The following is a 144,179-nucleotide window of genomic DNA, read 5'->3' as shown; positions in this document are numbered from 1 at the left end:
AAGGCAGACTTGGAATACATGGATGCTAGTCTTCGTCCTAGAATCTTGTTTTTTTCCTCATCAGTAAAATAAGATGGACCAAATGATCTATAAAATTCCTTTTAGAGCCTGTGGCCCTTAATTCCAGCTAAAAAGTGAAGTAGGATTTTAGACAATTGGAGAGATAGGGTAGATTAAGTAGAGAAGCCCTTTTGTGAATGGGGTCATTTGAAGAGTCAGATGAGAAATAAGATATAACTATTGCTTCTTGGAGGCTTCTTGGTGATTTCAGAAAAAGCCATAATCAGCCCCTAGTTTTTCAGTTTCAACTGCCACAATCCAAAGCAGTTCTCACCTTGACTTCTGCATGAAAATTAATTGGTATGATCTTCTCAGCCATGCACACATTCAAAATCATCAACATATGAATATGTCATCTGGTCATCTCACAACACAAAGGGCTGCACAAAGGCAAATCACAGCGCTGTGGAATAAAGAGGAAAGAGTTGTCAGGGATTCATATGAAAAAAATTCACCTTTCGCTGCTGACTGACAACAGGGGAGCCAGCACAGAAGTGCCATGGGTGAGAATTATAGGCTTGCATGGTAATGACGGGTCTGGATTAAGACTCAGGTATGAGTTCAAAAATTCCTGATCTTGCTTCAAAATGGCATTAAAAACAGGTCCCAAGTGCATGAAAATATCCCCTGTCTTACAGGCAATAGTTCAAGTTAGGGTCATTAGCCATAATACAAATACTTACATGTTATTGTGATATTGTGAGTTTAGATAATAAATTACTGAAATTCACTTTGTGGGTACAAAGTGCTTCATAAATACTTAATCTCCAGAGAGACTTCAACTCAGAGTTACACACCCCATTTGTGGACTTCTCCTTATCCAAGTTACTCTGGGTACCTGTTCTCTTTGTAAAAATTTCGTGTGCCCCACTAGCCTCTAAACAGTTCCCACTGTGGCTGATGGATACTGGCTTGGATCTTGCCATCCCAGCAAACCAAGAGATCCAGGACAAGCCAGGAATGGTCTTTTGAGTAACTTCCAATTCACAAACAGCCCCACTGACTTATTATTTCTTGGTTTTTCCATGCTCTAAAGCAAAAATGTAACTATCTCTGTGACTTATCCCAGACCACCGGGATGAATGGTTTCATGCGGGGATGCTTTCTCCAGAGGAAAGCTCATACTACGAATCCAACGCTTTGGGCCTGCAAACTGTTCATCAGGCACCTTAAAGCCCCCACATCTCAGCCAGGAGCTAAACAGGAGGCTAACCAGAGGCTTGCATTCTCTGGGAATATATAAGACAGGGCAGTACAGACATCATCTCCTCTACCTCCGTCTCTAAAGCAACAGTTCTAAAGACACTTCCTCAACATGGTTTTGGCCTATACTCTAGAGACCCTTTAGGGCCAGGATGGAGTTGTATTGGCTAGAGAATTCCCCATTAGTGATAGAACACAGCTGCAATACTACTCCATCTTCCTGGTCCTCAAGCTTCTCATTTGTAAAATGAAGGTTTGCATCTGTCTCTTAAGGCTTTAACATCCAAGGTAGCCTGGTTAGTGGATAAGCCTGCTAGGTGTCCAAAACTCATTTCTGGAGCTTACTGTTGTACAGCCTGACCTCAATTCACTTGTTTATGTTATAAAATAATGCCTACCTCACAATGTTAACTGTAAGAAACACAATTAATTAAGCATGTGAGTGTTAAACCGTAGTGAGCTGTTTTACCTTATGTAGCAAGACCTCTTACCTAACCATCCAGCATAGTTCTCTCCCTATGGAGTTCCTCACTAAGCACTAGATTGATTACTTGTTGGACTTGAGCTGAGAACAAAATTGGACCCTCAGCATATCTCAAACCCTGTTTGAATGAAGAGTTTAACTGGACCATCCTTGTTGAAGGTGGAGGTCCCAGGCTAATACCTCCCAACTCATGAAATCTGGTTAGAGCAGCCAGGCATGCAATAAGAAGGAGCCATGTTAAGAGAAAAGGAAAACCAGGCACCCAGGACTGAGTATTAAGTGCATATGTACATGTTCCATTATTTTCATGTCTTAAGATAACACCATTTTATTATATCTCATGACTTTGTGGGTCTGGAATTCAGGCCAAATTTAGCTGGAAGACCTTTCAGTTCCACATGGCATTAACTGAAGTCAATCTGTGATATTTGGATGGTGAGGATACTGGACTGAGAGTCTAAGACAGTTTCACTCATATTTTGGGGGCCTTGGCAAGAATGGCTGGAAGGCTCAGCTCAGCTGGACTATCAACTGGAGCACTTGATACAACTATGACAGCATGGTGGTCTCAGGGTAACCACAATTCTTACACAGTAAGTTGGAGTCTTGAGGGAGTTTTCTAAGAGACCAATGCAGGAGCTGCAAGGCTTCTTCCGACATAGCTTTGAAAGGCAGGCACTGTTGTTTTGGCCACATTCTATTGGTCTGCTGGTTCTATTGGATGATTAAGGCTGGTCCAGATTTCAGGAGACAAGTATCTTGAATTTACCTCAATACTTGAGCCTCAGTTCTGCTGCATAGAACCAGGTATGGTATGACCTCTTTCATCTTCTCATCCTTTCCATTGTCACCACCAATGTCTTCATCATGTAATGAGAAAGCCAAGACTGACTGAGATGTCACCAGGGCAACAGAAAACCCCAGCAAGTAAGGACCAAAGGACCCTCTGAATGGCCACCATCTTGAAATACCTGACTACGTCCAGCAAGCTTTCATTAGCCCAGAACCTAGAATACCAAAGATCTTCCCACATTCGCTGCTCTACAGAGATGAAAACTGTCAACAGGAGGCTCTCTGGAGACTGGCACTCTCCAGGAGGCTCTCTATCACCTACTGTTGATGGCAGGCATCAGTGTGAAGGGAATGAGTCTTCCTCAGAGAGGACAAGAAAATTGGGCGGTTGAAAGGCTATGTCCCTTTGCTGCTGGTAGCCATCATGCAAGAGGGACCCAAGGCTCCTAAGGGCTGTCAGGGTGCCAAGCCCTCTCCATTAATATTGTCATCCAGGGTCTTACAACATAAGTTTAATTTTTCATATGCTTCATTCATTATGGGCTGGCTGTGGCTTTGTTCTGTGCCATCTTTATTCCAGCACAGCGAATGGGAAAGCAGCTTCTATCTGGAACATTGTCAGGTGTCATAGCAGAGGGAAAGGTTAACACCATGATTCTTAACCCTTCTGCTCAAAAGTGGCTCCTGTCACCTCTGACACTCACATGTCATTGGTCAAAGCAAGTCAAATGTAACACTGAACACAAAAGGACCAGGATGTAGAGCCCTCCCATCGCAGGGAGAGGCCCTGCAGAGAAAGGTGCCACAATATTTGGTAAATATTAACATAATCCACCATAGTCTGTACTCTGCACACCAAACACGCATTTCCCTCCCCTGCCCATCTAAGAGGACACTTATCCCTCCCCAAGGGAGACAACCCCCAATTACCCTGCAGGTGCTGCTCTGAGCTCAAAGTTCAGGACTGGTGCATAAGGCACAAGCACCGCTATAGAAGGTTTGGATGTGCCTACCTCCTTTAGATGGGGGACACCTGAAAAATTAAGTCACTTGCCCCCACACACAAACTCAATATGCAGTTAGGGACAGGGACACAATAAACACTCCCATTGGGAAGTGGATGCATGGGAAGTCATTTACCAGTCACTGACCTCCCCCCCCCCCCCCCCAGTAAGTCTAAAGTCCCACTGGGCAGGTATGGTGAGCAGCCCCTTGTCCTAAGGGTGGGGCACATTTACCACCCCGATTCTTTTCCTCAACAGAAATTCCCCAGTCCACTCTTCTCCGTGGTCCTTGGTTCTGTCCACTGAGAGGTCCACTTTTTCACAATCCTCCTTTGCCTAATCTAAAAAGGAATATGGTCTCCTTGGGTGCTAAGCAGAGCCCTCAGCCTCCCCCCTACCTATAAAATATTGGGGGAGCCAAAGTTTGCTTTAAATACCAAATGGGTTCAGTCTCTTTTACTCCAAGCTGGTGGCTTTTGTTTGCCCATAAAATTCTCTTAAAATGTTCATTTGTTTTTTATATATTTGATTGTAGTTGGCCTCCAGGACCAGGAAAGATAATAGTAAAATGACTATTTTTGCTTTAAGTTCCTCAATTTGGGGTTGGTTTGTTATGTAGCTATAGATAACAAAACTGGAAAACAGTACAGATACCCAGGCCCAGGCAAGGCCAGTTGAATCAGAGTCGCTGGTGGAGAAGCCTGGACCTCACCACTTTGTTTCTGCAGGTGATTCTGTTGTTGCCGAGGGTTGAAAAACTGCTGCTCTTTTGTAGGTGGTGCCAGTGAACAAAAATAAAGGGTTACACAAACAGTCATCTTTGACTTATCCCTAAAAGAAACCCCCTTTTCTATTTTTTTCCCATCACATTCACATAACAGTCAGATATAACCAAGTAGATAGTGACCAGATGGTAAAGGGTTGGAAGTTACATCATAGGAAGAAAGTAGGGGGGGTGGGGTGCATGGGAAGGTGTTTAATGCAGAGAAGAAAAGTTGACAGGGAGCATTTAGTTATCTCCCCATATTTAAATGGGTAAGAAAAGCTTTCTCTGCTTACTAGAAATCAATAGGAAGCCATTAGATAGAAATCACAAGGATAAATATTACAGTTGATATAATTTATCGTAATGAGATGGAGAATGTAGTATTTTCTTAGTAGCTCTTACCAGAATACGTAACTAGGGCAGGGATTTGAACTTTTCACAAATAGCCTGGAGTTCTCTCATTCTGTGCACATAACAGGATTGCCCTTCCTCACCCATTTGAGGTTGGGAAAGACAAAATGACTCACTTTGACCAATAATAGTAATAGTAATAATAATAATAATAATAATAATGTCATTGGAAATGTTTGTATATTCCAAAAGAAAACTTTGAGAGCCAGTGTGTAAATGGCCACGTCCCCTTTCTTTCTGTGATGTTTAAGATAGTAGATGGGGCGCCTGGGTGGCGCAGTCCGTTAAGCGTCCGACTTCAGCCAGGTCACGATCTCGAGGTCCGTGAGTTCAAGCCCCGCGTCAAGCTCTGGGCTGATGGCTCAGAGCCTGGAGCCTGTTTCCGATTCTCCCTCTCTCTCTGCCCCTCCCCTGTTCATGCTCTGTCTCTTTCTGTCCCAAAAATAAATAAACGTTAAAAAAAAAAAAAGTTAAAAAAAAAAAAAAGATAGTAGAGGCACCATTAATCTGGGTCCAGAATGAGGTCGTAAAGCAGATGCCAGATAAATTATAGGATTTCCAATTAAATTTGAAGTTCAGAAAATAATAAGAATCATAATTTTAGTATGCATTTTGGGGGGCATATGAATGCTAAAAATAAAATTATTGAGTATTTGAGGGTGTCTTGAAGTTTTCCTTCCTACTTCTGGCAACCCCACCCCCCAAAGCGATCCCCATGGGCCATGTAGCATTAGGAAGAATTAAACCTTTGTTATTCTAGGCCATGTGGACTTGCGACTTGTTTGTTGCAGCCAAATAACTTAGCCTAAACTGACTTAACTACTTCCCATTTTTGATAAGAAAATATTTTGGTGAGGCCTAAGCATAGCCCTAATATGTGAAAGGAGTAGGCAGCTTCTCTGCATAATAAGAGAGAAAACTGAGAGCTTCTGGAGGTAATATGAGAAGGGGAGATGGATAGAAAACTGTTAAAACAGAGCCTCAACCATCAGGGAATTTCTTACCTACTTGAAAAATAAAGTAAGAGAAAATGATGGTAGACAGTAGTCTTGAGGTCATAGAGGTCATTGTGGATTTAGGGTAGGCATGGAAGGACTTCATGCAAAAGCAGGCCTGCCTGACCGAGGGGTGGCCAAGTAAGTAGGAAGAGCTGAGAGCAGAAACACCCTGTGGGGAATCGGTAGGGCCAGGTCTGCTCTACGCCACCACCTACCAGCTTCATCAGTCCCCACAAGCCCCGGCTCAGGGCAAGGCTGGAGATAAAGCTCTAGGTGGCACCTGGACCCAAGTCACAGGCCTGCTCTAACGCTGAGAGACTACCTGCATTCCATAATGCTGATGTCAGCGGCCCGCCTGGGCCTCTGACAGGCAGGGGAATGGTGGTTGCGAGTTGATTTCAAAGCCAAAACCCAAACATGTTTGCTAACTTTTGTTTGACACATCAGTGTTATAGGAAAGCTCCTTGATAGCAAGGGATCCCTCATTTCTATGTGTCCTCACCCTTAGCACATGGTGGGTGTTAAATAAACATAGATGCTAGGAGGCCCAATATTTTGAGACCCTCTTTAGCCGCTAGAGCAACTCCTTTTGGCCACCAGGGGGCAGCACAGGGTCATGAACTAGAAACTGTGGTGGGAGTTCAGAATCCGGGTGGATGTGATTCCCATAAACCAGGTGGTAGGGGAGAGCGCAGGCTCTGCCAGCATTTTCTTGGGCCCACAGAAAAAGGAAATAGACATTTTTTCCTATAAATCTATATTCATCCATTTAAAGTGCTGTCCTTTATCTGAGATTTTCTTTCCCAATTTTTTACCATTAAAACATCCTTTCTTTTATGTGGTAGGATTTTTGTTCTATTTGCTTATGTTTTACATTCTTATTTAACCAAATAAATAACGGCAACCTTCTCCTGTTCCAGAATGCTTGCAGTAAATGACTGTTTAGGTTTGTGCAATCAACGATTAGGAGATGCCTTAGTGTTGAATGTTAGAATCAGATGGGGCCCATGACAAAAATAGGGGAGCAGCAGATGAACTGCACCTTTGGGTCCCCCAGGCCTTCTTTCCTGCCACCCATTGCTCTTTCCTTTGTGGTCAATGGGCCAGCTCAGCGCCCTCCTGCTCTCTCCCTGTCCAGCCTCCTCCTCTAAGTTGAAACCTGTTTCGGGGACAGAATCTATCAGCAGCTTAGACATCAGTGAGAATTTAAATCACTCCTTTTCCCTCCCAGAAAACTTGCCTCACATGTCTTATCTCTGATTCCAGAACGCAGGTGTTTTTGGCTGCAGGGGGAGATACGAAAAGAGGGAAAGGCAGTCAGCGTGGTGATAAAAATCAGGCCACCCAAGGGACTTGCAGATCCCACTCTGCTTTATTGGAGCGGCTACAAGAGCCACCCCAATGCAGGTAGACCAGTTCCTCGGACAGAGTGGCCCCAGTGCTTATTCTTCCTTCACCTTTTTGGAAAATCGTTTCAGTCACACCCATAAGTAAGCACTAACGGTCCTGATGACAGAGCCTTCTGTCCGTTGGACCAGTGCAGCCCAGGCAAGAGACAATGCCCCAGCTCATAAAGGGCGCTTCAGTCACAAACCAAGATGTACTGCCCATAGTGCATTGTGGGATACAGTAGCATTTTTAGCAATGATTGTACCAAACAAACCAGCGAGCCTGCGCTGAGACCTGCCACGGCAGGGGCTGATTATGCTCGTGTTATGGGGATACAAAGAAGTATGAGACACAATGAGTATGAGACACATCAGAAAGAACAAAACAGCGGCGCCTGGGTGGCTTAGTCGGTAAAGCATCCAACTCTTGATCTCCACTCAGGTCGTGATCTCACACTTTGTGGGTTCGAGCCTGGGGTTGGGCTCTGCGCTGACAGCATGGAGACTGCTTGGGGTTCTCTCTCAATCTCTCTCTCTCTCCTTCTCTGCACCTTCCCCACTCATGCTCTTTCTCTCTCTCAAAATAAGTAAATAAACTTTAAAAAGAATACTTCAAAACAAATGCCAGAGTTGAAAAGGAGATGACGACGTGTTTGGGAGACTTGGAAAGCCTTCCTGCGCTGGGCCTGAAATAACAGGTACGACTTAGACGGGAAACAGCAAAGGTACAGAGTGATCCAAGGGCCTGGGTAGGAAGTACAGGGCTGTGCTTGGAGCACGGGGCCCGGTCCAGTTTGGCCATAATGTCAGCCAGGGAAAACGAACACTAATGAATGACAGGAAGGCTTAGGCAGGCAGGGTAGCTTCAACCCCACGGCCATAACGGAACCCTCTGTGGCCTTGGGACTCAGTGACTTGAGCAGCCAATTTTAGCACACAAAGCCAAGCAGTAAGAAAAGTTTAATAGTAATGGTTACTTTTACCTTACCCAGTTTCTGTCGCAAGCCTCATTTTTCCTGATGTTGGAAATGTCATCTCCCGCAGTCCGGGCTCCCGCTCTACATGTCCCGGTCCCAGCGGGCCCACCAGCGCTCAGCGGCAGTTTCTGTGCCCAGCATCTACAGCACCTCTCCCCTTCCCTGCTTGGCAGGGGGGACCACGCTAACTGCCTCTCCTTCATCCTCGCTGCCTTTGGGAGAGCTGGCTGGGGCTGCCAAAGCAAAGCGCTACAAACTGGGGGGCTTAAAATGACAGATGTTTATCCTGCCACAGTTGTGGAGGCTGCAGGTCTGAAGCTGAGGTGTCAGCTGGGCCAGACTCCTTCCTGAGGCTCTAGGACAGAATCCTTCCATGCCTCTTTGTCACTGAGGCACCTCCGTGCACTCCCTGAGAGGTGACTGCAAGCCCACGGATTTCCCCTGCTGGCCCTGTGCCTCTCCTAGGCCCCCGGAACTCTCTGGCCCTCTGCTCTGGGGCCAGGATACAACCCTCTCTTCCCTGAGGTCTTTACACCCCCCCCTGTGCTCTACCCCAGCCAAAGGGGCCTCAGGGCCCTCACTGTGAGCGCACACAAGCCCTCCTTACCCTTGGGGAGTTTGGCAGAAGGGAGATGAGAGTAAATGTGTCTCCCTGCTCAGAGGCCCAATCTCTCGTCACCGCAGCCACTGTCTCCTCTCTCCGCAACCTGGGAAAACTGTACTTATTTACCACATCTTCTCCCAAATCTATTGGCTAAGGCCTAAACTTCCCAAGCTCCTCAGAAACCAAGAGAAGACCCCTTTCTAACAGAACTTTGTCTTTGCTGATGTAAGTCTCACTGGCTAAAGGGACCAGGGAATCTGGTAAGAAAACATCAGCAACAAAATTATTCATTATTTGAAAGTAGAACTGCACTTCCCCGAAGCACCCAGCTCACTGAGTGTATAAAGGTCTGGCCTCGCCCTCTGGTGTGTGCAGTCCAGTCAGCCAGGATCCCCAACCCCAGTGCGCCTTACTTTCAGTGTTAAGAGCCGGAAAGTACCAGAGAACCCAGGAGACAGTGGTGGCTCCGCAGTAAACATCAGGTGCCTTCTCCGTCCAAGGACGCTGAGCAACCTGGGGAGACCACAGCTCAGGCCTTGGAACCCAAACTGTTGAACAATAAGGAAGTCTCTCCAACAAAGGCTTTCTTTTCCGGGCAACTGGTTACCATTTCAAAGCACCAGCAGCGCTTTGACTCCAGAGTGACAGCACAAAGGCATCTTTGAGGACTTTTACGACCAGGCCCACTCAGGGGCTAAACTCACAGTCCTTTGCTCCCTCAGAGACTTCTCTATGACTTGATTCCACATACCTGCACGTGGCTCTCCCCACCACCAAAAAGGACGCCTCGAGTTCTGCCCCATATTCTTGAAAATAAGAACAAGGTAACCGCCCCCACCCCCACCCTTTACGGCTCCCACCCCGAGATTTGTTCCTATCAGCTTCTGTTCCTCTTGTGGCAGCCAGGGGCAGGCATCTGATTCTGCGGCTTGTCGGTGGCGGGGTGGAAAAACAACGCGGATTTCCACAACCTGCAACCTAATTTCTGGTAGGAAGGTACCATCTGGTGGATATTTGGGAAACTGCTCACGTCCTGCGTTTGAAAAGGAGCATCTGAGGGCAGCTTGTGTGGAGCATGCCAATGGCAATATTACTCCGAGACGGAATGAGACCTTCACATTCAAATATGGGCCGGTTCCCTAAACGTTTGACTCCACGTACACACAGTATTCTTAGAACCAATCAGAAGCATCTAGAAGAGTCTCCTCTGTTTTCCGGCCTTCTCCGTCCAGTTTACCATTATTCCAAACAGCTATTTATTTTCTGTTCTCTTCTTTTCAAAGTATAGTTCTTGCTTCCCTTTATCGTGGAAATTTATCTATGAGGGCTGTATCTTGAGAAATCTAGTCATACCTCATTCCATGAACACATTCACACAGTCAGTGACCCTTTATGGGGTCCTCTCCCCAGCTTCTTATGGCCCCTTCCTCTGAGATTCTGTCCTGGTCTTTATATCCTTGCATTGTTCAGTCACTGGACGTGGGTTGCCTAGCAAAGGCCAGGCCCTTGGACAAGGAGGCTCTCTGCAGCTGAATGTCTGCTGACCAGCCCCCTAGCAGTGGTGAGACAAGTCTTTCCCTAAGGGAGTCCCCAATCTGTAAAAATAGGCTGGGCTCCTAATACAATCTTTACCTACTTGTTAAAGTCTCATTCCCACTAAGAGATGGCATCATTCTTGTTGTCTTCGTTCTTAACATTTAGAAGCAATGGACTTTGGCAGTTACCTGAAGTAAGTTAAAACCATCCCCAAAGGCCAGGACCTCTGTGAGGAATACCGTGAAGTCATCAGTATCTGTTCTATTTCCACTTTTGTTCCTTTGTCCCTTCCCTTCACTGTAGCCTCTCTCTATTCCTTTCTTCTGCAGTCAGAGTTTTGTTTTCTAGGGTAAGAAACAGGACAGACTGATTTATACTATGGGGTAAATGACTGCTAGCCAATCATTCCTGTCTAATGTAAGCTTCTCTATTCCTGTCATGGTCCAAACATTCATCACAACTGTATTTAGACAATCTTCTACCTGCTCTCCCTTCTCTATTTCTTCTCTAGTCTACCCTGGCTATTGAAGCCACACTGGTCATCCTTAAACATCACTTTTGTCATGTCACTCCCTCATTCAGTGTCACCTCACCTCACTGACATGCCCAGTCCAAGGACAAGGAGCGCTGGACCAGGAGTCACAGACCTGAGGGGCCATGAGGATCTCAGCAATTAAGAGCACAAGAACTGGAGCCTGACTGCAGGGTGTGAGTCTCAGTTCCATCACTTACTGGCTGGACTTTGGGCAAGGTACCTGTACCCTTCTGCCTCAGTTTTTCTACATATGAAAATACTATTTAGGATGTGAAAATAGCATAACCTGCTGTGTTAGATTAGTTAATACACCTAAAGCACCTAGATTAGTGGCTGGCACATAATAACCATGTCAGTACTATTATTAGTACATAACAGTATTAGTACTATTGTTAGTTGTATTACTAGTACTACTAAGAGTAGTACTATTAATCACTGAGTTCCAAATAACTGAGTGACCCCGACCTTGAATAAACCACTTCATCTTGCAGAGGAGCTTCAGTTTTATCATCTTTAATTTTTTTTTCATGTTTATTTTGAGAGAGAGAGACAGAGCTTGAGTGGGGGATGGGCAGAGAGAGAGGGAGACACAGACTCGAAGCAGGCTCCAGGCTGTGAGCTGTCAGCACAGAGCCCAATGCGGGGATCAAACCCACGGACCATGCAATCATGACCTGAGCCAAAGTTGGACGCTTAACTGACTGAGCCACCCAGGCGCCCCAGTTTTGCCATCTTTAAATTGAGGGCCTGGTGTCCCTTCCAGCGCCAGAATTTTGTTTCTCCCACCCTCTTCACAGCATCCAGGCCTGACTTAACAACTTTCAATAGCATATGATTGTGTGGTGGCTATAATGTTCAGCTCACCCTTACACAAGCCCTTGTTCAGACTTCTGCCAGCCTAGAATTGTCCATGCACCTCTCTGTGTGCTGTCCATCTTCCAAATACGAAATGTTGGTCTCTCCGATCTTCGTGTGTGCCTATGGAATCCAGAATAGCTTCTTCTATCTAGGTGTTCCGGAATTGTTTACTGACCAAATTAATGTCGAGCACCAAATGGTTCTGGCCACTTTCCAGCAATTTGTCTTCTCTGCCTCTCCCCCTCTGGAATCACTCCTCTAACAGAGGTCCTGGAAACGCTCTGGCTTTTTCAATTGCCAGCTTAATTTGCCGCCATCTGTCATAGAGTATGTGTTTCCCGCGGCCTGGAGCACATCTTACAGGGGCTTAGCTCTGTGCCACATCCATCTCCAGGCAGACAGAGTTTACATGCAAAGAAGCCCAGGGGCGTGGTTGGGGGGCGGGGCCAGGGGAGGAGAGAAGGAAGGTGGGAGCTGGAAAGAGACGAACTGTATATGGCCTCCACTTTCCGAACTACCCTCACTCACTGTGCACTGATAGAATTTAGGAATTGATTTCCAAACATTTGGAAAAAGTAGTGTCCTTGAAGACAGAAATCTTCCAGAAAGATAGCCTCCTACATACGTTGTTTATTCTTTTGTCTGTTGACACCTATAACACCAACCACAAGTAGTTTGAGCTTAGGCCACAGTAAGAGAAGGAACTGAAAAAAGTCTTAGGATCCACAGGTTTGGGAAGGGAGGTGGGAGGTGCCTTTTTTTTTTTTTTTTTCTTCTCAAGGGATCAGTGATAAATCTGTGATCCCAGATAAAGAAGCCAGTGCAATATGAATGAGTGCAGCAACTTGGACCAGTGTCCTCCACCTAGAAGGTCAACAAACATATTTATGTATTTCAACCTGTGTATCTTTGGGCCTTTTACAGTACCCATACTGAGAACACTTGCTAGGGGTTTCAAAAAACATAGCATCCTTTTAGAGACATAGCCAGATTTCTAGCAACTTCAACCCTCCAGCACGCAACCAGGATCCTGGCACTCAAGTATAAAGGTCTCGCTGTACCCCCACCTGATGTGCACTCAAGGAGTTACAGAGTCATCCTAGCCTGAACAAACTGTATGCTCACAGTATCAACAAAATGTATACTCACAGTGAAGTTCATCCAATCTTCTGGGAGCCCCTGTTGTGCTGCAGATAGGATTCTAGGAAGGCAAGTAAGCAGTGCTTCTAAGTATGTCCCAGGTTTGCCTTGCCAGCCTCCCCAGCCAATGCTACTCTCAACTGTTTATGCTGGGTAGTTCTGTACCTGATTAATCTGATCAGAGGACGTTTGCCCAGTGTCTCTTGCTAATACATCACAGTTGGGTTCCTAACCTAGAGTTTGCTACCACCTGCCACAATACAATAGAGACTACAGATTGTCTCTTGGGAGAGTGATCTCTACCATCTAGCCTTGAACAGTTGGAAGGAAGAGGTCTCCTCTATATGCACTGCTTTGAAATCCAACCTCCTGAACCCCAAAGAAGATATTTTATAAACTTCACTTACAGAGAGTAAATAGAATAGAAAATCTCTTAAAGAGCATGCCATGCTGAGAAGCCACCACAGCTGGGATGCCCCATCCTCACCCAGGAAGGTCTCACCCATCCTCTCCTCTACTGCTTTTGGGAAAGAGGACTAACCCATCACTCTTCACAGCTCACCCGCTCCTTGGCACTTCCCACCCCATCGTCTCTTACCTCTTCCAGGAAGCTAAGTTAGACACACTCTCTCCTGCCTCCTTTGCCCAGGCCATGGGCATGCTCAATGCTTCCCAGAGAAATAAACCATGTGTCCTGTCTTCCAGCCTTACTCCCAGCCCCCTCCTACCTCGGAGCTCCTTGTTACTCTTCTGAGTACACATTTCTTGAAAAAAGCTATTTATAATTATTGTCTCTCTCAGTACCCACTCTTACTCCACAGATCCTTGCAACCTGCTTCAACCCCCATTTCTCTTTTCAGAAATGTTTACTTTTGAGATGGTGGGGGGGGGGTGGTGTAGGGGCAGAGGGAGCGGGAAACAGAGGATCTGAAGCAGGCCTTTACTTACAGCAGTGAGCCCAACATGGGGCTCGAACTCATGAACAGTGAGATCACGACCTGAGCCTAAGTCAGACACTTAACTGATTGAGCCACCCAGGCGCCCCACCCGTGGACATTTTTCTTCTTAAGGTGGTCCTTCAAAAGCCAGCAGTGAGCTTCCAGTTGGGAAATTTAATGACCAATAATGCCGTCTTCATATTGGTCAGCTATCTACAGCTTTGGCATTTCTGCCAGCTATTTCCCTCTCCTTTGTTCTCCTGGTTCCCAAGACCCTCCATTTCCCTACATTCTCGCCCTAATACCTTTGCCATGACTCCTTCTCCCTTTGACTCCTCTTCCTTGAGCCCTCTGCATGGCATCCTCTAAAGCTCTGTTCTTGCTATTTATCTCCTTAAACTTTCCTGGTTCAGATTTCAACACTCACCTCCTTGATCTTCATTCACCCTCAGTCCTGAAGGTGCTATTGAGCTAGATATCTCTACTTTCACCCACCTCCTGGGCAGTTCCATTGTTATCTTCCATATCCTCTTCAAAATCAACAGGTACCAAACTAACTCACCATTTTCCATCCTAGACCTGTTCTACTCCTATCTCTGCTATTGGCACCAACACCCACCCTTATCCTCAAACCGGTCATGTTGGTCACCCAGGCTAAACTGCTCAGCCCTGTCCTTCCAGGTCTCATGAGGTACCAATCTCCATGGATGATGCCTCCACACCAGCTTTCTCCATCCTGTTTCCATGTTCCGCTCAAACTCAGACCCTCATCGCCTCTTCTGGGGATGACTAGGTGGCAGGCTAATTTGTTGGAATATTAACCTATGTGTTTTTGTGTCGCCTTTCTGTCCTCTATCCCATGAAGATTCATCACTGAATACTTGGTGCATTCTTGCCTCTAGTGAGAGATTATCTGGCTTTTAATGGAGAAAACTCGTAATGCCCTTGAAAGCAACATGGGGAAGGAGGAGATGCTTTTAAAGAAAGAGGAGAGACAGGGAAAGACTTAAAAAATAAATAAATAAAAGAAGTAAAATATTTAGAAGTTAAGCTTTCACTTTTTGCAGATGACATATTATACATGGAAAATCCAATAGACTCCACCAAAAGTCTGCTAGAACTGATACATGAATTCAGCAAAGTCGCAGGATACAAAATCAATGTACAGAAATCAGTTGTATTCTTATACACTAATAATGAAGCAACGGAAAGACAAATAAAGAAACTAATCCCATTCACAATTGCACCAAGAAGCATAAAATACCTAGGAATAAACTTAACCAAAGATGTAAAAGATCTGTATGCTGAAAACTATAGAAAGCTTATGAAGGAAACCGAAGAAGATATAAAGAAATGGAAAAACATTCTGTGCTCATGGATTGGAAGAATAAATACTGTTAAAATGTCAATACTACCCAAAGCGATGTACACATTCAATGCAATCCCAATCAAAACTGCACCAGCATTCTTCTTGAAGCTAGAACAAGCAATCCTAAAATTCATATGGAACCACAAAACCCCCCGAATAGCCAAAGTAATTTTGAAGAAGACCAAAGCAGGAGGCATCAAATCCCAGACTTTAGCCTCTACTACAAAGCTGTAATCATCAAGACAGCATGGTATTGGCACAAAAACTGACACATAGACCAATGGAATAGAATAGAAACCCCAGAACTAGACCCACAAACGGATGACCAACTCATCTTTGACAAAGCAGGAAAGAATATCCAATGGAAAAAAGACAGTCTCTTTAACAAATGGTGCTGGGAGAACTGGACAGCAACATGCAGAAGGATAAAACTAGACCACTTTCTTACACCATTCACAAAAACAAACTCAAAATGGATAAAGGACCTGAATGTTGAGACAGGAAACCATCAAAACCCTAGAGGAGAAAGTAGGAAAAAACCTCTCTGACCTCAGCTGCAGCAATTTCTTACTTGACATATCCCCAAGGGCAAGGGAATTAAAAGCAAAAATGAACTACTGGGACCTCATGAAGATAAGAAAGCTTCTGCACAGCAAAGGAAACAACAAAACTAAAATGCAATTGACAAAATGGGAAAAGATATTTGCAAATGACATATTGGACAAAGGGCTAGTATCCAAAATCTATAAAGAGTTCACCAAACTCCACACCCGAAAAACAAATAATCCAGTGAAGAAATGGGCAGAAAAGATGAATAGACATTTCTCTAAAGAAGACATCCAGATGGCCAACAGGCACGTGAAAAGATGCTCAACGTTGCTCCTCATCAGGGAAATACAAATCAAAACCACACTCAGATATCACCTCATGCCAGTCAGAGTGGCCAAAATGAACAAAACAGGAGACTATAGATGCTGGAGAGGATGTGGAGAAACGGGAACCCTCTTGCACTGTTGGCGGGAATGCAAACTGGTGCAGCCACTCTGGAAAAGTGTGGAGGTTCCTCAAAAAATTAAAAATAGACCTACGCTATGACCCAGCAGTAGCACTGCTAGGAATTTACCCAAGGGATACAGGAGTGCTGATGCATAGGGGCACTTGTACCCCAATGTTCATAGCAGCACTCTCAACAATAGCCAAATTATGGAAAGAGCCTAAATGTCCATCAACTGATGAATGGATAAAGAAATTGTGGTTTATATACACAATGGAATACTACGTGGCAATGAGAAAGAACGAAATACGGCCCTTTGTAGCAACGTGGATGGAACTGGAGAGTGATGCTAAGTGAAATAAGCCATACAGAGAAAGACAGATACCCTATGGTTTCACTCTTATGTGGATTCTGAGAAACTTAGCAGAAACCCATGGGGGAGGGGAAGGTAAAAAAAAAAAAAAAGAGGTTAGAGTGCGAGAGAGCCAAAGCATAAGAGAGTGTTAAAAATTGAGAACAAACTGAGGGTTGATGGGGGGTGGGAGGGAGGGAAGGGTGGGTGATGGGTATTGAGGAGGGCACCTTTTGGGATGAGCACTGGGTGTTGTATGGAAATCAATTTGACAATAAATTTTATATTTAAAAAAAAGTGAAATACTCTTCCGCAACAAAAAAGGAATGAATATTGACATACACAACATGATGAGTCTCACAGATAAAATGTTGAGTGAAAAAAGCTGCAGTAGGTTTCTATTTACGTGAAGTTCTAGAACAGGCACACTAATCTATGGGGGTAGAACTCAGCAGAGTAGGTGCCTCGGGGTAAGGAGAGGGTTGCTTGGAAGGGGACATGAGGGAACTTTCTGGTGTGACAGAAAAGTCCTAGATCTTCAATGGGATGTGGTTATATGGGTATTCCAATTAACCAAACATATCAAGCTCTACACATAAGGTCTACAAATTTCACTGAATGCTAACTTTAAAAAGAGGTCAGACAGTGATGGGAGCAGTACTGATGGCAGCACCCTGAAGAGGAAACACCACTTACATGAGATCACTATCTGGTGTCTTTGGGGAACCTAGACCTTGGGCAACAAGGGTCCCAGATTTAACAAAGCTTTGCACGCTCTTAAGCCACAGAAGGCTACCAGTCTTCAAAGATGTCAGTGAGACCATAATGGAATGGAGATCCGGGGTCCTTCCCAAGCTTACCAGGTACATAGTAATCTTCCCAGATTCTGGCGCATCCTTGAGAAGGCAGGAAATAGCTCATACTTAACTTCCTATCAACCCAGCAGAACAAAACTGGAAATTCAACCTGAAGAAAATAAACAAATGGGCATTTCCAGCACACCAGACTTGTTGGATTGAGGGTCAGACCTCCTGCAAATGTAAAGACCTGTGCTATTTCTCTCAATTCTTCTTATTCACTCTGACAGATTAATCTTCCTAAATCACAGTCGGGGTCATGTCTTCTCCTGGCTAGAGTCTTCCATGATTCTATCTATAGTCCTTGGAGGGGGAAAAAAAAAAAAAAAAAGTGTATATCCCTTAGCCTGAAATTCAAGGGCCTCCTTAATCTTTCTTCCCAGACTCTGTAGCCCCCACTTCTTGGTAAGGAGAAAGTAAGAGGGACACTGTAAGACTAACACCAGTCAGAGGAATTGTTTTAAAGGCTGTTGTCCTGTTGCTAGGAGGAGGCCACACTCCAGACCACAGCAGTTCCACACACTATTTGGCTAATGTTCAGAGCAAGTGAACACATTTTAATATTTATGCAACCCAAATATAATTATAAGCACAAATCTCTCAAAAACTGAGATTTGTTCCAGTCATGTTTTTCCTAATAGCCACAAACAGGAAACCCTCGTGCACATGTGTTTGGGGACTAACACACAAACGCAGCCTTTGGGATGAGACAGACTGGGTTTGAATCCCTGCTCTGCTCTGACTGTAGCAGACATGGTTGGTTGTGTATCCAACAATCCAGCACAGACACACACAGCCTCCTTCCAAAGAGCTGGATTTGTTGTTTCAGTAAGTCACACTCCTCCACTCTGTCCCCCACTAAGCCAGTCATTGAAATCCATTCTACTTAGGATGGACACACGTTGGAATTCTGATGACAGAGGCCTAAGGAGAGCTCTTCTGAAAGGCTTGGAGGAAACTTTCCTTTCTCTTAAAAATGACCACCCAGGAAGACAGGTCTCTTCTGCTGCTGGATTTGACTGTCTGGATATGAAGCCTGAAAATGCAACATTATCTGTCACCCACAAGAGACCGCCTGAGGACAGGGTCTCCACACCCCAGGACACAGCAGAAAGATGGGCAAAAATGCTGCGAGTACAGGAATAGGTTGACCAAAAACACAGGCCCCTTTTCAGCCACTGGGAGACACCACTTTCTCCATCCATCCTCTACATGAAGGGCAAGGCCCACGGTGAAGGCACTTTGGTAAATTGAGATTGCTCTCTCGAGGCTGATATATTTAGATTAATGTCTTCACTGTTTTCCTGAGCTATTTTTAATTAATGGTTTATTTCATTCTGCCTCAACTGAAGTGGTGGATGAACACAGGTAAATACACAAAGGATTGAAAAAGAAATCAAGTTGAGGTGAGGAATTGTGCATTTCCTTCTGCAAATGATAGTCTGTACTTCCTCAGAGCAGTGTCTGATGACGTATCACCTCTTTGAGTTCCCGTGCATCTATTTCATCTCTAATGATGCTGCTAATGGGGGGCTTACTTGCACTTACCACGCACTCTGACAAACACATCTATCCATTGGCATTTGGGGACTGCAGACAAATGGAGCTATAAAAACCTTCAATTGCTCAGCGCCTCATTGCCTGAGGGTAATTTGTACTTTATAAGGCAGAGGTGGAATTGTGATGAGGAAGATACCACATTATGCTGGTTTCAAACTTAGGGAAAGTATCAAAGAAAGAGCGAAGACACAAAGCTATCTTGATTCACTGTGGAAAGTATTTATTGAACATCTACTGGACCCACAACAGCCAAGACATTAGGAAAACACGGAAGAAATTTTAGGCTGCCAGACTCCACCTGCCAACAAGAGATACTACTTTTGTGGAAGAATCTACATACAAAACCATAAATGTGAAAAGGTCACAGGAATGCATGTATATATTATGTAAATATATTACACACACACACATACATGTATCTAATGTTAGATTGAGTTGCCAAAACGTAAAAAAAAAAAATTAACGGAAACGTCAGAAAGAAGTTGACATGGCCCCCCCATCTGTAATATCAAATAAACTGTTAGTGACACCTAATAAATCATTAATGCAACTGCCTTCTAAGTGTTCCTGAACACTCAGTTAAAATCAGGTTCTGGGGGCACCTGAATGGCTCAGTTTAGCATCCTACTCTTGACTTTGGCTCAGGTCATGATCTCACAGTAGTGGGACTGAGTCCCATGTCAGGCTCCCAGGTGAGCATGGAGCCTGCTTGAGATTCTCTCTACCCCTCTCCCATGCTAAGATTTAAAAAAAAAAAAAGTATGTAAATTTCTGGGTTCTATTGTGCTTTACACTTTGAATGCGCTTCTGTCCTAGCTTAGCTCAATCAGCCTAAGACCTCAGGAGCAAATCAATAGTCTGGAGGAAAGGTGGAACTTACAAGATTTGGAGTATGGTGAAATTCAAATAAATTAGCATGGCAATAGGTTCAGAGCAAAGCAGAGCTGTGTGTAGAGGGCTGAATATCAGGTCTGGACTGCAAAATGGACCCAGGGTCCTATACCCTTGGAAACTAAAGTTTAGATGTGCAATACTGTCTCCCAAAACCCCTTGTCTGAAGCTCTGCACCTCATGGAAGTTGAGGCAACTTCTCTGGGTCAAAGTAAATTATGTCAAATAGCAAAATTTCTGATGGTCTGATTTTAGAGAACAAAGTTCCTCTGAGTTAAGAAAGCAGTAGTCACTGCAAAGGAGTTGTTCTGACACGTTACAGCTGCAGAATGTCCTTGGGTAAAACATTTTTTCCTGTTAACTGCAGCTGGCTTTAACTGTGTCTGATGAAGGAACGGCAGGGCAGATTTATATTTTCTTAGTCTGATCTAATTTCTACTTTCTCACCTCCACGACAACTCGAAACACACTGTCCTGCATTTTGGTTACTTACGTTCAGAGCTTTCTTCAAGCTAGACTATAAATACATCAAGGTCTAGCAGTGTCTCTTATGCGGTGAGTGATCAAAAATATTTTCTGGACTTAATTTGATTACCAATAGCAGCAAGAGCAGTATTTCAACTTCATCAATGAGGGCACATCAGGTCCAAGCAAACTAAGATCAGGCCAGGTCAAGTGGCAGATTAGGAAGCTCTTCTACAACAAAAAGATCTTCCCACTTGCAAAACTGAAGGCAGACCATCATTCCTCAGCTGGAAGAAACATTTATTTTAACAAGATTTCAATAGGAACACATTCAGCAAAGTTGCACCTACAAAGGGAACTTGCAAAAGAAATCAGCCAGGCACAGGGTTAGCCTTCTGCTACATGAACCGTATACTTTCAAATCTGCATCTTTCAGATTTTGCTCTTTTTATGAACAGCGGTGGTAATCAGCCTTTTCCATCTTATCCTGCCCTAGGCCTACAAAATTGCTTAAAAAGGCATAGCCTGTCAAGTTTTTATTTGCTCAAGTAATGTCTGTTCAATCATCTCAGTTCAAATATGTCATCATTAAACAATCACACCCATTATAGAGAACATAATGGAACCATCTGGAGTGGAAAACTGTTCTTAACCCCAAAGTTTCCCTCAAGTAAAGGGCTTTTGTGTCATAGGAACACTTTCCACTTCCTCTCATCATGAAATGCTAACACACTGCAAGTTGTTTGTAAACTGGCTGGTGCGTGAAAACCAGAGAGCAACCAGTACAAAAAGCTGTTGTTCATGAGACCTAAAGAAATGACACTGGAATCTCTCTGTGCACTTAGTATTTAGGGTAAACTTAACTAGGATTTGGTGAACACAAGAATTCATTCCCATCTGATAAAGTAGTTCTGCTTTGCACTAAATGGAAAGCAAGAGTTCATCAGTCATCATTGAGATTACCAAAAGGAAACCATTCTTAAAAAGTATTCCTTACTGAGTGTTCTTCCACGTCCTGGTGATCAGCCCTATCTGGGAGAAAAGACGTTCAGCTCAGAGTGGACACGTAAGACACACGTTCAGAGACAGCAGGGGTGACAAATGTCAGCAATGCCCCTCCCTATAAAAGACCGCTTTGTTTTCACTCCTTTTGAGACAAGGAGCAACATGACACATGTATTACCACAGCTCTGTCTTAGGGCCAGGGGTCCCCTGCCAGGTGTAATCTGAAAGCTCCTGCACTCCAAAGTAACTCAAGGTGACTTAAAATACTTATGCACTGTCAAACAATACATGGACATTTATTCCCTTTTTCAAAACATTTATATTTAACCTAAGGCAGCTTTGATCTCAATCTGAAGCACCATCCCCCAAACTTACAAAAGCCTTGGGGCAGGGGTGGGGGGAGATTCTTTCAGAGTTAGCTTTAGGCTTGTGCTGAGTCCATTTTGAGGTTTATGAGGAGGCTCTAGGAGAACATATTAGCACAGAGAGAAAAGAAAAATGCCTGCTTGTTTGGCAAAGTAGATCTTCAGTTTATTTCTTTACTACTTAGGCTAAAATGTCCTGCATCCACTTACTTAAACTTTAATCACTTCCTTCTGCTATTGTTATGTTGCTCATTTTTGACACCAAAATGGGCTTAAGCAGGAAAAGTGTCTTGGGAATGAGCCATGATCTAGCCAAGAACACAGGAAACCCTGAGTACACAATTACTGGGTCACAGAGTACCATAAATCCTCAGTTCTTGTTGTAAATGTTAAGATGTTCATTAGTTAGGGGGAAAAAAAAAAGTCACTGAGATTTTCTATAGGAAATAACCAATATGTTATTAGAATGTAGAACAGAGGAAGGAATATCCTTAGTTAATGTATTTTGGAATACAAAAGCAAAATCACAATCCTCTCCCATGCTCAAGTTCAAGTATTTCAGGATCAGGTTGCCTATGGTTAGTTCTATGCTAAAATAGTAAGAGCAAGCAGCTAAGCCAATCTATGCTACTATATTACCTAAGGTTCAGTTTGATACATGTAAAACACACCACTGGTGGAGTTCTAGATCACATGTTGCAAAAGGTTGTTTTTGAGCTTTTTTTTCCAGATAAGAATTTTCATTTACACTGTATATTAATAGGAAAGTGTAGGACATTTAGTTGATGGGCATCTAAAATCTGCATGATGAATTAAAGGCAATTATGTCCATGTACCTTAATAGTAAAGGAACATTTCTTTGCTGACTCTGCAATCAAACTTTACATCTTTTCAATAACCCGTATCACTAGAGAGAAACTGCACAAAGTCTAACCTTAAAGAAACATGAAGAACACTAACTAGCAAGTAGTATTAAACACTGAACTTTAAGCATGAAAAAAAGCTTAAAATGTTACCCAATCCTCTACTTTTTCTGGCTTTCCTTAACACAAGAACATAAATGATGGTTCTCATATTGAAATTTTAATATGTTGCTGTGGCTTGAACATTCTTTTAAAGTTCCAAGAGGCAAAAACCCTGTTTTGCTATTATATCCCCATATCTTCAACATTTTTTAGCATATAGGAAGTTCTGAATTGATACTCAATAAATAAATTCCACTGTGAATTACTGTCACAGCCTAAGTTGCCTCTTTGTTTTTATTGAAGGCATGGCATGTTGCTGAAAATAGCATACTTTAAATGGGAACATGAGATGTATTACTTCCATAACTCAGATCCAACTTGCTTTTGACAGCAGCAAATTTAACTGAAAATATTCTTTATGGATGATAGGAGAAAAGAGACATCTAGTGGATGGACTGAGACTCAAAATTCAAAAACCACATCTGCCTCTCTCTCCATCTTTTGTTAAAAGTCCCTGAAAAAAAATAAGTTGTCTTCTTTGTCAAAGAGGTCAAAGACAAGTAGTCACTTCAATTTCAAGAATACTGAAATGCTAATGCCTGAATAAAAAGTCTTCTACTTGGGAGTTTAAGAAGTCACTTCCTTATCCTTGTGGGGGGGGGGGGGTGTACTTAAAACCATTTTATTCATGCTTCAAGTGCCCTAAAGAATAATGTCCATAAAGTTGTAACTTTCCATTTATAAAGGTGAAGAAAGAGAAACAGGTAGAAAAATACCGTACTGTTCAGATCAAATAACTTTCGAGATATATTAGTGGCAGGTGAATCCACAAACATACAATTTAAATGTACCCAAATGTGAAATCATTAGCAGATCCTTGATCTTGAGTTTATGAAAACATAATATACATATAAGGGCAGAACCACTTTTCAATGGATCACCTTGAAAAGGATGAATTTTTAAAAGACTATATGTAGCTATAAATGGATAAGTAGAATTTTAATTTCTTCCAAAAGTGATCTATTTTAAAAACAGGTATTGGAGCACCTGCGAGGCTCAGTCATTTCCAAGTCCATCTCTTGATTTCAGCTCAGGTCATGATCTCTCAGTTTATGTGTTAGAGCCCTGTGTTGGCCTCTGCACTGACAGTGCATAGCCTGCTTGGAATTCTCTCTCTCCCTCTCTCCTTGCCCTTCCCTGGCTCATGCATGTGTGCACTCTCTCAAAATAAACAATAACAACAACAACAAAAAATAGGTTATCATCCCGCCTGTATCCTAAGTATTCTTAATTACTGGGCCAAAACCGTGGTAGGATCAGAAACACCATTTCCACAAATCTTTTTCAATCCAGATAACTTTATTCAACAAATATTTGAGCACTTGCCACATGCCAAGAATGTATTTCATAACACTATCACAAAGTTCACTTTTATTTGTAGACTAAAAATGCTTTACCAGTCTTTAAAACCAGTTCAGGTACTAATTCATAAAAATCCAATTATGTCACTGGCAAGTTTCACTTTCAGTATGAGATCTGCAAATAGGTACATAAATTTAGCCAATTTGGAGAGACAGTGCCAAAATGTGCAAGAGCTTAAACAAGCCTAGACTGGGACAGCTTAATGTCCCAATGGTTGTTCTACATACAGAGAGGTCTCTTTCTTTCCGTTCTCTTTTTAAAGAGTTCATTTCCTCATAACATCCAATTCAGTCTCCAACAGACTTGCTGAGTTTTAGGCTCTTGTTATTAACTGAGCACTTCAGACTGGTAACTAAGGGCATAATGAATGACTTGGTAGATGTATTTAAGGTCATTTGATACCTCCCTCTCATGAGCAGCATCTAGCACGAAAAGGTATCACCTCTCTCAATTAAATGGGTCACAGAGGCTAAGCAATATTGCCAAATAAATTTTGTGAATATTTAATAAACAATATGCTATTCGGTATAAATATAACAGAAAAAGAATCATTAAAAGTCCTATGCTGTCTCTAACTACTTATGTGGTCTTTGCCAAGTCACTTACAATGGTAAAATGTGATTTGGATTAGACCAAACTCTGAAAATTCCACACTACTGATGTTAGTTGTTTGCATATGTGATCTCAACCTTAACTGCATCCATTTTTAAGTTTTTCAGTCCATGTGTGAGGACAGCACACATCCTCCAATACTTTTATCCACTATTTCCAATTTGCTTACAGCCACAACACATTCACCCCTCCCCACAATCACTAATTGTTAATCAGGCCCTTTCTTCCATACCTAAAATATTTTCCCTACCTACTCTATCTACCCAAATCTTCCTCATCATTCACGGTCTTGGGAAAGAGAAATCAGTCTATTCTAATAGAACTGCTCTGTAGTCACCTTGTAAAGGTACGTGATATCCCAACTAAGCATTATTGCACCAAAACATACATCTCATATTTTCTTATTGCCCCACCCTCTGAACAGTGGATTCTTAAGAATTTGTTTGTGAAAGACACCATGTACTCTCAATAAAAGGATGTACTCCCAATTCCAGTATCAACTTTCTAATAAGCCTGCAAGAAAGATTAACGGTCCACTGTATCAATGATTCTTGTTCATTGAAAATGGAGGAAATTTTAAGTCATCTTCTCTAAACTGTCTCAGAATGGGATTTGGATCAGAGGGAATCAAAACTGATCAACAAAAGCCACAGCGAGAAATTAGTAGGGTTTCTAGTGCTGATGTTCAATGGCACAAAACATTTCAAGGCATTTCGATTAGCATTGTACAATGCTCAGATTTAGAGTGTACAATCATTTACACTACGGAGATCTAAAAATTACAAAAAACCTAGTTAAAGAACTACTGAAGATTCACTTCAGAAAATTTATGATCATTTAATTAATCCTCCACTGTTTTACATAGAATTATCACAGTTTAAGATAAAAACTAGTGGAAAAGAAAAGTATAATTATTGTTTTACTTTATTGATAAATCTGGATATTTTTAAAGGACCAAAAATTGTGTACACAAGTAATTCAAAGCTTTCATTTCAAAATGAAAAATGGATTTTATTCATGCATCTAGCCATCTATCAAACACATTTACTGAACTACTACTATGTGCCAGGTAATATGTAAGGCACTAGAAATACCAAATGAATATGACTAATCCTATTGTGTAATTACTTTCTTCAACTATTGTTGGATGTAACATTTTTCATTATTTTGAGTAAGAATTTTAGGCACACATAAAAGACTAATTTTAAACCATAGACACACGTTGTAACATAACTTAGTTACAGAGTTGTAACTCTGTACTTAGCAGAGTTTTTTCCCTCAAAACAACCACCACAACCACCATCATCTATGCGAAGAAGAATTCTGAGCTTCATAAGACATTTTTGAAACCTCACTCCTCTGTGAATGAGTTCACTACACTAGCTTTTGAGCTCAGAACAGAATGTTTTATTCATCATCAAGCACAGTGACTGAATCATGGTATATACTCAAGAAATACCTCTGGGATTGAAGGCCCAAAACTTGATGCCTTCATACAACATGGGCAGTATAAATGAGTTGTAGTGTTTGAATAATAGTGAAACCATTTCAATTCAGCACCTTAGTTTTAGTGTAATGTATAAAAATCACCAAAAGTGAGAGACCACTAGAAAACAATAAGGATAAATCATTTGCAAAATCAAAATAACAAAACAAAACTTTCCTAATTTTTAATTTTCTCAGTTTTTTCTTTCAGGTTTTTTTTTCCAGTTGCCATTTTTTTCTAAGTCACGCATTCATCTCTATTTTTGTACCTTTTTTTTTTTTTCTTTTTACTGCTGCTGCATACATGGGAGCAATGTTAATACAATTCTGAATTCGAATAGGTGTTACTGAATTTCAGCTTCCAACTTCTAAATACATCAGTTACACAGGGTTATGGCATAGAAAATACCAGGAACAACCACAGATTTTAATTTATTTTTGTTAAGAGTCTATCAAGACCAAGCACATTGTAATGAAGGTTCTGGTATGCTGAAAAACAAATACTGAAGAGGGATGAGCAGTATTGAAGAGTCATCAACAGTGACTAGAAATCCCTTTTCACTCAAGTCTCCAGACCCTCCAGCAGATCTAAAATTCTTAAGATAAGCTTAGATATGATACGGACCTAATTACAAAAACAAAGTATTTATTTTCAGGATTTGCTGTGGAAAGTTCACCAGAACTTCTCGTTGACAACTCTGCCTGTGACCATGTATACTGGCTACGTGCTACTACAGTGAATATGTTCTACAGCACAGAGTAGAAGGTTTTACCCCAAGAGTTTGTACATATTTGGTTTGCATGTATTTTAGGTAATACGTTTAGGGACATTAAGCTATATTGGGAATCTAGGTGCTAACAGCTAAAGAGACTGCAGAGGGCTCTCAGCGGCACTCAGGCATGGTGCTAATGAATAAGATCTGGCCAGTTAGAGGGGCAGAGGAGTCAAAGCAGTGCTGGTAGGAAAAGCGGAAATACATGGGACTTGATCACTGACAGATCAGTCCGATATTTAGTGGAACAACAACACTCTTCACAATACCACAAATACCTTTTGATACTACAAATAATTTCATCAATAATATTACAAAGTACTCTGGTACCATCTTTACGGTTATCTGAATGAAGGAGGTTTCTATTTATATAGATATATCTTCTAGGACTTCTCTGCAGAAATTAAGTAGAGAATAAAGAACATAATAGCTTGTTATCCCTATATATATTATTATTTCTGAAGATATTTCTACAAATAACTGCAAGGACAGTTATATACACTTGTTCAAGTAGCTTTGAAAGCAAACTATTGGTGGACTTGATAGACAACTGCTGTATCTGCTATCAAAAAGCAAGACAATCAGAAGAAGGCGGTTACTTGTAGTATATGCCATGTATTAATGTGTAAGGATCAGGCTGTAAAACCCAGCTTCCTGAAGAGTAGGCAAGTTAGATAACCGTCATCTATTTTTATTTCTGTCCATTAATATTTCCCAATCGATCAAAGCCCTGCCTACTAAAAAGGAGACATTAGAAGACACCCTTACTAACACAAATAAACCAATTCTCACAACTCATAAAAACTGCACTGTCAATCCAGATACCACACCACCCTCATATGTAAATTAAGGTCTAGAAAGTTCAAGGAATTTATCTAAGATTACACAAATATATCTTCTATGTTTTAACAATAACAACAAAAAATCAAAGTCGAAGGAGTTGTATCATCAATTTGTAGAACCAGAATAAAAATTTCAGTCACTGGCCTTAGTCTGGTGTTTTTCCAATGTACCACGCTCATGTAGCTGACATCAAATCAGTGTTACAGATGTGAATTCATCTTGGCCAGCCTCTACACATATACAACCAAACATGCTATAAACTGAAAAATGATATACAGTGATAGGACAGATGTAAAGAAATAAGACGTAAAGAAATAAGCTATGATAACATAGCTCAGTCCTATAAAAGCAATGCAAAGGGGATATCAGGAAACATAAGAAAGGTTTGAGTCTTCTTGTGTGCCTAAATACATGTAAGTTTAAAGAAAAATTCTTGACCTTCACATTTTTGTATCAAACCATTGACATCTTTATATAAGTATGAGTGAGACTGTAATCTGTGGCTTTGTAAATGTGATTTGAGCTTACTCATTCACTCTTCAACAATACTAGGTGGAAAAGACATATTTAAAGCAATGCTAATGGATCAGGAAGATGAAATCTTTTGATGTTTACCATTTTAGCTCTGTATCAAAAGATCTTTGAAAAAGCAAACGAAGAATAGTGTATGTAGCAAACTCCTATTTGTGTTAACATAAGGGAGCTATACTCCTTTCTATATGCAGAAAATTGCAAGGATATAAAGACATTTCTAACTGTAATGAGAAAGTCAGAAAAGCTGCAGTGGAAAATAAATGTACTTTCACTATCTACTCTTTGGTGCTGTTTGAATAGTTTTTTTTACATGTTCATGGACTACTTTCTCAAGTAAAAAAAAAGATCTTTGATACTCATACTACTACTACTGGAGGGCAAACATTTTGTTCTTTACTCCCATATTCAAAGATTCATATAAAATGATTAATTTAAGTATCCAGCTTCACTGTAAATAAAACCTAAAATTTACTCCCCAATTCTATCTTTATAGTAAATACAAACAACAAAGATACTTTAACTGCTCTTTAACTTTTAGACAGAAGTATACTAATCCTATGTGTTACTCTCATGGATAATGAAGTTTAAGTGTTCACTGACATTGATGTTGACGTTTTAAAAAGCCTATAAAACATTTTCCATTTTATTCTTCTATAAATAACTGGTAAAATTTCAAGTTCACAAGATATTTTCTGCCATACACATTAGAGAGATTTCAATGAATCCCACTATTTCAACAGAAACAGATATCATATAAAATACATAAACACAAAGTAGAATGACACTGCTCCTAAAAAAAAAAAAAAACATTAGAAAAGGTAATTCAGTTTTAATTTATTTTATCACTTTTTCTTCATGATCCAGATATTTTAAAATGCAAAGAAAATTAACTTTCCATGATATGTCAGGGACTGGCACTAAAAAAATTTTCAGACTGCAAATGAGTTATACAAATGAAAATATCAAATGGAGATCCAGTTATCAAAATGAAAGCACTCAACATATTAAAATTTCACAATTATTTGTTCAGAGCACATAAAAAAGTCAGCTTGCTAACCAACTGTTGTGATTTTAAAGAACTATTGCAGAGGTTTGAAGAAAATAGATTAGTTAACTTATAAAGAGATTAAAGAGCTTGAAACAAGTATTAAAAAGAAATCTGTGCCTTTATTAGAATGGTGTTAGGCTTTAAATATACCAATTTTGGTAATCAAATTATTCATTTTTAATAAGAAATGACACTACAGAACTGCATTACTGGTCCAACAATCTTGTCTTTACTTTTCCTTTAAAGCAAGAAACAGAATTCGAGTAATCAGAAAGCACTAGCAGGCATCAGTTAATCCAAGATACTAGCTTCTTAGTTCCAAAAGCACTTGCAAAGAAAACCACTGTGGGGATACAGGGGGGTGGAAGCCATTTGTAATAACTGGAATCCCATGAGTGTGTGTGTGCGCCAAGTCTCATGAGGCTTTTTTAATTTATCCTTTACTTGGTCACTTGTTTTTCCTCAAATACTAGTTTTTCTTTGACTTTTTTTTCCTCAAAGTATAAAAAGTATGAAATATAAACAAGCTCTTGCATTGCACACTTAGAAGTGCACAACTCAAGCATTATAGAGCTATCTACATACCGATAAATCCCATCGAATCTTGGATAATTCAATAATATACAAAATATCAGGGCACAGAAAGAACTAAAACCCACTTCTTTTTGTTACACGTAAGATTCAAATATTCAGTCTAAAGAAAAACACATAATCATTTTGGCTCTCCTCTACATTCGCATGTTGATATACTTATTAAAATATCCTGTATAATTATGTTTGGTCTTCTTACTCCAAGTCAGGTTTAAAACCTCAAAACCAGCCATCCAGACAACACAGGTAATCAGAAAGATTATTTCTCCCCACCTCCCTAACCCCAATAATTATGAAATCAATTTTACGACATGACTCCAAACACTGGATTGTGACGACAAATGCTAGGTCCAATTTCTTCGTAATCCTTTTTGGTGTGGCACACTTGGTAGAACTCAGGCTGAAAACAAAAACATGTATTTTACAAAGGTCAAAAACGTACCACCTTTCAATATGCTTAAAAGAGATCTGTGTGGTGCCTTGTGGTTAAGTGTCCGACTTTGGCTCAGGTCATGATCTCGCTGTCTGTGAGTTCAAGTCCCGTGTCAGGCTCTGTGCTGACAGCCTGGAGCCTGTTTCAGATTCCGGGTCTCCCTCTCTCTCTGCCCCTCCCTGCCCATGCTCATGCTCTCTCTCAAAAATAAACATTGAAAAAAAATTTTTTAATAAAATAGACTTGTTAAATCTAAAATTTTTATTAGCCCACCTCCATATGTGAACAAAGCTTAAAATTTCTAGCAACTGTGACAGCATCAGTTGTAATTCTTTATCAGAAATGAAAAGTAGCATTTAACAACACATGTCCTAACACACATCTCCCCCTACCTTAGCATGATTTTGAAATTCTGAAGACTGGAAGGTGGATTCTCAAAAGCCCAGACTATTCTGCTGAGGCTTCCCCCCATTGTAATCTAAAAGAGCAGCATTAAATCTAAAATATAGGTAAACTCCTAGTAGTCATATACAAAAACTTCTAGATCAACTTGCTTTCCTTACTCAAGGTATGGACAGAGTCTCTCTCTCTCTCTCTCTCTCTCTCTCTCTCTCTCTCTCTGTTAACTCCTTTCTCAGAGGGCACACTTACAAACTCAAATAGGTTATATGGCACAAATGAAGATGACTAAAATTAAGGAATAATATGTACCTCTTCATTTTAAATGGTTTTAAAAATCCAAGCATGTATGATATTCAGTAATTCAGATTAAAGTTTCTTCATTTTATTTAATACTCTGTGCTACAGGATAAAGCACCAATATTTAATAGACTAATGATGTTAAATTATCTTTTGAAGGGATTTTAAGATGTTTTGGTTTGGGGAGAGAGCTCTTAGAACAATTCCTTCCACTAAGTTTTGAACGTCATATTTCCTATGCAATGATCTTAATGCTTTTAAATATCTACACAGAAAAAACAATGACCTTCTGATATCTGCATTATCACAAGGTTAAAAGAATTTTCCCTACAGATAAATTTTAACACCATAAATGCTCATTCTAAAAAAATGTCTAGCGAGCAAAAAATAAAATCCAAAGGACTTCTACTTTTTAAAATACTATATATATATACACACACACATATATGTGATGTATGTATGTGTGTATATGTATATATATATATATATATATATATATATATATATATATATAGTATGTCTATATAGAGAGAGACATCCGATTTTAAAACCTGCTCATGCAATATACAAATACAATTTAAAGAAATTTCCTTCGTTCTTCTGAACCGTGTAAGTATTGGGGTGCTTGTGTGGCGCAGTCGGTTAAGCATCCGACTCTTGATACCGGCTCATGGTCTGTGAGATGGAGACTTGTGTCCAGCCCTGCGCTGACAGCAGGGAGGCTATGTGGGATTCTCTCTCTCTCCTTCTCTGCCTGTCTGCCCCTCCACTTGCACACACACTCTCAATCTCTCAAAATAAATAATAAACGTTAGAAAATATTTTTAATTATGTCAGTACTGGTGAATTCTCCCATCTGAAAAATCACATTTTAAATGCAAGCTTTATCTCACCGTGGAAGCCAGCATCGATCCTCCAAACCAAACTGCGTATCGCTGCATGTGGTGTGTAATGACTTGTACATCAATAGGTTTTGGCTAAAAATGAAACAGCAAGAGCAGTTCGAGAAATAAATTCAAGTAACGATTTCTGTATTATATAACTTTAAATGTATATAGACTAAAATATAATGTTTCAGATACTCAAAAATAATAAAACTCTAAGAGGACGCACATAAAGCAAAACAGAACACGACAGAAACAAATTAAGCTAATTTTTAAAAGACAAAAAAACAAGCACTCTGAAGTGGCGAAAGCGACTAACCCCTAACACAGTATTATGACTGTGCCTTCTGGCTTAAGATAAAAATTAACTGTTGAATTCCAGTTAATATATTTCTCACAATAGTATGGATTAACAATTCTGAAAGTACTATATACATATTCCAGATTCAAGCAAAAACATAAATATACTGTAGATAATGGAAGCCAAGATTCTCACTGTCAGAAAACACAACATTACAAATATGGAAGAGAAGAAGGCTAGATTGAACTTCTGGTATTCTGGAACTGGCAGTATCGGTATGCATTCGGAGTTTTAAATTTATATACATACAAAACTAGATATAGATTGTGTGTACGTGTGTGTGTGTGCATGCGCAAGCAAACGCACGCACATACACACAAACACATCCTAGTTCTGTACACCAAGGCCTGAAGAGGTGACCCTCAGTAACAATAAACATAACTAGTATCCACAACTTGGTTGCTTAATAGCATTTTGCACCAAAAGGAACAGAAAGGAAGAGAAGAACCTGAATTATTCTGCTGTGTCAAGGAGTAACAAAGCACCGAAAGAATACTAGATATGCATCAAAAGGACAAAAAGCCATCTTTAAGGGCTCCTACTGGCCAAATCTGAGAAATCTGAGCATCAAAATTAAAGATATTAATAGTAATAATGATATGTTGATATTATATCACAATGATATTAAATTATATGATAATATGAGAAATCAGGTTTTCACAGAGGTATTACTGAATGAATGAATGAATGAGAAGGAAAAACTCTTCCTTACAGTAAAATGAGACTTAAAAAACACAGATGGAATGACTGGAATGTACAGAATACCAGTTGGCAACTACCACAACGATAACTATTTCAGAAAAGAAAAATGGATGTTAAAACCAGGGCTGAAAGTTTGATAAAAACCAGGATAGCTGCATAGTCTGAAACTATCTTTCCATAATATTCTTATTAAATATAAAGAAAAATAACTTCACAGAGAAACCTAACAAACACAACTTTATTAACCAACTGATCAAATTAACATCTGGGACAAATTATACCATGTGTTCAGTGATACAATGCACTAAAAAGGATACAACATCATTTCTGTGGTATTACTGCCAAAAGTACCTGATCTGAACCTAACTTATCATGAGGAAATATCCCCAATTGACAATCCCAAATTGAGAAACATCCTGCAAAATAAATGGCCTGTATTCTTCAAAAACGTTAAGGTTAAAAAAGACAAATAAGACTGAGTACTTGTTCCAGATTGAAAGGACATAATAATTATTTCAAACATGTGATTCTGGATTGGGTTCTAGACCAGAAGTTTTTTCTTTTGCTATAAAGGACAATAATGGAAGAACTGTTGAAACCTGAATCGGGTCTATAACTAAATTATGTATTATATCAAGCTTACTTGTGTGATTTTTACAATTGTAATGTATTGTTTGGGGACATACACTAAAACATTTAGGGGTGATGGACCATTATATTTCCAACTCACTCTCAATTCAGAAAAATGTGTGTATATATGCATATGTACATATATTTATAGGTATAGAATAAAGCAAATATAAAATGCTAACATTTGGGGAATCTAGGTGAACGATTTATCGGAATTCTTTCCACTAAGTTTTGTTAACTTTTCTCTAAGTATGAAATTATTTCAAAATAAAAAAATTACAAACTTACAGGTCATAAAAAATGGCTTATTTTGTTGCTGTTAAAACTATTTTAGTTGCCATTAAAAATTACAGATTGAAAGGGAATAAAGCCAGATTTAGATATAGATATATAAAAATGTTATGAAAATCCATAAAAATATCATATAAAAGAAAAAGAGAGGCAGAGTCCTCCAGTAAACATTATTTTTCCTGTATCATTAATGTCAACACAGTTGACATCACTGAGGGGAAAAAATCTCTCATTTCTTATTTTGAAATGTATGAGCAACCTAAAAATGTTACATTTTTACTTTATTAAAATACTACACTCAAAAATAGCATTTCTACTTTCATGTCACGTCTCTATGAGTCATTACAAACTAAACAACTACTTAAACATATTTTATTCTGCAGTCCAAGGGACAGGTCTAAGATAACCAAAATTTAGGGGGTGAAAACAGCTGTCATGCAATTTCTAAACAAGCAGCAAACTCTAGAGGATTGTGTTTTACTTTTAAGTAATCTTAAATGATTAGTAGTCTCAGATGAAGCCCTCATTCTTAATAATTTTCCAAGTTGAATAAAATGTATTTTTATTTAGCAACATATCCTCTAAATCAATGTTTTGTATCAACAGTCTACAATGAATAAGGATGAAACATAACATTTACTGAAAATCTGTCTCATAAATATAGAAAGCCGACATCTGAAAATTTAAAATTAATTTTGATTTTGACAGTGAACCCAAAATCCAGGACATGCAAAAGAAAAGTTATTTCTGCTGAACCACCAGTGTGATTTTACACTATGAGCTGCTATGGGGGGATAGGGGTGGGTAGGGTCAGTCTGTATAAGCAGGCTTGACCCCACAACATCAGCTTCTCTCTCATCTCAGCTTTATTGTACTACTATTGGAGAATTTAAAATTGTGTAGATTCCCTAAGGAATATTATCCCTGGAGTATGCAAGATATCTGTTCTATATAATACGTTATCCGTGAGAGAGGTATGAAAAAATGTTGCTTACACGGACTAAGAATACTTTCCAGAAATGTAGGTGATATCCTAGAGGAATCAAATGACCAAGAATATCATGGACATGGATGTGTAATATTAACCACTTTCCATTAGAATGCCTGATAGAGGCCTCTTATTTTCCTAAATTAAAGCAAAAATTGGCAGACATTTCCCATCACCATTATAAGAATCAAGAAAGCCCCTACCCTCCCACCAATAACTGAGAAAACCAACCTTCAATCTGCCACCACTCAATTCCTCACTTAGTTTCAGCCTGGCATCTACAGTTCTTTTCAAATCTCTTTGCAAGCGACGTCCAAAGTCCCTGAACATGGTTGAACCTCCAGAGAGGACAATATTCTACATTGGTGGAGAAAAATATATAAGTATTGACTTTTATTTAAAAGGAAAAAGAAAACTTTTAAAGACATAAGAAACAATACTAAGATCCTATCAGAGCCTTTTGAAGAGAGGTTTTTTTAATTTAATATTCAAGAACAGACCAGAAATTTAAGAAGTTTTTAAAAGTATGGCCTTGAACAGTAATTTTGCTGTAAATACTGACCTTGTAGAGAGGACGTCTGACATCAATAGGGCAATTCTGAATTACTTCATCTACAACTTCTGAGATAGGTTGAGTAAAGTCTGGATTAGCAAACTGAAAAGTAAAGGTGGATATACGGTAGAGATTAGGTTAGTATTGACTTAAATATCACAATAAAAAAGCATGTTTTCAGTTCAAAAACAAAAGAATTTTTATAAATCATAAATTCTGGTCTCTAATTCAAAATTAAAGACACTGAAATCAGAGATTTCAGAAGTCAAATTGTAATAATGATGATATATACCATTTCACAACCATCAGCACAGTAAAAATGTAAAGCTGCACATACACTATGAACTGATAAAAATCTGTGGACACGCACATGAGCAGAGCTGCAAAAATCTGAATTGAATGACACATTTATAGTTGAAGGCAAACAAGGAAATGCTCAGTCTTCTCATTTCACCTTTTATACTATAAGTGGCCTTTTCACGATATATGTAGTGTCACAGTTTCCACATTTTTGTGGGTGATTTTGCTGTTTAAAAGGGTCTCCGACCACAGTAGTGCCAAAGTGCTATCTACTATTTCTAAGCTTGAGAAGGCTGTGATGTGTGTTATGGAGAAAATACAGTGTTGGTAAGCCTCATTCAAGCATGAGTTACAGGGCTGTTGGCCGTGGGCTCAATGCTAATGATGGAAAATATATACTCGTGTGCCTTTAAACAGAAACACAAATAAAACAAGGTTATATGTTCAGTTGACAAAAAATGTAACCTAAAGCTCACAGGACCTAACCCTGTATTTCCCCTACGAACAATGATTTTAGTTTTCACTAATTCGATGTTCACAGCAACTTTATAGAGCATCTACTGTGAATAATGAGAATAAACTGTATATTTATATGATGATATACCACAAACTATTTCCAAATAGCTGACACTCAAAAGCAAAACTCAATTTTTAAGAAGCTAACTTCAAAAAAATTTGAATGATTACATATATGTAAATCTTTTAAAAATGTTTATTTTTGGGGTGCCCGAGTGGCTCAGTCAATTGAGCAACCAACTTCAGCTCAGGTCATGATCTCACAGTTCCTGAGTTCGAGCCCCACATTGGGCTCTGGATTGAGAGCACAGAGCCTGCTTGGGATTCTCTCTCTCCCAATCTCTCTGCCCCTCCCCTGCTCATGCTCTCTCTCTCAAAAATAAACATAAAAAAATTTTTCTTTTAAATATATGTTTTTGTGAATACATGCACAGTTAAAAAACATGAACTGGATATACACTAAATTTATGACAACCACCCTCAGGAGAAAAAGCAAGGATGGAAACCAAACAGAGAAAGGAAAAGGTCTGAGGAAGGGAAGGTACTCTTTTTGTAATACTTTATTTCTTAAAATCTCAGTATGATAAGTATTAGTATTAGTATGTATTTATTTGGAATGGAAGGTACATGTATTAGGCAACACTTTTCAAAATTTTTTTAACAGATTGGTTAGATTGGTAGGTTTGAGATGGAAAGCAGCCTAACAATTTAAATCATCATGGAAATAAGAAGGAGATTAAAAATAGTAAATTTTTAAAAACTTAATTTTTATATACAGCAGGCCTTATACAAGGAGAAACAGTATTAGGGAAGGCTTTCTTCCCCATCATGTATTTTTATATGCATGCCTGTGGCCCTCCAAAACATGCTGTATGTATATTTCTAGATTTCCTCAGAGGAACTACAAAACATAACAGTTTTTTTTTGTTTTTTTTTTTTTTTTTAAGATTTTGAGAGAAAGAGAAAACAGGGGAGAAGGCTGGAGGAAGGGAGGGGGAGAAGGCAGAGGGACAGAGGGGAGAGGGGGGAGGGAGGGGGAGGGAGAATCTTAAGCAGTCTCTATGTTCAGCGCTGAGCTACATGCGGGCCTCAATCTCATGATCTTGGGATCATTACCTAAGCCAAAATCAAGAGACGGATGCTCAACTATCTGAACCACCCTAGCACCCATAAAATAGTTTTTGAATACTAGATCTCAGAATTCAACTTGTATTTTGAAACAAAGACCTCATTTTACTAAAACTTTTCAAAAATATATGTATGTGGCCATTCTTTAAAATTGGAGAGGAAATGCTAGATGGGGTTTTTCCTAGTTAAAAATAAAAGGTCAAAAGTTAGCCTAATTTGTCAAAATAAACAAGTATATTTCACTAAAATGAATAAAATTTAAAGTACTGTCCAGAAAATGAGTTGCCAACCACGTTTCTTGGCCTCTCATTTTTCACATTAGGTTGTCTAATGGGAGAGACAACATTCCTTTGTTCAATAAACTGATTCTAGAACTTGACTGATAACTCTAATGCATTTGTCAATTTTTTCCAGTTTTTAAATTTAGTTTTAAGTTATTGAGAGTTTGGGCATATAATGAAAAGAGATTTAACGTTACTTAAATGATGAAGCATAAGGATACAAAATATTTTAATTTAGATAAAGTAAAATATCACTAGCAAAGATTCTACTGACTTCCATTATCATAGTAAAAAAACAAATGGTAGTCAACATCTATCTATTTAAAGCATACCCTAACAGGGGTATAGAATTCCTAGGAATAATGAATAGCTACAAGTGGGTAGAGAAATGGGACTCGTACTGAGGCTTGAAAACCCAAACTACAGACTATTTGTTCCATCTGTTAGAGGTAATCCATATTGCATCCTGTGGGAAAATGGGAGAATATAACTCCACTCAGCTGGCTCTGTATGCCATTTACAGTCAATCTTAGTTTATGGGCAAGGAATGGCTCAGTTCACAATTAACTGGAATGAGTAACAGAATTGGAATCCTGAAAATTTCATTTTGTGATGTGTATAACCACTCTCTAAGCTTTAGACTATGAAATCTCTAAGGAAACTTCAATTCTCAAAACACGCTTTTATGATCCCATAATGATACCTTCAACCTGAGAACCTGTCATGAGATTTAATCCTCAAAATGTGGAGAACATTAACAATCCGATAGAAAATATGGTCTATAGGGGCGCCCGGGTGGCTCAGTCGGTTAAGCGGCCGACTTCGGCTCAGGTCATGATCTCGCAGTCCGTGAGTTTGAACCCCGCGTCAGGCTCTGTGCTGACAGCTCAGAGCCTGGAGCCTGTGTCAGATTCTGTGTCTCCCTCTCTCTGACCCTCCCCCGTTCATGCTCTGTCTCTCTCTGTCTCAAAAATAAATAAACGTTAAAAAAAAAAAATTAAAAAAAAAAAGAAAAAGAAAATATGGTCTATAATATCTCATCAATTTACTAATACAGAACTTAAAAATTCTGTACATTGTCTTTTGTTAGCCATACTCCTTAGGACTTACCTAAACAATACACACACACACACACACAAAGGAGCACGCACTCAAGAGATTAACCTTCCCGTAATTCTTTCCCAAACCTTTAAGACAGTTCACCTGCTATAACAAGATCAGAAAAAGGCAGGGATGGGGTCATTCATTCCTGTGCCATGCCCTTCTCATAGCAATTTTTAATCAGGAACATATAAAAGATAGAATTTATACAACCTTTCAATATTCACATACCCTGGACTCACCCACAGATATTCTGATTTAGAAAGAAATGAAGTCTGATTTGAATACATCTTTACAAAAAGCTTGGGGACTATTGTGCTTTATAGAATCCCAGGAGAGAATGTGTAGAATGTATCGAGTGAAGCAGCAAGCAATGAATACTTAGTAATAAATAAATGAAGGAAAAGAGTTAAGAATTAACAATAAATTGTTGCAGGTTATTTAATACTTTAATACTAACAGGCTCAACCTAGGGTCCCTACTAAGCATATTTTTAGGCCTTTGCTTTCCCTTTCAACAAAAGGATTAGTCCTGCCTCTGTTTTCTGATCGTGTCTTAATACTACTACAAATGGCTAACAAGAGAGGAGTATCTTTTCTCTCTTATGAGAAATTTACAGAAAATACACTCAAAGTAGACAAAGCAGTCAAAATAGCTTTGTCAAAAAAATTTTATTTCCTTTAAAAAAAAAAAAAATCAAAGTGCCAAACCCGTTCCTTCTAAAAACAGCTCAGGTATTTGTGAAGAATCCAGCAATTCGAAAAATAAATATCCTTACTCTTTCATACAGTTTATCATCAGTGTTCAAATTCAAGTACCTACACTTTTATCTAGCCAAAACAAAAACCAGAGTGAATTCTTCAGATGACAAGAGGAAATGTGACACAGAAAAATCTACAACTACAGAAGACAGAATCTTAAAATTCACTTGGGAAGTGACACAGTTCATATGATACCAAAAAAAAGGGGGGGAGGGTCTATTCTGGAAAAACATGATGAACTGTACACACATATCTTCTTCTCTCTACTAAAAGCACTAATAAAGAAAATTTATCAAAAAGGCATAATCCCAAATGTATGTAGAGAAGAGAACAGGAAGAAACAGCAACAAAATTTGGCAAACTAGAATCTGGAAGGCAGATGGACAAGACCATGTATTCCCTCCAAAACACTTAGTAAGTCATCAGTAGGGAAAGCCAAGAATAGGGCTGTTTCTATCACCAGCCCACCCCCCCTCCAAAGAACTGGCTGTATGTGTTAGCACTGAAATGGAAGGGCTGTCTAAAACCTTACAACACCCAAATACTAGTCTGACCACAATGCCTTATCCTTCAGGGGCTCACCCATTTGCTCCCAATTTACAGTTATCTGCAATTCATCATGACCTCCAATCCCTGGCCATACCCCTCATTATCCCTAAGTAAGTCAGGCCTTTCGGATTCAGGCTCTTACACTCCACAAAACTCTGACCTCTGCCTTGTCAAAACACTTTGTTCCTTTTCCACAACTGCCTGGGAGGGAAAACACTGCTCTATGACTCAAAGTTCTGAGTCTCTAACTTTTGTAGTGCCACCCCCCTACTATTAATATAGTCACCCTCTCAATTCTTCTCACTAACGATTATACAAGTTACTGTTCTCTCCCAGCCCTCAACTTTATGTCCATTCCCTTCTCCCAACACAATAGCTTGACTCCCCTTCATGAAAAATAAAACTATGCACTGTGACAATGAACTTCCTAAGCTACCTGCCTACTCCTCTATCCAGTCTTCCCAACTTCACATTTTCCTGTACCCATACATAACTCTTTACCTCTACCACTGGGGTAATCCCTCTTAAAGACAAAACAACCTCAGCCTTATTCCTGCAACTGGGTTCTTCTCAGTCCCTCCTTCATCTGGAAAACTGCAATAAACTAACCTGTTTCCAACACCTCTGTTCTAATTCATTCCACACAGTGCAGCCAGAGTGACCTTTCTAACACCGTTCATAAATCTGTGTCATTTGCACTGAAGATTTCTGCACAACTCCAGAATCCAGTAAACTCCATTCTGTAGCATATTAATCCCTCATGAACACCCATCTGGACCCATTTCCTAACTCCCTTCCTTTATACTTCTATTATCTAGCTCTCTCCTCTCCCAGACTTCTACCCAGTCTATCCCCTTTGCCAGAAACATACTCCCCTAACATACCTGCCTGACAAATACCTATTCATCCTTGAAGTCTCAGTTCAACTGTTACCTCATCTAAGAAGTTTCCATAGTTCTCCCAAGCAGACTTAGATGTTCTTTGTTCCTATCCCCTACCCAGATCCATGCATTTATTAAAGCAACTTTACCTGTTTAGCTATTCATCTCCCTTATTCTCTGAGCTCAGTAAAACCAATATAAAATCATTTTTCATCTTTGAATATTCCGTAAACTGAGACCATGAAAACTGTATTCACTTACTATTTGCTAAGAGAATAAACAATATTCAAAAACAACTGTTCTTAATGTCAAATACGCACAAAAAACATATAATGTAATTCTATTAACAAGTTTTTTATAGAGGCGCCTGGGTGGCTCAGTCGGTTAAGCATCCGACTTTGGCTCAAGTCACGATCTCACAGTTCATGAGTTCGAGCCCCATGTCAGGCTCTGTGCTGATGTGACAGCTCAGAGCCTGGAGCCTGCTTCAGATTTTGTGTGTGTGTGCGTCTCTCTCTCTACCCTTCCCCTGCTCATGCTCTGTCTCTCTCTCTCAAAAATAAATTAAAAAAAATTTTTTTAATAAGTTTCTCATACAAAGTTATTAGAAGAGTTTTTCATTATTAAAAACACACCATTTCATTAATTTAATAAAACCTGTACATTACTAACATTTCATAGAGATATAAAACTACTTTGTTAATAATATTTTGTTACGATACTTAAAGGTTCTTTGTCTAATGGCCACTTTATATGAGGGCAGTGGCAGTTCTAGAACTTATCCCCAAATATTTTATTTAAATGGTCATAAATTTTAAGGGCTCTCGTCTTTGCATGACCCCACATAAGCCAAATTTTAAAAAGACAAGTTTCAGTTTTCTAAATGCATGAAAACAGTAACTTGTTTAGCCTATTTCAACATAGGCAATTTTTCCTCTTGAAAATGATTAATTCCCTATAGCATTTTAGTATACAAAAGAAAGTTCCTGAGATTAACTCTTTCCTGAATATCTTATAGTTCATTGATAATTTCTGCCAAATTTTTCAAAACAATTCCATCTAAAAAAAAAAAAAAAAAAAAAAAAACTTACCTCTGGATGAAAAAAGATTTCAGGTCCCAAGAATCTCTCATAACCAACATCAATAGAAAATTCTTTTTTTGAGATAGCATTGATTCCAGTATATTGCTTAATCCACTTTGATCCATCTGTGTCATACTTGTTAAATTCTTTTACTAAATCTGGGCAGACATAACTATAGCGCTCCTAGAAAAACAAAGAATTGAGTAATTATTTCCTCATTTTAGTAACGGTAAAAAAAGATGGCATATTTTCAGTAAACAAGAATCAAATGAACAAATACCGTCAGAAAATAAAGAAATTAAGCTGAGGAAAATCTTATGTTACGGTATTATCTGATGTCTAGTACAAATAAAAAGCTCATCTCTCATCTCCTACACATAACTCCTGGCTTCATATATAAATTGAGTAAGATCTGACCAACTAAAAAGACAATCTCTATTATTTTAATGTTATTTCATGAAAATATTCATTTCTGTCATTCAACATTTTATACTACTTTGGTAATTAATGGAGTTTACATTCTAGAGAGAAGAAAACATAAAATACATAATAACCAGAGAATAAATAATAGTTGAAATAACCACACAAATTAATATAGATACTTAATCCTTAATACCTATCTGAAACAAAACTGAATATGGTCTAAGCAAATGAGCAAAAGAAAAATGACTGAAAATAAAAACTATTCTTTTTTACTATATCACCTACAATGCTAAATTGTTGCATATCTGATTATATGTCCTAAGTAAAAGTTTTTATCAAAACTGCAATTCAAAAATGTTATGGGTTATAACATTCTGTTTGCAACTTATGGGTTCCTGAATCCAAGTCTCAGGGTTTTTTTGTTTTTGCTTTTGTTTTGTTTTGTTTTTTAAGAAAAATACACAGGGGTGCCTTGGGTGGCTCAGTCAGTTAAGTATCCGACTCTTGATTTCAGCTCAGGTCATGATCTCACAGATCCTGAGTTTGAGCCCCACATCAGGCTCTGTGCTGACAGCACGGAACCTGGTTGGGAGACTCTGTCTCCCTCTGTCTCTGTTCGTCCCCACTCATGCGTGTTCTCTCTCTCTCTCTCAAAAAAAAAAAAAAAAAAAAAGGATTAAAAAAAAACCACACACTTCATATATTTTTGCACATCAAGAATCCTAATCTGCAACAGCTACAAATATTATTACTAATAACCAAAAGACATGAAAGGAAAAAGTACTGAAAAAACAAAGGACAATTTGATTATGTTACCGTAGGTCTTCTTTCTCCAAACCTTGGAAGTAGGAATTACATGGAAATAATAAGTTTTAAAAGACATTCACACTGAGCATTAGTATTCTCTAGATTTAAATCATTGGTGCTCTTATCATTTTTTTTAAATTCCAAAGACTTCCCGAAGATGCTATAGCAGTAATGTTCATATTAATTTTTTACACATTTAATTTCGATGCCACCATTGGCGTCTTTTGGCAGCCATTTAGTAATTTAGTAATTTTAGCCATTTAGTAATTAGGAACAGTAAATTCATTTTCATTCCTGACCTTTGACGAGTGACAGAAACCCTATAATCATGCAGATAGGCAATAAATAGTTATTTCTGCTGGGGCAGTTTTACTTTCACATACTGAAAACAAAGGAGAAATCCACAGAAATTTGTTTAGGTATGCTGGCAAGTGAGAAATTTAAAAAGCAATGCTAAATATTTTGATGGTTTACATAAAGCACTGATAGACTTATGTAAGACACATATTATAACACCTTACATAGCCTTTACACGTTTCTATTTGCCATATCACTGGAGCCAAACCTATATTCTATAGACAAATGAAACAATTACATTAAAAAAAAAAAATTTTGCAACAGAAAACTCTTAGGATTAAAATAAAGAATTCAGTGAAGAAACTAAGATACGAGGACTCTGAAGTGAACTAATGAGTTTTACTATGGGGAATAATCACAAAAATGTATGCTAAAGTCAAATGTTCTTGACTCAAATGTGAAATGTGGAGACAACAGGCACAAGGCTGATAATTCCCCAAAATTTTCTTACAAGAAATACACAGAAAACATATACATAATTAAGAGTAATGATTTGCAAAGGGTTTTTTAAGTACTATTCTTCATCTAATAGTTTCTCATGTTAACACTGTAAATTTGACTTTAATTTTTAAATGAATTACACACTCATCATTATTTTGTACCTTTACTGCCTTAGCAGTTTCCAAGGATTGTTCTGGAGGGATTCCTATTTCTCGGTCTCTCAGCAACTGCTGAATAAAATATGTTATATCTCGTCCTGCGATTGGAATGTGCTTAATACAGCTGCCAATCACATACCCTTCGGCCTAGATGAAAAAAAAAGTCTCAAGTTTACTTTCAGTGATTTCAAGATTAATATAACACAAATAACCATTATAATAAGACTAGGTTCTCAAGTTAGTGTATTTATATTCTCAAGTACTGCTTTATCCCAGGAGAATTCTTCTAGTCTTTATTCCTCAAGTGTATTCCTCACAATACTATATTACATAATTTATAGTACTATACAGATATTATGAACAAGAATGGTCAGCAACCTAGAACTATTCTTTTACTGGTAAGAGTTTATAACCAAGACTGAAATGACTGAACAGCACAAACAACGAATTTCAGAAGTATTAAATGTTTTGATATTAGACCAGATAGAAAATTATTTTTAAAACCTTTTATATTATCAGTGAACAGTTTAGACAACATTGTAGGAAATTTATAGTCTACAAACTATCTTTTTTCCTACTGAAGTAGGTACCAATTTCACAAGGCTGAGGCATTCTATGCACCATCATAATGCCAAATAATTAAGTTCTATACAATGAATCCAAATTTTCTGATAGGAGTCAGAGGTACAAAGAATAATGTAGCAAAATTAAATTTAATTAACAAAGAATATTAGGGATGTCCTCATCTGGGCATGGCAGAGTATTAGTGATTGGATTTATCCTCTCACCTTAAAGAAAAAACAGGACAAATTATATGCAATAAAGGTTTACAGACAGTGAATGAACAACAGGCAGAGTAGGGCAGTGTTCCCCATGAGAAGAGAAAACAAACAAGATGAATGCTATGAACATCCCATCTCATTGCCTAGAAAAGTGCCCACGCAGCAGTAACAGGAGGGAGAACCCAAGCAGAGCCAGAGTCTCATTAAGTTGAGGATACGGAATTTCGATTTCAGGAAGGTCAAGACGGCTACAGTTTGCAAGTCAAACTATTGAAGTGGAAAGAGCTGCACTGACACAGCTTTGGAGATGTGAAAAGTAACACGTAAGCTGACTAATAATCACCACATTCATGTTAGGAAACCATCAAGACCAAAGAAAGAACCTCTAGAAAGGAGGGGACAAAATAATCTCCAAAGCTCTTGCATAACTGGGAATAGTCTACATTCCCATTAATCAGAGTTTAAAGATCTCAAACACAGGGCATTGAGTAGAGTCCACAGAAGGGTATTTCTTCAAGAGTGAGGATGGAGTAGAACCAGACAAAAGACTGTTCTGGACTTGCTCAATAACACTTAAAAGGAGCTCCTAAAAGGATCAAAATGATTCCTAGTAACTTAATTGGGTTCCAGGAAAGAAATCTCAAAATATTTTAAAAAGCCCCCAAAACCCAGGACACAGAAATGTAAATATACGGTACCTAATGAAAAATTATAATCAAGCAAGGAAAGAGGAAAATACAACCCTGACTGGGAGAATCATCAAAAGAGAAAGCAACAGAAATACAAAAGATAATAGCATTGATAGACAAAAACACTGAAACAATTATATATTCCACATGAACAAGAAGATCAATGGAAACATGAGTGAGAGAGAAAGGGAAGATAAAAAAGACCCAAAGAGAACTTCTATGATGAAAAATAAAATATCTGAAATAAAAAATACTCTAGGGGCACCTGGGTGGCTCAAGTTGGTTAAGCATCCTACTTCAGCTCAGGTAATGATCTCATGGTTGGTGAGCATGAGCCCCACATCAGGCTCTTTCCTAACAGCTCAGAGCCTGGATCCTGCTTCAGATTCTGTGTGTGTGTGTGTGTGTGTGTGTGTGTGTGTGTGTGTCTCCCCTTCCCCTGCTCATGCGCTCTCTCTCTCTCTCTCTCAAAAATAAACATTTAAAAAAGAACAGCATTAAAAATATATATATGCTAAATGTGATTAGAGCTAATTAAATTATCTGCTCTAATAATTAAAAAAGTGAACATGAGGACAAGAATGAACCATTCAATTCATGAGTTCCAGCCCTACATCTGTTTCTGTGCCCACGGCACAGCCTGCCTGGAATTCTCTCTGTCTGCCCTTCATGCTCGCTTGGTCTCTCACTCTCTCTCTAAAAACCTCAAGGAGAAGAAATGGAAAAAATAAAATAAAAGAATACATTTAGGTACATCACAAACTACTAAAAACTAGTGAACCAGGAATATATTATGCGAAAATCTTGAACGCAGCTGGACAAATAAGAAACATTACAAAGAAACGAGCTTAGGAATAATAGCAGACTTATACTCACAAACAATGTAAGCCGAAAGACAGTAGAATTACATCTTTAAAATACTAAAAGTAAAAAGCTATCAACCTAAAATTCTATACCAAGTAGTATCTTTCAAAGATGAAGGCAAACTACTTTTTCAAAGGATGTATATAAGTTGAAAGAGTTCATAGTCAGTAGACCAGCACTTTTAAGTAATGCTAAAGGCCATCGCCATCATTCTGGCAGAAAAAAATTAGGCTAGACGGAAATATGGACCTTCACAAAGGAAACCAGCACTGGAAATGGTAAGTGCATAAATATAAAAGAAACTTACCTTCTTCAAGATCTCTTTTAAAGATGACAACTTGTTATGGGCTGACATGTCCCGCCTCTCCCAAAATTCTTATGCTGAAGTGCTAACCCCTAATACCTCACAGTGTGATTGTATTTGGAGACAGGGACTTTAAAGAGGTAATTAAGTTAAAGTAAGATGATTAGAGTTGGCCCTAATCTAATATGACTTATGTTCTTAAAAGAAGAGATTAGGACACAGACACACAGGGAAGACCATGTACAGATAAATGGAGAAAATTAGGCCATCTTGATAGAAGACACAGAAGCCTCGGAAGAAATCAACCCTGCCAACATCTTGATCTCAGACTTTATTACCTCCATCTGGGCAAATATTAATTTTCTACTGTTTAAGCCACTCATTCTGGTACTTTGTTACAGCAGCCTTAACAAAACTAATATACTATTTACAATGAAACAAATTAATAACATAGTGAAAATTTATAACAGGTAGAAGTAAAATAAGTGACAATTATAATTGCAAAGGGAAGTACACTGTTGTACACAGTACCTACTTATAAAACATCAGAACATTATTTGTACTTAGATTATAAGTTAAAGATATTTATTATAAACACAAGAGCAACCACCGCCAAAAACAAGCAAATGACAATGACAAAGAAGTAGAACATAGCTAATAAGTCAATAAAGAAAACAAAATAGATTTAAAAAAATACTCCATTAATTCAAGAGAAGGAAAAGAGTACAAAAACAGGAACATCCAATTCTTAATATCCTTATAAAAATTCACTTATTCATGTTCATAACTTCTATTTGAATATTAATTATCAAGATACTGACATTACTGATTAATTTCATAGATCTTCAGATCTTGGTGAATCAGAACCAGTTCACCTACTAGTTCCACAGCCTACTATTTGGTGATCTTAGGCAGTTCATTTATTTTCATTTTTTAATGGGTAAACTGAGGTCCTCAAAAGGTAATATAACCTACATAATAGATTTTGAGGTTCAAATGAGAATTTAAAATGAAAATCTTAAGAAGCTCTATGTACCACTAAGAAAGAAAACTGTGACACCAACTATAAAAAAAAAAAAAGAAATATTGGACACATTCCAATATCCAAGATATTAACATATCCCCCAATGGCAAAAAAAAAAAAAAAAAAAAAAAAAACAATGTGATATAGCCATACAATGAAATATTATATGGTGTAGCCATATAATGAAATCTTATTTGGCAATAATAATAAATGAAGTACTATCCATGCTACAACTTGGAGGAATCTTGAAAACCTAAGGCTTCATGAAAGAAGCCAGTCACAAAAGACCACAAAGTTTAGGACTCCATTTATGTGAAATGTCCAGAACAGGCAAATCAATTGAGACAGAAAGTATGTGAGTGATTGCCAGTGGCTAAGGTTATCAGGGAGAGAGTCTGCTAATGGACAGAGCATTTCTTTTCAGAGTCATAAAAGTGTTCTAAAATTGACTGCGGTGATGGATGCACTCTGAATATACAAAAAACCACTGAATTATACATTTGAAATGGGTGAACTGTATGGTGTATAAATTATATCTCAAGAAAGCCGATACTAAAAAAGGGACAATTATTACTAAAACTATTATGACACTGGGAGAATGGATTATAACATCTAATCTAAGTCAACCCAAGGATGTTATCCTCAACAGAGGATGCCTGATCCATTAAAAATAGGAATGAGAATAATGAAGACATAAAAGTCCCGAAATAATTTCATCCCAAACAGGATATTTAATATAATATAAACATTATTTGAAAAGCTGTTTTCTATGTATACCCATCTAATATTATCAAGTATGAATTCAAGTAGTCATTTTCAATATATTAGGCACAATAAAAACCCGAATTTGTCATTAAGAATTGGAAGCACAAAGGCCTTGGCAGAAAAAATGCTATCTCTGACAAACAATACAATCTGATGTATTTTTCTTAATATGCCTTACTAAATCCAAACCACAAAGTACAATCATAACTTGAGCTTTTTATTCAAAAAATAAAATAACTTTCCGGGACACTCAGCTGGCTCAGTCAGTAGAACATGTGACTCCTGATCTCGGGGTCATGTGTTCAAGACCCACCACTGGGTGTAGAATTTAATTTTAAAGAATAAATGAATAATTTCCCAAAATTATTAACAGCCATGAGCTTATAAACTATTTAGTTAACCTACACACCCAGCTCAAGTCTGTTAATCAAGGATAAGAGAGATTATCAAGTAGCTAACATACACACACAGACATATCCAAACCAGAAAACAGAATTCCGTGTCTAAGAAAAGAAAGGTATAATATATTTCCATTCCAGTTACTCCAACATTTGCTAATTATGAATTAGAAATAATTTCTAATATCTTTAAAATCATTTTCTAATTATAGTACAAACCTATAGCAAAAAAGACTTTACAATTTGTTTACAGAATTTAAATATTAATTTGAGCAAAATATAGCTATAGCTGAACAAATGACCAAATTTTTAAAGTGCAACATTTAGAATTTTTTAAAAGTGGTATTAATTCACATAATTTATTTCTGCCAGATGTGTTATCTGATGTCCTATTTGGTAACTGTAAAATATTCTTACCACAGGAATAACATGAGTGACACCGTCTCCACTGTCTATTACTGTACCGGTCAATGTCCGTTCTCCTACTTGTCTTGAGGTCCAAGATGCAGCTAAGGCAAGAACAGCCTTAGACACACACACACACACACAGATTATGACAAACAAAAAAATAGAAACAAGGGCAAAGAGTTAACAGAAAAAAAACTATTTCAATGGAGTACTACAATTTTAAATGTACAACTGACTCTTGAACAATACCAAGGTTAGGGACACTGACCATTCCAACACAAGCAGCTGAAAATACAAATATAACTTCTAACTCCCCCCAACCTGAACTACTAATAGCCTACTGTTGACCAGAAGCCTTACCAATAACCTAAAGAGTTGATTAACACAGATTTTGTGTGTTATATTGTATACTGTGTTCTTATACTAAAGGAAGCTAGAGAAAAGAAAATGTAAGAAAATTTTAAGGAAGCGAAAATACATTTACAGTACTCTACTAGATTTATCAAAAAAACTCCACAGATTAGTGGACCCATGCAGTTCAAACCCGTGCTATTGAATGGTCAACCACAGTATCTTTGGAAAGAAAATACACAAAATTAATTTACATTATGCAATAAAATTATTCACACCCTACTAATTTACAGGCTTATATTTACTTTCAGGGGCATGTTCATAAATATTCCATGTTTTAACAAGAGCCATTTTTCTCCTAAACCCCGCAAAATGGGAAGACTAACATGAGATATCACAGTACTAAGAATGCAAGGACTTAAACTATGTTTATATGAGCTAGCCTATACACAAACCACAAAGTGTAAGGAAGGTAAAGAAATACACAAACACCCAATCACTCGTTATTCCATACACAGATGGCTATAAACAAGTACCTCTATCGTAAGATTAGCTCCAAATTTTCTAAGTGCTGCGTGCATTTAGAAATATGTAACAAGTTATTTAACCATAGAAAAAGCCATTATACTCTTCTAAATATTATGATTTAATCAGGAAACAAAGTTGAGGGGACTGCGTTTTTCAATGCAAAATACTAGCATGGGCAATAAGATACAATTTTTTTTTTTTAAGTTTACAAATAAAGAAACTAACACAGCTAGTTCATTGTTTAAAAACTCAATTTCATACAATCCAAGCTTCAAACAAGACACACAGCCAATAATTAAAAAGAGAGCTAAACTGGCTTTATTTTACCTACTTGCAATATAATAGCTGAAAGGGACCTAGAAAGTTATCTAGGCCATCCTCCTATTTTAGCACAGGATCACACACCATAATCATCATGACCTAAGAGAACTACACAATAGTTTACATACTTATTAAACATTTATGATATGCTAGGCATCACATTCACTACAGGGTTAAAAAACAAGTAAGAGGTGAGCTGTGATCCTGAAGGGTAGGAGAGAAGCCATTCCATGAAGATACACTTACAAAGTAAGTTCAATAAAATACTACAGGGATTTCTGATACATGGGAAGCAGAAGGGCACAAAGAAGATGGTCCAATATACCTAGCAGTAAGTCAATCAAAACAAACTATGAAAAAAGGACACAACAAATGTTCTAAGGATAAATGAATATGTATATAAAGTTCCTGACCTGGAGCAAACAATAAATATTAGTTCCCTTATTTCTGTCTCATGAAAGCTTTGAATTATCTAAAGTTCATCAACTTACTTCCTTCAACATTTCTCTTTTGCTGATTAACTCTATTTCCTATGATTTCTAAATTACTGATTCAGGAAAGAATTATGGCATGCTTTGAGGTTATGAAAAATATGTATTTTTTAACAGTGAATTAAACCTTAGATTAAAATTTAAGAGACAAGCTTATCTTGACTTATGAACTTGCTTACCTGCACAGCAATGTACAAGCCTGGAACATTGAAGGACTCAAACATTATTTCAGCAGTATATTCCCTGTTTTCTGGAGTATTCAGTGGAGGTTCAGTCTATTAAATTGAATATTAAACATTTTAAATAGACAAGATCAGGTTATTTTCATAACTTTATAGACAATTTTTAAATAAGAAATAATTTATGTCATTTTATTTAAAAGTCTTTTAATTAAACTTGCAGGTACAAAGATAGACATACAGACCAAAGAAAAACTATATAAAGATTTCAAGCAGATCTAGGCATATATGAAAACAATATAGTTATTCACACAAGAAACTGACTCCTTATGTCACACCATTAAGCACTGATAAAAGGAATGAGAGAGAAAGGAGACCCAGTCAAATCATCTTGTGAAAGGGTAAAGACAGACCTCCAGGGAGACATACCAATCCTATCTGCTGGTGGAAGAACTCTCACCCATGTAATGTTTTCAGCAGGATGTACCTGGTCTATTTACAACTATAATAAATAAGCCAAGATTCTACAAATTTATGGCATGGCTTCTTGGAAAATGTTATAGAAGTCATAAAACTGTTAAGAGTATTAAAATGGAGATGTGTAGGGGTGCCTGGGTGGCTCAATGAGTTAAGCATCTGACTTCAGCTCAGGTCATGATCTCACGGTTCATGAGTTTAGCATTGGGCTCTGTGCTGTCAGCTCGGAGCCTGGAGCCTGCTTCGGATTCTGTGTCTCCCCTCTCTTTCTGCTTGTCTCCCGCTTGTGCTCTGTCTCTATCTCAAAAATAAACGAATGTTAAAAAAAAAAAAAATTTTATTTTTTTTTAATTTTTTTTTTCAACGTTTATTTATTTTTGGGACAGAGAGAGACAGAGCATGAACGGGGGAGGGGCAGAGAGAGAGGGAGACACAGAATCGGAAACAGGCTCCAGGCTCTGAGCCATCAGCCCAGAGCCCGACGCGGGGCTCGAACTCCCAGACCGCAAGATCGTGACCTAGCTGAAGTCGAACACTTAACTGACTGCGCCACCCAGGTACCCCCCAAAAAATTTTTTTTTAAATAAAATGGCGATGTTTACAGTATTCTCTTCCATTTTTGTGACCACATACATCATTTAGAAACCTGCAGATTAAGTCTTGGCCAGAACACATCCTAAGTCAAGAGTGGACTGAGGAAACAGTTACCTGCATTCCTGGACTTCATGTTTCACCTATGCCTCATGACTACTTAAATCATTTACATTATTAAAGCTTGAAACTGGGCAAGACCTCTAATTCTTTTGAATGTGATTTGACAATTCTTTTTGTTATCTCAAATATTGAAACTGAAAGGCAAAACTTTTAAACTTCAGAAGTACAAAAGAATTATCTTTTTGATCTTGAGGTAAGAATGATTCCTTAAATTTCAAGAACACATATTACAAAGAGAAAGATGGATAAAATTCAAATTCATTGCAAATTAAATCTTTTTGTTAATTTAAAAAAAACACTATAAAGTTTTTAAAGAAAAAGGTCGACTAAGAGTAGACTTTTTACACATGTAAACCCTTTAATAGCTAAACTACTTGATATGATTAAACTTATTTAGAGGAGTTTTGGAACATGTTCAAGGATTTGGAGATAATTTAGAGACAGGTACATAGGAAATTAAGCACACTAAAAAAAAAAAACCAAGGCAGTTAAATTATAAACTCCAAGAAAAACAGAAGTTCTATATAAAATAAAATATAATCAGAAGATCTCCCAAGGAAAATATACAAATAGCTAATAAGCACATGAAAAAGTACTCAACATCATTAGTCATCAGAAAATGCAAATTAAAACCAAAATGAGAACTCTTACACACCCACCAGAACGGCTAAAATTAAAAAGACTGACACCAAATGTTGGATAGAATGTAGAACAACCAGATTGCTAACACATTGCTGGTGGGTGTGCAAAAAGGTAGAACCCCTTGGAAAAAGTTCTGAAAGTTTCCTATAAAACCAATCATGCATGTACCCTATGACACAGCAATTCCATATCTAGGTATTTGCACAAGACAAATGAAAACATGTCCACAAAAAGACTTGTATAAGAATGTTCGCAGTGACAGTTGGGTGGTTCAGTAGGTTGAGCTTCTGACTTTTGATTTCAGCTCAGGTCATAAACTCATGTCCAGCTCTGCTGAGCACAGATCCTGCTTGGGATTCTCTCTCTCCCTCTCTCTCTGCCCCTCCCCTGCTCTTTCACACACGCTCACTCTCTTTCTCAAAATACACACTTAAAAAGAAAGTTCACAATAACCAAAATATGCATAATAATCAAAAACTGGAAACAGCCCAGGTAATCATCAATAAGAAAATGGATAGTAAGGCACATTCATACAATAGAATATGATCCAACAACAAACTACTGGTATTTACAACAATGTGGATGAATCTCAAAGATTATGCTGGGGGCGCCTGGGTGGCTCAGTCAGTTAAATGTCCAACTTCAGATCTGGTCATGATCTGGTGGTTTGTGAGTTAGAGCTCCACATCAGGCTCTGTGCAGATGGCTCGGAGCCTGGAGCCTGCTTCGTATCCTGTGTCTCCCTCTCTGCCTGCCCCTCCCCCACTTGTGCTCTGTCTCTATCAAAAATAAATAAAATGTAAAAAAAAAAATAATAATAATTAATTAATTAGCTTAAAAAAAAGATTATGCTGAATTAAGTCTTAACCAAAGAGCACATCTTGTAAAATTCCATTTATACAAAACTCAAATATAAGCGAAACCAATCTGTGCTGGAAAAAATCAGAACAGTGGTTGCCTCCAGGGAAGAGGGACAGGAAATAATCAGGAAAGGGCATCAGAAAACTTTCCAGGCTGATAGTAATGTTCCATATCTTGGTAAGGGTTTAGGTTACACAGATGTATGCATCTGTCAAAACCAGACAATGGGTAAACTACATCATGTATCCTGTAAGACAAATCCATCCCACCACTTGTTTCTGTAAATTCAATTTTATTGGAACACAGCCATACCCATTCATATAAGTATTTTCTGACACTGCTTTCCTGCTACAACAACAGAGCTGAGTAGCTGCAAGTTATTCAGAGAAAGTCTGCCAATGCCTGGTCAATATACACTGAATGGTAGAATTAAGATTTGTGCATTTGACAGCATGTGAATGTTATATAAAAGAACTGTAAACAAATAATGAACTGTATTTGATGATATGCATGCTAATGTACTTAGGGGTGAAATTACTCCATCTACAACTCATTGTGAAGTAATTACAAATATAAAATTGGGGCGCTTGAGTGGTTCAGTCAGTTAAGCATCCAACTCTTGATTTCGGCTCCGGTCATGATCTCACGGTTCATGGGTTGGATCCCCACACTGGGCTCTGTGCTGATGGTGTGGAGCCTTCTTGGGATTTCCTGTCTCTTCCTTTCTCTCTACATCCACACACATGCTCACTCTCTCTCAAAATAAATCAACTTAAATAAATAAATAAATAAGATGGAATGATGGATAACCTAATAGCTATCATAAAGCAATTATAAAAAAATTAATACTTGAGTCTAGGTTGTGTACATGTGGATATTTATTGTAAAGCTCTTTCAACTTTGTTTATGGTCTACCCATAAACAATATTCACAAACTACCATAGTAAAATACAGAATACTGATTTACCAAAAATTATGATATAACCACACTGCAGGGAGGGGGAGAAGATAGGGACTTTGTGTTAACAGAAGGGGGATAAGAGGAAAAGAATAAAAGCCTCATCTTTCCTACTAGGTAGTTAGTAGGTAGTGTCTAATATTCAAATAAACAAGAAATAGAAAACATGTTTAAATTTATGTGATAACTAGCACACACACACAAAAAAACTCTTAAAAATTTAAAGTGTTTGTCTCAAGAGAACATGAATCAAAGACTGGGAAAGGTGAGGAAGGAGAATACTATCTTTTTATTTTAAATCTTATACCACTTGATTTTTTAAGCTAAAAACATGTGTTGCACTGATAAAAATAAGAAAAAAGTTTAAAAGTAAATTATATTGTATTTCTGTTGTCAAGAATTATTAATAAATAATAATAAGACTAGTTATTTAAAAAAAACAAAGTGAGGTGCCTGGGTGGCTCAGTCAGTTAAGCATCTGACTCTTTACCTCGGTTCAGGTCGTGGAATGGAGCCCCCATGTCGAACCTGCTTAGGATTCTCAAGATTCTCTCCCCCGCCCCCACCCCTCTTCCCCTGCTTGCACACGCACACACACTCTAAAAAGAAAAGAACAAAAGCAAAGTGCCTTATTTCTAATTTGTTTTGAACCTTACTTACAGTTCCTACTGTAAGAATTAAATATTAATTATGAAAACTTTGTAAAGCACCTAACCCTTGGTGTCTCAACATATTACAACTCTAGTGGAACTCAGAATTAGATAATCTTAAAGACCATACAACTTTATAACAAAGTCTCTTAGGTATATGGCAACGTAATAAGAAACTATGCCCTACTGAGTACAGATGTGATGAAAACATTCTCAGCATTTTTCAAAAATATCCCTGATGAAATTACAATTTGTACTTACCAAAAGAAAATAATGGTCTTCTGGTTCTGCCCTTAAATATTTAAAGATCACCTGTTCCATAAACCTTTCCATCAAGTCCCAATCTTCAACTATACCATGGCGAATTGGCCACTATTAAAATGAAACACAAAACAAATGAAATCGTATTAATATCAAAAGTAAATATAACTACCCAAAAAAGGTAATATTAAATCAGGACAGAAATTTTTAGGTGTGATTTAATAAGTGTATGTAGATCATGCTTAGGAGACACAAACTTAACTATTTAGAGATCAATGAAATTATTGCTACAACCTATTTTTAGATGGTTCAATTAAAATAACGCAAATATATCAAATGCTAAAAACTCTTACATCTAGATAAAAGTTCACTGTACTGGTCTTTCTCAATTTCTGAAAATCTTGTAATAATGGGAAAATAACCCATTAAAACTAAAGTCTATGGATAGTATAGTTGATTAAAGTTTCCTTAATTTATAATTTGTTAGCTCTTTCACAAATATTTGTTGTGTGCCTAATATATATAACACAGCTGGTATGTATAAAGCCAGCATAATCATAAATGAAGCATGTTAAATTTTATTTAAAAAGTTATAGATATTTGTACAGAACCATGCTTTAAAACAGAGTCCGAGGGTACTGCTGCAAATTCACAAAGACACCACAACATATTTAAAATTTTCCAGGGAAATACAGTGATACTCAAAATCAGTTTGACACTGCATATCTACTAGTTCAAGGTAGTTTGGTTTCAACATTAGATCATTCTATATTCCTTTCAGTAACATCACTTCTTTGAGAAGCTGGGTTGCCAGCAGTTGCCATTATAAAAACCAGTACCTCCCCCCAAATAAGAAATGAGGGTGGCAATGAAAAGTTGTGAAGTGCCTAACAAGCACATGCATCATAACAGTTAACTGTGATTATTTGACAATTAAATAAAAATATTTTCCTTTTGAATAGTGTCTTATTTTTTTCAAATGGCTACTAGCTGCTTAGCACTAGCTACTTAATAAACACAACTGCTGGGTATTTCTTTTTGTCTAGGTGGTGGGTGGCACAGTAAAAAATCTTACTGAGACACTGAGAGCACCGAGAAAGTTTGTGAACCTCTGCAATAATAGTTCCACAACATATATAACAAAAGATTAGTGCTATAAATATATAAGGAATTTCTTAAGCAAATTAAAATTTTAGGCAAAAAACTTTAAAAATACACATAACAGAAAGGAAACAAAAAAATAAACAAACAGTTCCATGTACACAGTACGCACTCAATACCTAAGGCTGAACTATTGTATGAACAAGTAAACATCCCATAGTTATTTACTTAATCATTAAACCTCTTAGCTATTAATCCCTTATGTTCACATCTCACTCCAGCACTTTAGATACTTTTTTTAGTCATTATACTTATAAAATGACTTCTACTAGAACTTAAATTAAAATTTGAAATAAAAGAAATACTCTTCAGTTTGCTTTAGGGAAGGGAAATGAATGTACTACATCATTCACCTTATAACATTACTGGAAATTTACATATTTCAATGTTCTAAGAGCTTATTCATTTATTAGTCAAGTATTATTATGCACCTAATGTGAACCACTGGCAAAAATGCTGAGGACATGACCATCCTGCCCACAAGTTCAGCCTAATGAAAGAAACAGATACAAATAATACACTGTAAGATCTTAAAGAAATAAAGTATCTAGCACAAGGTGACCAACTTGGCTTCTGAAGGAAAACAGAAAGGCTCCTCCTATTCCTTTATGACTGAAGTCATAATCTAAGCTGGGTCTTAAAGGAGCAACCTTGTCAATACTGTTTTTTGGGGGGCAGAGGGAAAACATGTAGACAGAATAGAAAAGATATATACAAACACTATATAATATACAAACACTGCAGTTATCAAAAGGCTTGGGGAGAGGAAGTATAAAGAGATAAATCAGTTCTAGATGAAGGATACCAGATTCTCAAAAACTGCATTTACTTACCATGTATTTGTGTTTTATTCTATAAGAAATAGTTCATCAGTGGCAATTTTTAAGCAGCGCAATGACAAGAACAGCTTTGATTTTCAGAAACATCATTAGTGCAGCATTGGGAAAGCTGAAATTCATCTTAAAAGAATCAAGCAAGAAAGAATAAGAGCCCCAATTGTGGTATGGATGATGTTAGGCCATACTGAAGATTTCTGTCAATAAGAATGAGAACAAACTCAAATGTATCAACAAGTTTCCGTTCTGAAGTCAGATTGGAGAGGGTCTATTAATCAAGATACAAAAGTTGTGTACTGTATTGTCTTGGAATAAGCAAGGGTAGAATATATATGTGATGAATTTTGTTTTGGATGTATTAAACTTGAGAGCCAGGTAGTTGGAAATGTAACGGTCAAGGAATTGGAAGCAGAGATCTAGGCTGTAGTCATAGGGAATGAAGTGCATGAGATCACCTAGATAAGAGGGGAGCTTGGGTGGCTCAGTCAGATAAGCTTCCAACTTCAGCTCAGGTCATGGTCTTGCAGTCCATGGGTTGGGGCCCCACATGTCGGACTCTGTGCTGACAGCTCAGAGCCTAGAATCTGCTTCGGATTCTGTGTCTCCCTCTTTCTCTGCCCCTCCCCCGCTCATACTCTGTCCCTCTCTCAAAAACAAATATTTTTAAGTAGATAGATAGATAGATAGATAAATAGATAGATAAGAATCAGGGAAAGCACATGGGAAATAACACATTTGATTAGAGGCAAAGGCGGGGGAAGTAAGAATAAAATAGAAAAGTCTATATTAGGAAGAGAATTATCAGAGCTATCCTGTTGACAGACAAACTAAGAAGGATAAAGATTATTATATACTAATGGATTAACAAACAGTTTAACAATAATCTGCATTCAAATAATGAGACTAAATAAGAAGTTTGGTTTTAAAAGGAAAGAGGAAAATGAGGAAAATGATAGCTCTAAAAGGCTGAGGAAAAGGAGTAGGAATAAAGACTGAGAGAAGTTTTACTGTTTTGGTTTGTTTGTAGCATTTGAAAATGTGTTTAAGAAAATGTGCTGAAAATGTGTTTAAGAGAACAGAATCAGTGCAGAGAAACTCTGGCCTCTTAGCTCACTGACTTCATCACCTTCAAAGATTTATTTTCCATTCTGGCTACAGTTTAGATCTTGGTATCACTATCATCTCTAAATTCCTGGAATCCAAGTATATCCCTCTCTGATCATAACCTCTTCTGGAATACTCCAGCAGCCCACTATATTGCTCATCACAATAAGACTTGTAGTTCACTGGCTCTGGTAATTATTCCCTAGTTATCAAACCTCCCCAAATACACACACACACACACACACACACACACACACACACACACGGTTTAGATTTTATGCCCCATCACTTTGACTACTCATATTTCCTTTTGTCATTCCATCTATCAAAACCTAACCTAGCGTAACCCTTTGCTAAATGTGCCTATACCCAGAATGCTGACTATACTGAAGACACATACATAACTAGGTGGATAAAACTAAGTATTCATAATTGCATTCTCAATTCTATACCTAACTTTGCCTGGCAAGCCTTTGTTTCCCTACTCTGTTCATCTTCACTCTTCACAATGATAATTTTATAAATTTTTTTCCCAACGTTTTTATTTATTTTTGGGACAGAGAGAGACAGAGCATGAACGGGGGAGGGGCAGAGAGAGAGGGAAACACAGAATCGGAAACAGGCTCCAGGCTCTGAGCCATCAGCCCAGAGCCTGACGCGGGGCTCGAACTCAGGGACCGCAAGATCGTGACCTGGCTGAAGTCGGACGCTTAACCGACTGCGCCACCCAGGCGCCCCCCCCCCTTTTTTTTTAATTTTTTTTTCCAACGTTTTTATTTATTTTTGGGACAGAGAGAGACAGAGCATGAACGGGGGAGGGGCAGAGAGAGAGGGAGACACAGAATCGGAAACACACAATGATAATTTTAAATGTTCTCCCTATCTATCACTCATGTATTCTTCCCCAACTCCCTGGGCAGCAGAGATGATGTCACCATGTACTTCATTCACAGAGAAGGCAGAAGCCAAGTCAGGAATCCAACCTCCTTCCACCAAATCTATAAAACTGATTCCATACTGACCCTTGTTTCTCTTTCACTTTTTTGTAAGTGAAGAGACCCCCCCCCCAAAAAAAAAAACCCACCCATATCAATTACATCATCTGTGCTCTGGATGCCATCCCTATCTTTCTTAGTCACCTGGATTAGACTACATCTTTCCTGTTACTTACATCTTTTTCTAATGGCTCTTTCACATTAGCATTTAAACATCTCTTCTTAGTCCCACAACTTGTCTATTCATCTATCTCTGGCTCCCAATCACAGACAAACCCCAATGAATTATTACTGTCATTTTTTTCCTGGCCTAATATTCACAATCCAACCTACCTGAACCCAGCCTCACTGGGTTCTCACTCTTCTAAAACTATTCTTAAGGTTACAAATGACATCCCTGTAGCTAACGACAGTAAATAATATATGGGCTCTAGCTTATTTGATACCTTGGCAGCATTCCACACTGTTTATATTCCTTCCTATCTAGCCCAGTCTCTCGAACCACAGCTTCTCGGTCTCCTTTGTAGGCTTTCCCTCTTCTATACAAATCTAAATGGTACATCCTGGGCCTCTTCCCAAGTACACTCCCCTAAGTAATCTCATCCTTTCTAGAGTAGATACTTTCCAAACATCTGTCTCTAGCTATCATGTTTTTGAGCTCCAAAAGCCAAGTACCTGACTGCCTAACAATGTATAAGATGTTTCTCAGGCACCTCAAACACAACACATGCAAAACTAAACTTACCCTCTCCTCCCTAAACCACCCCAGTCCAAAGTGTTTCTCCTCAAATAGTCTCAATCTCAAGAAATAAAGGGCACGAAGACTATCCAGGAGCTGGGAACTATCCTCAAGTACTGTTTACCACCAATATCTTGTTAATCATTCCCTACTACTCCTTAGGTATCCACGTTTTTATTCTTGGCAAAAAAAAACAAAACAAAAAACCAAACACACACACACACACACACACACACACACACACACACACACAACCACATAACTTACACATATCTAATCACACTTCTATATTTAATACTTTACAACAAAGAAGTAAACATAGAAAACAGAGGATCATGTTAAGTGACAGAAGAATGTAATCATCAGAATCCACAAAGTGGGACATTTAACAAGACAAATAACCAAAATTTTTCCATAAAGGAAAGAAGAACTCACTTTCTCTCTCTCTCTCTCTCTCTCTCTCTCTCACACACACACACACACACACACACACACACACACACACACACACAGAAAAGAACCCCAGACCTAAGCAACCTGTCAACCAAATCAAAGGAGTAGACCTTGTTTAAAACTCGATTCAAACAGATTAACCAAGATAAGAAATAACCAGGGAAATGTGAGTACTTATTAGATTTCAGATATTATTAACAAAGTGCACACTGTATTTAGGTGTGATATTTATATTTTTAAAAGTCTTTAAGAGAGAAGTATTTGTAGGTGAAACAATATGTGAGATTTACCTTAAAATAATCGGAGGGAGGGGGAAGATACAGATCAAACAAGGTTGGTGATGGGTTGATAACTGCCAAACTTGTGTAGCTGATATGTGGGGGTTCATTATATTCCTTTCTATTCCTTTTATACATATGAAGTTTTCCATAACAGAAGTTAAGTATGTGTGTGAGAGACACACACACATAATCTGTTTCTGTCTATCCCCACTGCCATCAAATGTAGTCCAATCACTAATATTCCTTGTCTCATCTACAGTATGGCCTTCCCAGAATCATGCTGTGTTCCCAAATAAGAAAAACAGCTAACACATAGTGCTCATTCGTTAGGAACAAAGCACCACCCTGTTAACAATTGCTTTATATGCATTATCTCATCAAACCTTCCAACAATCCTGAAGTACCAAAAATATTCCCATTTTACAAATCAAGAAACTGAAACTCAGAAAGCTTAAGTTATTGAATGATACCACAAAGCAAGAAAGTAGCATAGATTTCCAGCGTAAGCATAGAGACTTCAATATTTGTACTTTTAGTCACTAACATTATTCCTCTACTGAAACCCATTAATGTTGTCCATGGGACAGAGTTTAAATCCTTTAACATGTCTGGCCTAACAATACTTCCAACCATCTTGTCCTGGCCTATATAACCAGCCTCCTCACTTCTTTCCACCTTATTCTCTATGCTTCAGGCACACTGGTTGTTCAATTCCAAGCTCCCTCATACTTCCAAGCCTTCCTGAATGTTACAGTCTCTGCCTAAAACAATCTTGCTACACAATTCATTCATCTAACTCGTTTTATTCTTGAAGCCTCAGCTGAAAAGATATATTCTTTAAAGACTTTCCAAAATCTACAAACCAGGTAAGCTACTCCTGATGTATATTTCCAAAGCATCCTGTATTTTCCTTTTTCTAACCTTCATAACACTTGTAATTATTTCTTCAATGTCTTCCATTCCACCACATTATACTAGCCTTGAAGACAGGGAAGCCATTTTTCTTATTTACCATTGTACTCTTAGCACTTAGGGTTTTACACACAGTAGTTGTTCATTGTTCATTAGTGAATAAATTATCAGAAGGGAATAAAAGGTACAGAAGAAATGTGCAAAAAAATGTGCACATAAGGCAAAGTCAGCATCTAAAAATAAGAAAATTAAGGTCACAAGGGTGTTTGCCTTTCAGTGTGGGCAGGGGTGGTAACAGTGTGCAGTAGGTACAAGGAAAGCAGGTGGGTCACTAGATTTATTTGCTCTATACACTAAACTTTTAGGATTATGATCACAAATATTTTTAGACTACAAAATGAAAACTTACCTATTTTACTATATAGAAATTATACCTCAATTAAAAGGGAAAGAAAGAAGGGTCAGGAACGAGAAAAGGAAAAAGAACAAGAGGAAAAGAGAGAGGCATTTCCAGGTGACATAAGCTTCAAGAGAGAAATAGTGTGAGTCTGAAGATGGGAAAGACATGTCTCTAGATGCAGCACTATGGAAGTAAGAGAAAGCCACTCACATTAATGGCTCTGAGGTCTAGTGGCACGGAAAAGTAAATACTGCTCATTTGAATGGGTAAAAATTTTCCTATCAGGAGGAAAAAACAAAGCAAGTTTGGGAGGAGCCTCAAGGAAGAAGAAATTTCTACACTAAAGTGGTTGAGGGCATTAGGCCTATAATTGAGTAAAATTCTAGATGGCACAATCACTGAGCAAACTCATTTTTTAAAAATGTATTATTTATTTATAGAAATCATAAAAATATACCTTTGTTGCATATGTAGGTTTTTCTATTGCTTCATCACCAATAAAGAAGTCTAGGTCATCAACACCTTTCATCACCCTCCTCTGAGCTTGATCACCCACTTTTGCTGACTCCTTAATAGCAATACCTTAAAAATAAAAGTTATTTATACATGTGAAAATTTGCTTTTCTCAAATGAGACATATTAACTTATATTTCTTCCATTATAAAGTATTATTAAACACAACATGACCTAACATACTTAAATTGTCAAAGCAGAGCACAAAGGTCATTTAAGAAATCAATGACAAAATTAATTTAACACAATGAAATCTCAACTTCCATCCAGAGACAAGGCCTCAAGTGTAAAAGCCGTAAGTAGAAGTACTGTTGTGGGAATGTTTCAGTTATTTTTTAAAACTATGTAGAATCTATTCTGATTTGAGCAAGATTATAATCCCACCAAGTCAACATATGCTTAATGGATAATCAGAAAGAAAAAAAATGAAAAACACTAACAAATGAAAAGAGGAAAACAAAAGGGGAATTTTTTTTCAAAAGCTTTCTTCCTATTTGCACTATTATGGACTGGCAATTTAAATATAACACTGGGGGCACCTGGGTGGCTCAGTTGGTTCAGAGTCCAACTTCGGCTCAGGTCGTGATCTCACAGTTCGTGAGTTCAAGTCCCACATGAGGCTAGCTGCTGTCAGTGCAGAGCCCGCTTCAGATCCTCTGTCCCTCTCTCTCTCTTCCCCTCCCTGGCTTGCGCTCTCTCAAAAATAAAAAATAAAAAAAAATTAAATATAACACTGGCACAGGGTTCTATTAAACTTTAATCCCACAAAGGGAAATTTCAAATCATTTAAGTAAAATCCACAATATTCCCCTTAAATAATTCCAGAAACCCAGCCACAGTTCTTGACCTAAAACCTATATATTTCTTAATTAACATATAAATTTCTGAATCCTTCAAGTTAAGCATTCATTCAAAATAATTATCTGCATGTACTTAAAATGATCTAGCATTCAACTGTTATACTTTCATTTAATAACAATTATATTCTTAATAAGATGGGTAGAAAATACTGAAGGAAACATAGTCTAAATCCAGTCTACTCCTTCAAAATGTTAGAAAGCTTCTCTAGTAATTTATTTATAATGTCCATAGACATCCAGATGGCTCACTACAAGTTTCCTGAAAAACAAAGATATATGCAAATAACTCTGAACCAAATCTACAGGCTTTCCAAATCAAATATCCATGCTTATCAGTAGCAACTGGCTGTATCTGATTATAAAAACTGGACTTGCAGCATTAAAACTGGATGCAAAAAACTCCAAAATCAAAAATCTTCTTTCAGTGCAGAAATGGATTTTTAACACGCTACAACTTCTCATAAGAAAGACAACAAAAACTAAAATTGCATATTTTGGCAAAGAGACAAAATAGGGAATGGGTACAATGGTGATGAGATCCTAAGGTTCCAAAGATGGGTCTCCAACAAAGACAACACGTCCACTTAAGATTAAAAAAAAAAAAAAAAAAAAAAAAAGGAAAAGAAAATCAGTAATCTCATGAAATAAATGCTTAATCACAATACCTTATAAAAGATTATGAATTATGAAATAACAAAATCAGCATTTTAAAGATTGAATATCTTCCCCAAAGTATGCTGAAGTCTTAATCCCCAGTACCTCAGAATGTGACCTTATTTCGAAAGAGGGTCTTTTGAGTTGAAAAGAGATTATTGGGGTGGGCCCTAATCCAACATGACTGGTGGGTGTCCTTATAAAAAAGGAAATTTGGACACAGCCAGAGAGAAGACAATGTGAAGACACATCGGGAGAAGACAGCCATGTGACTGGAGTGATGCATGTACAAGCACTGTCAGCAAACGTCAGAAGCTAGAAGAAGCAGCTAAGAGGGTTCTTCTCCTAGAGCTGTCAGCAAGATCATGGCCCTACTGACAACCTGATTTTGGAATTCTAGCCTCCAAAACTATAAATTTCTGATGTTTTAAGCCACCCAGTTTTTGGAACTTTGTTATGGCAGCCTTAGGACACTGATATAAAAATACGAAAGGGTCTAACACTAAACTCAAATATAACTAAGTCAGGTACTAGACCACAAAAGTATTATCCATATTAGCGGGCAATAAAGCCAATATTTGTTACCAAATTCTTGAAATAAACAACAATCAGTATATTGATACATAAATGCGAGGAAAGAGTAAAAAAAAGCAAACCTGTCCTTCAGTGTAGACAACAAACATGCATGAATAAAACATAAGGAAAAGACAATAGTACCACCAAACTAAGATCACTATAGTCACATGAATGAGTGATTTCATCAGTGTCACCTAAAATCCATTGTATGTATTAAAAAATTAGATTTAGGTAGTAGCCTAAATTCTCTTTTTCCCCTTTTAATTGAAGTATAATTAACATAAAATGTTTACTAGTTTCAGGCATGTAACATACTCATTCAACAACTCTACACCTTACTCAGTGCTCACCAGGCTAAGTGGCGACCATCTGTGAGCATACAATGCTATTTAGAGTATTATGGACTATATTCCCTATGCTGTAGTTTTCATCTCCATGACCTACTTATTTTATAACTGGAAGTTTGTACCTCTTGGTAGTAAGCCTAAGTTCTTACATAATCAATTCATAGCTAAGTATACCAAAAGTGTATCACAAGTACAAAGTCAAACAGGTTTGTCAGTGGAGAGCTAAAAAATAAGATACATATATGTATTTATATGAATGTATGTGTACATATGTATACATATAAATATAAAAGCTCCCCTCTTAACTACAATTTTAACAATGTACTTCTCATATTTCACACTGAATTTTGTTCTTGCCATATTAATTACAAAACCACTGACCTATTCATGACCAATGAGTGCCGACTAGAGACTAAAGATCTGCATTTTTGGCAATTTCTACCATGTTCTCAACTTCACCGATCTGAAACCTAACCTGTTTCATTAGTCTCCTGCATGTTTATTTTCCCATTTCCTTATTTTCATAAATAAGAATATACTACACAAAAATATTCAAACAGTCACACAAATATTACTTTGTAAGACTAGTGACACTCCAGGAGTTAGCACCACCAAGCAATGGCTCAAAAGATTTTTCACCTGATATTGTTAAAGTTTTGATTTCGCAGTAGGACAAGTAGATCAGGGTACTTTATATGTTTGAAAGTCAAAAGTACAAAAGTATGTCCATTCAAAACCAGATGCATAATCAATGCTAACAAATAAGAGTGTTAACAAACCAAGTGTGAAGAGTATTTTTTAAAAAACTACTGAAAGTTGGGGCGCCTAGGTGGCTCAGTTAGTTGAGCGTCTGACTTTGGCTCAGGTCATGATCTCGGGGTCGAGATCCCACATGGATTGAGCCCCACGTCGGGCTCTGTGCTGACGGCTCGGAGCCTGGAGCCTGCTTTTGATTCTGTGTCTCCCTCTCTCTGCCCCTCCCCCACTCATGCCCTGTCTCTGTCTCTCTCTCTCTCTCTCTCTCTCTGTCAAAAATAAACATTAAAAAAAATTTTTTTTAATAAATAAATAATTACTGAAAGACAAACTACTGAAAATTGATGGTCAGGCTAAAGTGAAGTTAACAGAGGATAGAACAAAAACAACGTAAGTACGGTTATAAAATATTAGAAAACAGCTCAAGTCAACATTTCTAAAAATGAGATGCCATCCTCATTTTGAAACATGGGTTTTCAGCAGGGACGTCAATAAACACAAGTCTGGCAAACAGCAATCATGTCCACACACCAAAGAATAGTCTTCATAGGTGTGCAATAGAGGATGCACTACTGAACAGTTACACCCACAAACTGTTAACAGAAATATCCTCAAAGCAGAAAATTGTGTGATTTTCAGTTCATTCATTTTTGTCTTTAAAAAGAGACATTTGGTAGATCTGGCAAATGAAGAACTAAACAGCTAAAATGAATGGTAAGAGGTGTGCAAATGAGGTCACACTTAGCAAACTGTGTTTTTAAAGGACTAAAATCTTACACAGTGCCAGAAATAATTATCTTTTACTTTAACGATTAAGAAAAAGATCTTTAAATCAGCTTGTGGCTTAAAAGAATACTTACAGGAAGGGATGATAAACTGTGGTTCTGTGTTTCCAGCATATCCTAGTTTTGTATACCTGCAAAATAAAAAAGAAAATTTTAAGGATTTCACTAGTATCATAGCAATTACGAATTTATTTCTCAGATCTCCATTGGTTATGAAGTGAGATTCCATTGTGGGTAAATTTACAAAATCCCATAGCTTCAATGCATGTAAATATCCCTATTTTCCAAAATTATACCAAAATTATAAATACCCACAGCTTTTAACAAGAAATTCCACTTCTAGAAACTGATCCTACAGGACTATCCTACACATGTGAAATAACATGTATCAAGGCCATTTGCCACAATCTTGCTTATAACAGCAAGAGTCTGAAAATAACCTAAATAAACATGAAATGAGAAACTAGTTAAATATGCTAACTTCATCCTATGTTATATTATGCAGCTATTAAAAAAGAGATCGAAGAGGCTCTTTATGGACTGATATGGAACAACTTCCAAAACGTACTGTTAAATGAACAAAAAGCAAGGTACAGAACAATGTTTCACATACACTATACAGTATTTGTATAAAGTAAGGGAGAGGAGTAAGAACACATAAAATGTACTTGATTGTATAGACACACAGAGTATCTCTGGAAGAATATAAAGAAATCAATAACTGTGGTTGTCTCCAGAAAAGGGAATTGGGTAGGTGATGGGCAGAATTGAGGAGGAGATTTTTTATTGCATATTTTTTCATACCATTTGAATACATTACTATTCAAAACAACTAATTTTTAAATGCCTTGCCACAGTGGATTCAGCCTATATTCTTACAATAACAAAATAACGACAACAATGATGATTAGGAACTAAAAGCTGAGCTTTGATAAGCTGCGCATTATGGGCTACATAGGAGATACCTGGCTAAATATGAAAACCTATTAACTATGAGCAGGCTTTAAAGACAAAGTAATAACATTTTATACTACTCATATTCAAACTCACTGCTAAATAGTAGGCAGGTAAATTGCTGTGAGATTCCCGGCTTCTAATAATATCTGCAGAACTTTTTTTTTTTCTTTCTTAATATAAGAAGAAGGAAAAAAGCTCTCTTTGGGGAGAACATGGTTCAAAACTAAGTTCAAGAACTAAGAGTGCCAAATAGGCTAACTCGTTAAAAGTAAGGAGAAAACATGAACTCTTCCATATGTGATAATGCTCTGACTAAAACCTCTTCCAAGATTCCCCACTGTCCACGTTTAAAAAGTAAACAAAACTTCTTTGCAAGGCATACAAAAGAGCTCTAATATTTGGCTCCTGACCACCTTCCCCAACAGCGCTGACATACTATACCAGGCTCCCTAACCATAAAACTGCTAACGTTTTCTGGACAGAACAACTCATTTCATGCCACGGAGCCACTGTTAACACTTCCAACTACAGGAGATGCTCTCTTTTCAATGCTGAATGCAACTGCTAAACTCTAAGCCATCCTGCAAACAGCAAGTTAAGTATCACTGCCTCTAAACAAAAACTTTTCTAACCTTCAAACAGTATACTTTGTCCCCACAGTGGACAAATGGAGCTGACTTATGTTTTATTACAATAAAGACTTAACAAAACATGACAGTCTAAAACTGTCTGAGCCACAACATCCTAGAAGTTTACTATACAATACTTAGTGTGAGATTAATATCTAATTATTCCTTCATCTAATCCCTCTACCTTTTTTTTTTACCATTAGTCACCAAAGCAATTTAAGTCATTATAAATAATACCCTAATAGAACAGAATGTCTTACTTCCAATTCTATTACCCCTACAAAGAAGAATAATCTCCCTAAAAATCACTGCCTAACTCACGTATCTTCAAATGAGGCTCTACTGCTTACAATATTAAGTACAAACTTCTTCTTGTTTCTATAAAATGATTCATTATTAAGTAATTCCTAAAGTCCCTTTCAGATAAATAAAAATTGTATGATTCTGATTCCTTCAGCTGAATATTAAGGAACTTCACAATAAGTCCCAATTAAACATTTTAAGTGTCTCCCATCATTTGCTTCCATGAACCCAGCTCAAAGCACACTGCACTTGTTACTCATTTTCCTCCACAATGACTTGCTATTTCCCCATCACATTATCCATGTTTACATGGCACCCTCTCAGAAAGCTCTCACCACAACTTAGGACTCCTCCATGAAGTTTTCCTGATCATTTTAATTATCAGTCATCCTTTCCCTCAATAAATTCAATCTCAACAATCACTCGTTACACAAGCCAAACTGTTATTTTCCTGTGTGTAAGTACCAACTCCCAAATAAAGTAGTAAGATATTTGAAGTAGAAACCATTACAGTAAAAACTCCCTTAAGAAAACTTCCATTTGTCAAGTTCACCAGATTAATCAATACTCCATCCCTAGTCAAAATCCAACAGCCTAAGTTGAGCATATTCAGCAATAAATTAGTTTCAGAAAAAACACCAAAAGAAGAATCTAATCAACCAGTCTTTACCAGACTAATACAAAACAGTCAATACATAATCAAAACAAATGTGCTCTCCCCCAAACACAAAAATAACTACCTAGCATATTAGCTATATGGATATACCATAACATTTAATCATTTCTACTATACCTATAACACCACAGCCAAATAATTTTCTAAGTTTTTGTAGGAGAATAGCCAAATACATCTACCAATGCTCTACTGCCCTGAATTTAAAGTTAAACAGTATATCAAAGGTACTCAAATATCTCGAGTATCTCAAATACTAAAATGGCATCAAAAAGTATCTCAATTTTCACCAGTTTTTAAGAAATATAAAGGGAAATCTCCTAGTTTACTTTTAACCTTAAAATGTGCTTAGCCTCTAAAAATTAATTTGGCTTGTAGCTTGAAGAAAAATGTTTGTGGCACAGAATACAATCTAAAAAAACTGAAAAAGTCTTATCCGAAACTCTAGAAAAGAGTTATTGAGTTAGGTTGAAGTCACATTTTCTCTACTGGAGAGAGAGCAAAGTGCTAGATAACAAACAATATGACTCTTTAAAACCACTCTCCTATACTATTAGCAAACTTTAAAAATTGTTTTTTAAAACAGCTTTGAAACTGCTCAAAAAATCCACAAAAGTCCATTTATTTAAGTTTATTTATTTACTTTTATTTATTTTACACAAGCAAGGGAGGAGCAGAGAGAGGAAGGGGGGGTGGGGGGGGAGAGACAGAGACAGAGACAGAGAGAGAGAGAGAATATATATGAATGAATCCCAAGCAGACCCCACAACACTGGGCTCAAACTCACAAACTAGAGATCATGACCTGAGCCGAAATCAAGAGCCGGATGTTTAACTGACTGAGCCACCCAGGCCCGCCCAAAAAGACATTTTAATGTTCTTATATGAGCAGAGAAGCATTTAAATAGGGAAAGCAGGAGAGAGGAGAGGGAAAGAGTCTAGGAAGATCTGAAAGAATTGGTCAGCTGAGTCTAAAAGGATGAGTTAGAACAGTACGTATCAATGCACACAAAATATGCTAATATTTGAAGAGTATACTGGAATGAATTGAAGGGCATTTGGGTATAGCTATAAGAGATTTGTTTTTAACATTCATTTAAACTTTCTCAACATAAATATAACAAAAAGAATATAAATTATTAGTACAGATATTAAGTAATAAATTTGTTTATAAGTTTCAAATTAAAGCTTTTCAAATATAAAGTAGCCTCGATTAACCTAACTTAATTTATCAGCTTTTATACTTGAAATGGCTGATTTGATTAAGACATTTTTATGATGACTTCTCAAAATTCTTGATAGTCACCACAGAGAATAAACTGTACAAGTAAATGACAGAAAAGTTTTTCTTACTTTTTCTCTAAAAGAAACTCCTTTCTCACAATTAATGGCATTTGTTAACTCGAACTCTTTAAATTATAATTTAAGGATGTGTTCACTGTATTTAAACTAAAAGTTCTTTGCTTTCATTGACACATGCAAAATTCAAATTTTGTGTAATAAAGCAAATAGATTTCAAATCAAACTTTTTCATATTAAGACTTTCTCAAACCATGCATACATGTTCCTCTCCTTGTTACAACAATGTTCTTTTTTATTGTTAAAATACTAACCAAAGATCACAGTGAAACATTTTTAGCTTCACTCTTCCAAAATGAATTTTTGTTTTAAATTCATAGATTCTGTCGGTATACTTTATTTTTCCACAGCCCTTGCAATTTTCTACTAAGTTCCTTTGGGTGTTCAAAAAAGTGTTTTATATAATTAAGCAACTCAGGAACACAATACTTAACCAGATTATACAATAAATCTATAAAGAAGTGCGTGCACACACACACACCAAAATCTAAGTTGCCTTCAAGCAGAAACTCTTCCTTCAGACAGCTAGTAGACACTTTGCTAACATTTCCTCCCTTTAAGTTTTAAACATGGGATTAAACAGCTTGGCTTTCTCTTAAATTTGCCAGTTGGAGAACATCACTTAATGTAAGATTCAGACCTGGGACAAATCTTTGTATTTGCAAGGGATTTATTCAAATCAATCTACAGATTCATGCAATCCTTATTAAAATCTCAAGAATGTTTTTTTTGTTTTTGCATTAATAGAAAAAAATCCTAAATTCACATGGAATCTCAAGGGACCATCAACAATCCTGAAAAAGAACAAAGTTGGAGATCTCAACACTTCCTGATTTCAAAGCTTTACTACAAAGCTAAAGTAACCAAAACAATGAGGCGGTGAGGTACACACAAACTATATAGACTAATGGAATAGAACAGAACTCAGAAATAAAACCTCCCAAAAAAGGTCAAATGTTTTTTGAAAAGGGTGCCATAACCATTCAATTGGGGAGAGGATAGTCTTTTCAACAAATGGTGCTGGGAAAAGTGGATATCTATCTACATGTAAATGAATCAAGTTAGAGCTTTATCTTATACCATATGCAAAATTTAACTTAAAAAGGATCAAAAAGGAACACCTGGGTGGCTTGGTATGCTGAGTTTCTAACTTCAGCACAGGTCATGATCTCAGGATTCCATTCATGGGTTTGAGGCTCATCAGGCTCTGTGCTGACAGCTCAGAACCTGGAGCCTGCTTCAGATAGTGTCTCCCTCTCTCTCTGCCCTTCTCTCTCTGCCTCTCTCTCTCTCTCTGAAAAATAAACATTTAAAAAAATGGATCAAAGACCTACATGTAAGAGCTAAAACTATAAAACTCTTAGAGGAAGTGCTCTCTTCAGCAGCACATATACTAAAACTCTTAGAGAAAAACACAGCGGAAAAGCTTCATGACACTGGATTTAGCAATGACTTATTGGATGTGATGCTAAAAGCACAGGTAACAACAAGGAAATAAATTAGACATCATCAAAATTAGCAACTTTTTGGCACCAAAGGGCACTATCAGTTCAGGACAAAGGCACCCATGGAATGGGAGAAAACAGCTGCAAATCATATACACATAGTGCCCAATTTAGAATGATTCGACTCACAATTTTCTGACTTTACAATGGTGCAAAAGTGATAATGCATTCAGTAAAACTGTACTTTGAATTTTGATCGTTTCCTGGACTAGCGATATGCTGTATAAGACCTCTGGTCATGCTGGGCAACAGCAGTGAGCCTCAGCTCCCAGTAAGCCAATGTGATCACAGGGCTAACAACCAATACACTTACAATTACTCTGTACCCATACAACCATTGTTTTTTACTTGTAGTACTACAGTCAATATATTACATACTACTTTATTATAAAATAGGCATTTTATTATATGATTTTGCCCAAATGTAGGCTAATGTAAACTTTCCAAGCACATTTAAAGTAGGCTAGGCTATATGATGTTTGGTACGTTAGATGTATTAAATACCTTTGTGACTTAGGATATTTTCAACTAATGATGGGTTTATCCAGACGTAAGCTCAATGTTAAGTGGAGGAAGATCTTCATCATCCAGAATATACATATATATGTGTGTGTATATGTGTGTGTACATACACACACATATACATATATGTATTTTCTATGGATATATATATTCTGGATATTATACACTACATATGTACACATATATTCTGGATATATATACGCTATATATATATATATATATATATATATATATATATATATATAGTGAAGAACTCAACAACAAAACAAACAATACAAGTAAAACTGAGTAAAACACGTAATAGACATTTCTCTTAAAAAAATGTACAAAAGACCAATAAGCACGTGAAAAGATGTTCAACATCATTAATAACTAAGGACGTGTAAATCAAAATGAGATGCTACTTCATACCCATTACATTGGCTATTACCAGAAAACAAAAAGAAAATGACAAATGTTAGTGACAAAGTGCAGACACTGGAACCTTGTACTGGTAGTAATATAAATGGTACAGGTGCTACGGAAAACAATATGACAATTCTTCAAAAAATTAAACACTGAATTACCATGTGATCCTGCAATGCCATTTCTGGGTATACACCCAAAAGAAAAAGCAAGGGCTTGCAGACCCATGTTCAGAGCAACATTATGCATATAAGCCAAAAGGTGGAATCAACTTAACTGTCCACTGTGAAAGGGTAAACAAAATGTATATACACACCACAGAATATTAGCCTTAAAAAGAAAGAATATTCTGACACATGATACAATATGGAAGAACCTAGAGATCATCCATAGTGAAATAAGCCAATCACAAAAGATCAAATATTGTATGATTCCACTTATATGAGGTACCTAGAAGAGTCAAATTTACAGACAGAAAGTAGGACATGCCAGTAATGCAGGTAGGGTAGGGGCTGTTATTGTTTTATGGGTATAGAGTTCCAGTTTGGGAAGATGAGTAAGTTCTGAAGATGGATGGTAGTGATAGCTGCACAACAATGTGAATATACTTAATGCCACTAGACTTTACACTTAACAAGGTATTTATGTTGTGTATATTTTACCACAATTTAAAATTAAAAAAACTAAATTTTGTAGCTGCCCAGAAAAAAAATTCAAGTTGGATACATACTGTATATGTTAAATATAAATCTAAATGCATCAAAGATTAAAAGGGAAGAAAAATTAAGATATAAGTTTTAAAAGAAAGCAGGACAATTTCTTTATAACCATGGAGTAGAAGCGGTTTTCTAACTATAATTTAAAATCTAGACACTAAAAAAAAATTAATACTTCAACTATGTAAAATTAAAAACTTCTTCAAAAAAACGTATCAAAAGTAGCCACAAGAAAAATTACTAACAGAGAAAAATTGTCTGCACTTGAAGACAAACAATCTCCTTGAAACATACAAGATACCTACAAGGTGATGATGAGGGAGAGAGGGAAATAAAGAGGAAAAGAGCAAAGAAAGGAAGAAGGCAAAAAAATAAAAAAATAAAAGGAAGAAGGAAAGGCAAAAGAAGAAAAAGAAATAGCTATAAACAGAAAGGTGCTCAACTCCTTGAAGTTAAAAAAAAAAGCAGATTAAAAGTGCACTGAGATAATGCTCATACATTCACAGTTGGAATCCAAAATGACACAGTTATTTTAAAAACACTTAAACATTCGGGGTGCCTGGGTGGCTCAGTCGGTTAAGCTTAGTCCGACTTGAGCTCAGGTCATGAACTCACGGTCATGAGTTCAAGCCCCGTGTCGGGCTCTGTGCTGACTGCTCAGAGCCTGGAGCCTGTTTCGGATTCTGTGTCTCCCTCTTTCTCTCTGACCCTCCCCCGTTCATGCTCTGTCTCTCTGTCTCAAAAATAAATAAACGTTAAAAAAAATTTTTTTTTTTAAAAACACTTAAACATTCACTTACCATATGACCCAGCAATTCTACTTCTACGTACATACCCAAGAAAAATAAAAACATTGTGTCCACATTCGTTCAAAACAGCATTATTCAGTGTCCCCAAACTGGAAGCAAAACATATGTTCATCAACAAGAAAATAAACAAGGGCAATATAATCATACAAACCAAAATTACTCCACACATAAAGAATTTAAAAGTGTAACCCACTCTCCAAGGAACAGTGTTCAACAGAAGACAAAATGACCCAAATACTGGAATTATCAGATAAAGACAGGAAAACAGCTATGACTATCACAATTAAATACAGAAAAGTGCACTTATAATGATGAATAACAAGTATCACCAGCAACTCTAAAACTATATAAAAAAACAAATGGAAATTCTAGAATTGAACAAAGAAATACCAGATATTTAAAAAAAAAAAAATCACGGATGAGCTAAAAAACAGAAAACAGGTAACAGAGGTAATAATCAGTGAACCTGAAGGCAGATGAGTAGAAATTACCTAATCTGAAATTGGGGGAGGGGGGATATTAAGAAGAGACATGAAGAAAAAAGAGTCTAAGAAACTTGGGAGAAAATACGAAAAAGGTCATATACTGAAGTCTCAGGTGGAGAACACACCAGATAGTAAAATACTTTTTGAAGGAGTAATGACTGAAAACTTTAGCAATTTAGTGAAAGACAGCAACACATAGATGTGACAGGCTCAAGAAAACCCAAGCAGAATAAACAGAAAGAAACCATACTTAGTCACATTACAATCAAACTAAAAATCAAAGATAAAGAAAAAATACTGAAAGCAGCCAGAGGAAAAATACCCATTAACCGGAAACAAAATTCAAATTACTACCACCTTCTTATGAGGAGTGATGAAGGCTAGAAGACAGTAAACAACATTTTTAAAGTCTGGAGAGAATGGGAAAACAGTCAGCCCAGGAATGTACAGGAGCCAAAATATCCTTCGACAATGAAAGTGAAATGAAAACATTTTTCAAATAGAAGAAACTCACTGCCATCAAACATGGGCTAAAGAAAGTTCTTCAATCCAAAGGAAACGGGAAACTAGAGGGGATAGTGAAGTATAATAAAGAAAATCAGAAATTATAAACAGGTAAATATAAAAGACTATTTTTTATACTTAGTTTTTGAACACACTTCTAACTAAAGCAAAAATCTGATTATCTTGTGGGGTTATACAGTACATAGATGTAATACCTATGACAACTTTAGCATAAAAGGACAGTGAAGTAAGGGGAGCAGCAGGCAAGACTTAACAGATCTCCTGAAATGCAAGATCTCTACTCCTTACGTGAAGTTTTAATTAACTCCAAAGAAACAGTGAGTAGTGAGTTTTCTTGAAGACACATATTGTAATCCCTAAAGCAATTGTTAAAAAAAAAATGCCAAGAGTATAGTTAAAAAGCCAAAGGTAAATTAAAATGGAATTCCAAACAATATTCAAATAATTTGAAAGACAGAAAAGAGGAAAGCACAACAGGAACAACAAATTTTTTTTAATAAATAAAACAGTATACCTAAATCCAACCATATCCATTATTACATTAAACGTAACAGACAAAACTCTCCAATTAAGAGGGACAGATTAAAAATTTTTTTTAATAAAAATGCAAGTCCCAACTATATGTTGTCTGCATGATATGCACTTTATAAAGACAGAATGAAAAAAAAATGGATGGAAAGCAAAAAGCAAGTATAAGAAGGCTGGAGTGGCTATATTCATATGTGATAAAACCATTCTTTAAGAAAAAGAGTAATATGAGGGGTGCCTGGGTGGCTCAGTCGATTAAGCGTCTAACTCTTGATCTTGGCTCAGTTCATGATCTCAAGTTTGTGAGTCAGAGCTTCAGGTCAGACTCTGCGCTGACAGCACAGAGTCTGCTTGGGATTCTCGGTCTCCCCCTCTCTCTCTTTCTCTGCCCCTCCCCCATTCACTCACTCTCAAAAATAAATTTAAAAAAATTTTTTTTTAAAAAGAGTAATATGAGAGAGTAATTTTATAATAATAAAAGGGTAAATTAATCAAGACCTAACAGTCTTAAATGTGTATGTGCCTATTAACAGTTTCAACATGCTTGAAATGTGTCATAATTAAATGCTGAGACTATTCAACTCTTACAGCAGGAAATTTTGTCACCTCTCAGTAATGGATAAAATCACACACACACACACACACAGACACACACACAGACACACACACAGACACACACACACACACACAGACACACACACACACACACACACACACAGACACACACACACACACACACACACACACACACCAAAAACTCAGTAAAGGCATACAGGATCAACGTTAATAACCATTTTGATCTAATTGATATACTCAAGAAGTGCAGAATATGAATTCTAAGTACACATGATGCATTCATTTTGACCACGGATGGGCAAACTATGGCCCCAAAACAAAATTCAGACTATTGATGTTTTGGTATCACTCGTGAGTTTAAAATTCTTTTTATATTTAAATTTTTTTAATTTTCTTTTATTTTTTTACATTTTAGGAGGAGGAAGGGAAGTGAAAAGGGAGGAGAGGAAAGCAGCAGCAAGGACCATGCCTGACCCACAAAGCCTAAAACAAAGACCATATGTGGCCCACAAAGCCTAAAATATTTACTATTTGGTCTTTTATAGAAGTGTGCCAATCCCTGACCCAGACCAGATACTAAGCCATAAAAAACAAATCTCAATAAATGTAAAAGATTAAAATCATAAATACATGTTATCTGACTAAAAAAGAATTAAATTAGAAACCGACAGCAATAAGATATCTAAATAAACCCCAAACATTTGGAAATTAAACACACTTCTACCTATAATCCGTGAATCAAAGAAAAAATTGCAAGGAAAATTACTTCAAGTTGATTAACAGTTAAAATAAAAAACATCAACATGTGTGGGATGCACCTAAAGCAAAGCTTAAAGGGAAAATTCCTACAGTGCTTATGTCAGAAAAAAATAGAAATGTCCATAATCAGTGACCTATGATTCCACCTTAAGGTACAAAAAGGAGGGATGCCAGGGTGGTTCAGTCGCGTCAGACTCCAGTCCAGGACGTGTTCTCCCAGTTCATGAGTTTGAGCCCCAGGTCGGGCCCTATGCTGACAGCTCAGAGCCTGGAGCCTGTTTCTGATTCTGTCTCTCTCTCTCTCTGCCCCTGCCCTGCTCACACTGTCTCTCCCCCTCTCCCTCTCTCTCAAAAATAAAAATAAATATTATAAAAAGAAGAAAAAAGCAAATTCAAAATAAATAGAAATAAACAGTAAACAGAAAGGCAGAAATCAGGTTAATAGAAACAGAATATTAACAAGAAAAAAATGGAACTATGGAAAGATAGGCTGATCGAGAATAGTACAGAAATTGCCAACATAAGGGATGAAAAGCTGATTAATGCTACCAATCATATAGAGGAGAAAATGATAAAAAAGAGAATACTATAAACCACAGCCATCATATTAAGATGTAAGGGACAAATACCTTGAAAGACAGAATTTACCAAAATCAATACAAGATGAAACAAAAAGTCTATTTTGAATAACCCCAAAGCTATTAAAGAAATTATCAGTAACCCTTCCAAAAAGCAAACTCCAGGCCCAAGTTTGACTGGTAAATTCTATCACTCATTTAAGGAAGAAATAAAAATAATTCTACATAAGCCCTTTCAGAAAAGAGGGAAGAGCTTACCCCAAACCCTTTCGTGAGGACAGCATAATTCTAATACCAAAACCAGATAAAGACATTTCAAATGAAGAAAATGGCAGGCCAACATCCATCATGAATACAGATGAAAAAAATCCTTAACAAAACAAATAGAACAACATGCAAAAAGGGTATATATCATAACTAAGTGAGGCTTAGCCCAAGAATCCAAGCTTGGTTTAACAGTTGAAAAATTAAGCATCTGCTTTTTCAGAACACCTCAATTAATTTCACTACTCAACATGCTATGGGGTCTGATGCCTGCTTACTTCCCCAGACTCATCCAAATACTCACTTCACTTGCATAATCCTCCACCCCTACAAAACACATTTTTTTATCTAAAATACAATTACTCTTATAAAGCTTTAATAAATATAGTTAGGAACAGAACACACAAATCCAAGCACTTACAGAACATAAATGCTTATCCTTCTTTCCTTCTTTGTTTTATTTCACCCAAATCCTTTGTTTCCTTATAGACTCTTTCCAAATCTTCCATTTTTATCATTCCTTTTGGACACATTTGATTTTCATAGTATGATTCCTAAGCAAAATTAGTAGAGTCCTAATGCCTTTCAATTTGCTATTCTTTAATACATGGTGTACAAGTATGTATGTTCATGTATGTGTACTTTAAATACTGTTTAAGTGCATTTTGTTACCTTGAAATATCTTTAAAAAACCTTTCAAACCTAGTCCTTTTTTAATCTGAATTCTAAGCAGGAAAATTACATTTTGTGAATGTCCTTTCTTTTTTTTGATGTCAATTGTAAGTGGAAATCTACATTTAAATGCAGAGTAGAAATAAAATTACACATCAAGAAAAATTCTATTACAAAATGCATATGTTTTTTTATTCTGGAAGTCTACAAAAGAAACAGAAAATTGTGAGGCACCAGGGTGGCTCAGTCAGTTAAGCTTCCGACTTCAGCTCAGGTCATGATCTCATGGTTCCAGACTTCGAGCCCCACATCGGGCTCTGTGCTGAGAGCTCAGAGACTGAAGCCTGCTTCAGATTCTGTGTCTGTCTCAAAAGTAAAAAAGAAAGACGGAAGGAAGGAAGGAAGGAAGGAAGGAAGGAAGGAAGGAAGGAATGAAGGAAGGAAGGAAGGAAGAGAGAGAAAGAAAGAAAGAGAGGAAGGGAGGGAGGGAGGGAGGGAGGAAAAATTGTCATTGTCTCCAGATAGCAGAATGGAGAAAAAGGAGAATTTTGTTTTCTAAATTTACAATGTTATGTCTTAAATGATCTAACCATACACATTTAACACATAACAGTGTCACATTACTTTTTTAATTAAAAGAACTTTTGAAATGATAACATTAGCCCATGAAAAAATTTTAATAAATAGTAACACTAGAAAAGTACTAATGTAAGTTTCCCTGACATGCCTATCCCCTAGCCACCTAGTTGCCATCCCAAGAGTAATTATTTACATGTCCTGGAAAAAACTCATGCATAGACATGTACATATATTACTTTAATTTATGTCATTGGGTTATACAGGAAGTCAAATTATGAATCCGCTTTACTTCTTTATACTTTGCTATATTTAAAATGTGTCATTTTCTAAATGGTTTTTAAAAAGAGAACATAATGAAAAAGGCAAAGCTATCTTACCTAATGTTTATGAAACTTGTAAGCACAATACAGTATTTTGGAAAACTAAACCAAAATTTTCCTTTATGGCCCGAGAAAGCAGGCTAGATTTATAGAAATTCTCCCTGAGCTACACAGCAATGAAAAAAAATTTCTGATGCTGATTTTGGCCAACCAGGAGGAGTAAGGAATTGGAAATGGCTTACAGAAGGGACGATAGTAGAGAATTCAAAACCATCTTTGAAGACTTGGTGACTAGAAAAATAGTGAAAATATAATAAGTTAGAAGAAAGGGATTTCCTGCACTGGGAGAAATGAATGGCAAAAAGCGATTGAGTTTTATGTAAGAAATGGTTGGTCTATCATGGTCCTAACTGCCTCTGGGGCAGGGAAAAATGGATTCAGGAGTACTCATCAATAATGTGCTCTCTTAAAAAGAAATGAAACAAACATGATAAAATGTTAGCAGGCAATAATTGTGATAAATAAGAGTATCTGTTATATTATTCACATTTCTAAAGGAAAAAGTTCATTTAAAGAAAGAATATTTTTAAATAATAAAACCAGTTATGCTTGTAATGTAAAACATTAGCATCCCTTATGTTGGATAGTATTTTTAATTCTGGGGACGCCTGGGTGGCTCAGTCAGTTAAGCGCCCAACATCAGCTCAGGTCATGATCTCACAGTTCATGAGTTCAAGCCCTGCATCCAGTTCTCTGCTGTCAGCACAGAGCTGGCTTCAGTCCCTCTGTCCCTCCCTCTCTCTGCCCCTCCCCTACTCGAGCACATGTGCGCGGGAGCTCTCTCTCAAAAACAAAAAGGTATTCTTATTCTGCAAATTCAAATTTTACTTATTAAAGGCATATAGTTGACAATGAGTACTTTTACTTTACACATGATTCCTATTTCTTTTTGCTTTGAAAATCATCTCACAGCAAAAAGTTACTTGAAGATTCCAATACTTTACTGATACTAAACCACTAATGGGAACAAAATCTTAAGAAAATAAATAAATAAAGTTCAAAAATGAACTGGAATAAAAAGCTACAACAAAAAAATCATTCCAGAAAAGAACAAATATGTATTGACGTTATTACCCTAAATACAGTATATGTACCTACAGCCTAGTAGGTAGGAAGTAGATAGAATTTTAACTTTCCATGTTTGAACAATCTTAAACCACATAACAAAATGAATATAAGACTCCCACACTTTAGGATGTAAAGAACCTTCATGATCTAGTGCAACCCACAATTTCCAAAATTTCTTTGTACTGACAACTACTAATTTAAAGCTGAAAGAATTCTACCTCAATATGAACAGCTTACATCTTTACCGTATCATAAAAACAAAGTATATATTAAGCATAATTATCAAATTGTAAGTGAAAATGGAGGTCTACAAATGAATTCCAATGCTTAACTTCTATAATTTCTCAATTCTCAGCTTAGCTATAGTTTTCTTTGTGCTTCTAGTGTTAGGAACTTTTACAACAAGAATGTAGTCATGGGGAGCCTGGGTTAGTTAAACGTCTAACTCTTGCTTTCAGCTCAGGTCATGATCTCATGGTTCATGAGTTCTAGTCCTACACTGGGCTCTGTGCTGACAGGGATTGTCTCTCTCTCTTCTCCCTCTTCCTTCTCTCCCCACCCCTCAGGTATGTGCTCTTGTTCTCTCTCAAAATGAAAAGATAGCATAGCACAGCATAGCATGCAGTGGCTAATTTACTGGGTTTGTAAATCATATCTCAATAGTGCTGTTTAAAATAGAATAAAATACTAGAGTCAGTCTAATACTGCATTAAGTTTAACTTTTACCAATCTTCTGCTTAATGAACTATACAATCTACTGCCAAGCAAACCAATTCCAACCCATTGTTTCCCATTTAAAATCCTTCTGAAATACGGCAGGATATATAAATGAATAAAATTAACTACTTTCTGTCACACAGCTCCAAATAGGGTGAATTCCAGGAAGGGCAATCTCCTAATTGATCCCTCCCTCAAATATTTTGAAACTCCTGACTTCCCTTCATCAATAAAATATTACTGAGCACTATTAAATACTACGCACAAGGCAGTAACTTAGAGAGTGAACAAAAAGACATCCTACCATCATGAAGCTTCCAATTTAGCTTACATTAACAAGGTTTTCTTTCCTTTCCATCTACCATATCCTACTTATGCTTTTCCAAGAATATGAGCAAGTTCAGCTCCTTTATAAACCATCCTCCAAATACGACAGCCCTTAGTAATGTCCCCAATTAAATACTAATATGCCATCTTTAATTATTTCACATACATTAGTTTCATCTCTGAAACTAAATTGTAAGTTTTTTAAAGAATAAAATCATGCTATAGCTTTCTGGATATACCACAGTATTCAACACAGAACTGAGAAGTCCAACAGTGAAATAAGTAGTTGATTACTTTTTATAATAATTTTAACTATAGCCAAAGTTGTTACTGTATGTCAATTATTTTGCTATGTTCTTTATATTATCCCTAGCAGTTATCAAAAGCATGCAAAATGGATCTGTTTAAATATTGGGAAACTGCAGCTCACCAAAAAAATCACTTCAAAGAAATACAAAAGCTAGATACGAAATCAAGTATCTATCAGCCTCCAAAGTCAATGTCTTTTGTACTGTCTCCTTTTAAACATGAGTGGTTACTTCCAAAGTAAAACCAGAGAAAGAAATAACAGTATAGTATAGTATGCTACCTATGAGATCTTTGGCAAGCAATTTACACTCTGTCAGTTTCATCTGTAAAAGAGAGTAACTACCTACCTCATAGGATTAGGTATCAAATGAATTAATATTTGTAAAGCAATTAGAACACTGCCTGGCACACAGTATGCACTATATAACTGTTGGCTGTTATTTTTATTGTCATAAATCACCATAATGAAGTCATCAAATGTGCCTACTTTCATAAACTTTCATACATTATGGCTTCATACTATCTACAACATAAATATCAAAGTAGTGCAGAATTCAAGGACATTCAAACCTCCCTAACCAGCTCAACATGGATCTTTTTAATTCAACTCAAGAAGCACTTACTGAGCACCTATCATACATTAGACACTTTCAGTACTTTCTTGTACCATCTCTCTGTACCATATTAAACATCACTACTGCCTCGTACCATATCAAACCTAACATACCCAAATTCAACCTATACTTTTCTCACCTCACTTTGTTTTCTTCCACTGTTGTCTCACCTGGTACACTAGTCTTATTTCTGCCTATTAATGCTTTATTCATCCTTAAAGGCCTACTTTAGTTATCATTTCTACCAGGAAGCCTTTTTTTCATCGTCCCTGGAAAAAGTACATTTTTCTTCACCTATGATTCCAAAAAGTTTCATTCATACCTGCCAGAATATTTATCATATTGTTATAATTATATACACGTAAGCTTCCTAAAGGCAGGCACCATTTCGTAATCATCTTTATATTCCTCACAACAAAAGTATTGCAAAAGTACACATTTGCAGACACTTACTAGAGCTACTGAAAAACAACTTTCCCAACCATAAACAAAACAGACGCAAAAGCTACTTCCTATTTCCTACTTTTGTTTATAAAGATAATAATCCCACTATCTTCTGAAAAAGAAAAAAAAAGAGTACAGCTCAAATTCTCTCAATTATAATTCTGGTTTACTATTTAAAAAATTACGGGCGCCTGGGTGGCTGTCGGTTAAGCGGCCGACTTTGGCTCAGGTCCGTGAGTTCGAGCCCCGTGTCGGGCTCCATGCTGACAGCTCAGAGTCTGGAGCCTGTTTCGGATTCTGTGTCTCCCTCTCTCTGACCCTCCCCCATTCATGCTCTGTCTCTCTCTGTCTCAAAAATAAATAAACGTTAAAAAAAAATTTTTTTTAATTATAAAGCTTAAAGAAATAACCTGTCATATTACTGCATTTATCAAGCAGGTGCTACTTTCCAAAATATGCCATACTCCCAGAATAACTAGACTGTTATACCTCTGTTCTAATGAAAAATCCCATATTATTCACACCATCATTAATTATTGCTTTCAAAAAAAAAAAAGCAAAAAACAAAAAAACCTGCTCCTTCATACATTTAAATTGAACACTGTGTGAAACTCACAAGAGTTTTTGCACTTTTGGAAAAAAAATGTGTTAATTCAAACTCCTGGGTAGTAAAGGATCAAGCAGTTATCAAAATGAAATAGGAATTTAAGGCAACATAAAGAAAACCGGGCAACATTACTTCCCCATCCTCATCTTTCTCTGGACAGCAGTCACTTCTGCCAGCATCAAATCCCCACTCCTATTCTGACAAACCCACCAAGGATTAAATCTTTTTGCAAGATGAAAAGCTGACATCCCTGTACAGGACGAGGGACCCATTCCACTCCTGTCAGCTACTACACATCACATGATCTATGTCTAATCAATCTGAGCTTAGGTAAGAACACTGAACATCCCAGAGATGTTTAAGAATTCATATTGCCAGTATCCATCTAGTTGCAGCATCTTGCAGACTTCATGCAGCATGACTTTGACAGCAGACTCTCACTACCTGGCCTCTCCCTTCCTCTGCTTTTCTGAGCCCAGTTCTCCAGCCTTCACATCAATTTTGTGATGTATACCATACCCTTTCCATAACTCATTCCTTTTTCGCCTTATATAAGCTAGTTATTCTGTTGTTTGCATCCAAGATCTCCACAAGTTACATTTCTCTCATTTCTACTTCTCATGGAGTCTTATCAATTTGAATCCTATTTCACTGGGTTTTTTTAAACCAAACTTTTGTTTTGCTTTTTATAAAAAATGTTTATTTTGATAGAGTGAGCATGTGCACGCACGAGAGAGAGAGAGAGAGAGAGAGAGCGCGCAGGGGAAGGGCAGAGAGAGAAGGAGAGAGAGAATCCCAAGCAGGTTCTGTGCTGCCAGCATGGAGCCCAATGCAGGGCTCAATCCCATGAACCCTGAGAGTCTGAGCCAAAATCAAAGAGTCCGATGCCTAACCAACTGAACCACCCAGGCACCCCTTGTTTTGCTTTCTAAATAATTTTCCTGACAGGAAGGCAACTTGAAACAAGGCAGGCCCCTCTGAAATGCATTTTAAAAGCAATAAAATTCTCAACTAGTGTATTATACAAAAAACAAATTAACCAAGGGGGAAAAAAGCTCAAAAAGGTCTCTTTCCTTCACTGTTACCTCTACCTTTTTTGATTAGTATGAAACAAAATTTTTAAATAAATATTTTCAAACAGGAAACACAAGTTTCTCCCAAAACTGTGTACTTTCCAGATAAAATGCACCAAAATTCATCCTATACCTGAGATAACAATCTCTTTAAATTCTATTTTAGACAGGGCACCTGGGTGGCTCAGTTAGGTGTCTGACTTCCGATCAGGTCGTGATCTCACGGGTTCGTGAGTTGGGAGCCCTGCTTTGGGCTCTCTGCTGTCGGCACTGAGTCTACTTCAAAGCCTCTGTCACCCTCTCTCTATCCCTCCCCTGCACACGCACGCACACTCTCTCTCTCTGAAAAATAAACATTTTAAAATAAATAAATTACATTTTAGAAAAAAAAAACTGCTTTCTGGTAACCCATGTTTCTCTTAATCTATATATTCACTATATTCCAATTCAAATAGCAAACATTAAGTCCTGTGAGTCTAATAAAAAAAATTCTTATTTACAATTCCATACTCTTAAGTTCTTATCCTTAAGTTCAACTATTTCATTTTTGTGTTTTATGCAGTCATTAATGAGAGATGACTTTTGTAATGCACTAATTATTCATTTTCAAACTGCGGCTTCAGAAATATACCCTCATTCTGAAGTTATATGTAATTAAACGTCATTTGCTTAATTGAGTTGTCCTGAATGAACAAGCAATTGTCAGTTTTACCATGTTTGATATAATTCCTGTCTTTGCAATATTCAAAGTTAATAAATAATTCAATGTCAATTAACTTGCTTATGTTTCAGGTTAATCAAATCAATGAATTGGTCACTAAGACTACCCTATATATCTCATATTTGTACTAAAAACTGGCAGTTCTAAAAAAATATTTTTTTAATGTATATTTAAATTTGAATACTCTTCAAAAACTTGCTAACAATTTAACCGCTCTTACTGAATATATCCCAACTGAGGACAACGAGCTCTGGAGTCAGATTGCCTGAGGGCTCAGAGTCTAGATCTATGTAACTGTAGCCACTCTTTTATTAGAGCAGGTTACTTCAGTTCTCTATACCTCAGTTTCCTCATCTTAAAATAGTAATTATATCATAGTACCTATACCTCATAGGATTTCTGAAAAGGTTATAAATAATTATCTCAAAAACATAACTCTTAAAGGGCTCTGAAAGGCTGACTTGTACAAATCCCACATTATGTCTTTAAATAACTGAAATCCAAAAATAAAAATATTTTTAAGATTTAAATGACTTAAACAATAAAAAAGCATATTTCCTTAAAAAAAGCATCACTTCAAAATAGTAATTTCTGAACTTGGTTTCAAATATTATGATGGTAAACAAAATTAGTTTTTCATTTGTGCCATCCAGTATGTATTTGTATCAGCACAAAAACCCTAAAGATTTCATGCACTGCACCATGCCTCAACCAAAACCACTCTAACATATTTTGTATCACTTCAACTAGTAATAAGAAACTTTAACTAATATAACTCATAAATGTGAACTCCTAAGAAAACTTTAAAGAACTCAACAATGCTATCAATTGATAGAACACTCCCGAAAGGTATTTTTCAACTCTGGATCTCTGTTTCATTTTTAAATAAGAGTGGGTTAAATTATTCTTAAAGTCTTTTTCAGCTCCATAATTCTATGTAAGTCATGAGGCACTTCCCTTAATTCACGTAAGTTTCACAAATACACATTAAATGCTATTTTTGTGGTCTCAAAGTAACTGAACTTAAAAATGCTTATAGCAGAAGAAAAATGCACCATATTTAATTTACTAAGTTCTAAGACTTTAAGCAAACAACTGAAGTTTATCATAGACCAATACTAAAAATTTAGTATACATTTTTATACAGTTCCAAAATCAACCTTAAACTGTAAGACATTTTGCACCCTAATTCCCCATTTTAAGACTTCCAATCCCTTTCTTGTAACCCTTCATTCACACTAAATACTGTAACTGAAAATGTCTTCAACACCCTTCCCATGAGAATTGCATTTTCACAATGGGCAAGAAAACTTAAGAGAATATTTAAAGATTAATGTTCAACATCAGAACAAAGAAAAAACACTCTTGTGAGGTGTTAGGCGTAGAGAGAAGTTAGAAAGAAAAATATATCAGACCACACAAATTGAAGGCTGTTCCTTTCCTGGTTATAAGGAGTATGTAAGAATGACTTGAGTTTAAAAGTCAACAGTTTCGGGGCACCTGGGTGACTCAGTGCGTTAAGTGTTAAGCGTCTGACTTGGGCTCAGGTCCTGATCTCCAGGTGGTTACTGAGTTCAAGCCCCACCCCGGGCTGTGGGCTGAAAGCTGGAAGCCTGGAGCCTGCTTTGTATTCTGTGTCTCCCTCTCTCTCAGAGATAAATAAACATTTAAAAAAATTAAATAAAAAAGTCAACAGTTTGGAAAGCTTTTTTAAAAAATCCTGGAAGAAAATTAGTAAAATTACACAAAATGGTTCTTTAGAAAAATTAAGGTATTTGTCTTTTTGTTCCGGTACAATCAATTATGGAGGTATCTCATTTATATATTGTATGGCATAAAGGTTCACATAAAGATATAAAACCACTAGTAAACAAAGTAATATTTGTCACTATCCTATTTTGAAGAATCAAATTTAAAACATTAATCCAATAACATCGCCTTATCTTGCACTGTCACTTAATAATATATGAATTTATAAGAAACTATAAACCATGTTAATGGAGCGTTATTATTACTTAACTGTCTTGCTCCTACCTCTCTAAGCTACTGGCTATTACAGATCAGTAATGTCATTAAAGAGCCTACAAGTTCCAATAGAATTACAGAGGAGCATTCAAATGCTTTTCTTATAGGGGAATTTTGTTTCAGAAAGCATTACTTGAAGCTACCTTTTAACCATTCCACACTTCTGCCCCTATTCCAATCATTTACCTGTTTTCACTCTTTAGAGAGGGAGCACACTGGACAAGGAAGACCACTGTGGAGGGAAATTGAGCTGTATGGTGAGCTAAAATCTCCTCCTAAGGATTCCTCCTCTTAAAAAGTGAGAGGAAACAGATGACTGACTGGTTGTCAGCACGGCTGACTTCACTTTAAGCCACAATTGCTCACTCATTCTTACTGTGAAGCTCAAGAAGCCAGATTACATATCCAAGATTTCTAAAAGAAGGAACATTAATATTCAATCTTTGTTTCTCTTTATCATTTCATTAGCTTCAATTTACAGATTGTAATGATTATTGCCACATCTCCACCTTCATTGCTAAAGTCCCTATATTTTTAACTTCTCAAATATTTCCAATTATGATCATCATCCAAATTCAATAACAAATTCAAATAATGAACTTACTCAGCTGCTAAAAACCAACTCCCTTACTGTCCCACTCAAACTCAAAATCTTTAAATCGTCACTGATGACTATTCACAATCCACCACATGCAAATGCCAAGCCCTAGCTATACCTCCATCCCTCAAATCAGCAAAAACATTCTGACTGTGCAAAGTGTGTTAAGCCAAGCACTGCAGGAGAAGAAAAAAAATAAGCATAAGGCACTGTGTTCCTTTCCTTAAAAACTTCAATAAAAACAGTAGCTGATAATTGTAATAATTACAACGTATCAAGTTATTACTATACATCAAGCACTGCGCCTAGTCATTTTCTTGCATTATCTCAAAAAGCAACACAAAAAAACCCACCCATATGGTAGATACTATGATCTCCAAATTACACATGGGGAAAATATGACGTGAAGAGTTTGAAGTACACAAAGTCATACAGCTAGAAAAACTCTGAACTCAAAAGCAGCTATGACTACAAAGTCCTTGCTAACCATAAACAATACAAAGAATAATTGCTTCAATTATTGTACAAACAAAAAAGAAGTGACCCTGTTCCTACTGCCAATACCCTATTTCAGAACTTGTGCAAAGCTGGTGCTGGGAGGGTTGCTTAAAAATCATCCAGACAGACCAATTAAATGAATATTCCTGGGCCCAACCCTTGAGATTCTGAGTCACTGGGTATGGGGTGTCTCCCAAGTCGTTTTTTTTTTTTAAAACCATACCCCTAATTCTTGTTCAGCCTTTCATTAGCTCATTCATTGAACAAAGATGTGAGTTCATATTCTATGTGTCAAGTCCCATAACTTCATCCCAAATACCTCCTCTACATCTGATCCAACCACATTCCATTCTGCAAATATTCTAAAAGCCCTATTTACAACATTTAACTCTCCTCCTAAAGGATTTTGATTCCCTACCAAATAAATATTTTCAATCAAAGCTTTCCTGACATAAAATGAACACGAGGTAAAGTAAGTGCTCCATAAATGTTAGTTCTTTTTCACCTTATGAAAATAGATTTGCATTATGTTATTACACGGTCCTCAATTTGTAAGGGAAAGGAGAGGCACAACATAGGCTAACAGGGCTAAACACAAGAAGCAGCTACTCTCTCCTTTCTGCTGCATATGCTTTTCCTTCCCCTGTGTATATCCAAACCCTTCAAAGGAGAGTGTGCATCCTACCTTCAGTAATACTGCTTGGATTCTTCTTGACCACAATAATCTCTTTCCTTACAACCTAATGAACAGCTATTACTGTCAGAAAAGTAAAGACTGTAACATTTGATTAAGTGGTCTTTTACCATCCTAATTTTTTAAAATAATTTTTAGCTCTTATCTCATTAAGATTCTTGAGAGCAGATTGTATTATACATTTTCATTATAATTCCAAGAGTATATAGTTAGCTTTGATTTGGCAATACCACTTTTTCTACCTGTAAGAGTGATCCTTAAGTTACTAACGTAACTTTCTGCCTTTATAACATCAAAAATGAATTGTCAAAAATATACAAAAACGATTGAAAACTGCCAAAGATTCATCCTCAATGTAAGAAGCATATCATATGGTATAGGGACTCTCCCACACTTATTTGCTATAATAACTTGCTTAAGTAGTTTAATTTCACTAAACCCTAAACTTTTCTGTCTATAAAATAGAGATAATTCTCAGAGTGACGTGAAAAGTAAATGAGGTAAAGCATTTAGCACTAGGCCTGATATGTAATTCTTCATAAATATTAGCTGTTAGTATTTTTTGATAAAATCTAGACAGTAAATTTTTTTCCAGAAGTTAAATTTAAGCAAAGTGACAAGAAAATAAGCTAGGAATTCATGTATCTAATATATATATATATATAAATATATATATATATATATCAAATCAGAAAAATCTGCACAAGAATGGTTTCTCTAATTCATTAAATCAAATGTGTAAGTCTAGGATTTATAATCATATTTTAAAGAAGAATAGAATTAACCTTACTAACAAAAATAAAGCAATGTGCATAGTTCTGATAAGGGGCTCAGGAGTCCCCACAGTGTAACAGAAAGAACACAGGGCTTCAGTACAGAAAGGCTTAAGTCAAAATAGCAACTCTTACCACCTGCTCACTACATGCCATTAAAAAAGTAATTTAAATTTGTCTAATCCTGTTTTCTCCCTTGTAAAATGAGGTTAAAAACAGCTGTCACAAAACTAAATAAAGTAAATAAAAATCCTGGCCAGAAGATCCTCCACTAGTGGAGTTTTCCATTCTGTGCTTAAAAATAAATTTCTGAACAGTGTTTTACAATTAGGCTGGAAGGTTCATCACATACAATGAATATACAACCCAAAGCCCATACTTCACCACACAAAATTTGCATGCAGGAAAAGAGATTGGTGGGAAGGGAGAGGAGAAAGATCGCAGGAAGTCTAAGTAAGAATCCAACTTCTCAACAGGTGCCTGTTATACTTCAAAGAGCACGCAAAACATGACCCATGAAGGAATAAGAATTTCAATGTTTTTTGGTAACAAGATACTGTGAATGCTTCTGCCCTTGGAGATGGCTGGAGAAAAAATTATTAAATACTATGTACAGAATTCACATATGAAACTTGAACTCCCCACTTATGTTTTTCCCCACCCACTCAGCTCTTCCCCATTGGCTCTCGAAGAAAATCACCCTATCTGTACTAATTGCAAGAATGTAGCCACAGTATGAATTATATAAGCTGCTTATCCACGGACTCCAACAATATATTTATGCTTATATTAAAATTTCTAGGAAGCTTAAGTCAATTATGGAAATTCCTGAATTCATTCTAAATCTGAATATATCTAGATACCAATAAGGCTATATTAATCCCTGCTGTCATAATGAAGATAATTTACCAACACAGTATTTATCAGGGAAAAATGAAAGAACGGGGGAAAAGAAAATTTCACACTGCAAAGTTCTATAAACAAGCTGTAGCATAGAAAATTATAAGGAGTTCCTTCACTTGGCTTTAGTGTTGAAGAAAAGAATAAATGAAATGAATGAAAACATGCAAAATACAATTTAGGATCCTCTTAACTTTGCAAGTGTTACAATGTTATAAAAATGCTTTTTAAAAAAATGTTTCCCTTGGGGCACCTAGGTGGCTCAGCCAGTTGAGAGTTAGGCTTCAGCTCAGGTCATGAACTCACAGGTCCTGAGTTTGAGTCCCACATATGCTCTCTGCTATCTGTGCTGAGCCTGCGTCAGATCCTCTGTCCCCCTTTCTCTGTGCACCTCCCTGTTCAGGCTCTATCAAAAGTAAGCATTAAAAAAAAAAAAATGTTTCCCTCATCACACATAGCAGGTTTGAGTTTTGTAATTGTAATATTAAACAACCAGCTCTATCGATGAGAATCTCTACCCAAATTTTATTCTACAGTACTTTCCCAGTGCAGAAAAAAAAAAAAAAGGCATAGATATTAATATGAAAGTATTGGGGCGCCTGGGTGGCGCAGTCGGTTAAGCGTCCGACTTCAGCCAGGTCACGATCTCGCGGTCCGTGAGTTCGAGCCCCGCGTCGGGCTCTGGGCTGATGGCTCGGAGCCTGGAGCCTGTTTCCGATTCTGTGTCTCCCTCTCTCTCTGCCCCTCCCCCGTTCATGCTCTGTCTCTCTCTGTCCCAAAAATAAATAAACATTGAAAAAAAAATTAAAAAAAAAAAAAAATATGAAAGTATTATTTCTAAATTCTTTTCAAAAGGAGTTATTTTCTTTTATGATCTGAGCTAAGTGATTCTTTATCTTATGTTGACATAAAGGGTCTTTGCTAGAGGATCTCTAATTTTAAGTCTGGGGTATTAAGGTTCATGTTTCCTAACTCATAGCTTTTCTTATCTGAGAACATCAAGCTTCATAGATGGTCACTTTTTCAGTCATCTTTTTCCTAACTTACATAATGAAATGGAATGAGCAACCAGATTCAGGTTATAACTTTTCACTTAGGTTAAGTAGGTAATTGTAATTATAGACCAAACAGATGAATGTATTCTCTAAAGCACAAAGGAATACACAAATTATAGGTGCACAATCTGCATCTGGGGACCACGGTATTCTGAAACATAAAACTCCCTATTAAGGCCTTACTAAGATATGCTTATCGCAGGCCCCATCTCAATGAGCTATCCTCTCTGTGCTAATAAACCTGAAGGTGTGACTCTTCTGGAGTTGCATTAATAGGCAACACAGAAGACCAAAAAACCTTTTGAAGACCAAAATAAATGGAGTTCTGACAGATGGTAAGAAAGGTGAGAGGGAATGGGGAATCTTAGTTCCATTCAAATCATGAGTGTCCAGTTAACTACCTCACCTTGTGAGGTAAAACTAACATAATAAAGTGTAATAATGTAATAATAACTGAAATTTTAAAATAAAAATAATCCCTATGATAGATCGAACCCCTCCTGCACCACCTCCTGGTCACTCAGTATGTGTTTTAAATTCAGGGTTGCCCTATCAGAAGGAGGTCATTTAAGGACAGTCAACCTCAATGAAATAACTAATACACTAACTCAAAAATAACCAGAACTGTATTTCAAAAGGGGAAAAACAGGGTGAGAAAAAGTAACATCCTACTTAAGATGTTAACCATGTTAGTTATTAGGGTTACAATTATCTACACTAATTTTGTTAACAGGCCCATAATTTCTAAAGCATAAAATATTAATTATGTAGCAGTATTTTTCACTTTAACAAAACACACTTGAAAATTCCTTCTCACTCAGGCCAAATCTAATTTTAGAACTGACCCTAAGCACGAAACTAGTGGCCAATTAGACTGAGAAAAAAAAATAAAATACTGAGTTGAGAAAATTAGACTGGATAAAAAATAATAACTTTAATAAGCTGTCCGTCAGAAAAATACATTTAGAAGTTCCAAGGCTAAAGAGGGTGGTGTTTCCCAAAGGAAAATATTAATGAATCGGTTGCTTCCACATGCACGGCTGGGATTTTAGAACTGTCAGACTAACAAAGTTATGAGCATGAAGATTAGAGCTGTTTTACGGAGAGCAAATGGAGTGAGGAACATACACAATCCTTCAAGCAACAAAAGTTTACTGATTAATTAAAGGAGGGAGGCTGACACCCTACCTCTCATAGCCCGCCTCCTCCCACTGGATTATTTGGGGAATTAGAAATGTAACAATGTATCAGCAGTGGACACACACACTCCCTGCACTGTTAACTTAAAGCAGTCATTCCACGTTAAAATATAGACAATATTTTCTATGAAAATACAAGTGCACCAAAAACTCTTAAGATGCCTATTTATTTACTTTAACGCCATTCTACATATTAAACTACCTTACAGATCTGGTGACTCTTTGAAAAGCAAGCACATCCCTTTATAACTCAATACCACCTTCCGTCCCGACTTGAGATACCTTCACAGAATGAATGCACAAAACTTCCATTATTTTCCTGGGTGCTTCCCCTCCTCCTCCCTCGCGAAACACGAATATATAACTTTTTGAGTTCACATAAATTGATAACTAGCACCAGTAACTCAATCGATTTTAAATATGCTTAATCTTGAAAGTTCTAATAAGATGTGTTCAGGTTGGAAACGAAAAACTACCTTATAAGGATATAAAAGACAGAAAGCAGGAAGCGGCTTTGACAAAACTAAGGAAGTTGCAGCGCGCTTGCTCACTGGGGGACTTTTTTGAGGCAGGAGAAGTAACACATGACATCTTTCTCTCTCAAATTAAAATGTGACTTGGTTCACCGGTAAAAGCGCAGTGGGAGATGGAAAAGACCGCGAGTCGGAAAGGAAGAGGAGGTGGGTGGTCAAATGAAAGCCCCGACCTAGGTTCCCATTTTCAGAGTCCGATTCTTCCCTTTTCCCACCCACACCCTGGGCAGTGTTGTCACAGCAATCTTGCAAAACCTACAAGGAGTGCTTCTCTCTTCTGGCTCCTCTGCCAAGCTGTCCCCGCGCTCGAGCCACTCGGTCCCAAACCCACAGGCAGGAAGAGACGCGGAGGAAAAGGAGAGCCGGGTGCGCCGGGTGGCGACCACCCCGACCGCACCGCGGGCCCCGGAGGGACGACCGACCCCAAGTCTCCTTGGGCAACGCTGCCCACCGCGATGGGGGAAGGGCCGGGAGGGGTCCCGCGGAGCAAGCCGCTCCCAGGGGGGTTCTCGGCCCCGCACGCCCGCCCGGGTCCCAGAGGGTGAAGCGAGGCGACAAGGGAGGCCCTGGCTCCGGGCCCCACCCCTCGCAACACGGCGGGGCTAGGGCTGACACGGCCGGCGGCAGCACCTTGCCGCAACACACATCTCCCGACCCCCACGGTCCCCCGCCATTTGCCCCCCCTCCGCCTCAGTTTCCCCACCCCCCGCCCGTCAGCCCCCTTACCCCGTGCCACAGTCCACCACACAGGCCGGCAGCCGTCCCGCCATCTTCCTCCTCGCCTGCTGCTGCCGCTGCCGCCGTCTGCTCCGTGCTGATTGGGGCCAGGGATTGGCGGCGGGAGATCGGAGCTATCTGACCATCCACAGCCGGGCCGCCCTCTCCGTCCGGGGGGGAGCCGGGAAGCCGAAGCAGTAGCGAGAAAGCAGCAGGCTCGGTCAGCGGCTACCACTTCCGCAACCCAGGCGGGCAGGCAGTCCCCGCCCTGCCCCGCCGCGGCCTCCTCCCCCTCTCTCTCTCCCCTCCTCCTCCCTCCTGCCCCCACCCTACAACTTCTTCCCCCCACGCCGCCTTGCCCCGGGAAGCCAAGATGGCCGCCGGTGCCGCCGCCCCGGCCAGGCCAGGCCCAGGCCGCGAGCGCTCCCGCTTCCGGCTCCGAGCGGGAGGGGCGAGAGAGCATGCGCAAATGACGTGCTGCCGCCGGCCTCCGCTCGCGTCCGGCTGTTAATGAAGTCCACTTCGGGTTTTCCCGAGGGTAGGGGCGGGGAAGTCAGCCTCAGCTTCCAGATCTCCTTCTGAAGCTGGAAGGGCTTTTTAGTTTCAATTACTTGTGTGGTAGGTTGAGGGAGGAATGGAACTGCATCCGGCAGCCGCGAGTATCTTCTCCAGTGCCCCGGGGAAAACCGGCCTAACAGAAAACGTTCTCAGCGGCACACAACATTCTTGTAACTTGGAGAGTCTGCTTTTCTGGGTAGAAAAGCGATTATCAGACCGAGGGTGAGCAGTCGGGAGGGATAGGTGAACAAAGGCTTGCACCATGACTCTTCTGCCTTTGTGCCGAATTTTTAGTCATTTACACCTGTGCATTGTTACAACATTGTCTAGATTTGTAGGCTCCCCACCCCCAGGGGCAGGCCTGTACCCTCGAGGACAAATAGTCCGTTATTCAAGGCTTTTGGTTGATGACAAAGATTCCCTCATAGTAGTTTAAGATTGTACTATTTTACTAGCAGGATTATACCAAGGATTAAGGACCAAAAAATTAATTAGGAAAAAAAGGATAAAAACTGGAGAGCGCAGAACAATGGTTTTCAAACTTAAATGTGCATCAGAATTACCTGGAAGATTTGTTAAAACATTGCAGGGCCACACCCCCAGAGTTTTCTGCTTAGTCTGAAGAAGGGCCAGGTGTGATGGTCTGGGACCCCATCTGGGGGGAACCTGGAAGTTTAAAAGCTTTCCACCAGGCTTATCTTCTAATAAATCATCAATGTGCTTATATGTCGGAAATAAAAAATATTCTCCCTAAGAAAGGTGTCTTAATCACCCCAGGCGATAACAGTATGGTGTTAGACCAGCCTGAGGAATGTAATGTGGGTTTTTCATTCATTTAACAGATAGGTATTGCTCACCTACTCAATTGTGGCAGGGACTGTGCTGCCCCTGAATAGTCATTGGGCACAAAAATAGATAAGATCTCTAGTCATAGTTCACAGTGTAGTGGGAAAACATACATTTTGTTAAAAGCAATAGCAGAAAACAGGGTCCTGTGAGAAATGGGGATGAAGGGTGGAAGAATAGGAGGAAAGTGGAATATACCTTTTCTGACAAAGTGACATTTCAAAGGTTAGGTAGGAGATAGTGGAAAGGGTGAGGAGAGCTTACCATAACAGAACAGCAAAAGTCAAGGACCTGAGGTGGAAAAGAGCTTGGACTGTTCCACAAATTCAATGAAGACCCAAATGGTCAAAGTGAAGTGAGCCAGGGAAGATGGGAGGTGAAGCCTGAGAAATAAGGAAGAATCAAACTGTAAGTATTTTTAGATTTCTCCACGAATCGTTAGCCTAAAAGCAACCTGGAAGACATCAAAGAGATTGAAGCAAGTAAATGTGGCTGCTTTGTAGGGAATGGACCCCACAAAGAGTGAAATGAGTGGGTGGTCTTATAATACATTGTGTGCTGTAAATCAGAGATAGAATTATGTGAGCAGTAACATCCATTTGGGATCAGACATGTGCAGAGGAGACAAGGGGAATCATCATCACCAACTAATGCCCAGCACACCCACAGCTACTCATAGAAAGTAGATAAATAATCCTCCTGGGCAGCTTACTTCAGCAATTGTCTTCCAAGAAATCAAACAGAAGTGGTTCTCTGTTCAGATCATAGTTGGGTTTTTTCCCCCTACATTTTAGAAGACACAAAACAGATTCTTTGCTGCCTTTTCCACCATCAGATATTTAAGGTCATTTGGAAGAATAGATGCTTGAAGATAAACTGTGACAGAAAAGGGACATGTGGGTTGGTTGGGGTAAACAGTTGTTTCCAGAATTACTGGTAGCAAGTCAGGAGTGAAAGGATCTTACCAGAAGGGTCCTAAGAACAGGGGTTAGGCACTTGAACAGATCACTCAATGAGACCCACACTGGTGGATCCTCAGGATGGCCTCCCACACTGGCCTTGTGTGGGCTGTCACAAAAGTAGTTACATTAAGGGTCAGAAACTGGAATGTTTCCAGGGCACAACAGGTGACCTTATGACTGAAAAGGACCATGAGGAGGTTTGACAATAGGGAGAGTCCACATCCCCACCAAAGGCAGTAGAAAACTATTGCTATGCAGAAATGAAGACCCAGGATTGCCAGGGCCTCTAATTGTTCCAGAAAAGTTGGAAATCTGTATTGTTGTCTGTTGGTAACTAATTCTCTGCAGGCTGTATCTGACCTATGGGCTACCAGTTTTCAACTTTTGATTTGAGAAGCTATTTAACAGTTTACTTGTATATTGGATTCAAATATACAGCTCATGTCAGTGCTGTGTACTGTATTTCATAGGTATGAGGAAACCTACAGATAGTCTCTTTCATGTAGTCAAGTCTGACCTTTGTCTGTAAAGGCTGTGACTGCTAGAAGCATTTGGAAGCTTCCAACACTTGTTGGAAGTATCATTTGTGCTTGTTCCTCATAATTTGTCTCTGCAAACATTTGCTTGTTTAAGACCCCTCCTACTTCCTACTTGCTACATGCCAAAATTGGTCAACCTCTGTGCTCTTGCTGTGTGGTTAAGCCTTCCTCAGCTGCACACAGCGTTCAGAAGTACATCCAGCCAGAACATTTCTGACAACCCTGTTTGCATATATACCCTTCCTGCTCCCAATACAGAGAAGCAGAGGATGTCAGAGCAAAAAGACCTCACAGAGATGATCGTGCTTAGACATGGAAAGGAAAGCAGTGGTGGATCGGTGGGGTTTGTGTGACCGCCTTATATCCATTCTTTAATAACACCCTGAATTCTTTTTAGTTCAGATCAACCAGGTGCTTGTCACTTTCTAAGCCTGGTCCCCAACATTTCAAGCACTTGTGAGTCTTGTAATAATCCTTTCAAGAAACCCCCATTTGCTTAAATTAGTAGTAATCAGGTTTCATTACCTGCTAAGTTACATAGAAACCAGACAATGTAAGTGATTTTCCCAGTATCTTAGAGAAACTAGGGACCAGGACCCAGACCAAAGCCTGGCTCTTTTCACCGCTCTCTAGTTCAAACGACACAACGCTGTTTAATTTTGACTGATATGCTGTGTGATTTCCTAAGTTATTTGTAATTTAAGGCCAACTTAACAAATGTCTCTGGGGGCACCTGAGTTGTCAGTCTGTTGAGCACCTGGCTCTTGACTTTGGCTCAGGGCATGACCTCACGGATTTGTGAGTTCTAGCCCTGCATCGGGCTTCCCACTGATAGGAAGGAGCCTACTTGGGATACTCTCCTTCTCCCTCTTGCTCTGCCCCTCCCCCACTCTCACTCTCTCTGGATCTTAAAATGTCCAAAAAATTCACAAAATTCACATGTGACTCAATCTCCATTATTTTAATATGGGAAATGTTGTTATGGTTTTGAATGAACATAAGTACTTGCTGCGAGGATGACTATTTGCAAACTGGCAGACCAATCAAATCCACTCAAAGCCAGAGTATTGATTAAAGGCAACGAGATAAATGGCCAAGATATCCATGCAGCTGAGTGGTCAGAGGGAGTGTTTGTAAATCTTGGCTTCTCCCTACTCCAGTTGTGTGATCTTAGACAGCTTAGTATGTAGAGAGAGCCCTAAACTTGGAATTAAGAGACTTGAGTGTTAATTCTTTAATCTGTTTTTATCTATGCATTTGCAGAAATAACTAACCTATAGGATTGTTGTAAAGTTTGAATTTTAAGGAAGCATATTATAAATTATGGGATGATATTATGGATAGATCAGGAGGACTATAGTTTAATTATAAAGTAATGACTCTTTTACTTCCACCTAAACATGCAGTCTTTTGTATCCTCCTCATCACAGACGTTATCTTGGGGCCTGTGTACTCTTAATGCTACTATCATACAGAATATTTTTAGAAGGTCTCCTACAGACTTGCCTTCAGATCCCATGGCACATCCTTTTAAATATCTCCACTGGCGGCAAATCTTGACTTCTTGTGGGTAGATTTGATTTTTGGAATTTGCCAAAAGTCTTTTTTTTCAGAGCCAAGTCCAGGGAATAAATGGCTGATCAACTAGAGCTATGTTTTCTGATCATCGGCTTTGTGTGACTATAAAGTAATAAAACTGGTTTTCAAAGGGGACTTAACTGCTGCTGTCTATGCACTTCTAAAAAGAAGTTCTAGGGGTGCCTGGGTGGCTCAGTCGGTTAAGCGTCCGACTTCAGGTCACGATCTCACAGTCCGTGAGTTCGAGCCCCGCGTCGGGCTCTGGGCTGATGGCTCAGAGCCTGGAGCCTGCTTCCAATTCTGTGTCTCCCTCTCTCCCTGCTCCTCCCCCATTCATGCTCTGTCTCTCTCTGTCTCAAAAATAAATAAACGTTAAAAAGAAGTTCTAGAAAGATTTTATGCAATGGACACATCCTTGGGATAAAAATGTTGTACTCATTATATGTTTTATTCCAATTGAAAATATATTTCAGGGGCACCTGGGTGGCTCAGTCAGTTAAGCGTCCAGCTCTTGGTTTCAGCTCAGGTCATAATCTCATGGTTCATGGGATCAAGACCCACTGACAGCATGGAGTCTGCTTAGGATTCTGTCTTTCTCCTTCTCTCTCTGCCCCTCCCCTGCTCTCTCTCTCTCTCTCTCTCTCTCTCTCTCTCTCTCAAAATAAATAAACTTAGAAAAAAAAAAGAAAGTATATTTCATATAGTAATAATATCTGTACAGTGTTTGAAATAAGGTGAGATTCTGTGGGATATCACCCTAGTCTCCCTCACTGCTGCAAAAATGAATAATGTATTTAAAATATAATGGGGCACTTGGGTGGGTCAGTGGGTTAAGTGTCTGACTTTCTGTTTCGGCTCAGGTCATGATCTCATTGTGAGTGTGAGCCCTTCATCCTGAGTCTGCACTGTCAGTGCAGAACCTGGTTGAGATTCTCTCTCTCCATCTCTCTCTGCCCCTCCCCTCACTTTCTCTCTCTCTCAAAATAAATAATAAACATTTTAAAAGAAATAATTAAATAAATAAAATGTAACTTAATTGGAAAGAAAATACAAGCTACACTCCCCACCCACCCTCCCACCCCACACACACATTACATATAAAGACATATTCCAGATGGACTACAAATCTTCAATATAGAGTAAAATCCATATTCTTCATTGTGACCAGCTAAGGCTTCTGTGGTGTAGTGCCTGCCTCGCTTTTCAACTTCGTTTGTCCCTGATGGGTTAGCCACATCAGCTTTCTTGCTCTTCTTCGCACACACCAAGGCCATTTCTACCTCTGTCTTTTCCCTGGACTTACCCCCTAATCATTAGTTATTCCGCAATCAGTTTAAATCTCACTTGCTCAGGACAGCCTTTCCTGATCACCTATTCTGAAGGAGTCTGGTTCACTCCACCATGTCACCATATTTTAATAATGTAGTGAAATGCCTCATTTATTTATTGATTCATTTGCTTATTATCCATCTCTCCCAAATGCCTACTAGAATTTGAAAAGAACCCGGCTCATAATAAGGTGCACAACAAACATCACTTAAATGAATGAATTGAATAATAAAAATAAAACTATAAATATACTAGAAGAAAATTTAGGAAAATATTTATATAATCTCAAAGTCGGGGGGGGAGACTTTCTTAAGTAGAAACCCATAGCCATTAATGGAAAGAATTGGTTACATAATTAAATTTCCATTGGCTGAAGGTTTTTCTAGAAATTATAGGCTAAAAGAAAATATTTATATCCATATGACAAATGTTAATACTCTAATAATTAAAAATGATAAAATGCAAATAATCCAACAGAAACATTGGCAAAGGCCGTTAACACAAACTCCCTACAGAGCAGTAGGACAATTAAAATGGACAATTAACATAGGGAAAGAGGCTTTTCATTGCTGCTAGTAAAGGAAATACAAATTAAATAATGATACCATTTTTAACCCATCATTAACAACATTTAAAAGGAGAAAAAATATCCAGTGCTGATAAGAATATAGGAAAATGTTCGTGAGCTAAACGCTGTTCCCAAGAAGGTGAATTGCTACAACTTCCTACAAAGTTAACCATCAATGTCAATTCATTTATTTCTATACATTTGCATATATTAGTTTTGGAATCCCATGTTGGTGAATCCTTAAAAAATTAAAGTACTGATCTAGGAGGAAGAGAAGATTATGATCATGAAGAATTATTTTAAAATTTGAAGATTTAGAAATGCATTCTTCAAGTGCCTCTGTGACCAGGTAAATCACTTATAGGTGATTAGCCGGTAATGAAAAGAAGGTGGACTAGTGAAAGTATAAATAATAGGGAATGGGGACGACCACGTTAAATTGGAAAGTCCATGCAGCATCAGTAATATTATTGCCATGCAGGCATGGAGATCCATATCTTCCAGTTTTTCATATTAATCTTTCTCCAATGTTGTGCAAACAAAACATTTTCTTTGCTGTATCTAGACTGCAGGCCACCATTTTGTGACCTTTGATTTGTAGTGTGGTCTAATATGTGGAAAAATACACAAAAGGGAGAAATGAGAGAAGAGGAAAGGAAAGAAGGCCCTATTGTCAACACAAAACAAACCTTTTAGAATCTCAGAGAGAGAGAGAGTTTAATTCAAGCCCAGGTTAGGAGGGCTTCCCTGGAAACACTCTCCTCAGGGAAGAAAGTGCTCTGAAGATTGAACAGTTTTTAACAGGGTTATATGTTTTTGACATTTTGTAAATGCTCAACAGATTATAGATTTGCATATAGGCAGGGATCATGAGTTTTGCTGTGGGAAGGAATGCAGGTAGTGGGTGCTTCGATCCATATTTCAAGGACAAGATGGTTTTCTGTTGGGGTGCCAGGGTGGCTCAGTTGGTCGAGCATCTGACTCCTGATTTCAGCTCAGGTCATGATCCCAGAGTCATGGGACTGAGCCCTGCGTCGAGCTGAGCATGGAGCCTGCTTGGGACTCTCTTAATCTCTCTCTCTTTCTCTCTCTCTCTCTCTTTCTCTCTCTCTCTCTCTTTCTAAAATACAAAACAAAAGAGATCATTTTCTGTTAGGCATTCATAAAGCAGATATATAAAGCATGCATGGAGAGCCATAAATCAGGTTTTTGGTTTGAACAAAGTTTATCTACAGTCATGTTTTCTTAGAAATCTAATATGGTTTCCCTTTAGGGAGTTCTTCCCTCATCACTATATATGTACAGTAGTCCCCCCTTTTCCATGGTTTTGCTTTCCACGGTTTCAGTTACCCAGGGTCAGTCCCAGTCTGCAAGCTGATGAAACTCCTGACGTAGCATGAAAGGTTAACAGTAGCCTAATGCTATGTCACAACACCTGTGTCATTCACCTACATCATCTCATCACGTAAGCATTTTATCATCTTATGTCATCACAAGAAGGGTGATTAACAGGACAAGAAGATATTTTGAGAGAAAGAGACCACATTCACATAACTTTTATTATAGTACATTGTTATAATTGTTTTATTTTATTAACCTCTGTGCCTAATTTATAAATTAAACTTTATCATAGGCATGTACGTATAGAGCAAACAGAGCGTATACAGGATTCAGTACTATCCATGGTTTCAGGAATCCACTGGGGGTCTTGGAACATATCACCGAGGATGGGGGTGACAGAGGTGGGCAACTGCACATATTTATATGTGTTATAAAGATAGAGACGATATTGAAGGTTGCACACAAAACGATGGAAACCCTAGAAGGGATGAGATTGAACAGAGAGATTGTTAACTTTTCCTTATAACTCTGTATTTCTGTCTTGTTACAATGCTTTTTGTCATTTTAAAAAGTCTAGTAAGATAGGAGGAAAATTGCTGAGGTTACTCAGACTGAAACTCCAATGCAAATGCCACAACATAATCATAGAAAGCTTTTAGGATAATCCAGCCAGAGGAATTTCAATTTGTCTTAGGAGCAAGTCATTAATTTAAGTATTAACACCTGAAACTAGAAAATACAGCTTTGAAAGGGAAAACATTCACACACTGTAGGGTACAGTGACTTTTGTTAGGTGTGGATGAACTGGAAGTCACATATAAACATACACACTTGCCCATTGGAGAAAAAGATGTTCCAGAAAATGGTACCTTGATTATTTTTAAATAAAAGATTAAAAAGAAGTGCATGCTTAGTTCTTTAAAATTACAATGTGGCCCAAAGCATACATTGCATTTAGTTTAACACATTATGCTGTTTTATTAAAACCAGTTCTAGTCTTAGAGCAGCTCAGATTTTTAAATATTTATTGCTTTTTTTCTGCTTACCTCTCAGGCATTACAATGCTCTTCAAAACACATATCTGAAAAATGTTCAGGCTTCTCATTCCAACCTAACAGTGCATTCGGTTCCAGTTTGATGAGAAGAAACTAAATTGCGAATACATTTTTTTTTCAGACATATTTATTTTCATCTTTTGGTTAATTTGACTACCAGTGACAGTCCTCACATTTCTGGAACAAGTCCACCAATTATGGAAGAACCTAATAATTACACTATGATAAATAATAGATTTTGAACTGGGGTTTATCCAAAGTGAAGTTATCAAACTTTCTCTTCTTGCTTTCTACCCTGACCCCAACCCACCCTGACGCACACCATGTGCCATTGCAGCCTCTATGCCTACTAGTCAGTTAGCATTGAGTCAGTGTTCTTTTCAGAGAATGATAACTTTATGGGAGAGGCTTAGTATACCTCCCCAGTTTAGCAAATGAGAAAACTGGAGCACAGAATTGACTTATTTAAGATCTCACAACAAACTAGTAGAGTACTTCCACTAAAATATATCTCTGGAAATGCATAGATGATGAAAGCTATATTGACAATCTGCACAATTCTTGTGTAAATTCAATGATGCTGTAAAACCTTGGCATAATTTCCAGTGGGTCAAGACACTTTGTGGTGGTAAATAAGAGAAACCAAACTCGAATCAGCTCAAAAATAAAAAGGAATATTTTCTTTAGAATGAGTAGATTTCAAATAAGTGTAAATTCCAAGAGGTAAATGGGTTGAGGCTGGATGGAAAGCTCAAAAATGTCAGAATCTGGCTCTCTTTGTCTTTTGGCTTTGCCTGAAACTGTATTGGCTTCATTCTCAGGCAGCTTTACTCACACAGTGGCAAAAATCGCTTCTGTTCTAACAGTTCACCTATATCTTTCTTAATTGGCTCAACAAAGGAACGGGGAGTAACCCTCATTGGCTGGTTTAGATTGTGTGTCCTTCCTGGGCACTTCACTGTGGCAACTTGGCCAAGCCTAGGTCACATGCTCTGCCTCCTCCCTACCAATCCCACCAAAAGGAAGCATCTGGAAAACAAATGGAGGAGGGGTAGTCACACAAGGGAGAAAAGTGTTCATTACTCAAAGGGAAGTAATGAATGTAAGGAGAGCAAAAACAAAGTCCATTAAATTTACATTGACTTATAAACTGATACAGTTAAGTGTTAATTTCTTGCTTAGTGGTTAGGGGCTCGTAGCATGTTCATTAAAAAAAAAAATACTACCAATCCTCTAGAAGAAGATACTATGAAAACAGAAAAAACAGAAATATACTGAAAAATATTGTTGAGTTTGCCAAAACAAAAAGATGCGTGGCATATATATATATATATATATATATATATTTATAGTGTCAGTCAATAAATGAACACAAAGGCAAATGAAAAATTAAAATGTAGGACATCTACCAAACATTACATTGATTTAAGTGCTTAATTATTCCCTCGATCCTGCACTGGAAAGCAATCATTATGTTTTTGCAGTAGCATTTGTTTATTTTGGTTTCCATTTCATCTTTAATGCCGATGAGCTTGTGCTAGCTTCACTTAATAGTATTCCATTGGAAAGTATATAATTATTCAGTTCATAAAGAGTAATGGCCTCATACATAGCTAATTTTTATCATAATGTAACTAGAACTCTGCTTATTCATTTATCCATTCATTCATTTACTTATGTGCCAATTATGAACCAGGAACAAGGTTGGACACTAAGATTAAAGAGATGAGTAATTTGCAGCCTCACCCCTGGAAGAAGTCAAAGTGCAATAAGGGAAACAGATAAAAGTTAAAGTATACCATGAGAAGGGATTTGCACAGGTCTTTAGAAGCAGAGGAAGACACATAACTCACACAGTTGAGGTATCAAGCAAGACTTCAGAAAAGAAGGCTTAGGGCATGCTTTCCAGGGTAAAGCAGGTGATAGGCAATTCTGGAGAAAATGTCACGTGCAGTGACAGAAAAACTTAACTGTGGGAGTTTCAGAAGCAGGATACAACAGTGGCTGTGGTATAGCCTGTATACAGGGTAAGATCCATGTAGATGACTTTGTGTGCTAAGTTTGGACTTGACCCTGCAGTCCCAAAACCCTGGTTCCCCAACTAGGACCAAGGTGACAGCAAAGAGCCATCTAGAGAGCTTGTCAAAAGTATAGGCTACCCAGGCACCACTTCTGGAAATTTGGGTCAATGGGGAATCTGTGTTTTAAGAAAGCTCCCTGTGTGATTCTGGAACACATCCAAGTTTGAGAACCACTGGGTATAAAACACAAGGCTCCTTCAGAGGGTACTGGGAAAGAGAATAACATGTTTTGGAAAGATAGCTCTTTGCCAGGGGAAAGTTTCAGCAGAGCAGGTCAAACATAGGAGATGGAGAGACCTGATAGGAGACCGTTGTGATAAAACAAATTAAGAAATGGCCAGCACCTGCACTGTAGCAGAGACAGCGGGGTGCAGAGGACGTGAAGGTTCAGAGAGATTTCTGAGAAATGGAACCCACAGGACGAAATGATCTGTTTGATGTGGGAAGTGGTGTGTGTGGGCGGGTGGCTGGGGGTGGAATCTAGTTTATAAGGGTGCCCTTGAGAACTTGGAGTTAAGAGGGAAGCAGGAGGTGTGGCTGTGTGTACTGTAGTGTGATATTAGCTCAAGGTGGGAGACCAAGCTGGAGCTTGCCATGGGCAGGAGGCCAACGCTGGGGACTGGGCTATTCGAGATCCAGAGTCTCAGATCTGAGTTTGAAAACTTGCTGCAGATCTTTACCTGGGGACACCTCCTTTCTTTGTGCCACAGGGGGTTTCTCCCAGCAGTCATCTCTCACAGCCCCTCTAGTAGCTTCTTAGGCCTTCTCTGTCACTTGTAAACTTTCTGAAGCCAGGGATTATGTGACTGTGTTCTCAGAGTCTAACCTAATGCCTGCACATGCTTAATGCTCACATTTGTAGGTAAATGAATTTTATTAATTACCTAGATAATTACAGCTATAGCAGCCTCACTATATCTGTATAGGCTTAGGGCCTTGTGTATGTGTGTGTGTACATGTGTGTGCGGTGATATAAACTTGTATTTCTATAAATCTACATGCTTCTTTTATTACTTATCAAAACATACATTTTTATCATGAGTAAGAGTATGCCAGATACACTGCTTTCTTCCAAACATTAGTTACTGCAAGATGCACGTGTAATTAGTGAACTAGGCATTTGCCAGAGATATTAATTTAAATTCCACCAGAAAGAGCTTGATTAATAAAAAATTATTTTCGCAACTTTTGAGCTAATCAAAGACAAGGAGTAATTTTCAATTCAATCATCCAAATAAGTGTATATGGATCTACAGAGATTATTTTTAAGTAGAGTGGAATGATTACTTTAAAGTACTGATCTTTTTCTCATATGGTGCTTATTGGAACAAAGAAGAAAGGCTTTACTCAAGCCCCAAGGAGTCACTGCCATGCAAAATAACAATAGAAGGACAAAAAACATAAGGCTAACTTGAAAGTATATGCTTCATTCTGTTCATTCATTAGATAATTTCTTTTTTGTTTATTCCCCACTATTGTTGCCTTCCTTATTGCAGTTAAGTGCCCTCTGACTACTGAACAGGAACATCCTTCTTACAGAGTTTCACATCAACAGAAAACTCAGTTACAACTTTTATTTATAATCTGCTCTCATAAGAAAAGTCAATGACAAGTAAGCAAGCTAGTATCAGCAATTTCACAGTACAATTTCCAAGCAGATGTGGGAAATAACTTTGGATAACCAGAAATTGTAAAATAACAAACATGTTGGCAAAAACTAAGAAAAGTACTGTTTGCGTTTTAATGCATACATTTTCAAACTAAATTCTTACATATAGATACCGAATTGTACCTCTCTAAGCCTATTTGACCCCAAATTGACTTCCCAGTGTGTGTGAATGTTCCTGATAGAGCCTGATTATCATGAAAATATATAACTTCCTGTTACCCCTGATCTCCAGAAGCCTGTTTTATGCTTCTCAGCTTATAATTTATGATACGTATGTGCTAGTTCCTTGCCCTTTCCTTCTGTGTTGAAAAAAAGCTGATTCCTAAAAAATAAATAAATTTTTAAGAAGGGGGCACCTAGGTGACTCAGTCAGCTAAGCATCTGCCTTCGGCTTAGGTCATGATCTCACCGTTCAGGACTTTGAATCCTGCATAGAGCTCACTGCTGCTGTCTGTGCAGAGCCTGCTTTGGATCCTCTGTCCCCCTCTCTCTCTGCCCCTCCTCCCTGTTCACACACATGTGCGCACGCACTTGCACATGCACGTTCTCTCTCTCTCTTTCTCAAAAATTATTTAAAAAGAAAAAGAAAAATGAAAAAGGAAGCTGATTCCTGCCATCTCAATCTGCCAGACTCACTTGCCTATGTCCCAAAGGAATTAGGACACTGAAAGATAAAAAGACATAGTAGGAGCACTGGCATAAGAAGGGGAGAAACCAAGGCATTTCTCCTCCCTGATTCAGGGAGCTTCTCCACAGTGGCTGCTTCTCTATGATTCCCATTCCTTGTCTGGCCGGGATTAATGCTCCAGGGCTCTGTTAACCCTAGAGGTGGAAAGGAGAGGCTTCCTGCTATTGCTACTTGGGAGGGTGCCCCTCCTTCCCCAGTTTGGCTTTCCAGTCCTTCCAACACCTTTGTAACTAGTTCCTGGTATTAAACCTCCTCATCTGAACTACCTCATTCGGGTTCTGATTTCTGGTTAGACCCCATCTCAGACACTGAGGCCATAATACCTGGAAAGTGGTTAGGCAAGGAACAAAATGATTATCGTCACAGGAGAATATGGGTAGGTATTGCGAGGATAGGTACTGCAAGGACATCCCAAAATGTCCAGCAGAGATATAAAATAACTCATAAACATGTTGCAGAAAATATATAATACAATAGAAACAGTTATTTAGTTTTTTTTTTAAAACTACTTTCACTTAGTTCTTATCTCCATTCACTAGTAATCTCCCATCAATAGGAAAACCATGGGTAATGGGGCAGAGTGAACAAAGAATCATGCCCACACTCAGCCCAAAATAGTTCCAAGTAGCTTTGCCTACACAAAAGAAAGAAAGGTGTAATCAGCACCCAGGGTAGGTAACAAGACACATTTAACAATGTTACTGTTAAATAACAATGAAGACCTCTCTGAAGTCTCCTGCTGCTCTGTCTCCTGGATACTCTTTCTCTCTCTGCTTTAATTTGACCTTCGCATAGCACAAAAGCAATCAAGCTTAATTGGATGGGAGAGTCTAGGACAGTTGTCAGTGACCTAAATGGCCTGGGGGTGACCCATCCTTTGATAGGTTTTGAAATCAGATTTTGTACTCTGTGCAAGGTTGAGGCTATGGTTTCATCATCTTGGACAGGATTCATTTCCTCATGTCTACCTTCCAAGCAAATAAATCCATTTCTGGTTTTGTTGAGATGGAGCCTAACTGGAAGCTGCATAAGGAACTAGTTTTATTTTCCAACCAGTGATGGGCCATGTGCTAGTTTCCTGAGGCTGCCGTAACCAAGTACCCAAACCAGGGCCCTAAACAACAGAAACTTACTGTCTCACAGTTCTGGAGGCTGAAAGTCTGAGACCAAGCTGTTGGCAGGGTCCCTTCCTTCTGGGGGCTGTAGGGGAGAATGTGCTCTAGGCCTCCCTCCTCACTTCTGGTGGTTTGCTGGCGATCTTTGGTATTCCTTGGCTGGCAGAAGCATCATCCTGATCTCTTCCTTCCTCTTCACAGCATTCTTTCTGTGTGTGCACATCTGTCTCCACCCAAATTTCCCTCTCTTAGGAACATGAGGCATTTTGGATTGGTGCTTACCCCAAAGGTCTCATTCAAACTTGATTTCCTCTGCACAGACCCTATCCATTAATAAAGTCACATTCTGAGATACCAGGGGTTAGGACTTCCACAAATCTTGTTGAGAAGAACACAATCCACCCCCTAACTGGCTACTTACACAGATGAGTTCACTGTCCCTTGCTGAACTTGTCTTCCCACACCCACCTACCCATTTTTCTCCACCACAGCCTCTGGCAGAACTTAGTGGGCAGGAGCCCATTTGGTAAATTCATTCACACTTGAAGCGTAATTCACTAACATTGTCCTGGTCTATTTATAAAGTGTAACAGTCCAAAAGGATATAGAGAGCAATAAGAAACCAATGAAGTTTAATATATTATCCTTCCTGGAAATGTGTACATTTTATCAAATCACAAGGAATTATACTCGTTCCTCACTGTTAGGTGAATGGCAGCAACACTTGGGGTTGTAAGCTAAAACTTGCTAAGGAGCCGTTGGTTTTCACTATAATTAACATAAAAACTGCATTTTCTATTGATGGCAAAATAAGATTGAATTCCATGTTGTTGATACAGTGATAGGCACTCATAATTCCTTACTGAAGATTACTGTAAATATTTTTAACACTAGTAACAAATATAAACACCACTGAAGGAACTGCAAACTTGGTAGCTACTGCCACAATATGTTTCTTAAGTGGCACAAAATCTAGGAAATTGGTAAGATATTTGAACCACTCAAGCCAACACTGGCTTTCCTTTAAGTCTGTGTGTTCCAGTAACGTCTCCACCCATAGCGTTTAAAAGCCATGTTTGCAACCAATGAAAGATTTATTTTTTTAAGCTAAAAAATGTGGGATATGATGGCACAGTTATCACATTTAAGAAAAGCTTAAATTGACATTAAGAACTAGAAAGTAAGATAGGAAAACTTTATGTGTTGTGCTCTAAAATACAGCTGGTTCCTAATATTCACAGGAGCTATATTCTATAGCCTCTGCCAACATGGAATTAGCAAGTACTGAGCCATTGCTCCTAAGGGAAATACAGGGTTAGGTTCCTTTGAGGCTCCAGTCACAACATGTATGTCAACCAAATACATATTCTTGTTTTATGTGTGTTTCTGTTTAAAGGCACATTATTTAATATGCATTGTTGATTCATTACTATTGAACTCATGACCAACTCCACTATAACTCATGCCTAAATGAAGCTTAGCTAACTATATTTTCTCCTTCAGGCACATTACAGCCTTCTTGTGCTTAGGAACAGTAGACAGCACTTCAGCACTATGCTTGGGATCATTTTAAATACCAAAATCAACAAAAAAAAGCATAAAAATGTGAAAGATGTAGCACTAAATAAACTGCAAAGGGGATATTTGTTTACAGTATCAGAATCAAAATAAGAAGGCAAAACATCACCTTGTTGGACTTTAGCTGGGAACATGTACAATCAGCAACTCAAATTTTTTACCACTCTGTTCATGTCTGGGAATAACCATGAAGGTGTCATGGGTATCGATTTTAGGGTTATAAAAAACTTTTTAGTGAGTAGGAGAATTCCCAAATATGAAGGCATGAGTAGTCAGGTACTTTAATCTGGTTCCCAGTACCCATTAGTCAAAAACAACAACAACAAAACCCCAATACTCTATTTATCTAATAAAATAGGTAATTTACATTTGAGGTTCATATTTGGAACAAGAGACCTTGTAGAGTGGTAGATAACTATAATTAATGTTGAAGCCCTGCTACTAATTCTCTGAGTGACCTGGGGCAAAAAAGCTGGGTTTCTCTGAGCCTCTGCTTCTTATTCATTAAATGATAGGTTTAGACTGCAGCTCATGTGTACTGTTTTTGTGTGTGCATATACATACAAACATACGTCCATATACATATAAATAGAGATACTTATAAAGATACCTTAGCATTCTAATACACACAACAATGCCCACATTTAAATGTGTTTAGCATCAGGAAAACATATAAGAAATAGTACCTTAGACACATGGAGGATACTGATGTGATGGAAGATGTTTCACCGTGTTTATTTCGGTGTTTGACATCAAAACATATTAACTATTTAAAAAATTAAACTGGGGTGCCTTGGTGGCTCAGTCTTAGGGCTGGACTCTTGATTTTGGCTCAGGTCATGATCTCATGGTTCGTGGGTTCAAGCCCCACAACAGGCTTCGTGCTGATATCATGGAACCTGCTTGGCATTCTCTCTCTCTCTCTCTCTCTCTCTCTCTCTTTCCCCCTTTCCCTTTCCCTACCCTGCTTGTGTGCTCTCTCTCTCTCTCAAAATAAACTTTAAAAACTAAAAGTAAAAATGATTAAGAAATAAAATATTAAACTGTATGAAGTAGAAAGAGAGTAAGAATTAGACTTTAAAAAGGAAAGGAAAAAGGAGGAAGAGGAGAAGAAGAAGGAGAAGGAGAACAAGAAGGAGGAGGAGGAGGAGGAAGAGAGGAGAAAGAGAACTCCTAATAGGCATTTCCTGTTCTGCATAGTAGGGGGCAGATATTTTAAGCTCAGATCACACTATGACCATTAGACCACAGGGTTTTATTTGCATACCTTTTTATAAATCATGTGCTTGTTGAGCACTTACTGAACCCCAGGGACAGTACTAGGACATTATTTTTTTTTCCTTATGCCTGTGAAATAGTTATTAGGTTGAATCACACCAAATTGCCAATTTTGAATAATTTTAACTTACAAAAATGTCCATTGCTTACCTTCAACCTAATATTAACATCCTCATTTTAATGACGAGGAACCCAAGGTTCCCAAAAAGCTGAGTAGCTGCCCAGTGGCACACACAGCTTTAAGAGGGTCCTGACCTGAACCGAGATCTGTTTTCACTGAGAAGTGGGTATGAATTTCAGGCCATACAAATAAATGTACAAGAACTTTTTAACTTTCTTTTCCTATGTGCCACCTTAAATGCCACCAAGTGTAGAGATGTGACATCATTAAAGTCAGAATTTTCTCTTCTCACCACTTCCCACCCATTCCCTAGAATTGTGCCAGGGAGGTGCCCCAGGCTCAGGGGCTCTGGTTCTCTCCCAGTCATTCCTTCTGCTTTCTGCTCCTTATTGGTGGGAGAAGGGATCTCACTGCCTTGCCCTCAGCCTGGGGGGCACATGTCCCTTCTGCTGTCAGGCAGGAAGTATACCTCACACACCACTTTCTCTGACATCACCACTGGCTTCCTCACTGGCTCTCCTGGATCCAGACCCTTACTAGTCTCAAGAGGCAGAAAAGTCTGGCTCTGACATACTGTGCAGAGTCCAAGCCTTGAGTCCTTTAATAAGGCATTGGCTTTGAAATGTCAAAAGCTTAAGGCTCTGCCTTCCACAGACTCTTCTCTAAAACTCTTTCCTGCTTAAAGTTTCAAAGTCTACTTTTCTTAGTAAAAAAAAAAAAAAAAAGGAATCTGTTTTCTTTCATTCTTTTCTTGAGGCAATAAAGGCAAAATAATTAGTAGTCTGAAGGATGAGTGTGAGGGAAGGGATAATGATAACAGGAAAGAACAGATGGGAAAAGAGGAAAACAGAAGTTGATGTTCAAAATGCTTTGCCACACACGTGTGTGGTTCTTCTCTCAACACAACTTCTCAGGCACTTCGCACGCCATGAGGGTGCCCATGACGTGTCCAAGGAAGTCGCACAGACGCTGCTTTATTTGAAGAATAGTAGTGGGGACCCATGGAAATGGCTTAGCCCATATGGCTATAGTAATTTTTACTTGTGAGCATGTCCAGAGTCACATAAAAGCTTGCCAGTCTGACTAAATAGAAGGGATTTTCTCAGGGCAAGTAAAACTGAAACTTATTTTTCAGCTTATTTTGAATGGGTTGAATAGGGAAGCCCACTGTGACTGCAACCCTCTGGCCCTTTTTCTCTGCCTGTGAAGCAGTTCTTTAAGACACAGATGGGGTGCTGGGCCATTATTTAAGCAAAGGTTACATAAAATGAAATCAATCAACATGGTGTGACAAATCAGAGAGGGGAGTCAAGCTAACTGTGCTGCTTCACTGCATCTAAATTGCAAAACAGAGGAAGAATGGAGGAAACAGTGTAATTAGAGGCATTTAAACTCTCCTGTAGGAGGAACAGCAAAATGTACTAATTTGAAATTGTAGTGGGAACTTGGAGTTCTAAGGAGGTAGGGATGGGAATAAGGAAACTAGGAGAAGGGTAGAATAGAAGGGAGAAGGCACAGGGGCGCCTGGGTGGCTTGGTCGGTTAAGCGTCCGACTTCGGCTCAGGTCATGATCTCACGGTCCGTGAGTTCGAGCCCCGCGTTGGGCTCTGTGCTGACAGCTCAGAGCTTGGAGCCTGTTTCAGATTCTGTGTCTCCCTCTCTCTCTGACCCTCCCCCGTTCATGCTCTGTCTCTCTCTGTCTCAAAAATAAATAAACGTTAAAAAAAAATTAAAAAAAAAAAAAAAGAAGGGAGAAGGCACAATGTGCCCTCAGACGCACAGGAAAAGTATTTGATCAGACTTCTTGAAGAATCAGGGAAGGAACAGTAAAAAAAAAATCTCTTAAATACAGAGGGAGATGTTACAGTTGGAGAGGAAAAGAATGAGAAGTGGTGGGGGAGGGTTTGACAGGTGTTAAGAACTGAAACGGAAGAAGATTGAATATTTACAAGGGATAAAATAAAAATTGATTTAAGTAAAAATATTTCACTGTACACAGTCCCTAGGCATGCCATTAATGTTTAATTTAGATTATACAGCTTTATCACACTTGGGCTATGTATTTGTCTAAAAATAGTTTAAAATGTGCTAACCAACCTTCCTGGCCACAGTCCACAGTAGAGTTATGGAGCCTTCTACAGTCCCAGAGAGCTTCTCCTGAAGGCTAATTTTGTTCTCTACCTGCCAAACTGAGGGAAGAAACATGAGTTGTTTCTTCACCAAGGAGCAACTGTTAAAACTGCTCTAGTTTTGAAGGAGAGGCAAACATACCAATGTTTCAAGTTTCTCTTGAAGGTTTCTTCTTGCACAAATGACTTCTTACAATTGTGGCCATCCTTTATGCTTTCAAAGCACGTTCAGATGACTTACTTCATTTGAATTTCAGTAAATTCTATCATGAATATTTTCTATATCATGTTTTTTTTGTTTTTTGTTTTTGTTTTTATAAGAGAGAGAGTAGGGGAGGGGCAGAGGGTGGGGGGCTGAGGATCCAAAGCAGGCTCTGCGCTGACATTGGAGAGCCCGATGCAGGGCTCAAACTCAAGACCATGATATCATGACCTGAGCCCAAGTTGGATGCTTAACCGACTGAGCCACCCAGGCTCCCCTATATCATATGTTTTTACATGTTGCTTTTCCACTATCAGAACCAATAAAACATGAGACCTGGTTAATCCTCAACCTCTCATTGTTTTCACTTAGGTTTTCCTTTATCTTTCCTTCTGACTAGAGAGCTTTTTATGCTGGGGGTCAGTTCTGTTGACATTCCAAATTTCTAGTCTTACACTTGGCAAAGTCACACAAAATCTAGAAAACTTAGAAAAAGTTCACAGGAGGATATAGCTGCCCCCCTAATATCATAGCCAACTGCCAGGCATTCATTGGTACTGTGAGAGCCACTGTGGCCTTTTGAAGTCATCAAAGGGTCTCAGGGGCTATCAACCAAAGTTTTAAGGCCAGTTTAGACCTGGCTTTGATCCTTGGATTTACCATCCAGTAGCTGTGTGGCATCCTCCATAAAGTGGTGGATATCATTTGTAAAGTTTCTAAGTGCAGTATAGTCCCTGCCACACAGCAGACATTGAATGAATATTGACTCCTTTCCCTTACCTCATAGAAGGACTTTTAAAGAGTGAAGTCACATACAGTTCATGTGACAAGGGCTGGGGTGTGATTTTCTTCACAGAAGTAGAGGTGGAAACTCTACCATCAAACTCTAGGGTAATTGTGTGCACTGCTGAACTCTGACCAGCCCACCACGCCTGTGGAAACCAGGGCATCTACTGACACCCAGCTGGATGACATAATCCCCCTCAGGCAGGTCATGAGGCACCTGCATACCATAATCCCAAAATAGCCCAAATGCATACCATGATTTCAAAGAAGACCATCGTGATTAGCCCTGGAGTTACACAACCACAAATGCAGATCTCACTAGGCAAACATCGCTCAGACATTTTACTTTATTAATATGGGACAGAAACTGTTTAAGTGTTTAGGCTTTGAAGGATTTACCCCCTTTCTCCTTTCCTAAATCTCATCCATGAAGGGCTCCTAGACCTCTGCCTCTGTGTAGGTCTAGGTCAATTTCCCCGCTTTGCCACTTCAGCACTTAACCTTAGGTCTCTAATAGTCTTATTTTTTCTTAAACAGCTCATAAGAAAAATTAGTGTCAGCCTTTGTGAGAAAGACATGGCCTTTGTTCCTCTATGCAAGAAAGTAAAAGAAAGCCCCTGTGAACATAACAGAACAGATGTGGATTCTCTGCAAAAAGGCAAGATCAAAGCTGGGAGAACTGGACTGGAAGGTAGGAAGAAGTTGCTTCAGCAGGACAACTGATCTCTGAGACAGACAGTGTCTCGGTTTCCATGAGGACACTCTGAGTACGTTAGAGCGGCCAAATACTGCATTAGCTGCCGGAGATAGGAAGATGAGTGGAACTCCGTCCTTATCCTAAGGACTTCAAAGCCTGGTAGGGAAGGAGCAATGAAGCACATGGTACGACACATCATGATTGCGACTGATGCTAGAAAAGACTCAAGGTGAAAGTGTTCTGGGGTCATAGAGGAGGGTAATCAGCTGTGCTGGTGGGGAGAGGAAGAGGGAGGAGCAGAGACCTCATACAAGGGGTAATGCTGATACCCCTTAGGATCTCCATGTTGGTTCTAGCTAGCAGTTATTTTTGTGAAAACGAAATAAATATTTTTTTTAATGTTTATCTATTTTTGAGAGAGAGAGATCGAGAGTGAGTGGAGAGGGGCAGAGAGAGAGAGAGAGAGACCAAGAATCCCAAGCCCCATTAGGAGCTCCAGCTCAAGAACCGTGAGGTCATGACCTGAGCCGAAATCAAGAGTCAGGCACTTAAACAACTGAGCCACCCGGGTGCCCCGAAAATGAAATAAATTACAGAGTTCATTGACATTTCTGGTCTGTCCTAATCCTTATAATTTGTTCTTAATGATCTTTTCAATTTATCCATAAATTTGTATTTTACAAATGTATATATGTGTTTGTGTGTGCAGTATGTGTATGTGCATGTTTGTGTATGTGTATGTGTGTTTGTACGTATATATTAGAAATATTGTGCTTTCTTGTATGACTCTTGCTTCTATTTCTCTAGCATATGTGAAACATATTTATGCTTCTCCCTTGTAGATGTTAATGGTGATTTCTTCTAAATAAGTTGAAATTGGAGTCAATATGCATGTATATGTATATATACCCCTACTGACATTAATCCCCCAAAAACTTTCTTTTTTTTCTTTCTAAAACTTGCATCTTTATTTTCTGCCCTCTGTATTTCCTCACCATGTTTGTCATCAGCATCATACAGCCTGTAACTCATCAATATGTCTCAGGATGCCTTAAAGGAAACACCTGGAGGGGCACCTGGCTGGCTCAGTCGGTTGAGCATCCAACGTCGGCTCAGGTCATGATTCCATGGTCTGTGGGTTCAAGGCCCGAGTCAGGCTCTGTGCTGACAGCCTGGAGCCTGCTTCAGATTCGTGTGTGTATGTGTGTGTGTGTGTGTATCACAAAAAAAAACAAACAAACAAACAAACAAGAAACAAGAAACACCTGGAGAGGCTCAATATTGTGGTCTTGACATACAGCCCCTGTTCCTGCTTTCACAACTCCACACGATTCTGCAACTTCCACATAGGTGTGCACTTTGGAAAGTGCTGCTGTCTTTGTAAGGAGAAGCCCTATGTCCTGTACTGCTCTCTTGATAGCTCTTAAGAGTGTTTTCTGTTAATAGTCTATTTGCTGCAGCTCTCAGTATCACCCTATCAAAAGCTATTCTTCCTTGAGCTGTTGAGTCACACTGATCTAGGGTGAAGGGATTTACTAGGAAGAGAGCTTTAAAGTAGTGTAACCTCATAAATATTCCTTAACTGGACCAAAGACTCTACTTTCTGTGCAGTTCAGGAAGCACCCTCCCTAGCGGCTGCTACTTCATCATTCCATACCCACTCTTGGGGAGTGGGGCAACCTTGCTTGAAGCTTACCTCACACCCCCCTACTCTGTAGGCCACAAAAGCACTTTGCAAACTCTAATGCATTACACAAACATAGGGTATTAGTGCAATCATGTGAGAAAGAGCATACCCACCCCTTATTCCTTTATCACCATTTATGTGAACTGCTTTGGGACTAAGTTGCCTTATTGTGCCTTGGAGTCATTAAGAGGCTGCCCATGTGAATGCAGAGGGTCCAAAGAAGACTTCAACTTTTCAGGAATATCCCTTTATTAAAAAAATATGATGAACATTGATTCATTCTGGATACATTGTATTTTTATAACATCTGTGTTGTGTTCTGTATGTACAAATGTCTTCAAATTAAAAAATTAAAAATCCCCCTGAGCAGAACTGCATACATGCTAAAACATACACATGTAACATCCAAGAAGCAGGGACCCAATTCTGCTGAATCAACTGGATTCTGACGCTAACTTCTAACTGTCCTACATTTACCTGTTGTCTTTTTAAAAAGTTCATTTCCTAATTTTTCATAGTATCTCCTCCCCTGTTTATGCTGACAATACCTGCTGTGCTTATAGGAGTATTTTTATAAAAGGCAACTGGAAATAATAGGTACTAGATGCTGACATTAGAGTAAGTGGCTGGGGCGCCTGGGTGGCTCAATTAAGCATCTGACTTTGGCTCAGGTCATGATCTCACAGTTTGTGGGTTCGAGTTCCGCTGACAACTCAGAGCCTGGAGCCTGCTTCAGACTCTGTGTGTGTGTCTCTCTGCCTTTCCCCTACTCATGCTCTCTCTCTCTCTCTCAAAAATAAACATTAAATTTTTTTTTTAAAAAAAGAGTAAGTTGGGGCACATGGATGGCTCAGTCAGTGGACCATGCGACTCTCAGTGTCATGAGTTCAAGCCCCATATTGAGCCTACAGCCTACTTAAAAATAAATAAATAAATAAATAAATAAATAAATAAATAAATAAAATAAATAAATGTTAAAAAAGAAGAGTAAGTCTAATAACTAAAATTGTGTTAATGTAAACATGAAATTTTAATAGCATACTGAAATATATATTATACTATGATTAAAACCAAGTAAATATTGTATACATACTGTGTGTGTGTGTATGTGTGTGTAGAGGGGGGTGAATAAAATTGATAAGCAATCTGAAGAAAGAGAAGATTTCTATACAGTAATATGGGAATTATGGGTGGCTTTATAAAAATCCCTTATAAAAAATGTAAGTCTATTTAGTAGTAAAGACAAATGAATGTCCTTTATGCTATTGAGTTTTTCCTTTGACTCCCATTCTTTTAACTTTGTACTTTCTTTTGTGACTGTTGCTTCTGCTCCCCTGGTATGTGCTCATTCATTTTAAATGCTAGATGGTATGCTTCGTCTGTTACACATTCTATCTATATAGGATGATTTCTTTTGCATAAGCTGAAAATGGGGTCAGTACCCCATGGGGACAGATACCTGTCCTTTCCTTAAATTTAATTTCTCTGAAGTGTGACCTGCACTGTTAAGCACCATCAAAATCAGCCTTTCATCATGTTCCCCAATACTCCCTTGCCACCCACCTTGTGTGTGCCGTGAGGAGACTCTGCTAGAGAATGTCCTCTCAATTTCAGTTCTTCATTTGTCACATGGATGGCCCAATCTTAAACCTGCATTGGTGTGAAATTAAAAATCACATTCCTGATTCTCTCCTTTGGTGTATCCCATAATCCCTCTTAAGCCAGCAAGCTATTAATTTCTAGCATTTTATGGTAAACTTTGAGCCTTGTGAATCATGCTCCTGGAAATTTCGCTTGCTTATCAGTAAGATTTTATCAAAAATCTGAGAATTTAGAATTATTAGTGCTCCCCAATTCCCAATAGCTTCCATGTTACTTTTACAAATGTCATTGTTAATATATAATCTGTATGTGTACATTATATATATATATATATATATATATATATATATATATATGATGTCAAAGTGTTAGAATGATAAACATTGAGTTGGTGAGAGAGATTTTGATATAATGATAAACACTGGAAACAGGGTCTGTCATTAGTGTAGGGGCCCTCGATGGATTGGTAATACTTTCTTTTTTAAAAGGAGGAAGAAACTATATTACAATATTAAGATCTGATGAAGCTGAGCAGTAGATCTATATTCTCTGTATCTACAGGTGTGTTCCTCTGTTAATCTATCATTAGCCTGTGTGCATGGATTATTTCACAAAACAGTGTCATTGTTAAACTTTTTATTCCATTGTGCTGGTCATTTAAATTTCTTTATTGACATGTTATAGAAAACACCAGTGAGAGAATTTTGGAAGGGGAGAGGATCCATACAAAATAGAGAGTTGAGAGATGTAGATTATAGTTAGTGGAACAGGAAACAAAGGTAAATATGTTAAGAAAGGTACAAAGAGGAAGTAAAGTAAGTGCATTACATACAATTACACTAGAGGAATTAAAAATAATGAGACATTCATACTGAGAGGGGGGAGAGTGTAAGTGCACTAAGCACTCATCTGTCCGAATGGGAAGGAAATCCACAGATAGAGTCTGTCTGGTAAATGAAGAAGTGACAATTTGACTGTATTACTGAGAGATAGGGAAGTAAGCACTCAGAAAAATTAAGAAATCTGTTAAAAAGTTAAACTGGGTTGCTTCTCAAATGTAGGTCTAGAGCTTGGGTGGAAAGCAAAGGGGTGGGTAGAGCTGGGATGTGGGAGCAAAGTCATCTGATCTTTTGCAATGAGCTTGTCAACACCATTGATTTTTTGTAAAGGTGCACATGTACTGCTTTGACTTGAAAGACAGCACAGTGTTAAGACCATCAAACCCAAGAAAACGTCCCTCCCTTCAGTCATTTGGTCAAGTTAGTTTTCACTTCTTAAGCTACCGCTCCTGCTTGCTAATAAATTATTTATATCTTTACATTTTCACCCTTTGTTTGGTATCCTAAAATGATCCTTTGTTTTTCTTTCTCTGTTTCTTTTCTCTCTTTTAATTTTTACCCTCTGCAAACATTTTAGAAATGCCTTTTCTATATAAAAATTTAAAAACTATTTATCCATTTATGGAAAACATGTTTCTGATAGATTATTAAGTGAAACAAGCAAGGTTCCTCCCATTCAACTGGATCAAAACATGCCTAGGACAGATGACGAACATGAAGAGGTAGAAAGCAGAGCCCAAGGCTGGAGGCATTAAGATAGAGAGTAACCGCTAATGGGCTTTTCAGGAGGGTGGGTGATGAAAATATCTAATGGGCTTTTCAGGAGGATGGGTGATGAAAATATTTCAGACTTAAAGGGTGGCGATGTTTGCAGTGGTGATGGTTCACATCTTTGTGAATATACTAAAAGGACTGAATTGCACACTTTACAGGAGTAGATTTTATGGGACGTGAAATATATCTTAATAATAAAAATATATGCCTATGAAGAAGTACTAGCAGGGAATAAACAAAAATGATAATTATTATATTTGGGGAGTGTTTTTCTATCTTTTCCTTCTCTAAAGGCTTTAGTAATGTGATATCGCCTTCATAATTTCAGAAATATCTCAAAGTAACATCATTAGCTTCAGTGTACAGCATCATCATCATGTGTCTCTTTCTCCTAATTCCACAGTGCTTTTTATTTTCTCATGTTCTTGTATGTGCATAATTATTTGTGTTTTATTATTTGTTTGTTTATTTATTTATTTATTTATTTGAGAGAGAGAGAGAGAGAGAGAGAGAAAGAGAGAGAACACACTCAGGAGCAGGGGAGGAACAGAGAGAGAGAGAGGGAGAGAGAGAGAATCTTAAGCACAGAGCCCAACAGGGCTGAGATCATGACCTGAGCCAAAATCAAGAGTCAGACGTTTAACCAACTGAGTCACCCAGGCACCCCTCATTATTTGCATTTTAATCTGTTTTCTTTTTGGTTTGGGATTTGGTATTACTCTCATTCTTGTTTGACTTTTTTTTTCTTGTCATCACCTTGATGCTGCGAAATCTTTTCTTGTAATTTGTTTTTTTCTGCTCTGTTTTCTTCACTCACTATAACACTTTTTCCTGCTTTTCTTGAGAGCTTTCCTTGAAATACATAAAAATGCGAGATTCTAGTCAAGATGGCGGCGTAGGGGGACGCTGGGCTCACCGGGCGTCCTGCTGATCACTTTAGATTCCACCTACACCTGCCTAAATAACCCAGAAAACCGCCAGAGGATTAGGAGAAAGGAGTCGCCGGAGCCAAGCGCAGACGAGAGGCCCACGGAAGAGGGTAGGAAGGGCGGCGAGGCGGTGCGCGCTCCACGGACTGGCGGGAGGGAGCCAGGGCGGAGGGGCGGCTCGCCGGCCAAGCAGAACCCCCGAGTCTGACTTGCAAAAGCGGAGGGGCTGGGTGGACTGTGTTCCGACAGCAAGCGCGACTTAGCGTCTGGGAGGACATAAGTTAGCAGCTCTGCTCGGAAAGCGGGAAGGCTGGAGGACAAAGGGAGGGAGGGCTGCTGAGCCCCCGGACGACAGAGCTCAGTTTGGCGGGGAACAAAGGCGCTCGCCAGCGCCATCTCCCCCGCCCATCCCCCAGCCAAAATCCCAAAGGGAACCAGTTCCTGCCAGGGAACTTGCTCCCTCCGCGCAAACACCCAACTCTCTGCTTCTGCGGAGCCAAACCTACGGCAGCAGATCTGACTCCCTCCCACTGCCACAGGGCCCCTCCTGAAGTGGATCACCTAAGGAGAAGCGAGCTAAGCCTGCCCCTCCTGCCCCTGTGCACCTTGCCTACCCACCCCAGCTAATATGCCAGATCCCCAGCATCAAAAGCTTGGCAGTGTGCAAGTAGCCCAGACGGGCCACGCCACCCCACAGTGAATCCCGCCCCTAGGAGAGGGGAAGAGAAGGCACACACCAGTCTGACTGTGGCCCCAGCGGTGGGCTGGGGGCAGACATCAGGTCTGACTGCAGCCCCACCCACCAACTCCAGTTATACACCACAGCACAGGGGAAGTGCCCTGCAGGTCCTCACCACGCCAGGGACTATCCAAACTGACCAAGTGGAAGAACTCCCCTCAGAAGAATCTCCAGGAAATAACAACAGCTAATGAGCTGATCAAAAAGGATTTAAATAATATAACAGAAAGTGAATTTAGAATAATAGTCATAAAATTAATCGCTGGGCTTGAAAACAGTGTAGAGGACAGCAGAGAATCTCTTGCTACAGAGATCAAGGGACTAAGGAACAGTCACGAGGAGCTGAAAAACGCTTTAAATGAAATGCAAAACAAAATGGAAACCACCACGGCTCGGCTTGAAGAGGCAGAGGAGAGAATAGGTGAACTAGAAGATAAAGTTATGGAAAAAGAGGAAGCTGAGAAAAAGAGAGATAAAAAAATCCAGGAGTATGAGGGGAAAATTAGAGACCTAAGTGATACACTAAAAAGAAATAATATACGCATAATTGGTATCCCAGAGGAGGAAGAGAGAGGGAAAGGTGCTGAAGGGGTACTTGAAGAAATAATAGCTGAGAACTTCCCTCAACTGGGGAAGGAAAAAGGCATTGAAATCCAAGAGGCACAGAGAACTCCCTTCAGACGTAACTTGAATCGATCTTCTGCACGACATATCATAGTGAAACTGGCAAAATACAAGGATAAAGAGAAAATTCTGAAAGTAGCAAGGGGTAAACGTGCCCTCACATATAAAGGGAGACCTATAAGACTCGTGACTGATCTCTCTTTTGAAACTTGACAGGCCAGAAAGAATTGGCACGAGATTTTCAGGGTGCTAGACAGAAAAAATATGCAGCCGAGAATCCTTTATCCAGCAAGTCTGTCATTTAGAATAGAAGGAGAGATAAAGGTCTTCCCAAACAAACAAAAACTGAAGGAATTTGTCACCACTAAACCAGCCCTACAAGAGATCCTAAGGGGGACCCTGTGAGACAAAGTACCAGAGGCATCACTACAAGCATAAAACATACAGACATAACAATGACTCTAAACCCGTATCTTTCTATAATAACACTGAATGTAAATGGATTAAATGCGCCAACCAAAAGACACAGGGTATCAGAATGGATAAAAAAACAAGACCCATCTACTTGCTGTCTACAAGAGACTCATTTTAGACCTGAGGACACCTTTAGATTGAGAGTGAGGGGATGGAGAACTATTTATCATGCGACTGGAAGCCAAAAGAAAGGTGGAGTAGCCATACTTATATCAGACAAACTAGACTTTAAATTAAAGGCTGTAACAAGAGATGAAGAAGGACATTATATAATAGTTACAGGGTCTATCCATCAGGAAGAGCTAACAATTATAAATGTCTATGCACCGAATAACGGAGCCCCCAAATATATAAAACAATTACTCATCAACATAAGCAACCTTATTGATGAGAATGTGGTAATTGCAGGGGACTTTAACACCCCACTTACAGAAATGGATAGATCATCTAGACACACGGTCAATAAAGAAACAAGGGCCCTGAATGAGACACTGGATCAGATGGACTTGACAGATATATTTAGAACTCTGCATCCCAAAGCAACAGAATATACTTTCTTCTCGAGTGCACATGGAACATTCTCCAAGATAGATCATATACTGGGTCACAAAACAGCCCTTCATAAGTTTACAAGAATTGAAATTATACCATGCTTACTTTCACACCACAATGCTATGAAGCTTGAAATCAACCACAGAAAAAAGTCTGGAAAGCCTCCAAAAGCATGGAGGTTAAAGAACACCCTACTAACGAATGAGTAGGTCAACCAGGCAATTAGAGAAGAAATTTAAAAATATATGGAAACAAATGAAAAAGAAAATACAACAATCCAAACGCTTTGGGACGCAGCGAAGGCAGTCCTGAGAGGAAAATACATTGCAATCCAGGCCTAACTCAAGAAACAAGAAAAATCCCAAATACAAAATCTAACAGCACACCTAAAGGAACTAGAAGCAGAACAGCAAAGGCGGCCTAAACCCAGCAGAAGAAGAGAAATAATAAAGATCAGAGCAGAAATAAACAATATAGAATCTAAAAAAACTGTAGAGCAGATCAACGAAACCAAGAGTTGGTTTTTTGAAAAAATAAACAAAATTGACAAACCTCTAGCCAGGCTTCTCAAAAAGAAAAGGGAGATGACCCAAATAGATAAAATCATGAATGAAAATGGAATTATTACAACCAATCCCTCAGAGATACAAACAATTATCAGGGAATACTATGAAAAATTATATGCCAACAAATTGGACAACCTGGAAGAAATGGACAAATTCCTGAACACCCACACACTTCCAAAACTCAATCAGGAGGAAATAGAAAGCTTGAACAGACCCATGACCAGCGAAGAAATTGAATCGGTTATCAAAAATCTCCCAACAAATAAGAGTCCAGGACCAGATGGCTTCCCAGGGGAGTTCTACCAGACGTTTAAAGCAGAGATAATACCTATCCTTCTCAAGCTATTCCAAGAAATAGAAAGGGAAGGAAAACTTCCAGACTCATTCTATGAAGCCAGTATTACTTTGATTCCTAAACCAGACAGAGACCCAGTAAAAAAAGAGAACTACAGGCCAATATCCCTGATGAATATGGATGCAAAAATTCTCAATAAGATACTAGCAAATCGAATTCAACGGCATATAAAAAGAATTATTCACCATGATCAAGTGGGATTCATTCCTGGGATGCAGGGCTGGTTCAACATTCGCAAATCAATCAACGTGATACATCACATTAACAAAAAAAGAGAGAAGAACCATATGATCCTGTCAATCGATGCAGAAAAGGCCTTTGACAAAATCCAGCACCCTTTCTTAATAAAAACCCTTGAGAAAGTCGGGATAGAAGGAACATACTTAAAGATCATAAAAGCCATTTATGAAAAGCCCACAGCTAACATCATCCTCAACGGGGAAAAACTGAGAGCTTTTTCCCTGAGATCAGGAACACGACAGGGATGCCCACTCTCACCGCTGCTGTTTAACATAGTGCTGGAAGTTCTAGCATCAGCAATCAGACAACAAAAGGAAATCAAAGGCATCAAAATTGGCAAAGATGAAGTCAAGCTTTCGCTTTTTGCAGATGACATGATATTATACATGGAAAATCCGATAGACTCCACCAAAAGTCTGCTAGAACTGATACAGGAATTCAGCAAAGTTGCAGGATACAAAATCAATGTACAGAAATCAGTTGCATTCTTATACACTAACAATGAAGCAACAGAAAGACAAATAAAGAAACTGATCCCATTCACAATTGCACCAAGAAGCATAAAATACCTAGGAATAAATCTAACCAAAGATGTAAAGGATCTGTATGCTGAAAACTATAGAAAGCTTATGAAGGTAATTGAAGAAGATTTAAAGAAATGGAAAGACATTCCCTGCTCATGGATTGGAAGAATAAATATTGTCAAAATGTCAATACTACCCAAAGCTATCTCCACATTCAATGCAATCCCAATCAAAATTGCACCAGCATTCTTCTCGAAACTAGAACAAGCAATCCTAAAATTCATATGGAACCACAAAAGGCCCCGAATAGCCAAAGGAATTTTGAAGAAGAAGACCAAAGCAGGAGGCATCAAATCCCAGACTTTAGGCTCTACTACAAAGCTGTCATCATCAAGACAGCATGGTATTGGCACAAAAACAGACACACAGACCAATGGAATAGAATAGAAACCCCAGAACTAGACCCACAAACATATGGCCAACTCATCTTTGACAAAGCAGGAAAGAACATCCAATGGAAAAAAGACAGCCTCTTTCACAAATGGTGCTGGGAGAACTGGACAGCAACATGCAGAAGGTTGAAACTAGACCACTTTCTCACACCATTCACAAAAATAAACTCAAAATGGATAAAGGACCTAAATGTGAGACAGGAAACCATCAAAACCTTAGAGGAGAAAGCAGGAAAAGACCTCTCTGACCTCAGCCGTAGCAATCTCTTACTCGACACATCCCCAAAGGCAAGGGAATTAAAAGCAAAAGTGAATCACTGGGACCTTATGAAGATAAAAAGCTTCTGCACAGCAAAGGAAACAACCAACAAAACTAAAAGGCAACCAACAGAATGGGAAAAGATATTTGCAAATGACATATCGGACAGAGGGCTAGTATCTAAAATCTATAAAGAGCTCACCAAACTCCACACCCGAAAAACAAATAACCCAGTGAAGAAATGGGCAGAAAACATGAATAGACACTTCTCTAAAGAAGACATCCGGATGGCCAACAGGCACATGAAAAGATGTTCAGCGTCGCTCCTTATCAGGGAAATACAAATCAAAACCACACTCAGGTATCACCTCATGCCAGTCAGAGTGGCCAAAATGAACAAATCAGGAGACTATAGATGCTGGAGAGGATGTGGAGAAACGGGAACCCTCTTGCACTGTTGGTGGGAATGCAAATTGGTGCAGCCGCTCTGGAAAGCAGTGTGGAGGTTCCTCAGAAAATTAAAAATAGACCTACCCTATGACCCAGCAATAGCACTGCTAGGAGTTTATCCAAGGGATACAGGAGTACTGATGCATAGGGGCACTTGTACCCCAATGTTCATAGCAGCACTCTCAACAATAGCCAAATTATGGAAAGAGCCTAAATGTCCATCAACTGATGAATGGATAAAGAAATTGTGGTTTATATACACAATGGAATATTACGTGGCAATGAGCAAAAATGAAATATGGCCTTTTGTAGCAACATGGATGGAACTGGAGAGTGTGATGCTAAGTGAAATAAGCCATACAGAGAAAGACAGATACCATATGGTTTCACTCTTATGTGGATCCTGAGAAACTTAACAGGAACCCATGGGGGAGGGGAAGGAAAAAAAAAAAAAAAAAGAGGTTAGAGTGCGAGAGAGCCAAAGCATAAGAGACTGTTAAAAACTGAGAACAAACTGAGGGTTGATGGGGGGTGGGAGGGAGGGGAGGGTGGGTGATGGGTATTGAGGAGGGCACCTTTTGGGATGAGCACTGGGTGTTGTATGGAAACCAATTTGTCAATAAATGTCATAAAAAAAAAAAAGAAATACATAAAAATGCTTTAACCACACTGTGACTTTGTGAAAGAAAAGCTGGACTTTCCTGCCTTGAATCATTCCTCAGTCCAATCAAAGCTGGCAGGCAATCTGGAGGAAAAGGACAACAAGGAGAGAAAGAGGAGGAGAAACAGATATTCCCTGGGCCCCCTCCATGTGCGACGCTCTGTACATGCATTTTCTCAATACTCCCTCAAACCGAGGAGGCACTGTTACCCTCTTCTTTGCAATGCAGACTCTGACTCAGATCAGTTAAGCAATTTGCTCAAGGTCATACAGTCGGTAAACAGCAGAGGCAAGTATCAGACCCAGTTCTGTCTAATTCCAAAGCCATCACTCTCTTCCTCTACACCTTCAGGTTTGCTTATGTCACTTCCGCTGTGGCATTGCCAAGATGGCCTCCAAAGGTTATACCAACTTATACTAATGTTTCGTGAATTTTCATGTTTATTGGCCACTTACATGTTTACCATTAGATTTTCCAATGTATATTAGCCATTCGTGTAATTTCTTCTCTGAATTTCCTGCTTATTCCCTTTTCTTGTTCTCCTACCATCTTATATATTATTTATACTCCCTGTGGATTTGTAGCACTCCCTCTGTGCATCGTGGCTAAGGATTCTTTATTTTCTATTTTATAAATATGATTTTCTAGATTGCCATTCACCGCCCAACTTTGTTTATAGTAGTTTTAAATATAAATTATAAAATATGGGGGCTTCCAGGTGGCTCAGTCAGTTAAGCATCTATTTTGGCTCACGTCATGATCTCACAGTCCGTGAGTTCCAGCCTAAGAGCTCAGAGCTTGAAGCCTGCTTCAGATTCTGTGTCTCACTCCCTCTCTGCCCCTCCCCCACTTCTCTCTCTCTCTCTCTCTCTCTCTCTGTCTCTCTCTCCATCACTGTCTCAAAAATAAATAAAACATTAAAAAAATATGTAAATTGTTCACAATTTACCCTGTTTTCTTTATAGTTATGGGTTTAGTATTACTCTAAAAAATGATTTTCCCACCTTTTGGTTATAAAAAACATTTCTGTGAATTTTGTTTTTAGAAGTTTTATAATTTTCTTTTTTATTAAAAAATATTTTTTATTAAAAAAATATCCTGGTCCTTAATCTAGCTGGAATTTAGTATGTGTATGAGAGAAAATGAATGTAATTCGTTGTCCTAAACAGTAATCAGGTGTCCCAAACCAATTCAATTTACTTTATGTACTGAATTTGTATTCCCCCTTTATGGAATATGAAGTATATACACACAGTATACATGGACTAAATTGAGATACACACACACACTCGAGTCTGTCTCGACATTTTCTAGTCTATTCCACTGATTTATTGCCTATTCTTAAACCACTAGCATGCTGTTAATTTTGAAATTTGGTAGAACAAATCCTATCTTCTTACAATATCATTTAAATTTTATTTATTTATTTTGGGGGGTGCAGAGAGAGAGGGAGAGAGAATCTGTGCTGCACAGCGCCAGATGTGGGGCTCAAACTCATGACTGTGAGATCATGACCCAAGACAAAATTAAGAGATGTTTGATGGACTGAGCCATCCAGGCACCCTGTCTTTTAAATAGATAGATAGATAGATAGATAGATAGATAGATAGATAGATACATAGATAGATAGATAGATAGATAGATAGATAGATAGATATCTCATAAGTAAATAAATAAACATAGCAATCAAAGATACTAAATGACTTGCTCAATGCATGTATCATTTAAAGACAGAATTCAGAGAGTAATCTGTGTCTTGAATTTGAATCATTTATTCATTTTATTTAACAAGTTTTTATTGAACACTTACTATATGCCAGAAGCTATTGTAGCTTCTGAAAAGCCAGCAGTGAAGGAAACAAAAATATCTATGCCCTCATGGGGCTAACACATATTCAACATTATTATTCATTTTCAAATAGATATATTCTCCTTTTACTTCTGCTAGAGTTCCCAATTTTTGAGAAATAAATCTTCGCTATTATTCCAGTATTATTAAAAGAGTTAGTCTTATATTTCACAGCCTCTTTTTCTTGCATACAAAAAATTTAAACTCTATAGTTTCATTTCCCTTTTGTTAATGCAAAGTAGTATCTCTTGTACATCCAACTTTGGTTTCTAAAAACCTCTTTGTAGAGAATCCATTGTTCAGAAGCATAAAGCTTTGTGAGGAAAACTAGTTTAAGGAAATCAAGGTCATAATTGAACTAGGAAAAAAATACACACTTTCCTTAAACATTTATTAAAATAAAACAATATATCTAGCGTATATTATGCATCTGAACTTAGTAATTGATTTCTCTTAACCATTTCTTGCTTTGGGGGAACTTTTCAGAACTTCTCTTTTATGACATTTCAGCAAGATGCATGACTATTTTATTTTATAGCACATAATATTCATGATGAGTCCTTTCTCTATTAGTTTTGATCACTACATTTAAAATTTTATGACTTGGAGTAGTTGACTCCTACTCTCTACTCCCAAAATGACCCTAAAGGAAAAAGGAAAGAGTTACTTGACAGGAATTAAGTATAGTTATGTTTGGGTTCTGAAATTGTACAGGTCTGGATTCAGAACGAGCTTTGCCTCAAAAACACAGTGTGATCTTGGGCAAGTGAGGTAACCTCTCTAAATTAAGTTTCTCCATATATAAATTGGTGAGAATAATAATAGTGCTTCATAGATTGTTGAGAAAATTAAATAAGCTAGAACATATAAAGTTAACAGCCAATGCTTGTTACATGATACATGTTAAATAAATGTTAGCCAAAGGGCACCTACATGGCTCAGTCAGTTCAGCCTCTGACTCTTGACTTCAACTCAGGTCATGATCTCACAGTTCATGAGTTTGAACCCCATGTTGGGCTCTGTGCTGACAGTGCAGGGCCTGCTTGGAATTCTCTCTCTCCCTCTCCCCGCCCCCCTCCCCAAAATAAATAAACTTAAAAAAATAAATGTTAGCCAGTATTTTTTGAGATGGTTGTCAATATCCTGACATGACAAAAAACAATGGTTCATTTGGGTGATAGAAGCAGGGGTATTGTGAGAAATAAGGGCTTGAAGAACCTCCTGGTAATTCAGGGGAAAGCTATGGGTTTAGGCCTCATGGACATTGGCAGTCATTCAGGCACCAGAGGCTTCCAGAGAAGAGTCACTGACCTGACTCATCTTGGCGACTTCAGGGATTCCATAATTGCTGTGACTCAGCAGCCCTCCATCTGCTCTGCTCCCTTTCTGTTTCTACTCACCAGTTTCTCAACTCTTCTGTGAATGCCTTTGATTTCAGCTTACTATGGCTTCTGCTTGTTCATAACTGCTTGCTCACCTTTTCTAATAATGCAAAGCTTCAACTTATTCACAATATGTCAGTTTCATGTCAAATTTTGCAGAGATCGTGTCAGCTTGACCTGATGATATTCCTATTTGCACAGAAGGTCTATGCCAAACCATCTCAGAGGCCTTAGACACATCTAAAAATTGTTTGTCTGGGGGCTGATGTTGAGGTGGGAGGACTGGGTGTTGAACGGTTAGGCAGGGGTAGGATAGTTCATGTGGTATGGAACACCTACCTTCTCAGTAGGAGCCACAGGCTTCGTGGTTCCTCCAAGGGGCTGTGTGGTGGCTCCCTTGTCCATAAGCTATATGTTGAGTAAATCATATCTAATCTATTCAACATAGCCCAAAAGAAATGTAGCTTCTTCCTTCCATTCCCAGTTATTTTATTATTTAGGTTGTTTTCCAATGTGGTGTAAAATGGGGAAATTTTTGGCCCAGAGGATCCAGTCAAGGATATAAAAAAATAGATGCCCAGACCCAGTTTTTCTTCCTGTATTACTTTGTTTGCTGTTTTAAAACTATTCCTTATTTCTTTCCTTTCTAATCTCTATAAACCATAACTCTAAATTTGAGTGATCTAATACAATCTCAATGACCTGTTTCTGGTTTATATAACGCTTAGCCCATATCTATATGGTTTATTTTTAACTTCTCTAGGCTTACTTGAAATCCTTTTACTTCCTTAGATTCTTAATTGTTTACATCATTTAATCCCAGGACTCACATTACTTCTCCTTCCTCTCTTCTTCTCTCCGCAATAGCTTAGGCACCCTCCACGGTGCTTCTCATCTCCTTTGGGCTTCACCTCCATGGATTTTCCTGGAACCCCTTTCCTCCCACTTCTTCATGCCTCTTGTCCTTGAGCTCATGAAGTGTTCTCCTCCATGGACTCGAAACAGAGGTATCTCTGCTGGAGTGAGTCATCTTGCTACTCTTTGCCCAGCAAAGGTTCATCTTGGCAATCACTGTCCACCTTTTCTTATTCACTTAATTTTATCTCCACCATTTCCCTAAATTGATCTTGTTTTTTTATCTAGCCTCTTCTATGGCCCCTTTATCTCCTTTTTCTTTTATAGAATCAGTTAATTCCCCTGCATTCAAAGGGCAAGTCATACCAAATACTGCCTGTGTTAATTTTTTAGGACTGCTATAACAAAGTACCATGACTGGGCGGCTTGAACAACAGAAATTTATTTTCTCATCATTCCAGAGGTTGGAGTTCAAGATCAAGACTGGTTTCCTCTGAGGCCTCTCCTTGGCTTGTAGATGTCCTCCTTCTCTCTGTGTCCTCACATGGTCCCCCCTCTGTGTGTCTGTGTCCTAATTTCCTTTTTTTAATAGGGACAATGGTTATATTGGATTATGGCCCACCTTAATGACCTCATTTGAAAATTACTTTTTAAAAGACCCTATCTTCATATTCTGAAGTACTGGGGGTTAGCAATTTAACATATGAATTTGGGAGATGGGGCACATAATTCAGCCCTTAACACTGCCTATACTTTAAAATACAGATCAACATTTTTCTCCTCCTAAAGCACACAGTGACATGATTTTTCTAGAACTTGTCTGGAAGTTAGTATCCTTACCATCCATCTGGTAATCAGTCATGTCCTCTCTTGTAACATCTCTTGTTTTGCCATATTATTATGTATGATTTGTGTTGTTAATTTCTTTTAATTTTTTTTTTTTAACGTTTATTTATTTTTGGGACAGAGAGAGACAGAGCATGAACGGGGGAGGGGCAGAGAGAGAGGGAGACACAGAATTGGAAACAGGCTCCAGGCTCTGAGCCATCAGCCCAGAGCCCGACGTGGGGCTCGAACTCACAGACCGTGAGATCGTGACCTGGCTGAAGTCGGACGCTCAACCGACTGCGCCACCCAGGCGCCCCTAATTTCTTATGTTTTATTTCCCTAATAGGGCAAAGAGGACCCTTACCTCTCATTCTCAGAATCACCATAATATCAGGTCCAGTACTTTGCATGCCATTTGTTTTCAATAAGTAAGTTTAACAATTTTAGTGCATGTTCTCCCACTTTTGATTCTCCTAATTCAAACCCCTTTAAAGCTTGTCATTAATTTAATGATTTTCAGTCAACTCCTAAAAATATGTTCTCTTCAAAAAAGGGCCCTGTTTTCTCAAAGTAACAAGAACCCACCAGAGCAGTGGTGGAACATGTTTGAGGCTAATTCTATAGGGGTCAAAACCCACTGAGATTACTGGTGAGGTTTGAATGGGGTCAGTTTAGGAGGAAGTGCTTAATAAGACTGTGGTTAGAGGGCAGGTGGTGGGGGTCCATTTGATTGGGAAGGTGAGTATAGGGCAGAGGACATGCCCAAATTGCAAGTCAGGCTTTTGTTGGTGAGGCAGGGAGAAAGCATCCCTCAGGGGACAGCACCCTGGTTGAGTTTGAGAGAGAAACTCTGTCTCAATGCTCAACTGGTCAAGAACCCTTCACTGACAGGTGCACAGTGGGAACAGTGATCATGTACAAAATTTATCTTCCCAGATGGCCCAATGAGTGTGGCCCTTGCAAAGATCCTCAGTTTCTATCTCACCAGAGTCTCGTTCTATGGGTACCTCAATTCCCTTGTCACTGTATATCTCTCCAATATTTCCAGATAGCCTTTGTATATCTCTCCAATATTTCCAGATGGCCCCCAAAGAGCAGAGGACTTGAGGCCTTATCTCATCTGGCCTCACTTGTGTCACTATGTTCCCCTACCAAGCAACAGAACCCTTTCCCAACAGAACCCTTGGCCCTCATGGTCTTGCTTTCTCAAATTTGGTCATCTAAAATCATTTCTCATGTATTTAAGTTAATTAAGCATTTACTATATGTTAGGCACTATGGTAAATACTTTAGAAGCATCTTTTCATTACAACCCTCTGAGGTAGTATATTAGTTTTCTATTACTGATAATTCTAGAACAAATCATCACAAACTTAGTGGCTTAAAACAACACTAATTTATCTTCTCACAGTTTCTGTGGGTCAGAAGTCCAGGTACAGGTTACATGGGTACTCTGCTCAGGATCTCACAGGATGAAACCAAGGTGTCATTTGGGGCTGTGATCTCCTCTGGGGCTCTGGTCCTTTTCCAAGTTCATTGGTTGTTGGCAGAGTTCAATTTCTTGCAACAAGATGACCAAAGTCCTGGTTTTCTTGCTAGCTCCCAGCAGGGGACTAGTTTCAGCTCCAAGTGACCACCCTCATATTCTTTCCACCTGTCTTCTCTTCTCATGGGCTTTTTGATTTCTTCCATGGCAGTAGTAAAGTCTCTCTGAGGCTTTACCTTCTTCTAAAAGCTTATCTGGGTCCGCGCCGGCCGCACTGGGATCCCTCGCGCCGACCCTGCGGCCTGGGGTGGGAGGCAGCGGCGGCCCCTCCTCACATTTCGGGACTCCGGGCCGAGGCTGAGCGGTGGCCGCTGCCCCACAAAAAGCAGAAGGCGAGGACTCGGCCTCGGGGAAGCAGGGAGGTGCACGGAAGAGCCACGCCACGCACAGCTACGGAGGGGAGCTGCCCCCCAACAATCCCAAGGAATTCTCCGTTATCTTTTGGGAGCTCGAGGGAAGATGGTGGCGTAGGACTCTGGGCTCACCGTGCGTCCTGCTGATCACTTAGATTCTACCTACACCTGCCTAAATAACCCAGAAAACCGCCAGAGGATTAGCAGAATGGAGTCGCCAGACCCAAGCACAGACGAGAGGACCACAGAAGAGGGGCCCCTCCTGAAGTGGATCACCTAAGGAGAAGCGATCTAAGCCTGCACCCCCTGCCGCCGTGCACCTTGCCTACCCACCCCAGCTAATACACCAGATCCCCAGCATCACAAGCCTGGCAGTGTGCAAGTAGCCCAGACGAGCCACACCACCCCACAGTGAATCCCGCCCCTAGGAGAGGGGAAGAGAAGGCACACACCAGTCTGACTGTGGCCCCAGCGGTGGGCTGGGGGCAGACATCAGGTCGGACTGCGGCCCCACCCACCAACTCCAGTTATACACCATAGCACAGGGGACGTGCCCTGCAGGTCCTCACCACACCAGGGACTATCCAAACTGACCAAGTGGAAGAATTCCCCTCAGAAGAATCTCCAGGAAATAACAACAGCTAATGAGCTGATCAAAAAGGATTTAAATAATATAACAGAAAGTGAATTTAGAATAATAGTCATAAAATTAATTGCTGGGCTTGAAAACAGTATAGAGGACAGCAGAGAATCTCTTGCTACAGAGATCAAGGGACTAAGGAACAGTCACGAGGAGCTGAAAAACGCTTTAAATGAAATGCAAAACAAAATGGAAACCACCACGGCTCGGATTGAAGAGGCAGAGGAGAGAATAGGTGAACTAGAAGATAAAGTTATGGAAAAAGAAGAAGCTGAGAAAAAGAGAGATAAAAAAAATCCAGGAGTATGAGGGGGAAATTAGAGAACTAAGTGATACACTAAAAAGAAATAATATACGCATAATTGGTATCCCAGAGGAGGAAGAGAGAGGGAAAGGTGCTGAAGGGGTACTTGAAGAAATAATAGCTGAGAACTTCCCTCAACTGGGGAAGGAAAAAGGCATTGAAATCCAAGAGGCACAGAGAACTCCCTTCAGACGTAACTTGAATCGATCTTCTGCACGACATATCATAGTGAAACTGGCAAAATACAAGGATAAAGAGAAAATTCTGAAAGTAGCAAGGGGTAAACGTGCCCTCACATATAAAGGGAGACCTATAAGACTCGTGACTGATCTCTCTTTTGAAACTTGGCAGGCCAGAAAGAATTGGCACGAGATTTTCAGGGTGCTAGACAGAAAAAATATGCAGCCGAGAATCCTTTATCCAGCAAGTCTGTCATTTAGAATAGAAGGAGAGATAAAGGTCTTCCCAAACAAACAAAAACTGAAGGAATTTGTCACCACTAAACCAGCCCTACAAGAGATCCTAAGGGGGACCCTGTGAGACAAAGTACCAGAGGCATCACTACAAGCATAAAACATACAGACATCACAATGACTCTAAACCCGTATCTTTCTATAATAACACTGAATGTAAATGGATTAAATGCGCCAACCAAAAGACATAGGGTATCAGAATGGATAAAAAAACAAGACCCATCTATTTGCTGTCTACAAGAGACTCATTTTAGACCTGAGGACACCTTTAGATTGAGAGTGAGGAGATGGAGAACTATTTATCATGCGACTGGAAGCCAAAAGAAAGGTGGAGTAGCCATACTTATATCAGACAAACTAGACTTTAAATTAAAGGCTGTAACAAGAGATGAAGAAGGACATTATATAATAGTTACAGGGTTTATCCATCAGGAAGAGCTAACAATTATAAATGTCTATGCGCCGAACACCAGAGCCCCCAAATATATAAAACAATTACTCATCAACATAAGCAACCTTATTGATGACAATGTGGTAATTGCAGGGGACTTTAACACCCCACTTACAGAAATGGATAGATCATCTAGACACACGGTCAATAAAGAAACAAGGGCCCTGAATGAGACATTGGATCAGATGGACTTGACAGATATATTTAGAACTCTGCATCCCAAAACAACAGAATATACTTTCTTCTCGAGTGCACATGGAACATTCTCCAAGATAGATCATATACTGGGTCACAAAACAGCCCTTCAAAGTTTACAAGAATTGAAATTATACCATGCTTACTTTCACACCACAATGCTATGAAGCTTGAAATCAACCACAGAAAAAAGTCTGGAAAACCTCCAAAAGCATGGAGGTTAAAGAACACCCTACTAACGAATGAGTGGGTCAACCAGGCAATTAGAGAAGAAATTAAAAAATATATGGAAACAAACGAAAATGAAAATACAACAATCCAAACGCTTTGGGACGCAGCGAAGGCAGTCCTGAGAGGAAAATGCATTGCAATCCAGGCCTATCTCAAGAAACAAGAAAAATCCCAAATACAAAATCTAACAGCACACCGAAAGGAACTAGAAGCAGAACAGCAAAGGCAGCCTAAACCCAGCAGAAGAAGAGAAATAATAAAGATCAGAGCAGAAATAAACAATATAGAATCTAAAAAAACTGTAGAGCAGATCAACGAAACCAAGAGTTGGTTTTTTGAAAAAATAAACAAAATTGACAAACCTCTAGCCAGGCTTCTCAAAAAGAAAAGGGAGATGACCCAAATAGATAAAATCATGAATGAAAATGGAATTATTACAACCAATCCCTCAGAGATACAAACAATTATCAGGGAATACTATGAAAAATTATATGCCAACAAATTGGACAACCTGGAAGAAATGGACAAATTCCTGAACACCCACACACTTCCAAAACTCAATCAGGAGGAAATAGAAAGCTTGAACAGACCCATAACCAGCAAAGAAATTGAATCGGTTATCAAAAATCTCCCAACAAATAAGAGTCCAGGACCAGATGGCTTCCCAGGGGAGTTCTACCAGTCGTTTAAAGCAGAGATAATACCTATCCTTCTCAAGCTATTCCAAGAAATAGAAAGGGAAGGAAAACTTCCAGACTCATTCTATGGAGCCAGTATTACTTTGATTCCTAAACCAGACAGAGACCCAGTAAAAAAAGAGAACTACAGGCCAATATCCCTGATGAATATGGATGCAAAAATTCTCAATAAGATACTAGCAAATCGAATTCAACGGCATATAAAAAGAATTATTCACCATGATCAAGTGGGATTCATTCCTGGGATGCAGGGCTGGTTCAACATTCGCAAATCAATCAACGTGATACATCACATTAACAAAAAAAAAAAGAGAAGAACCATATGATCCTGTCAATCGATGCAGAAAAGGCCTTTGACAAAATCCAGCACCCTTTCTTAATAAAAACCCTTGAGAAAGTCGGGATAGAAGGAACATACTTAAAGATCATAAAAGCCATTTATGAAAAGCCCACAGCTAACATCATCCTCAACGGGGAAAAACTGAGAGCTTTTTCCCTGAGATCAGGAACACGACAGGGATGCCCACTCTCACCGCTGCTGTTTAACATAGTGCTGGAAGTTCTAGCATCAGCAATCAGACAACAAAAGGAAATCAAAGGCATCAAAATTGGCAAAGATGAAGTCAAGCTTTCGCTTTTTGCAGATGACATGATATTATACATGGAAAATCCGATAGACTCCACCAAAAGTCTGCTAGAACTGATACAGGAATTCAGCAAAGTTGCAGGATACAAAATCAATGTACAGAAATCAGTTGCATTCTTATACACTAACAATGAAGCAACAGAAAGACAAATAAAGAAACTGATCCCATTCACAATTGCACCAAGAAGCATAAAATACCTAGGAATAAATCTAACCAAAGATGTAAAGGATCTGTATGCTGAAAACTATAGAAAGCTTATGAAGGTAATTGAAGAAGATTTAAAGAAATGGAAAGACATTCCCTGCTCATGGATTGGAAGAATAAATATTGTCAAAATGTCAATACTACCCAAAGCTATCTCCACATTCAATGCAATCCCAATCAAAATTGCACCAGCATTCTTCTCGAAACTAGAACAAGCAATCCTAAAATTCATATGGAACCACAAAAGGCCCCGAATAGCCAAAGGAATTTTGAAGAAGAAGACCAAAGCAGGAGGCATCACAATCCCAGACTTTAGCCTCTACTACAAAGCTGTCATCATCAAGACAGCATGGTATTGGCACAAAAACAGACACACAGACCAATGGAATAGAATAGAAACCCCAGAACTAGACCCACAAACATATGGCCAACTCATCTTTGACAAAGCAGGAAAGAACATCCAATGGAAAAAAGACAGCCTGTTTCACAAATGGTGCTGGGAGAACTGGACAGCAACGTGCAGAAGGTTGAAACTAGACCACTTTCTCACACCATTCACAAAAATAAACTCAAAATGGATAAAAGACCTAAATGTGAGACAGGAAACCATCAAAACCCTAGAGGAGAAAGCAGGAAAAGACCTCTCTGACCTCAGCCGTAGCAATCTCTTACTCGACACATCCCCAAAGGCAAGGGAATTAAAAGCAAAAGTGAATTACTGGGACCTTATGAAGATAAAAAGCTTCTGCACAACAAAGGAAACAACCAACAAAACTAAAAGGCAACCAACGGAATGGGAAAAGATATTTGCAAATGACATATCGGACAGAGGGCTAGTATCTAAAATCTATAAAGAGCTCACCAAACTCCACACCCGAAAAACAAATAACCCAGTGAAGAAATGGGCAGAAAACATGAATAGACACTTCTCTAAAGAAGACATCCGGATGGCCAACAGGCACATGAAAAGATGTTCAGCGTCGCTCCTTATCAGGGAAATACAAATCAAAACCACACTCAGGTATCACCTCACACCAGTCAGAGTGGCCAAAATGAACAAATCAGGAGACTATAGATGCTGGAGAGGATGTGGAGAAACGGGAACCCTCTTGCACTGTTGGTGGGAATGCAAATTGGTGCAGCCGCTCTGGAAAGCAGTGTGGAGGTTCCTCAGAAAATTAAAAATAGACCTACCCTATGACCCAGCAATAGCACTGCTAGGAGTTTATCCAAGGGATACAGGAGTACTGATGCATAGGGGCACTTGTACCCCAATGTTCATAGCAGCACTCTCAACAATAGCCAAATTATGGAAAGAGCCTAAATGTCCATCAACTGATGAATGGATAAAGAAATTGTGGTTTATATACACAATAGAATATTACGTGGCAATGAGCAAAAATGAAATATGGCCTTTTGTAGCAACATGGATGGAACTGGAGAGTGTGATGCTAAGTGAAATAAGCCATACAGAGAAAGACAGATACCATATGGTTTCACTCTTATGTGGATCCTGAGAAACTTAACAGGAACCCATGGGGGAGGGGAAGGAAAAAAAAAAAAAAGAGGTTAGAGTGCGAGAGAGCCAAAGCATAAGAGACTGTTAAAAACTGAGAACAAACTGAGGGTTGATGGGGGGTGGGAGGGAGGGGAGGGTGGGTGATGGGTATTGAGGAGGGCACCTTTTGGGATGAGCACTGGGTGTTGTATGGAAACCAATTTGTCAATAAATTTCATATATATAAAAAAATAAAAATAAATAAATTAATAAAAATAATAAAAGCTTATCTGATTAGGTCAGGCTCACCCAGGATTATTTCTCTTTGATTAACTCCAAGGCAACCTATTAATAACCTACTCACAGGAGTGATATTTCATCATATTCACTGGTGCCACCCAATAGTCTTGGGGGAGGGGCATGCACTCTACAGGGCAGAAATCTTGAGGACATCTTAGAATGCTGCCCACCACATGGAAGTCTCCATTACAGATGGAGGTACCATCTGCAATATGATACCCCATATCACAGATGCAAAGCTATTCACACAGTTTGTAAGTAGCAGTGCTGGAATAGAATTTCAGGCATTTGGATTCCCAAACCAATGTTCTAGCCCAATATATAAGACCACTTTTATTAGCTGAACATCTGCCTGCAACATTGTCCCTATTCTTATTTCTGCTTGTAAAATTGCATTTCTTCTGTCATTCAACATAATTCTCATGTCCCTCATAAAGTCTTTTTGATTAACCAAGCTTGATGTTGACTACATCTATTGTATGTTTTCAAAACCATCTGTCAGTTAAATATTTACAGGACACACTAAGTATTGAGAACTAATATTCTGTCTTTATGCTAGAAATATATTGACTGTTTTCTATAACTGACCAATGGCTATCAAACTTAGCCTAAAGAATATTTTATTCCTTGGAAAATTTAGAAATAAAAAAAAAACTGAAAGATTTGTTTCCATCACCTCAAAAATGATATGCCCTTAAACCAAGAAATACGCTATATTGGAAAGAATTAAGTGTCTTTTGGGAACTGGACCAACACATTGTAGAATCGGTGCGACCAAAAACTCCAGTTCAAGCTAAATGTTTTCAGGAATGTTGGTTCAAGAGTCTTTCTTTCTAATGCAGTGGTTCTCAAACTTGAGTACATCAGAATTACCTGAAATCTTGTTAAAATAGAGATTGCTGAGGGACGCCTGGCTGGCTGAATCAGAAAAGCATGCAACTCTTGATCTTGGGGTCATGAGTTTGAGCTCCACATGAAGTGTAGAGATTACATAAATAAATTTTTTAAAAAATTAAATATATAGATTGCTGAGCCCCATCCCCAGAGTTTCTCTCTTGCAGGTCTGCAGTGGAGCAATCCCAACAAATTACCAGGTGATGCAGATTGTCTGGGGACCACACTAAGAAACATTATTCTGAAAGGAAGAACACATGGGCAGAAAGTATATAATAGCTACTTTTAGCTAAAGATTTGGAAGAATCTTTTTTTTTAAGTCATTATTACTCTCCAATAATGGACAGTCTCTTTCATGAAGAAGAGAACTTTCCATGACTAGAAATAAGCAGACATTGAATGATTGCTTGTGGGGGAAATTGTAAAAATGATTGCTGCAATAAGCAATGGTGTCCTGGGTCCAATCCATGAAGCCAGGATTGATCTGGGGGGAATTAGTAGAGCAGAGGAAGGGGGATATGGGATTTTGCCAGCACATAGCTATCAGAAAGACAAGCCTAGGTGCTGAATCAAATAAGCTTGCTATTGCGTGGAAGAGAGTTTCAACCCATCAACAAGAATGAGAGATTAAAGCAGTAACTAGGAAGCAAATATTAGACTGGGGAAGGAATAACCAGACCTACATCATACTAGAAAAGATTACATTGCTCATAAATGAAGGGTAGGTATAAATGGAAAATCAAAGCAGAAGGAGCAATCCACAAATGCTGGGCATTCCACACAGCGGCCCTGTTGTACAAATCTAGTCAAATATTTCTGGAGTGGGACAGCAGGTGGAAGTTTGGGTGATAAAGAGGGGTCACTGCACAGAGTGGAGTTGTGCTGGAATTGTTCCTTAAACCCAGCTGATTATCAGTCACCAAGGGCATTTTTTTAAAGTTACTTAGCATACATTGTAATACTGGTTTTAGAAATAGAATCCAGTGATTCATCACTTACATGTAACCCCCAGTATTCATTCTAACAAGTGCCCTCCTTAATGCCCACCATCCATTTAGCCCATCCCCCCCACCTCCCTTCAAGCAACCCTCAGTTTGTTCTCTGTATTTAAGAGTCTCTTATGGTTGCCTCCCTCTCTGTTTTTATCTTGTTTTTCCTTCCCTTCTCCTACGTTCATCTGTTGTGTTTCTGAAATTCCACATATAAATGAAATCATATGATATCTGTCTTTCTCTGACTGACTTCACTTAGCATAATACACTCTAGTTCCATCCATGTTGTTGCAAATAGTAAGATTTCATTCTTTTTGAATGATGAGTAATATTCCATTATACATATATACCACATCTTCTTTATCCACTCATCAGTCGATGGACATTTGGGCTCTTTCCATAATTTGGCTATTGTTGATAGTGCCACTATAAACATTGGGGTGCATGTGCCCCTTTGAGTCAGCAGTTTTGTATCCTTTGGATAAATAATCAAGGGGAGCTTTTGACAATGCCAGATCTCAGAGTCCCAGTGAATTGAGGGTTAGCAGTCGAGGGTCACATGGAATGGGAGAGAGACAGGAATCTGTCATTCCCAGGCAGTTTTTAGGTTTGTAATTCACTAGCCCTTCGATCTCTAGCAACAGTAATGTTTGGTAGTTGTCCCTAAAGCTTTTTCACAACAGGAGACTTGGCCTTTTGAGTTATTAATCCTTAAGCAATTCCATCCAGTCCTCTTGGTGAGAACACACTTATGTTTACAAGCAGGCAGAGAACCAAAGTGTTTCTGTGCTTCTACTTTTATCTTTTCTTCTGTACTGATGTGATGTGATCATTTTCTTTGCTTTTTTTAATGTTTATATATTTATTTTGAGAAAGAGTTCATGAGCAGAGGAGGGGCAGAGAGAGAGAGAGAGAGAGAGAGAGAGAAGGAGAGAGAATCCCAAGCAGGCTCCACACTTAGTGTGGAAACTGATGAGGAGCTCAATCCCACGACCTTGGGATCATGACCTGAGCTGATATCAAGAGCTGGACCCTCGACTGACGGAGCCACCCAGGCACTCATTTTATTTTCATTAAAAACATTTAAAAAGACTTCTGCTTTTAAAATGGTTTGAAAACAATGGGGTAATAGTGGAGGAAGGAGCACCAGTTTTTGAAGCCGGTGTTCACTGCCACCTCTCTCACAGAAACCTTGGTGGAGTTGCTTAATCTCTCTTGAGTCTTGCTTTTCTTGTTGGTACATGGAGAAAAGTAGGACAAGCCTAGTGGTGGTTCCAAACGCTTTGAGGTCATTGTTGTATTCCTAGTTCTTGGCACTTAGGAGTTGTTCACAAAAAACATTTGCTGAATGAGCTAATAATTTATATGTAGACAGTCTAGTACAGCACCTGCTTACTAAAAGGGAGTTCATGTTATTATTACTGAAAGCTTCCCAACCTCCCCTTTTTTGGACTCAGGCTCAAATACTGCATGTGCTTGTACTTCTTGTTTCAGAAAAAAAAAATCATTTAAGGAGGTGGAGGTGTTGAGATTTATGTAAGGTACAGTTGAGATGTGGCCAAAGGGTCCTTTATTTTGACTTATAACTTTTGTAATTTTTGGAAGGAAAATATATTCATATATTATTTGTTCAATTAGGGAAAAAATGGAAAGAAATTCAAAAGTAAACTAAAAACCTCCCTCACATCACCCCATAAATGGTCTGC

General features: G+C 38.4%; 1 protein-coding gene across 1 annotated transcript; it reads right to left on the bottom strand.

Moving 5' to 3' along the window:
- Positions 1–29,000: 29,000 nt before the first annotated feature.
- On the bottom strand, positions 29,001–95,556 carry ACTR3 (actin related protein 3). The gene is made up of 12 exons (XM_047868841.1): positions 95,295–95,556; positions 67,266–67,321; positions 63,157–63,281; positions 55,819–55,929; positions 51,256–51,351; positions 49,395–49,502; positions 44,155–44,298; positions 41,975–42,148; positions 35,376–35,468; positions 35,045–35,170; positions 31,851–31,934; positions 29,001–30,225 (listed from the first exon to the last, which is right to left on the bottom strand). The coding sequence occupies exons 1-12, from the start codon at positions 95,336–95,338 to the stop codon at positions 30,130–30,132; spliced, it is 1,257 nt and encodes a 418-aa protein (XP_047724797.1). The 5' UTR covers positions 95,339–95,556; the 3' UTR covers positions 29,001–30,129.
- Between the last annotated feature and the right edge of the window lie 48,623 nt (positions 95,557–144,179).

This window comes from Prionailurus viverrinus, chromosome C1 (genome assembly GCF_022837055.1).
Source record: "Prionailurus viverrinus isolate Anna chromosome C1, UM_Priviv_1.0, whole genome shotgun sequence".
Lineage (NCBI taxonomy): Eukaryota > Metazoa > Chordata > Mammalia > Carnivora > Felidae > Prionailurus > Prionailurus viverrinus.
The sequence above is the reverse complement of the archived record's forward strand: the minus strand, read 5'-3'. Positions and strand labels throughout refer to the sequence as shown.

Coding starts and splice junctions, on each gene's coding strand:
- ACTR3 (XM_047868841.1), bottom strand. CDS start 95,338: ATGGCGGGACGGCTGCCGGCCTGTGTGGTGGACTGTGGCACGGG. Junction 51,352..55,818: donor AAGACCATTATTTTCTTTTG/GTAAGTACAAAT, acceptor TCAATTTAATAG/ACTGAACCTCCACTGAATAC. Junction 49,503..51,255: donor GCTTGTACATTGCTGTGCAG/GTAAGCAAGTTC, acceptor TGTGTGTCTAAG/GCTGTTCTTGCCTTAGCTGC.